The sequence below is a fragment of the Onychostoma macrolepis genome, chromosome 16, assembly GCF_012432095.1.
Source record: "Onychostoma macrolepis isolate SWU-2019 chromosome 16, ASM1243209v1, whole genome shotgun sequence".
Classification (NCBI taxonomy): domain Eukaryota; kingdom Metazoa; phylum Chordata; class Actinopteri; order Cypriniformes; family Cyprinidae; genus Onychostoma; species Onychostoma macrolepis.
In genome coordinates, this window is record NC_081170.1 from 2,468,488 (window position 1) to 2,590,383 (window position 121,896).

At 33.8% G+C, this 121,896-nt stretch overlaps 8 protein-coding genes across 16 annotated transcripts in view; 4 read left to right on the forward strand and 4 right to left on the reverse strand.

The window, feature by feature from the left end:
- nkd2b (NKD inhibitor of WNT signaling pathway 2b) overlaps nt 1-11,797 on the reverse strand; it is a 56,688-nt gene extending 44,891 nt beyond the window's left edge. The window contains exons 1-3 of one of the 2 annotated variants that reach the window (XM_058747075.1): nt 11,515-11,797; nt 10,887-10,913; nt 10,693-10,778 (exon numbers count right to left, since the gene is read on the reverse strand). In XM_058747075.1, the coding sequence (XP_058603058.1) occupies nt 10,693-10,778; nt 10,887-10,913; nt 11,515-11,539 (138 nt within the window). In that variant the 5' untranslated portion in view covers nt 11,540-11,797. Of the gene's footprint in view, nt 1-10,692; nt 10,779-10,886; nt 10,941-11,514 lie in introns of both variants that reach the window. The other variant, XM_058747074.1, reaches the window with a different exon arrangement.
- Nucleotides 11,798-19,743: 7,946 nt separating this feature from the next.
- On the reverse strand, nt 19,744-27,719 carry trip13 (thyroid hormone receptor interactor 13). Of its 2 annotated transcripts, none has more exons than XM_058746617.1 (14): nt 27,645-27,719; nt 26,732-26,832; nt 25,805-25,958; nt 25,541-25,667; nt 24,642-24,697; nt 24,185-24,275; nt 24,009-24,081; nt 23,864-23,927; nt 23,697-23,783; nt 22,276-22,382; nt 21,847-22,000; nt 21,648-21,760; nt 21,497-21,566; nt 19,744-20,200 (listed from the first exon to the last, which is right to left on the reverse strand). In XM_058746617.1, the coding sequence occupies exons 2-14, from the start codon at nt 26,812-26,814 to the stop codon at nt 20,105-20,107; spliced, it is 1,275 nt and encodes a 424-aa protein (XP_058602600.1). In that variant the 5' UTR covers nt 26,815-26,832; nt 27,645-27,719; the 3' UTR covers nt 19,744-20,104. The 2 variants fall into 2 exon arrangements, with proteins under 2 accessions (XP_058602600.1, XP_058602598.1); XM_058746615.1 differs by having other exon boundaries at nt 27,613-27,711.
- Nucleotides 27,720-27,728: 9 nt separating this feature from the next.
- On the forward strand, nt 27,729-40,075 carry brd9 (bromodomain containing 9). 3 transcript variants are annotated; one of them, XM_058746613.1, is made up of 17 exons: nt 27,729-27,870; nt 28,862-29,082; nt 31,153-31,242; nt 31,322-31,457; nt 32,938-32,995; nt 33,071-33,215; nt 33,329-33,439; nt 34,505-34,686; nt 34,767-34,899; nt 36,066-36,138; nt 36,867-36,962; nt 37,128-37,260; nt 37,345-37,456; nt 38,062-38,112; nt 38,201-38,297; nt 38,383-38,553; nt 39,879-40,075. In XM_058746613.1, exons 1-17 carry the CDS (start codon nt 27,819-27,821, stop codon nt 39,977-39,979), a joined length of 1,962 nt encoding a protein of 653 aa, XP_058602596.1. In that variant the 5' UTR covers nt 27,729-27,818; the 3' UTR covers nt 39,980-40,075. The 3 variants fall into 3 exon arrangements, with proteins under 3 accessions (XP_058602596.1, XP_058602594.1, XP_058602595.1); XM_058746611.1 differs by having other exon boundaries at nt 34,565-34,686; XM_058746612.1 differs by having other exon boundaries at nt 34,568-34,686.
- Nucleotides 40,076-40,212: 137 nt separating this feature from the next.
- On the forward strand, nt 40,213-54,950 carry zdhhc11 (zinc finger DHHC-type containing 11). Of its 2 annotated transcripts, XR_009266323.1 has the most exons (11): nt 40,213-41,580; nt 44,092-44,313; nt 45,661-45,839; nt 48,218-48,319; nt 48,442-48,566; nt 50,139-50,294; nt 50,368-50,480; nt 51,792-51,850; nt 51,931-51,994; nt 53,255-53,668; nt 53,910-54,950. XR_009266323.1 is itself a non-coding variant. In XM_058746614.1 (10 exons), the coding sequence occupies exons 1-10, from the start codon at nt 41,572-41,574 to the stop codon at nt 53,522-53,524; spliced, it is 1,299 nt and encodes a 432-aa protein (XP_058602597.1). In that variant the 5' UTR covers nt 40,213-41,571; the 3' UTR covers nt 53,525-54,950. The 2 variants fall into 2 exon arrangements, 1 of the variants encoding a protein (XP_058602597.1); XM_058746614.1 differs by having other exon boundaries at nt 53,255-54,950.
- Nucleotides 54,951-55,865: 915 nt separating this feature from the next.
- Nucleotides 55,866-74,961, forward strand: LOC131521786 (tubulin polymerization-promoting protein). 2 transcript variants are annotated; one of them, XM_058746840.1, is made up of 6 exons: nt 55,874-56,012; nt 59,252-59,392; nt 62,708-62,791; nt 64,005-64,337; nt 72,809-72,962; nt 73,984-74,961. In XM_058746840.1, the coding sequence occupies exons 4-6, from the start codon at nt 64,009-64,011 to the stop codon at nt 74,188-74,190; spliced, it is 690 nt and encodes a 229-aa protein (XP_058602823.1). In that variant the 5' UTR covers nt 55,874-56,012; nt 59,252-59,392; nt 62,708-62,791; nt 64,005-64,008; the 3' UTR covers nt 74,191-74,961. The 2 variants fall into 2 exon arrangements, with proteins under 2 accessions (XP_058602822.1, XP_058602823.1); XM_058746839.1 differs by lacking the exon at nt 59,252-59,392 and having other exon boundaries at nt 55,866-56,012.
- A 13-nt stretch (nt 74,962-74,974) lies between these two features.
- cep72 (centrosomal protein 72) lies at nt 74,975-84,772 on the reverse strand. 2 transcript variants are annotated; one of them, XM_058746837.1, is made up of 14 exons: nt 84,646-84,772; nt 84,442-84,569; nt 83,300-83,492; nt 83,084-83,198; nt 82,310-82,482; nt 82,044-82,117; nt 81,534-81,567; nt 81,292-81,408; nt 80,988-81,121; nt 80,820-80,913; nt 80,566-80,744; nt 78,779-78,905; nt 78,610-78,697; nt 74,975-78,538 (listed from the first exon to the last, which is right to left on the reverse strand). In XM_058746837.1, the coding sequence occupies exons 1-14, from the start codon at nt 84,746-84,748 to the stop codon at nt 78,478-78,480; spliced, it is 1,620 nt and encodes a 539-aa protein (XP_058602820.1). In that variant the 5' UTR covers nt 84,749-84,772; the 3' UTR covers nt 74,975-78,477. The 2 variants fall into 2 exon arrangements, with proteins under 2 accessions (XP_058602820.1, XP_058602821.1); XM_058746838.1 differs by having other exon boundaries at nt 84,442-84,542; nt 84,646-84,740.
- Nucleotides 84,773-84,925: 153 nt separating this feature from the next.
- spire1b (spire-type actin nucleation factor 1b) lies at nt 84,926-116,468 on the forward strand. 2 transcript variants are annotated; one of them, XM_058747893.1, is made up of 18 exons: nt 84,926-85,074; nt 86,552-86,846; nt 89,796-89,827; nt 94,292-94,531; nt 96,173-96,298; nt 98,964-99,038; nt 100,475-100,639; nt 101,648-101,734; nt 101,879-102,008; nt 103,101-103,142; nt 108,312-108,460; nt 108,545-108,638; nt 109,306-109,448; nt 109,782-109,919; nt 110,780-110,850; nt 112,960-112,987; nt 113,078-113,226; nt 113,810-116,468. In XM_058747893.1, exons 1-18 carry the CDS (start codon nt 85,042-85,044, stop codon nt 114,066-114,068), a joined length of 2,256 nt encoding a protein of 751 aa, XP_058603876.1. In that variant the 5' UTR covers nt 84,926-85,041; the 3' UTR covers nt 114,069-116,468. The 2 variants fall into 2 exon arrangements, with proteins under 2 accessions (XP_058603876.1, XP_058603877.1); XM_058747894.1 differs by lacking the exon at nt 103,101-103,142.
- Nucleotides 116,469-116,624: 156 nt separating this feature from the next.
- Nucleotides 116,625-121,101, reverse strand: baalca (BAALC binder of MAP3K1 and KLF4 a). The gene is made up of 3 exons (XM_058747895.1): nt 120,857-121,101; nt 118,939-119,063; nt 116,625-118,154 (listed from the first exon to the last, which is right to left on the reverse strand). The coding sequence occupies exons 1-3, from the start codon at nt 121,026-121,028 to the stop codon at nt 118,071-118,073; spliced, it is 381 nt and encodes a 126-aa protein (XP_058603878.1). The 5' UTR covers nt 121,029-121,101; the 3' UTR covers nt 116,625-118,070.
- Nucleotides 121,102-121,896: the final 795 nt, after the last annotated feature.

The following is a 121,896-nucleotide window of genomic DNA, read 5'->3' on the forward strand; positions in this document are numbered from 1 at the left end:
TTATAATTGTTATATATATATATATATATATATATATATATAAATGAAATTTCATAACTCATATATTTTATTTATAATTTATATTACTATTTACTGCACAATAATATAATGTTTAAAATCACGTAAAGAGACTATAACACCTTGTTCAATATAAATTACTTTCACTTTCATAACTTAAACTTGAATTTTGAAGCCATTGCACACATTATTTCATTCATATACAAATTTCTTCTGAATTTTTAATTATAAATTCATTAAATTATTTCATTATTATAATTAATTGTTAACATTGATTATTTACAAATGTCATCATTCATAATTTAAACTATGACTTACAGTACATAATTTCATTTAAATATGTATCTTTAATTATTAATAATTATAAATTCATTATAAATGACCTCATTATTGTATATAACTATATATTTTTGTTAACATTAATTATTTACATTTATATAATTATATATACACAATACATATAATGAAATTTCCACATTTATAAATTTCATGTATAATTTATTTCATGATTTACTGTTCATAATTTCATTTAAATAAAATTGTATCTTTAATTATAAATTAATTATAAATTATTGCATTAATCATTATCTTCACTATACAAAATTGCAATATCTTTTTTTATGGACCATTTTTATTTACCAGAATGCTCTAATTTTACTGATTACTTCTAATTTTACTGATTTTACTTAGGCAGGAAGTAGAATTTACTTCAGTTAATTCCAATTCAAATTCCATTTCAACTTCCTGCGTCATAGCCAATTTCACACTCATTCTGACTCTGTTATGTTTCCCCGCTCCATTTCTATCAGATTGGTCCTACTTCACTGGCATCAGCGGCTTCACGCCTGGGAACGTTTAAGATGAAAGGGGCGTTGAAAGGTTGAAGCGAGCGCGTGTGTCATTATTGGGCTGAAGAAGCAGGCAGTGTGCAGCAGACTGTTGATGTTTCCAGTGTTGAAGCACACTGAGGCCTCACAGGCCGCCTCCTTAAGAAGGCATGGAGAGTCTCCACCTCAGTGCTTTCTGTGCTGGTTTTTCACAGAGAAGCCTCTTGTCCCGGCTTTCCAACAACATTCTGAGCCGCTGCTGCTATTTTGGCTGCTCATTTGGACTGGTCATTTTGATCTCACCTCTGAAGATCTCTCTAGCCCCGTGCCAGGTGTTTATACAGGTAAGAGCCAAACACCTGCAATGATCCGTCAAACTCGCCTCTCTCAAAACCAGCCAACTCATTCTTTCCCTATCGCCGTCTCCTTCAGGAACAAAAACAAAGGCTGTGTTTTTTCAGGGAACGTCTTTGATCAGCCAACAGTCACCTCTGTGTCCAAGTCCGTAATTACCCCATGTGCAGCTCCTGCTGTTTCGCTCCTTTCACTCAACCTGCTTTAATCTGAAGAGCAAAACTTTCAGAAAGAAAAATTTTAATATGTCATGTTGTTCCAAGCCCATATGCAACATGAAAGACAAATTTTAATGAACTGTTATTTTCCCTACAATAGTGACTCTAAAAAGGAGCATAAAGCAGATGATTCATATGCACTGAACACTGTATTTTAGTCTTCTGAAGTTACATATTATCTTTATGTGAGGAACAGGCACAAATTTTGACAAGAAGCTCTAAAATAAAACAGATTTCTTCATACAAAACTATCATATAACTTTAGAAGGTGCATTACTTTAATTACATTTTTTGTCATTTTTGCAGCTAAACGTTAATAGTTATACAGGAAAAAAGCTGCACAAGAGTGTTATTTTAGAAGCAGTAATATGCTATTACAGTTTCTGTTAATATTTTGAATTTGAATTTACTTTTACAGCTTCTGTTTTCATTGTAATTTAAGTTAAAGTTTTAATAAGTTATGTTTTTAACATTTTTATTATTATTTTTTTAACACGTCTATTAGTTTTGGTTATTTTAGTGCTTAAACTTCACAAAAATTAGAAATGTTGTCTTGGCAAATGGCTGATATAAAATATAGTTTTTTATTATTTTCTTTTAGTTAATGTTCATTTTATTTCAGTTAATGAAATTTGGTTTGGTTATTTTATAGTTATTTTACATAACTATAAAAATTATATTTTAATATTTTATTTCTATGAATAATTTTTTAATTGGTTCAGATTTAGATATTTTAGTACTTAAACTAAAACAAAATGAGAAATGCTGCCTTAGAAATTAATTTTAAATATATTTTATTTAAATTAATTATTTTGGATTTAGTTAATTTAGTTTTAGTTATTTTAGTAGGCTACTTAAACTAAATAAACATGAGAAATGTTGCCTTAGATGTATATAATATATAATTTTATAATTTTATTTTCTCAAATAATGAAACTTTTTAAAATTGTTTTTATTTGTATTTTTATTTTAGTACTTAAAATGAAAATGAGAAATGTACTAGAAATAAGAAATAAACTAGAAAATCAAATCAAATGTATATTTTTCATATATATATATATATATATATATATATATATATTAAAAAGTATATTTTTTATTATTATTATGGTTTTAGCTTTAGTTAACAATAATGACCCTGAATCAAGATGCATTCAGGTTTGGAACGACATGATCTTCCTTCAAAGAAACATCTGACAGCAGCTAACGAGCTCATTATTGCTCACTGAACACAAATGGCTTTCAGAGTTAATACTCAGGAGCTCCACACCAGGAAAACCCTCGGGATACTCAGCCGTCTGTCTCCGTCCGTCCGTCCGCCCTTCCCCCAGATCCGTGGCACATGAACCCGTGGCTCCAGTGCTATCAGAGAGCTTTAATAACTCCCAGCTCCAAGCTTTGAAGTCGTGGCCAGGCAGCTCAAGAATCCCATTCCCTCCGCTTCCCTGACAATGGGCCGGGGGGGAGGGGATCTGGCCCTTTTCTAATCTGCGGCCATCAGGATTTTACCTGCCTCCCAAATCCTAAAGCTGACTTTAAAAGGCGGCAAGACACAATTATTGGACACACTCCCCCTTTTCCATTAACTTCAAGGAATGTTCTGGGTGTAGCGCAAATTAAGCGGTTTCAGCAGCATCTGAAGCCAGAAAATAATTCCATCTCATTCCAACTCTGCCATCGTTGCTTTTCAACAAAGTTCTTTGAATAAATGTATGCAATGAACATTCAATCATGAATGTGCAGCTTATGGTGGTGTTTATTTTAGCGACAAATTCACTAAACAAAATGTAAATCAAGTAACACTGTGCATCTGGATAAATGTCTACTAGTTCACACGTAAACATGAAAATTAGCTGAAAATGTACTAATCCTCAGGCTATCCAAGATTAGCATGAGTGTGTTTCTGCATCAGATTTAGAGAAACGTAGCATTGCATCAGTGTCTCAACAAAGTGAATGGGTGCCGTCAGAATGAGAGTCCAAACAGCTGATAAAAACATGAGCACTAAAATACGAGTCCATAACTCATAATAACGCTTCCTCCAGTGAAAAAGTGCATCTCCTGTTGTCTCTCGCATCAAAATCCAGCCACATATTTGTTTCGAGCTGTTTTGGCTTGTAAACGGTGCTTGATCTGTGCAGATTTCTCTCCTGATTCAGACCAGAACACTTTTTCACTGGAGGAAGCTTTATTATGGATTATGGACTCGTATTTTAGCTAAAAACATCTTAATGCTGGATTTGTTTCAGCTTTTGTCTTCTCCAGATGTTAACTGATGGACTGGAGTGGTGTGAATGTTTTTATCAGCTGTTTGGACTCTCATTCTGACGGCACCCATTCACTGCAGAGCATCCATTGCTGAGACACTGATGCAGCGACACATTTCTAAAAAAATTTCTACATTTTGGCTAGAGCAAATGTTCACCAAATTTCATTTTTGGGTGAACTATTCCTTTAATTTGACAGAATCACTTTTACTCTGTTATTTTCCAGTTTATTACTGCAAAGCTGCTTTGACACAATAAGCAAGGTGAGGTAGGAACAAAGCACTCATATACTTCACTCGATGTAATCCAGAAACACGTCATCCTTACAGAGATTCCTAAACACTGAGTGTCAGATTATGTATCTTCTCTGTCTGCCGCGGGCACGAGCATCAGTCCGTGTGGAGGTGTCTGCTTTCAGTTCATTTAGAGGAACTCTGGGGTGCAAAGTCAAACCGCACTTGTCAGGACAATACAACACTACAAACGGCTCGACAAATGTCCAAGCATCCCGAGAGGTGGGTGGCAAAATCACCTCAACTGAATGACTTTAATCAGAGGAAATTATGGCAACTAGGAATTTATGGAGTCGTTTTAACATCAAAGAGAAATGACATGTGGACAGTCTATAAAAGTATATTTTTTTATGAGTTCTGGAAAATAACTTAAACCAGCTCAACTGCATCAGAAACCAGCACGGCATGATTCCTCGCTAGAAACAGAGACATCTGAGAAAGAAATAAACTCATTCAAAACATGATGGTGCATCAAATAGAATAGATTAGCAGAAATAAATATTTACTTTGCTGTTTTATCCAGACTAAACTTCAAGAGCTCAGTGGACTCATCTTTATTCAAAAAAAAATTCATATTTGGTCATCATTTACTCTCACTCACAAGTCACATGATGTACTTAATGTACATGATTACTGTATTTTCCTGAATATAAGCCAGGTTTTTAATCATCTGAAACGTGCTGTATCTTATTTTCTAAAGTGACTTATATTATGCAATTAATGTCAAACACACGAAACAACACATATGTGACCCTGGACGACAAAACTAATTTTTCGAAATTGTGATTTATACATCTTCTGAAAACTGAATAAATAATCTTTCCATTGATGTATAGCTTGTTATGATCGGACAATATTTGTCCGAGATACAACTATTTGAAAATCTGGAATCTGAGGGTGCAAAAAAATCTAAATATTGAGAAATTGCCTTTAAAGTTGTCCAAATGAAGTTCTTAGCAATGCATATTACTAATCAAAAATGAAGTTTTGATACATTTACGGTAAGACATTTACAAAATATCTTCATGGAAGATATTACTTAATATCCTAATGATTTTTGGCATTAAAAAAAATTGATAATTTTGACCCATACAATGTATTGTTGGCTATTGCTACAAATATACCCCAGCGACTTAAGACTGGTTTTGTGTTCAGGGTCACATATAATAAATATATCAATTGTTATAATAAATGAATATTCATTTTTAATAAATATTGTTTATAACGAATGCATGAATGAATGAACTGTGTCTAGTTTAAACTTATATTTTTAATCGCTGTTCTGTTCTCAATAGCATTCAAATGAACTGATTTGTGGAAAGAGGGAACTAAAATACTCGTTTAGTGTTTTGTTTTATTTGCCAGTATTTAACATTCTTTCTGAATGCAATATTAGAGTGTGATTTACACACCAATGTTTTTTTCTCTCAACAGTGCAATTTTGACCCAATGCAACTTATTTTACAGAAAATAGAGTATATGAGACTTCTTGTGTACTTTATAGGAACTTGGTGGTAAAATTCACCATCCACTTTAGGTAAGTGGAAAACAAAAGCTTTGATAATCTGCTCAGGATCTTCTTTATGCTTCATGACAAACAACAATCATAATATGGGGTTGGAACAATATGAGAGTCAGTAAATGATGATAAAATGTGAACTCTTCATGTACATATAATACACGGTTCACAGGTTGCTGATCACTGGAAACCGAATGAAGCGACTCCAAAAAACCTTCAATCAAACACGCTCCGCTCCCACAACGATAACTATTCATCCCTGCAACTCATCAACACATTGTTAACAAGGATTCTGTTTACTGCAGAATAAACATGGCAGAACAAACCTGTGATTACTATGTTTTCAAAAATCACAAAGAGCAGATTAGATAGCATGATTCACGAGCCTAATTCAGCTTTTGTTTTGATTGCTTAGACGTAAATACACACAATATGAGAAACTACAGATTAATTTGCAATGAAAATCCAAAAGCGAAGAAAATGCTTGTTGTGATCTAAACTGCAACAAGACTAGTTCAATCAAGTGACTCGTGGTTTGATTGTTTGACCCTTTCACATTAAGAATCGATTTGATTCACTTCAGTCCATTTCAAAGAATCAATTCAGAGTTTTGAATTGATTCAATGAAATGAACTGTTTGAACCAATTCAGAGAAATAAATCAAACTAATTCCAAGCGTGTTTACTACTGAAGTTGAGTAAATGAGAGACACTTTTAAAACATCTGTCTGAACAAATGCATTTGCAAAATCATTGCAACTTTGCTTAATTTTATGAAATGTTCATGCATGTAGCATTCATGAGTCTTTCAGAACACATGCATTTGTTTTGTTTGCTTAGACATAGAAATTGCACAGTATGATTCATTTGCAATGAAATTTCAAAAGCGGTATGGCATCACAAGAAGATGCTTGTTGTGATCTAAACTGCAACATGTTATGCAACAAAACTAGTTCAATCAAGTGACTCGTGGTTTGATTGTTTGGTCCAAACCAGAGTTTCACTTCAACCAAACGCTGACCTGAAATGGACTCACATCAAAAGCTCTAGTCTGAAAGTGCCTCTTTCACTTCATCCACCCTAAATAAACAACCTAAACGCGTCTTATCACGAATCAAAAGTCTCTCGCTCGCTTGCTCACAGTTTCAAAGAGTCTTTCAGCTACTTGACGACTGACAAAACACAAATCAGAGCCAAAACTTTGAAGAAGTCAAACCCTGGACCTGCCCATTAATGACACATGACGTGTCCCGCGCCGCCGCCGGTGGTTTCCCTTCAAGGCCGCTGTCAGATTTTCCCAAATAACTTTCCCATTCATGAGGAGAAGGGCTTTTATAAGGCTTCAGGTTAATCATCAGTTAGAGTCTTTTACTATGACGTCCTTCAGCGTGAGACTAATTGAAATGACGCAAAACCGCAGGTGAGAGTCTGACATAATGAGACGCATCAGCTTCTGTCCATTTCAACGAATCAGTTTTTTGAGACTGATTCATTGAACTGATTCATTGAAATGGACCGTTTGAAACCATCCACAGAAACGAATCAAACAAACTTGTTAGAGTTGGTTCGATTCATTCCTGTGAACTTCTGTTCATTTCAAAGAATCAATTCAGAGCATTTTTGAGAGTGAATTTTGAATTGATTCTTTGAAACGGATATTTTGAACGCATCTAGAGAAATGATTCAAACTACCTCCGTTCCTGTGAATTTCTGTTCATAATAATTGAATCTTTAAAACGGACAGTTTGAGTCCATCCACTGAAATAATTTAAACAAACTTGTTAGAGTCTGTATGATTCATTCTTGTGAATTTCTGTTCATTTCAATGAATCAATTTTTTTGAGATTTTGAATTGATTCCATCCACGGAAATTAATCAAACAAACTTCCTGTTAAAGTTGGTTTGATTTATTCTTATGAATTCAGTCTACTTCAGTTAATTGATTCAGAGACTTCTGAGATTGAGTTTTGAATTGATTCTTGACAGCTTGAACCTATAGACTATAGAAATGAATCAAACAAACTACTTAATTTCTTTAAATTTCTGTCCATTTCAATGAATCAATTCGGAGATTTCTGTGATTGTATTTTGAACTGATGCTTTGAAATGGACAGTTTGAACCCATCCACAGAAATGAATCAAACTAACTTGTTAAGGTGAGTCAATTTGTTTGATTTCGGTCCAATTCAAGGAATCAAGTCAAAGACTTTTGAAATGTCACCCTGGAGCACAAAACCAGTCTTAAGTCGCTGGGGTATATTTGTAGCAATAGCCAACAATACATTGTATGGGTCAAAATTATTGATTTTGTTTTTATGCCAAAAATCATTAGGATATTAAGTAAAGATCATGTTCCATGAAGATATTTTGTAAATTTCCTCCCATAAATACATCAAAACTTAATTTTTGATTAGTAACATGCATTGCTAAGAACTTCATTTGGACAACTTTAAAGATGATTTTCTCAATATTTAGATTTTTTTGCACCCTCAGATTCCAGATTTTAAAATAGTTGTATCTCAGCCAAATATTGCCCGATCCTAACAAACCATACGTCAATGGAAAGCTGATTTATTCAGCTTTCAGATTATGTATAAATCTCAATTTTGAAAAATTAACACTTAAGACTGGTTTTGTCGTCCAGGGTCACAAATGATTCCTTGACAGTTTGAACCCTTCCACAGAAATGTTTCAAACAAGCTCTAACAGAGTTTTTATTACTGAAGTTTAAATGAGAGGCACTAATAAATCTCTGTCAGAACAAGTGCAATAAAAAGTGCATTAAAATCACTGCAATATTCAAATGTACAGTGTGAACAGAATTACTGACACACGTATGCCATGAGGCATGTTATTCTTTGCTGTTAATCACTGAGGTTAGGGCTGTCAAACTGTCTCAGGTTATGAAAAATGCCAGAAAATAGCAGCATTGTGTGGTCGGAGAATGAGACGAAACTCTTGCTAACTGCTCATATATAAAAGACAATCTGGACATCTGACACTCCTGTAAGTCACTGTATAATCCAAACGCTGTTCACGCAGATGTTATGCATGCCACTAACCGTGACTCTCAGCTGTTAGTTAATGCAGCTGTCAATTGCAAAAGCCTCTACTTTTGCACCTTCAACGCCCGCCAATGATGTCACAGTCCTGCCGCCAAACCTCGCCGCAGGGAACAGCCCGTCAAAACCCATCAATCCCACCGGAGAACAACCACCGCGGCGCTGTCTCGCTGCCAAACACGACAAAAACAACAGCAGCTCTCCACCTCGCGAGGAGCTGGACGTGTCGCTGCACGGCCCTGTGAACGCACACTCCCGTCTGTTTGTTTCAGCCGCTGTAATGATGATTTCTCGGTAGTGGGAATGTGGTCTTTGGCAGTGGGGCTCACCGCAAGTTGTTTCTGCTGTGGTGCAGCTCCCGTCTGGATTCTTGAGCGATTCCACCATGATACAGGGAAAAAACTCTCACAGCTGAATAGTTCATTCTGAGATGCCTCAGGGATTTCATGGGTTACTTTTATAAAAGCATAGCAAATCTAGTCTCAAAGATACCATTTTTGGGCCAAATTTTAAGGCAGCATTGCATGCATCCTTTAAGGAAAGAGCAATCCGATAATGTACTGCAACCATACAAAACCAAAATCATTTTTCTATTTTCTGCTATTTTGAGCTATGTATCGTAAATCTTAGCGGCAAGCAAACTAGGGCTGGGTATTGAGACACATTTCATGAGTCAATCTGAGTTTTGCGAGTCGATTCATTTGGATGTATAGGCAATAAAGTACAGTGCATGTCAATTTTTTTCAAGGACAAAATATCTCTCTCAACTAACTACACAATAAACCCTCTCAGTTGGTACATTACTAAATTAAAGTGATTTGTAAACAAACATTAAAAAATTTAATAAAAATTAAGGCAATTTTTATCATAAAATTTATTATAATTTATAACATTTATATAATAAATATATATTTATTATATTTGTAACCAAACATTAAAAAAAGTAATACAAAATTGCAATTGAAAATGTTATAATAAAAATATAATTTATAATTAAAATTATTACATATTAATTTAATTTTATTGTTTATTTTACAGAGACAATGTACAATTAGAAGTAATTGAACCAGAGTTAGCTAATAGCTAATTTACATCTGCTGTCCCCTATTATAATATAAATATATTATAATAACTTTTTAATGATATAATTATTTTTCTACTCCAGTTTATTATTGAAATATAAGCATTTAAACGGTGGATGTTATAACTTGTGTTCATTATGGATTTATTCAAACATGCATTAGATATTGAAGAACACGTTAAGTTCAAATATAATCAATATATTTAGCAAAATGCTTCTTTCTAGAGTTCATTTTTCTAGTTAATTATTGCGTTTATGGTCACTGAATGGCTTTTCTTACATGACATTGTTTACAAGCTGTTTTATTGATGTCTTTCTGCAGTTAAACACTGTTTAATTGATTGCATGGTTCATTGCAGTTGTTCTGTTTCTTTTAACACCTTCTGATGCTCGTTCGTGTTTATTTTGTGCTGTAACTAGTAGTAAAGAGCAAGAGATGATCAGTTCACGTGAGGCTACAGCAATCTGTCATGCCAAATTGCACCGAAACCATATTTATTGTTTGAATTTCATGATAAAATAGACAGAATTTGAAAGCTGAGACTTTGCTTCATATCAAAAGTAACCAGGCACAAGGATTATTGCATTACAAATAATGTTTCATGAAGTTTTGTTCATGCATCAACTAAAAAACAGCATAGATTGATTCTTGATATTGGTTCATTATATTTTCTAGTGCATATGTTACAGCCTTTGGAAAATGGATTGAAATTAGTTGGGTTTTCCATTTTTTTGTATGTAGAACGGTCAGATATTGCATCCGATTTCAGTTAGGATGCTGCTTTAGAAGACAGATGCAGATGTATTGCTAGATTTACACTACAAAGGTGGCACAGAAGCGCTTCTGAAGTGGTATTTAGGCATCTTTACACACTGTTTACTGCTGCTCAGGGAAGCATAAATGCATTCACACAGCAATTACAACTGTGTACTGTGATACTAGGGGCTGAGGTGGGTCAGAGCAGGCATCTTTTAGCAGGCACAGAGCAGCCTTAACTCACCTTATGATGGATAACCAGACAGATGCAAATGCACAAAAGCAGGCATTTCTTACCTTATAATCTTTCAGACTGTTGTCATATCTTTCGCTGCCTTCAACTCCTCTTCTAGAAATAATGCCGTTCACAACAAAACTATCCCCTGAAAGTGGATTTGAAAAGCGTTAGGAATTGTTCTGCAACATCCAAGCCATTAATAGTTCATGTATAACAAAAATAGACTCAAAACTGTGTCAAATGCAAAACTCACCCTCAGGATTTTCCCGACGTTTGCAAGCTGCATCCCAATGACAAAGACAAAAATCTGAGTATTATTCATAACATAATTATGCATGTGCATTTCAAGAGCATGCATTGGCAAAATATGCGTCCAAATGATATATAAATGGATGGCTTTCTGATTATTTTGAGTATGTTTAATCAAAGTTGTCCTAAAGATCTATTTCCCTATACATCCATAAGACCTCAGGAGGGATTTTGATATCGTTTATGATGGAAATGACATTTTTCAGTACTCAGAGAAAAGCAAAGCTACTTTCATGATGTAAAAATCTTAATGTAATGACATTTCTAATCTTAGAACTTTAATTCTGCTGGTCTGTCAGAGATGTATTCGATTCTATTTATAAACAAATAGAATATTAATAATAATAATAGCCTATTAAAAGGCTAACAAATAATAATATGCTAGCCTAATAACAAATGGCAAATTCTACCTTTCAACACTTAAGGAAAAAAGTTAAGGAAAATTAATTAAAAAAATTAAAAAAAAAACAATACAAAAAGTTGAAATCTATATTTAAATTGTAGAACTAGATTAAAATCAGAAAAGTTCCTTTAACTCAATAATCAGCAATAAACTGGTATGTGTAACTCACCATGTTTTGAGTGAAGTTTCCCCATTGTATCACTGCTGTGGTTAAGAGAACTTGTGCATCTCTCGGTCCCAGCTGAACATTATATCCCGTTCAGAGAAATTAAAAGGCAAATCCTGCAGATTCCAGAAACGCACGAGCGGCATTTAGCGAGCGACACCCGCGAGTCACGATCACCGTGAGTCTTCAACACAGAAGAGCGAAGAAAAGCGTCTGTCGGCAGAGCTCCAGAGATGATGGTCCGCTGCAGATGAAGATGTGAAGCGAAGTGAAGTGAAGTGCAGGAGAAACGCGCACCTTCAGCTCAGTCCGGCCCCCTTCAGCGCCACTGCTGCCCCCTGCAGGACATGCGCCACATCACCCGGAGAACAACACAGGTGGATCGACTCCAGATATCAGCATTTAATCCCACATTTTTCCCAGACGTGAAAATATCCAAATGATGTGCCATTAGCAACCCTTTGAAATAATCAATAATTATTTAAAAATATATATATATATTTTTTGGAATAGTGTGTGAACAATTGTGTTTTATGGTAAGGTGAGTACTGAATTAAAATATTTCTGCAGTCAATAAATAGTTATATATCACAGCTATTTTAAACTATTATAGGGTTACTATTATTATGCATTAAAAAAACTTATACAGCATTGATAGGAACATAAAAAAAAAAAAATACAACCATCAATGCATTTCAAAATTGTTGCTTTTTTGTCAAATATAACATTGAATTTTTATATTAGTGCTACCAGTATTACATCAATATTGTAAATTTTAAATTTTTAATTTAGTGCAATATTTTGTCATTGCAACATTTTATTGCAATTTTCACTAACCACTGCAATTGTATTTATATTGCACTCAGAAATAAAGGTACGAAAGCTGTCACTGGGGCGGTACCTTTTCAAAAGGTACATGTTTGTACCTAAAAGGTCAATTTGGTACCTTAAAGGTACATATTAGTACTTAAAGTGTACATATTTGAACTTAATATGAGCTTTGATGCAGTTATCATCTTCTCAAGGTGCAAACAGTAAATAAACTGATTTGGTCATGTGACGATTTGCACTAATCATGTGAAACTGCACATATTTAATTGAGACCCTTTATTTTTTCCATATTTGCAGGAAGTGCACTAAAACATCAGTCAGTACGGTTTTTAGAGCTTTATAAATGAAAACGTTTTTACGGTCACTATTGTGACCGGTGGCCGTAAAAAACATAACATTTCAGAAAACGTTAAGTACATTTACATTTAGTCATTTAGCAGATGCTTTTATCCAAATGAGGACAATGGAAGCAATCAAAATCAACAAAAGAGCAATGATATGGAAGTGCTATAACAAGTCTGCAATAAGTAATGCAATAATAATAATAAGTATGCAAGATATGCAGGTAATATTAAATTAAATATGCACTAATTTTCAACATTTCCTGAATTGAAATCTGAACATTGGATAAAGCCAGGTTCAAAACTCATTTCATTTTGTTGATATTTTAGAGTCAAAGGATTTTATGAAGGGGATTTTAAAAATCTATTTTTATAACTCCATAAATCTGAAAATACTATAATATAAAATGTTAAACATACCTGTATATGAAGTGAATGATATATGAATGGCAATACAACTGTAAAATTTGGTGTAGGTTAAGTGTTAAAAAAAAAATTGCATCACAGTTAAATAGCATTATAAAATCTACAGATGCAAATATGAAGTGTAATAAAATCAATTAAATTAAACAAAATGATTGAATGAATAAACAAATGATTAAATAAATAAAAACAAAACATAGAATGAAATGAGTGAGTGAATAAATGAATACATAAACAGAATGAATAGAAAAATAAAACTAATAGAATCAAGTAAAATTGCTTGAATGAAATAAAAAATAAAATGAGCAAATGAATAAATAAAACAAAAAATAAATCAAATGAATGAATAAATAAATAAATTGTAGAAATTGAATGAACAAAACAAAAAGTTTTCTATAGTTTGAAAGAAGACATGCTATGAAAGTAAAATAAGTAAAATAGACCAAAATCTAAAAATTGAACAGTGTATTAAAAAAAACAGAAACAACAGAAAATGGATATAGTGTTGATCATGAAGGCAGTCACTACAGTATCTGTGGATCCACCGACTTCAAACATCCACTAAAAATCACTGGATTCAAACACACCGAGCATAATAATGAAGAAAAGTGATGTTAGTGAAGAGAAAACATGCAGCTTGCAGCATTTCTCTCATATTTTCTCTAAAAGCTATTAACCCAAGTATTTAACTTTCTAAATAAATCATAAAACAAAATGCAACATTTGTGCATTTTACTTTTCTTACATTGAAGAGAGGATCTGAGCAACATCTACAGTACAGGATAGAGATTTTGACCTGGACCAGAAAGAAACAACTTAACACGTAGTCTATACAAGTAGCCTAAACGGTCTCTTTTGGAGCTCTTTAAACACCAGCACAAGCTCAGGAAAGCATCTCGTGTACCTGAAGTGGAAGACTGACGTGACTAATGCCAAATGGAATGCTTTTGTTGCACTTGATGCATTAAAATGAGAAAATTCAGAACAAATATGCAAATTCAGATTTGCAGCAGTACAAGATCAGGACTCCTCAGGCGCCGTTGTTGACATGTAATCGCCCACTTGATGACAGCTCATCTGAACCTCTGTTATTACTCTCTCCTCAACAGCATGCTCGTGCTGTTACTCCACATATTCTTCTCTGGGACTTCACAAACGATTCAACCGTGCCAGCTTGTGGTTCAACGTCTCTGAAGAGTTCCACAGCTGCTGAAATCCAAAGCTGGCTCCTCCAGGATCGCGTCTTTCTCTTTCCTGATGGGATCTTCACAGTTAGTAAGTCAGTCATTCAGCAGATGCATGCAAAGCAACGTGCATTACACCAGACCTGAACTCTTCGGCATTAGAACGGGGTCAGAGGTCTACAAAAACACACAATGATTTCTTAAAGCATTTCCTGCTCCTGTTGTGAGTGATTCATATGTTTACAAAACCGCCATTACAATATTTCATCAGACTGTATCCATTTCAGCTGACGTCATTAATCTCTCATTTCTCAAGTACTTGTCATACAGAAACACTTTTAGCATTCAATTCACTCGATTCCTAAACTACTGAAAACTAAAATTTCAGAGACAAAAGTTGAATCTGAGAAGCTGAACTTTCACGCTTTTCATTTAGACTTAAACAATAAATATCAGCCAATAATCATTTTCACATTAAGGCTAATAAACGATAACCGATATTATAAATCTATACTATATAAAGAAAACCGATACACTGTAAAAACTAAAATAAATAGTTCTTATTTATAATTAAATATTGGCCAATAAACAATCTTTTTCATATTAAGGCCAATAACCGATAAGCGGACGATATTATAAATCGAAACTACTTATAGAAAATTGATACACTGTAAAAACTAAAGTAAATTGTTTTATTTATAATTAAATATTAAATATCAGCCGATAAACAATAATTTTCACATTAAGGCTAATAAACGATAACCGATATTATAAATTTATACTATGTAAAGAAAACCGATACACTGTAAAAACTAAAAATAAATAGTTATTATTTATAATTAAATATCAGCCAATAAACAATCATTTTCACATTAAGGCTAATAAACGATAAATGATAACCGATATTATAAATCTATGTAAAGAAAACCGATACACTGTAAAAACTAAAATAAATCGTTTTTATTTATAATTAAATATCAGCCAATAAACAATCATTTTCACATTAAGGCTAATAAACGATAAATGATAACCGATATTATAAATCTATGTAAAGAAAACCGATACACTGTAAAAACTAAAATAAATCGTTTTTATTTATAATTAAATATTGGCCAATAAACAATCTTTTTCATATTAAGGCCAATAACCAATAAATGGCCAATATTATATATTTATACTACTCAAAGAAAACTGATACAATCTAAAAACTACAGTAAATCACTTTTATTTAGAATTAAATATTGGCCAATAAATAATTTTTACATTAAGGGCAATATTCACTAAAAGGCTGATATTCTAAATTATGCTATACTGAAAAAAAAATGGTGTAGAAAAAATGTTCACTCAGAAATTTCACAATTACAAAGACAGTAACATTGAATTAATGTAAAATTAAGAAAAAAGACTGAAATAGTATTTTTTATAACAAAATAATCTGTTTGAAAACATGTTTACACCGTACTTTATTTTATTTTAAAACAAAACAATTAAACACTAAAAATTAAATAGCTTGTACGCTTGAAGTGAATTTAAAATTTGATATTTTAAATAAGTTAAGCAAAATTTTATTTTCTTGATTACCAAAAAAAAAAAAAAAAGATCTTGCAACTTCAGCCAGTCACCATTTTTTCAGAAAATGCAAAACTCTAGTTGCCAATTCATACTTGCACAATCACCAAAGGAACATTTTTTCACAGGCAATTAGTTTGAGAAAGACAAAAAAAGAAAAACAAGATATGAAAGCATATTACGTTTGCACGCCTGGAAGGATCTATTGCAATACTGATTTGCCAATAAGAAGCATAAATCATTCTTTTATTTCAAACAAAAGCTCATGTATCTCTCTTCAGTCCTACAGAACAGCCTTAAACGTCTCATGTTATTAACTCTTCAACTAATGTATTACTATTGGCAGCTCCATTGATATTCCAGCGCTTGAGGCCAGAAACCTGAAAACTGTGGAGAAATTCAGCAGCATTATAGTGTTTGCTTTGTTTAGGAACTCACTGGCAGTTTCGAACCACAAAAGTGGTATTAAACACTGTAACAATAAGGCTTTTGATGACTTTTTTTCTTCCTCCACTGATTAGATTCAAACAGCTGCATGTTTTTGGACGAGGAACTGTCAGGAAGAGAAAAAAAGCCTGCAGACATTGCAATTATGGCTTTGTTTATCTGGTCTGCAGCCTGACACATTTTAATCTCACATCATATCAGAGGAATGCCGTACAGATACCTGCACAATGATGGCTCGCAGGTGTTTACCTGTTTGATCCGGTATCAGCGGGAGATGATACTCATCGAGCAGCTCTTTGTGACTACGGGATTCGCATAAAACAAATTCTCACAACTTGAATCTTTCCAGACAGCACATCAAAGCAGGCCGCTTTAAATATGGTGTCAGACTGGTTTCTAAACGACTGAAGGTCAAACAACATGTGAGAAGCTGACTCTGAATGAATGCATGTGTGGGAGAATGCAATGTTATGCATTTTAGTTTTTGTTTTAGAACTTAAATCTCTTCGAAATTAAACAAAACAACCAGTATCTGACAGGAACACAATACAATCTTCGTACTGATCTCAATTACTTTTGAATTCATGTTTACAAAAAGTAGCTTGTGGTTTGAATACCTTTGCTCCCAAACACTAGAATATGGAAATACATTTTACTGTAGCTTCTGATCACACCGCAAAATAGTAATGTTCTCCTGCGGTATTTTTGTCTTGTTTTCCAGTGCAAATGTCTAAATCAAGATGCATTCACTTGAAAGGCAATGTGATATTTTCTGTGAAACAGATCAAAATGAAGTGAGTTTATGTTTAAAACAAAAACAAATATCTGCCAATGGAGTCAGAAACATCAACTTAAATAGGGATGCACCGATACCGATACTGGTATCGGGCCGATACTGAGCTCCTTTACTCGTACTCATTAAAATGCCCCGATACCTCACAGCATGTGATAAGTGCACAATGCACACAAAACAATGCACAAGTTACTTAACGGTAGGGAGGGAGGGAGAGAGAGATAGAGCACGCACACTTCTGTGATCTTTATTGATGTTCGCTCACATAGCATGCATCACTTGGATTAAAACTGAATCGTAAATATAAGACAATTTATAGGGGCATTCACTATAAAATAAATAATTTATTTTCAACCTTAAGCATACACGACTTTCTGGCGAAAGTGAAACTAGCAGCCTGTGAGAAATGCGTGAGGCTGTACTGTCCTCTCATTCTGCACCGGTACAAATACTGCGCGCGTTGTGCATGTTTTGCTTGCTTCATGAGGGTTTCTGCATTAGAAAGAAAAGCAAAGAAAAACGCGACTTCTATTTCTGAAAATATCACAGTTAGGAGATTTATAACCAGTGGTTCCCTGCATTATTACAGCAAAACGCGTGATTTTAGCAGCTCTAATGCAATTGAATTAAATATGATGTACCATAGAGCAAAAAAAAAAAAAAAAAAAGAACAGTGAAAGTAACAAAAACTTGTAAAATACATTTTAATGTGCATAATTAAGTGTGAAAATAATCGAAGGATATACAGTCAAACCAAAAATTATTCAGAGACCAAATATAATTTTTGATATTTTTTACTAGTGGGTGCAGGACACTATAGTTAATTTATGTAAGTGAGGATAGCAAAATAAAGTAAACTGTATTACTGTATTTTTATAAACTGTATTTTTGGATCCATATTATATCCAAAAATTCTTCATACAGTGGACTACCAATAAAATTGATACAAATTTGGAACCAAAAATTATTCAGACCGAGTCTGGGAAAAAAACTGAAGTTCAGGTTTGCATGAACCTGGTTGACAGCACACCAGGAGACTACAGGCTGTCATTAAGGCTAAGGGTTGCCTGACAAAGTATTGATAGTTGTGTAAATATTGTCATACTAACAGCTGTCTGAATAATTTTGTTAAAGTTATCTGATATTATCGAACTGAATTTGTTCTGACACAGTTTAACTCTGAGTTCGTGTCATATTTTACTACCATAAACTATAGCGAATAAACTGTGATAACGTGAGAAATTTTGAAGGTGTCTGAATAAATTTTGGTTTGACTGTATCTATTTGATAAATTAAGTTAAACAACTAACATTATACATACTCTTTTGATTTCTGTACCCAATATTTAAAAAATGTACAAATGCAATGAAAATACCGGTATCGGTACTCGGTATCGACAAGTACCAAAAATAAAAGTATCGGTATCGGGCGAGTACTGGAAAAAGTGGTATCGGTGCATTCCTAAACTTAAATCAAACAGAACAGTCATTTTCATACCCATTGACAGATATTTGTGACCCTGGACCACAAAACCAGTCATAAGTGTCAATTTTTCAAAATTGAGATTTCTACAACATCTGAAAGCTGAATAAATAAGCTTTCCATTGATGTATGGTTTGTTAGGATCGGACAATATTTGGCCGAGATACAACTATTTGAAAATCTGGAATCTGAAGGTGCAAAAAAATCTAAATATTGAGAAAATCACCTTTAAAGTTGTCCAAATTAAGTTCTTAGCTATGCATATTACTAATCAAAAATTAAGTTTTGATATATTTACAGTAGGAAATTCACTAAATATCTTCATGGAACATGATCTTTACTTAATATCCTAATGATTTTTGGCATAAAATAAAAATGGATAATTTTGACCCATACAATGTATTTTTGGCTATTGCTACAAATATACCCCAGCGACTTAAGACTGGTTTTGTGCTCCAGGGTCACAATTGTTCTTGTTTTAAGCATAAACTAACTCCGTTTTGTTCAAAATAATCTCAGTAAAAAATTAAGATTTAATTTCTTTATTTTGCGTCTCAAGTAAATGCATCTTGATTTAAGGATATTTTGATATTTGTACTTGAAAACAAAAACGCTGCAATTTTTTGCAGTGCATGTAATATTTAATACCATGACTTTGAATTTAAGACTTTCTGCTAGGATTTAGGACCTTTTTAAGGCTTTAAATTGTAGAAGGGCAATTTAAGACTTTTTAAGACTCAAAAAAAATATTCAGGCTTTGCTCAGAAAGCCAGCAAAAATGTAAAAAAAAAAAGGGAAAAAAAGAATATAAATCATAAAAAAAATCTGATTTGTACAAACCTCTTGCATTATGACAATGAGGACAGTCAGTCCTAAAGACTGGATTTGAAATCCAAATCAAAACTGAATGCCGTGTGAATCAAGCCTGTTAGCACACAAACCCTGTTTGTTTTTCAAATAGTTTCTAATATAACTAAGAATAGCTGTCTGAGTGATGGTGCATCTGATACAGTATTTGAGGCGTTTCATGCATGCTGTTTTTCCTGCAGTAGCACCATTATGACACCTACTGGATGCAATGTATAAATTACAGTGGATTAAACTAAAACATTTTAGGTCCAATTCAGGAAAAAAAAATAAAATGCAAAAGGAGTGATTTTTTTCTCTCATTTAATTAAATGATTTAAATATATACATATATATATAAAACGGAACATAAAAAAAACATTTTTTTATATTTTTCATATGCAAATAGCAGCTGCTACATTGCACATTTCAAACATGGATTTTGGACACCACAACTTCAGCTTATGAATATCTTATGTTACCAAGCAGATGACTTATAGTCTCATAGACAAGTGCCGTTTTAAACTCTCAAACGTGAAATAAAACAACACTGGTTTGTTCTAGGACAACATTAGCAACATGTTCAGAGGATGAAGCTGGTGAACAAACTAGAAACGCTAACTCAGCATACAAAACAAGAAGAAACCGTTATGATACAACAGCAGAACGTCAGTCACTCAAACACAGTTGACCAAACTCGCCTGTTCCTGTCTCTGTTTGTCCACGGCACGCTCCATCGCTTTCAGAAAACCCTCGACTGTCATTGTGGAGGACTGGAGACAGAAGAGTTGACGTGATTACAACAAACAAAGACTAAACTGCAGGAAAGAAAACATCCAAAATACACATTTAAGTATTTATTTTATTACACTTTATCTATAAGTGTCTGTAGATTTAAAGATTCCAATACATATCTTTAAATGCTGTGGGATTTTTTCTCTAGAAGTATTTTTTAATGTATACATACTCATATATCATTCATCTGATTTATGCGACATTTTAATCCTGAAAACATGTTGATTTTTTTTTGGCTGTTGACAGTATTTTCTGTTGAATGGAGCGATGCATTCAAATTATCTTTAACCTTAATCTCTCAACAAAATGAGACAAGTATTTTGAACGACTTTATCCTATGTTCAGATTTCTGTACTTGAAATATATGCAAATTTGTGCATATTTCATTAGATAATGCCTAGATTAACATTATTACCTGTACTGGGGGTAACACATTACAAGTAATGCGAGTTGCGTAATCAGATTACTTTTTTCAAGTAACTAGTAATGTAACATATTATTTTATTACTTTTTAAAATACGTAATGCCAGTTACTTTGTTTTCCCAATTTCTTCCCATTTTGAGAGAAATTGAACTTAATATTAATATTACTTATTAATTAATATTAATATTTAATATTACTTTTCATAAAAAGTAACTAGGTAACGCAATTAGTTATTTTTTTAGGGAGTATTGCAATATTGTAATCATTACTTTTAAAAGTAACTTTCCCCAACACTGATTATTACAGTATTTTAATGGTCAAATAGTAACATTTCTTACATGTGACTGTATTTGCACTGGTTGAAATATATTCTTATATTATTTCTATATTCAAAAATAATGATGAAATAATGCATATTTATATATAATTTATCTCTAAAAAAAACTTGGTGAATTTTTTTTCTGGCTGTTGACAGTATTTTCTGGAAGGATAAAAAGATGATATCCAAAATAAACACTAATATGTATAATGTGCTCTGGAGTGTATGCAAATTAGTGCATATTCAATTACATAATGCTTTGTTTGCATATTTAAACGTATGATACAATAGTCTTAATGTACTGTGATTAATCAACTTCCGTAAACCTGATAGAATTAGACTAATGAAGTATATTACTTATTGAAGAATTGTTTATTCTGATTATTATTAATAATAAATGCTGTTGCCATCCTAGCATCACAACAATAACCCACTCAAGGTCATGCACTGCAGTGATTTACCATGCTTTAATCCTAAAAACACCACTCAATTGTGGTTAAAAACCACATGACATTGTACAAAGACGAGTACCTTTCCATAGAGCGCATGAGCCAGAAATGGGATTCTCCTCAAGGCTCGTCCACTGAGTCCCACACTCCTCCTGTGCAGAAAGAGACACTCCTCGTAAACATCTTATTCTCTGAGACTTTCAGTACTAGTTGCATTAAAAGCAAACACTCACTGGGCGAGGTTCCTCAGGGTTAAGCTCAGACGGGTCACGTCGCTCTCCATGAAGTTCATGGTGTCCAGTTCCTCCAAACTCAGCAGCTGCTGTCTGGGGTAGATGATCTGACGCTGCAGGGAAAGTTCAGATGTATTCTGTGGAGTCCAGCAGAAGAACAGAGATGTTCAATAGTTAAAGGAACTGAAAACACGCTCACCTTCATGAGTTCCTCCAGACAGGACTGATAGATGTTGAATATGGCGCTGGCGCTTGGAGGGCCGATGTACTGCTTTATATCAGCTCTGTCCACAAAGGCCAGATCGATCTTCTCTGTGACGTTGGATGTAGTCAGGATGACAACATTTGTGTGCCTGAATCAGCGAAACACAAGGTTTGTATTATTACGAATGGGAAAAATTGCACATTTTTACTTCCATTATATTACGTATTCCAACATGCATTTTGCATAAAAAGGAGGGCAAGACGGCATCAGACGGTTATTATATAATGATGAAAGACTACAAAAATAAACCTTTATTTATTGAAATATCATGCACAATAAGAGCAGGAAAGTGCATTAAGTAACTAGTCATTCTGATTTCAAGCATGCCTTTGTAGATGAAAGTAAAGATGAAGAGAAACTGACCGTTTGATCTGGTCGAGCTGGGTCAGCACTGAATTGACCACCCTAATAGCATCAGATGGCTCTGTTCCTGCTTGAGCGGCGCTCCGCGCGGCTGTGAGACTCTCCACCTGACAAACACACATTATTACATACCTAACTTTCACTAGATACGGGTAAAACATGTGAAATGCCACGGCTTGCTCAAGTCACAAAATGGCACGATTTTTAACACATCTTGAACAAATTTATAAAGGAAGTGTTTGACATTTAATCATATTTTATTTTATTACTTATGTTTTATTGTTTTATGTTATTCCAATATTTTTTTTACTTTTATTTCAAACGAAATGCACTAAAATTTTGAACGCACAGAAATTTGAGACCATTTTTCGAATTTCGAACAAAAAATGCAATGCTATATCAAATTCTTTTTCATTTTTCCAAGCTCTTTCATATAACAACAAATGCATTTTTTTGTATTAAATTACATTACATTAAGTGGTATTGAAATTACTATATTCTATTTAAAATATGCTTTAATATTCTTACAGTATTTCAATGGTTAAATAGCAACATTTCTTTACTTTTCATGACTGGTTGAAATAGGTTATTTTCCAAATACATTTTTGTGCTCAATTGTGTTGTAAATTTAAAACTTTCACTTACTGCGTCTATTAAATTGTGGTGAAATATTGCATATTTATATATTATTTACTTCTAAAAAATAATGTGATTTTTTTCTGGTGATAAAGAGAGATATCTAAAATACTCTTACATGTCTAATATGTTCTGGAAATGTATGCACAAATTAGTGCATATTTAATAAGATAATGCCTCGTTTGTATAAATTGTTTAAACAAAACATTTAAATACCCAGAGCTGCAATTTTGCAACGTTTTTCCAATTAATTTTGCTTATAAATTTTGCCTGAACAAAATGATTTTTATAACTAATTGTTTGTTAAAGACATGTTGGGGTGCAATGAATATCAAAAGTATCAAAATATCAAAGCTGTTTTGGAAAAATTGTGCTGGAATTGAAATCAAGTGATTTCCATTCAAATTCAATTATATAATTATAATCAAATGATTTCATTCATTAGAGGATGTGAATTACAATGTTTCACCAGGGTTAATGAGGCTATGAGCTGCTTCATTGTGGTAATATCACTGTAAAGCAAGGGTTCTCGTGGTTTATAGCTTTTATTAACCAGTCTAAAGTGGTCTGATTATCTTAGCTGGTTTTGTCCAGTCTGAACAGCTGTTATGTGCCCAAAACCGGTCTAAAACCATTAATCTAGACCAGATTTAAGAGCAGAAAGCAGTTTGTTGGCCAACAAACCACCTTAGATTGGTTTAAATGGTTTTGTTAAGCAAGGGCGAGTCAAATGCAACAAAATAAAAGACATTAGTGAACATTAATGATGTAAAAAAACAGAGAACCTCATCTATCAGGACAAACACCAGGGCATCTTTATCATCAATGAGCTCCTGAATCTTCTGAAACATCTTTGTGACCAGTTTTCCGCTCTGTAAAAGCAGTCAGATGTTAATAAGGTTTCAGACACGGATCTCAGAGAGCGTTTCAGAGCAGACGGATCCAGCTGTACCTCTGAAAACCACTTGGAGAAGAGACTGTGGCTGTTGATCTCCACAAACTGGCTGTGTGCATACCTGTTTAGGGTGGAAACACACAAATAATGATGACACAGGACGCTCAGCAGCTGCCTTTTTGATTTTATGAAGGTGTCTTACCTGCCAGACAGTCTGATGGAGAGTTTCTGGGCAAGTCCTTTGCACAGAGACGTCTTCCCTGTGCCAGGCGGCCCTGAGGGGTTAGGAGAGATACGCAACTGTATAAACATGGCATGGGCAGCCGTTCAATTAAGACAAAAACTGCTGAGCTTTCAAACAAGCTTTTATTGTTTTACCGTGAAGTAACACGACACGATTCCAGGCAATCAAATTGCTGTCGACATTTCTGTCAGAGAAGAAAATTGTTGTCGAAACATAATCCAAGAGCTGGAGACCAAAGTGAAGACAAGTGTCATGTTATGGCTCAAAATTTCAACAGATAGATAGGAATATGGACCAATGGGTGGTGGTGGTCTAATAAACTTCTTAAAGGGATAGTTCACCCCAAAATGAAAACGCTGTCATTAATTACTCACCGTCATGTCGTTCATCTTCAGAACACAAATTAAGATATTTCTGATGCAATCGAAGAGCTATCTGACCCTCCCATAGACAGCAGCACAACTGAAATGAAGGGTGAACTAACCCTTTAAGCACTCTGTGTGTGTGTGTGTATAATATACAGTATATAAGAACATTTCTGCAACATAATTTTAAGTAATTCCAAGATGACTGTGAATATGCTTGTCTTACTTGTGTTTTGATGCCTTCCTCATAAATCAAGCTTTCCCAAATGCCATGAAACTCAGCTGGAAGACATGAAGAAGAAAATGATGATGATGTTGTAGTCTTAAAGATGAGTCCATACTATGTAGCTCTTTGGAACAATGCACTGTACATAGTGTGTGTGTTTTTTCATGCCTTATTTGTGGTGAAAACCATACTTTAGATTACCATTTTGATTCAAATTTAATTAAGACGCATTTCTTCGCATTTTTAAGACGCAAATTAAATTGATTCAAAACATTTTCAATGCTATCAAAACAATAAAAAGATTCTCAGAGGAGTAGAAACATTACAATCCCATAAAATATATTTTTATTATTTATATTTTCTATTTTTATTTCTTAATTTTGGTTACATTTTTTGTCATTTAGTTGTGTTTTCTGACATTTTAAGTAGTTTTGTTTCTTTACACATGTCTATATAGTTTTATTTTATTTTATTTTCAGTTTTAGTTCATCAAATTAATATGAGAAATGTTGCCTTTCAGGTAGATTAAATGTTTTTTATAAAATAAAAAAGTTTTAGGTTTAGTTAACCATAACCCTGACACAGAAGAGCATTAAATCAATGAACTATTTTTAAGGGAACAGTTAATGTAAAAAAGAAAATTCTGTTGTTATTATTTTATGCCTCCATGTCATTCCAAACCTTGTTATTATCGTTTTCATTTTTTTCATTTTCAATGAAAACTTAAATTTCATATTCCAAGTGTTAAAAATCTATTTGCATTATATTACAGACAGAAATATAGCATACAAGTTTGGAACAAGTAAATAATCACAGAATTCTCATTTCTGGTGAATGATTCCATTAAAGGAATCTTTGAATGTGATTTGCATTAAAAGGGGCGTGTCATGCATAATCACCTGCTGGGAGGAGCCAGTGATTGGCAGCAGAAAGCTCCTCCTCCTCTTCCAGAGCAAGCATGCTCGGACTGTCATCATTCAGAGAGAAAATATAGATACAAAGGTTGTGAACCTTCAGATCCACAAGCTGTAGGATATAAAAGAAATATCACACCCATAAACCTCAGACTAAAAAAATAACATAACTCCTCAAAACAGATGCATTAGACATTCCAAAATTCAGTATATGAAATATAAAGCAGAATGTTCCAAATCTGTAATTACTTTTGGACCAGTTAAATCCGCTACAGCGACCGACTCCACATGTTTGGTTAGAAATTCATCATCAAACTCTGTCCATCTGTAGGAGTGTAAAACGGTGCTGTGTCGATCCAGCAGTGACCTCACATGCGTCCTCACCTCAGACCTCTTGGCTGTGCTGCAAACACAAATTCATACCGTTTAAAACATGCAGGTAAGTACTACAGACATTAGAAAACAGTGTTGACAACTCATTTCACTTCAGAAAAGTGAAAAGGAAATTCAATGAGGAAAAAAAGTAGGTTAAGAAACAACTAGATGAGGGGAGTGTCTGCAAAAATAACAGGGGTTTGTGATCTCAACATAAAAGAAAAGTTGTTTCAGAGAGTTATAACATTTTGATATACACTGGGGGGGGTCAAATGTTTTTAATAATTATGTTTTTTACCTCACCAAGGCTGCATTTATTTGTTTAAAAATTGTGAAATATTTTTACGATTTAAAATCACAGTTTTCTATGTGAATATGTGTTAAAATGTAATTTATTTCTGTGATGAGCAGCTGTATTTTCAGCATCATTACTCCAGTCTTCAGTGTCACATGATCTTCAGAAATCATTCTAATATGCTGATTTGCTGCTCAAGAAACATCTCTGATTATTATCAATGTTGAAAACAGTTGTGCTGCACGATATTTTTGTGGAAACCGTGATGCATTTTATTTTTCAGGATTCACAGATGAATAGAAAGTTCAAAAGAACAGCATTTACTTAAAATATAAATATTTTGTAACATTATAAATGTCTCTTCTGTAGACTTTTAATCAATTTAATGCGTCCTTGCCGGACAAAATTTTAATTTCTTTTGGAATGATTGTGAAACTAAATGTGAAACTAAATCAGTGTCTATTCATCCTATAGAATACTGTAGAGTTCATGAAATCCTGGATTACCTCTGAGATTTAACATGAACTTCTATGTGCACATCAGGGCGGATGATGCCGACTTCAGTCATGTGATGGTCAGAAATGTCCATTTCTGAAACCGCTGTTCACTGAAAAACACACAACACACAGTCTGACAACGAAGAACAATCTACACAACGCCAATAATAACACCAAATTCAAATGTGATGTAACCAGGTGACATAAACAATATCACATTTGTGACCCTGGAGCACAAAAGCAGTCATAAGCAACACAAGTATATTTGTAGCAATAGCCAACAATACATTGTATGGCTCAAAATTATCCATTTTTCTTTTATGCCAAAAATCATTAGGATATTAAGTAAAGATCATATTCCATGAAGATATTTTGTACATTTCCTACCGTAAATATATCAAAACTTAAGTTTTGATTAGTAACATGCATTGCTAAGAACTTAATTTGGACAACTTTAAAGGCGATTTTCTCAATATTTGTATTTTTTTACACCCTCAGATTTTCAAATAGTGGTATCTCGGCCAAATATATCCTAAAAATCAATGAAAAGCTTATTTATTCAGCTTTCAGATAATGTATAAATCTAAAAAAAAATGACCCTTGTTATGACTGGTTTTGCTGTGGTCACATTTATAAATAAACCCTTTGGTAACCTCGCAGAAACTAGCAAACATCGCAAAAAGCTAATTAATCAGCAACCACTTAGCAAGCTATATCTAACCCCACCGTAACAATAACAGTGTAGTATTCTTTACAATTCGCGAAACAAATAACGAACGGAAAAATTGCTTTTTGATTTCTTGGGTCTACTGATGTTTATTTTGTTAACTGTCATGCTTATTAACAGATAAAGTAAATGAAGAACGCACAGTAGAAGTAAACACACTCACCTCACAGCAGCGACAGACAAGCTCGAACTTACCGCGCTCGCGCTGACGTCAGCCTGCCCCGGAAACGACACCGCCTGAAACCGGAAGTTAACCGAAGCTGCTAATGTTGTTGTCGTTGTTGGTATCGGTCGAAGAGTGGCAACGAGACAGAAATACGCGAATTCTACAAGATTAAACCTGCTTTTTCCACATAAATAAAGGCAGAAATGGGGAAGAAGCACAAGAAACACAGACCCGAGTGGAGAAAGGTTGAAGGAGGTAAAATGTTAAATCGCTTTAATTCATTCAAGTCTGTGTATTATTCCGAATAGTCTATAAATACATGATATATCTGTTTTATTCATACAAAAACACACAAATAATACATTTCAATTCATGATTATTTCTTTTGGACGTTGTCTAAATCATGGGGATTTCCATTTTTAGATTCTAAGGACCTCCATCCTAAAATATTTGCATGTTCAAAGACCCAATTTATATTGTGAGGTTGTAATATTATAGATGTGTAGAATATTATTGGGAAAATATTTAGTTTCCATTCCATTACTACGTTTAGTTTTATTTACTCTCTGAGTCTGTACTGTTAAATGTATCATTTATTTACTTTAATACATTTTCTATTATTAATTTATTTGTTATTTTGCTAAGATCTTTTTTAAAATCTTTTTTTTTTTTTTTTATTTCGTTTTAGTCTTATTTCTATTATTTATGTAGTTAAAATAATTTTGGTTTATTTATTATTTTAATAATGTTTTTATTTAATAACGGTTCATTTGATAATAATGGTTTATTTATTATTTTAATAAAATGTTTTATTTAGTTAGTTTATAATTTTTTCATTAAATAATTTATTTATTATATTCTTATTTTATTCTTATTTCTTATTGTTTATTTATTTTATTGTTTATTTACTTAGTTTAATATTATTTTTATTATTTATAATTTTTTTTTTTTACATTTGTTACCCTATCCCTGTACCCTATTTTGAAAACCCCTGGTCTGAATGATTAACGTAAAGGAAATACACACCTCTGGAGGTTTTTTTTTTGCTGTAGTTAGTTTAACAGGACTATCAGGGGGTATTTTGTTGTATTTACACTAGATAGTGGGTTTGATCTTGTGAAACTCCTTGTAGTGTATTACTAGAGGTAAATGAGACGTGGCATCAGAGCACATCTCCTCTGTTCATGTACAAAAAAAATCTTCAATTTCGAACTGACTCTTGATGGCTTTGTGTGTCGTTTTTCAGACTACGAGGACAAACCCCTGGATAAACCCCTGAAGCTGGTGCTCAAGGTGGGCGGCAGTGAAGTGACCGAGCTCTCCGGATCCGGACACGACTCTAGTTACTATGACGACCGCTCTGACCACGAGTGGGAGCGGCACAAAGAGAAAAAAAAAAAGAAGAAGAAGAAATCGGAGAAGGAAAAGGAAAAGTATGCAGATGATGAGGATAGGAGGAGGAGGAAGGTGAGTGAAAGATCAACTCTTAAACACTCATATTTAGACATGAATGACTCTTCAAATCCATATTGTGCACAGAGAATATTCAACATGCATATTCATCATATCGGATGAGCTAATACTTCTGCCAAAATGTGCAGTGTACAAGGCTGCATGGGATACTGTATCACACAATGCAATGCTTTTGACCTTTCCAGTGTGATGAGTGAACCGGAAGTGATATTTCAGGCTGTTTCCTCCCTTATAATTTGAGCAGACTGCCAAAAGTTAAGACTTTTTACACAAAATCGGATTCAAAAAAGAGAATAATTGAATGTTACTTAATGAATTAAACATGCAATTTAAATCTGAAAGAAAAGAAAAACAATACAAGCTGTATAGACAAAAAAACAACAAAAGCACACAACAAAATTGCTAAAACTTTAACAAATATTATACTGAAAATGGAAAATCTAAAAACAAATAAATCTATTAATAAAACTATAATAATATTTAATGTTATGAAAATAACACTGGTTCCACCAGGGAAGTAATAGTTAACTAAAGCCATAAAAATATTTTTGTTACTTTAAATAAACTTCAACAATAACTAAAATAAAATTGAAATTATTTCAGCTAGTTGCCAAAACAACATTTATCTTTGTAAATTTAGTTTAACTCAATGCACTATAATAACTAAAACTGAAATAAAAATTAATAAAAAAAATATGGACACATTTTATTTAAGAACCCACGGTGACGCGGGTGTCACAAACACTGGAAAGGTCTTTTTAAAGCATTATCCCTCACTTTCAACTCAGGAAGTCCCTAAGTGACATATAATGTGACATTGTCATGTGACAATGTGTGCATTTTTTGTTGCCATGGCAACATTTCCAAAATGGTTAGCACATGTTACAGTGTCAGTAATTTTTAAAATGCTTGTTTTTGTTACTAAAGGTATGTTTAAACCCATGCGACAATTCTAATGTTTTAATAACATATCCTAGATTACTCTTAACCTAATTTTAATACATTTCTTGAGCAAATTGATATAAAACAAGTTACAAAGATATTGTGGTGACACATGTGTCACATCGGGCTCTTAATCTTATAAAAGTAGGTGGAATTTTGATGTGATGTATTTGTCACATTAAGAAAAATGGTAAAAATGGTAATGAGCTGCTCAATTAATTTAGCTGATTCAATTATTTTAGTGTTATATATATTCTGCTGCTCATTTCAAAGCATATTTTAACAAATCTGCATGCATGTTTAACATGTTGACCTCCAGTGTGAGGTAGTTATGTATTTTTATTCAGTTTGCACATTTTCAAACTGTGAAAAAAAAAAAAAAAAAATCTAAAAATTAATTTCTGGTTAAACCATATACCTGAAAAGGTAGAATTTTGATATGTTACAAAAGAGTTATTGTAGAATTTAATGGTCACAGTTATGTGGTTTTGAAGTATGTTGTGGCAAAGCAAATAAAATGCAAAAACTGTATTACTTCTGAAAAAGATTTTTGTTTTATCTTCCCAGAAAAGTAGGCATTTTGATATATGTTGTGGAAAAGCAAATAAACACGAACAAAAAACATGTTATTTAGCCAAAAAAAAGATTTAAAAAAAATTTTCAATTGAGGAATAAACGCCCAATGTGACATATATGTAACATGAAAAATTGATCATAAACGCCCAATGTGTCATATGTGTAACATTACAGATCTTTCACAAGGAGGGGTTGTATTTTAAAAACAACTGCAGAAACATGTTATAAGTGGTCCATTTGGTCTGTTTTATATGCCCCATAATTTTCTTATAAGTAGAAATTGGTCTGAGTTCTTATGGGTTAAAAAAATAAAAAAATAAAAATGACAAAACACAACAAAATTACTAAAACTTTAACAAATTAAAATGAAAAATGCAAAAATAATAAAAAATATTAAAAATATATATTTTATAATAGTATCTCAATTATGCTAAAATGACACTGGATTGCAAAGGCAAAAACCACTCACTTTTTTATTTAAAAAAAATAAATAAACATCTAGTTACTTGTCTCTCATCTTACAAATGCTGTATGTATTTGATCCAGGAGGAGAAAAAGAAAAAGCGTGAGAGAGAGCAGTCAGAAAACGCTGCCAGTGGACCAGTGGAGCCCTTCACCCTGCCGAAGCCTGTGGAGGTAAAGCCTGCGTTATGATGATGATCCAGAGGATAATTAGTTAGTTGAGTGCTGTTTCTAAAGGAACGCTGTGCCTCAGGTTGTTCCAGAGGAGAAGAAGCGGAAGCGGGACAAATTCGAATCAGAATCAGAAGCAGATGAATTTCATCCTGGAGTGAAAGTAGAAGTGGAGCAGCAGGCGGATCGGCCCGTACGAGCCTGTCGAACTCAACAAGGTACAACTATTTACCAAACTTCATGAAAATGATAAGGGCCTATAGAGACAGAGCGACACGCGTCTGAAAACCACGTCCACCGGCGGGGAAACAATCCAACGCTCTCCATTGACTTTGTATTGCGGGAAGCTGCCTCCTTGTCATTTCTGACTTGCAACAAAAAACAGAACAATGTCTAAAAGCTGTTGTGTGACGAGCAAACAAGCTAAAAAACCCAGAACTATGTTTTTATAAGCCGTCGACCCAAAAAACGAGCATTTAATGACACAAAACTAGAGCGCAACGTGTCATATTACTCTGAGAACTGTGCCCAGTGAAGGGAAACATAATCGGCGACAAGAAACATTCATTAACATTTTAACCATGTCAAAGGATTATTTCACCACCCTTTGTGAACCTAAGAGGACGAGATATATTAAGAAACTAAATTTTGTTGATCTATGTCAGTGCCCCTTTTCCTTTCCTTCCTTTTGTTTGAGAAATGATCCAACTGAATGGCCCAATGTGAAATACCCTGATATCTACAACTGTTTGTGTCCTTAAACGCTCGTTTTTTGGGTCGACAGCTTATAAAGACGCAGAAATGACAAGGAGGCAGCTTCCCGCAATACAAAGTCAATGGAGAGCGTTGGATTGTGCTAATTTATTTAACTATTTATTTACTTAGTTTCATTGCCGGAAAGTGAACCAACTCCAGCGTAAGGCTAAAAGCAGTCTCATGTTTCTAATATGACTGAATTTGTATTTAACATGATAACAAATTAATAGAAATTATAATGCTTACATTTCCTCAGTTATTCAAAAAGCAGCTACAGAAAACTAATTAATATTTATGCAAGTATTTTTTGCCTCCATTTTGAACAAAGCATACTAAAATTGAAAATTATAAATTCAAATTAATTGCTAACACTTTACAATAAGGTCCAGTTAGTTCATGTTAATTAATGCAAGTACCAATACATTTTGATACAGTATTTATTATCTTTGTTACCATTAAATAGAGTTAATAAAACACGACTGTTCATTGTTAGTTCATGTACATTAAATAACATTAACAGATGTTTGATTTTAATTATGTACTAGTAAATGTCAAAATGAACAAGGATCGATAAATGCTTTAGAAATGTTTTTCATTATTCGTTCATTTTAACGAATGCGGTCAACTAATAAATAAAAAATTAAGCCGTATTGTAGTGTCACCATGAAAAGAAATATTGAAAATAAAATTCAAATCGTTAAATCATCTATTTAGTTAAAATATAAGTATCCAATTTGAACAAAGTGTTGTAAAATCTATTCTTTCAGCAGTTTCCAATTCCTTAAATTCTAATAAATTTTACACTTTTGCAGCTTCAGTTTCAAACTCATGAATAAAACAGCTGCTTAAAAGACATTCTCAGTTCAGTTCTGAACGATGCACAACCCTGATATCCATCAAAACGAATCACAAGTGATTTTTGTTTATGTTTGTCTTTCCTAGAAAATGAATCCACCCCTCGCCAGCAGCTCTTGGAGCATTTCTTGCGTTTGCTTCAGAGGTGAGCCGATGGCATTGTAATTCTAATCTTTCCTCATATCTGCATTATATACGGACAGTCTTTCTGTCTCGACAGGAAAGATCCACACGGATTCTTCGCCTTCCCGGTGACAGACGCCATTGCACCAGGATACTCCATGATAATCAAACATCCCATGGACTTCAGCACAATGAAGGACAAAATCGATGCAAATGAATACAAAACTATCACAGAATTCAAGGTACGCAAGTGTCCTGCTCTTTTTATCATCACTTGTCTTCATTTTAGGCTTTACTAAAGAGACTTTTAACTATAAAAGTGTAACTGGTTTGCATCTGATGTGTGACTCTCCAGGGAGACTTCAAGCTGATGTGTGACAACGCCATGGTTTATAACCGACCGGAGACCGTTTACTACAAAGCCGCCAAGAAACTTCTCCACACAGGATTCAAAATGATGAGCAAAGTAACATTTTTAATGCAGTTTGGTTATTTTCTGCCTTTGTTGTTCATCATCCAGTTCATCCGTGCCATCATTCCCATTCGATTCGGATGCGTGTGGTTATAGTAATCTAAATACTTGGGTAAAACGTAGTGTGATTTATAAAAATAATAAAATAAATGAAACTTTTAATAACTAAAACTTATTTTATTTCAGCTAGCTGCCAATGCAGCATTTCTCAGTTTCATTTGGTTTAACTTGAAGTACTAAAATAACTCAAACTAAAATTAAAGTCAAAACATAAAAATAAAACCTGATTCAGATTATATACAAAAACTATGAAACTCTGTGCTTTTTAAATGAAATACAATATTTTCCATTACAAATTATATGATCAGGATAATAGTCAATATGATTTGGGGGAACGTTGCAAAGAGCATTTTTTGTTCATAAATGGAAGCTGACTTTTTCAGGATTTCCACCATCTGAAATATTAGGGAATTTTAAAGTTGTGATTGCAAAGCCTGGAACTTTCATAGACAAAATTAATAAAATTGATTTTAATAAAAATATTGAAAAGACTGTTTTATATATATATATATATATATATATATATATATATATATATATATTGTTATTGAATATATAATACAATATAATATATCTTATGTAGTTGCAAAAATATTATATTATATTCTGTACATTAAAATATACTTTAAGATGATACTTAATTGTATAGATTTAGTTTTTTGTGACCTAGAAATAGTAAAGCAGAATTAATTTATTTCTTCCTAATTTAATAATTTTCCAAAATCCTAAAACTGTTTGTTTTAGTATTAGATGGGACAAAAATCCCAGACTTTAATCCCTCGCTGTTATTTTATTGCATTAGTGAGATGTGGCATGATCAGTTTTTTCCCGGGTGCTCTGTGGATTCAGAGACGAGTATTTCCACCATCCAATCACGTTCTTAATTTCAGTCCATCCCGTGTTGGATGTCCCGCGTCTCCCATCCTCATGGCAAACCTAAGAGCTCCCGCAGGAGGAGTAAATGGGTGCTGTGTTGCTCTATTTGTGCTCTGTTCACAGGAGCGGCTGTTAGCTTTGAAGCGCAGCATGTCGTTTATGCAGGACATGGATTTCTCTCAGCAGGCTGCCATTTTGGGAGATGACGACATCACGCCTGAGGAACCGGTGACGGAGATCCTGCCCATCCACACGGAGTACCCCAAAAAGTCCAAAAAGCAGCCTGTAAAAGAGCCTATCATCAGGTAAAGCGATGATCTACAGTGCTTTTGAATGTTTCTGGTGTTTGTGAGTGTGTGATTGAGCAGATGTGTTGCTCGTCTAGTGATCTGTATGAGCTGGAGGGCAACGCCTGCAGTGCGACGGACAGCACGGCGGAGGAGCATGTGTTGGCGCTGGTGGAGCACGCAGCGGATGAAGCGCGGGATCGAATCAACCGCTTCATGCCAAACTCTAAGGTGCAGCCGAGCTATAACCTCACGTTTCTTACACTCACACGTGTTGAAACTCTTTTGAGTTGCAGGTCATGCAATTTGCCAAAAATTATGGAAGCATTAAGGGTAGCAATATTCATTTTGAAATGCAATATGTAAAATGGCAATGTACTTTTGTATTTAAATTGATATTTTCCCATGCATATGTTCAATGTTCAAATTATACTGTATAATTTACATTTGCCATTATATACATTTAAATATAGAAATATATTTCCATTTTACATATTGCATTGCCATTTTGCATATTACATTTCAAAATGAACATTGCTACCCATATGCTTCCATAAAAAACCAACACTACACAAAAAAGCAAAAGAGACATGTACAAGCAGAAAACATCTATTGCGGTTTGTCAGATACTAAAAAATATATTAAATATGAAAAATGATGAACTCTTGTTGTGTGTTAAAAAAATAAATAAATAAAAGTTCCTCCCTTCCTGTTACAGGTCAATTCGACTCAAAATGAGCTCGACTTAAATTAACATCTGAGACCACTAGTGAAAACGCTTCTTATTTGTGTGCTTTTGTTTATTTAAATACAACACCTTTTATTACAAATTATATGATCAGAATTAAAGTCAACATGATTCATGAATGGAAGCGAGAACATCTAACCTTTTTAGGATTCCCAAATTGTGATTTCAAAGCCTGAAAAATTGATTAACATATAATCAAATCTTTAAAACTTATATAAATGTCTATTGAATATGTTATGTATTTTAAGATAATGTTGCATTGAATAAATCTCGCCCTTTTGTGACCTAAAAATATTTAAAAAGCGGAGTCTTAAATATTTCTTAATTTTCCTAATTTTATTATTATTTTCTTAACTCTTATAACTGTTTATTTTCAAGATTAAATCGAGTGTGGGTCAAACTGAGGATTAAAATTAATAATTAATATAATTTCCTAATGCTTTCAGCTTTTGATAAGATAATATTCTCAGTTTAAATTAAATATTAAATAAGCAATCAGCAGATTCTGTCTGGTCTGCACTATTTGTTGTTCCCTCGACCACATCAAGACTTGTGTAATGTGGTAGACTGGTTGTAGAAACAATGTTTATTTCAATATTACCATAATTTATTATCCCTAACCAGAACATTTGTTTTATTTTGCATGTAGATTGGGTACCTTAAAAAGGACTCCGAAGGTTCCCTCATCTACACTGTTGTAAATCAAGATCCTGAAGCAGAAGGTATGAGCATCACTCTGTTTCAATGTCTACTACTTTATAAAGCGGACTATATATGTGTGTAAAAAAAATAGCTGAAATGCTTATAATTGTGCATAATTGTGATTATGCACAGTGTTTAGAAAATTAACCCTGTCAAGTCTGACAAATGAAATAATTGTCAGAAAAAACTTTTTCTTTTAATTGAAATATATATATATATATATATATATTAATAAAAAGTTTGTATGTGTGTGTTTTTTGTTGTGTATCATATTTGATCCATCAGGCTTTTATGACTCGTATAGTATGATATAGTGACAATACAGACAAAAAACAGCTCAGTTTTTGTTTTAAAAAAAACCCAAGCCAAGCAAAAATGTGGTCCAGACGATGTTTATATTGACAAAATCATAAAAATATGATGCTTGTGAATCAATGAGTATAGCAGATACTTGTATAAAATAATTTAATTATCAGTCGTTACTCTATATCTCCGATGATGTGTCTTAGTTAGATGATATTTAAATGATCCAAACATATAATGCAATGCAATCCAATGATTATTGAGAGATGAAGAAATAAAAGCCTGATGATCAGATTTGAAACTCCCATTTGAACATAATTTTTATTTAAAAAATGATACAAATGTCACTTTATGTCAGAAAGGTTGCTGGCTTTGTTGTAGAAAGTTTATGCAGAGCAATAATATCATGTGTCTGAAGTATATATATATTGATTATTGTTCACAGAGGAAGAGACTCATCCTATAGATTTGAGCACTTTGGCAAATAAGCTCATACCTGGACTGACGTCGCTGGGTTTTAAAGACGACAGGAGACACAAAGGTAACATTTTCAAACATTTGTATTATTTGTAGGGTTGTGAATCACATTACTGTCTCTGAAATGCTAGAAGAGTCAGTAATTAAATCCTGAAGTATTATCAGAAATCACAACCTGAATCTTTGGTGATTGCCAGTGAGCCGAATTCATCCTGTTGTTTTGTTTCAGTGACGTTCTTGAGCAGCGCGTACAACACTCAGACCCTTCAGAACAACTCCGTCTACCCTGACCTGCTTCCAGAGGAGATGGACATGCTGTGCTCGGCTTACGGAGACGAGACCGGGGTCCAGTGCGCTCTCAGGTGTTTAGATCAGACCCGTGTTTCAGCATTATTACACAGTTGCGTTGGACTGATGTTTGATGGGATTTTCTGTGTGCGCTTCAGTCTGCAGGAGTTTGTCAAGGGTTGTGGGAGTTTAACCAAAAGGCTTGTGGATGATTTGCTAAATAAAATGACGGTTGGTGATCATTCGAAAGCCATCATCCAAATCCGACAGGTATTAAAATAAACAAAAATGTGTCTCTTGACCTGCTGCTTTTTATGGTTTTTAGACATTCTTAGGGTTCTGTCATCATTGACTATATTGACTTCTCTTATGTTTTTTTGTTTTTGAAAGAAATTTCCATTTTTATTCAGCAAGCATTCATTAAATTGATCAAAAGTGACATTTATGATGTTACAAAAGATTTCTGTTTCAAATAAATGCTGTTCTTTCGAACTTTCTATTCATCAAAGAATCCTGAAAAATAAAATGTCACGGTTTCCACAAAAATATTGGGCAGCACAATTGTTTATAAATATTAAATGTTAGAGTGATTTCTGAAGGATCATGTGACACTGAAGAGTAATGATGCTGAAAATTCAGCGCTGCGTCACAGAAATAAATTACATTTTAATATATTAAATATATATTTAATATATTTAAATTGTAATAATATTTCACAATTTTACTGTATTTTTGATCAAATAAATGCTGCCTCAGTGAGCAGGAGAGACTTCTTTCAAAAACATTAAAAAATCTTACCCACCCCAAACTTTTGAACAGTAGTGTGAAATATTATATACTGTAAATGAATATATAATGACTGTTTTGTATTTCAGAAAAGAAACTTGCCGATTGATGACACTAAATCTAGTTTATGTGACCTGCCGGTAAGAATTTTATCTATTATCTTTCGTGCTGTAAGCTTCAAACCTCTTAAAGTAGCATTTTAGAGACATTTTCCTGATTTTTCTACAGGGACCAGATGGAAGTAGCATAGAAGCTGGTTCAGTGCTGGATTTCATGTCCATGAAGAGCTACCCAGACATGTCTCTAGATTTGCTCAACACATTAGGTGAGTCATATATCACACGTCAGAGCTTCCAGGCTGTGCAGGTCTTTGCTTGTGTTTGGTTTACTGATGCTTTTCTGAGCTGCAGGTAAATGTGTGAAGAAGGAGCCGGAGCATGAAGACGGTCATCAGCACTTTGACGATGCAGCCAAACTCCTGCAGGAGTTCCAGGACGCGGCGGTGGACAGGGTTGGATCCAGACCGTCCTCCAATCTCTCGTCCCTGTCAAACACTTCAGAGCGGGATCAGCACCAATTAGGTACCGAGTCATATTTAGAATTTATGCATCACAGGCGTTCATTTTTTGGGGGGTGATAATTTTGTGCAAGACCTGATAAGACCAAAACGCGTCAGTTGAATGAAGTAATAATCTGAAAAATCTTTTCTTTTTTTTTTTTTTTTTTTTTTTCTTTTTTTTAAATGGAACAGTTTATTAAACTTTTAGCCAAAATATTTTTTTAAAATTCCAAAAGTTTGCTTTTTTTTTTTGTTGAGTATCATATTTGATCCATCAGGCTTTTATGGATCATATAGTGTGATATAGTGAGAATATGAAGGACAAAAACAGTTTAATTTAATTCAGAGGCCCAAACTGAGCAAAAATATGAGTCATATTTACAATTTATGCATAACAAGCATTCATTTGTTTTTTTTGGGGTGGAAAACCTGACAAGACCAAAAAATTTCAGTTTTATGAAATAATAGTCAGAAAAATCTTTTTATGGAAGTCAATTCAACTTTTAGACAAACAATTTTTTTAAATCCCAAATGTTTGCATGCGTGTCCTTTTGTTGAGTATCATATTTGATCCATCAGGCTTTTATGGCTCATATATGAGAATAGAGGAAAAAAATGGCTCAATTAAAATTCAGAGGCCCAAACTGAGCAAAAATATGCAATTTGCTGCAGATGCTGATATTTATATGATGAAATTCGGATGCTTGTAATGTAAATCATTGAGATCTTTATAACAGTACAGCAGATATTGACATAAAATTATATAAATATCAGATGTCACTCTATATCTCCAATAATATGTCTTAGTAAGATGCTGATTGAAATGATCCAAACATATAATGCAATGCTGATCGAGAGATGAAGAAATAAGCGCTCCTCAGAAGATGTGAGATGAAGATCATTCCTCCGCTGAGGAACAGTGAAAGTAAAGCTCCTCAAAAGATCCTGATGATCAAATTTGAGATGCACTGATTTCTCTAAAAAAAAAAAAGATTGATGGAGAATCAAGTAAAGCTGAGCTGCTTCAGTCCAGTAAGTGTTCATCAGGAAATACTGCTGAAGTTATTCTGACGTTTACTTGATAAAAATCAGATTTGACAACAAAAAGACACGTGAAGCTCGAGCTGAAGCTGGACATTTGCACAATTACACTAAAAGAGCTTTTACTGGATAAAAACTCCATCAATCAGACAACAGACGGCATGCAGTAGATTGTGTGAAGTTCTGATCATGTTGATCAAACGCCGGTCATCATGCATATCAAATATGATACAGTAGCGTTATAGGGTTAAAAGAAATCTCAATATTCTGTATATTAACCTCGTTTGTTTTGCTCGCTGTGATCAGGAAGTTCACCTCATCTGGGTGTTGGAGATCAGACAGAGATGGTTCAGGACCCGTATGAGTTTCTTCAGTCTCCAGAGCCTGGATCCACGGCTAACAGCTGATAACACGCTGTAATTATGTGCTGTTCTAAAGGACTGTAAGCTTGTACAGATTCACTGCATCACGTGCTTGTTTTTAAATAAAAGCTCTGTATCTGATTCTCTTTTTATATGGTTGCTAAAAGCTGTTTTTACCCTGACCTCAGCTTTCATCTGCAGCTGTGCTTTACCTTAAACTCACATTAATGTGTAGGTTTGCTTCTCGTTTTTACCTCGTGAACTTTAGGAAGTAGCACTTCACATCCTCAAAACCCTTTGTCCAAATATCACCGTGGTTCTCAAATGGTTTTGCTTCAGGAGTCATTTTACAAGCAGCAACCCAACAAAGTGACAGAATTGCTTCGTGCACAAAACAAAAATGCCAAACATTAAGTTTGCACAGAGAAAGAAAATTAATGAATTAATATCTAAAGTCATTGCTTAATGCAGGAGCGATGTGACAAAAATTATTTAAAATTCACAATGTGCACTTCATTGTGATGTGATAAAAGGCAAGTTTATTTTTGTAGCACATTTCATACACAGTGGTGATTCAAACTGGATTTCCCAAAAAAAAAAAAAAAAAAAATCATAACAGATGCATAAGAAAAAATAAATAAATAAATGCACATTTTTTTTGCAGAATTTAAAATGTTAAAAAAGGAAAGAAAAAATGTTACATTGTTATGCAGCACAGTGCATATTCATTAAATGCACAGCTAAAAGCAAATTAAAATGTAGTATTTCATGCATTAAATTAAGATATGAAAATGTTCTGTATATTTGCCTGCAGTGTAAAACTCTTAAAATGTGCTGAACTCTCACATGCATTCATAGAGAGCTCATTTGCATTTGGCTTTGCATGTCCTAGTGATCACTAGGTAACAGTTAAAATCTTCCACCCGTGACAACTTCCATGTTCTGTAGTTTTATTGTATTCACATTGTTTGAACTTTGCCGTATCAAATTACAGTCAAACAATAGTTCACACTTTTTAGAAGTTTTATTCTAAATCCACTTTCATAATTGAGTTTCATCTTAAATGTTTTCATTTATTTATTTATTTTTTGCGTGGTTTTGTTGTTTATATGCGCTTTAAAAAAAATAAATAAATAGATCATTAATGTTCAAATGAAGTGTGAAAAAGCGCGTTCACATTTCAGTTTCCACAGTAAACGCGCCGAGTCGCATATTTATTCTGTTTAATATTCATGAGCTGCTTGACGCCAAGTGCACCGTGGTCATCTAATATTCATGAGCTGCCGCTCGCCATTGGAAGGCTCCTGAGCGTGACGTACGCGTAACATAATTAATATTCAACAGTTACGCTTCCGCAGTAGTGGTTTGTATTTTCAGATGCGCTTCTGTATTTTCAGATGCGCTTCTGCCGTGGGAAGATATTTTATCCTATTTATTGGCGAATAATTAATATTTTAAGGATTTTATATGGCACGTGAGATATGTTAGCGTTAAAATAGGATATTAGGCTTTCTTCTGCTGTACAGTGGACTGTAAAGGAGATGATGAAGAAATCAATGGATCAGCAAACTGTATCCAAGAGATCCTTATGATCAACAGCAGATGATTTTTCAGAGAAAACTGCTGGAAGCCGTTCAATGACGAATGTAAGTGGCTTTTTATTCATGCTTGTGTGGAAAATGGATTGATTTTTGTTATATTTGTATTTGTATACATTGTATTACTATATATGGTGTTATTAAAAGTTCAAATAAAGTAGCAGTGGTTTTATTCTGTGTGGGAAGGTAATAGTTAACGTTGTTATTAATAACACAAGAGTTCCCGGTGCATTGGTTTTGTGTAAGTTACTCATTATTAGACTGTTTTCACTAATGTTTGAGTCCCTCAGAGCTTCTTCGGGTTGCGTTTATGATGACATTTGCTAGGCAACAATCATTCTGTTCGTGTTCAACAGGAGAAGCTCGGCACCTTGTGCTTTACAAAGACAAAATGTTGACTTTTGAAGCTTGAAGACAGAACGAGGGAAATCTGAGGATTATTTAGGGTTTAATAATAAATCTGTTTTTGGGAAATGTGGTTGCTGGGGTGTTGCAAAAGTGTTGTTTTAAAATTATAGCACTGAATATTATTGTAGTATTTATTTATATTTGGAGCTTTTATTTTCATGTTTTGTTTTAATTTGATAGTTTTAGTTATTTCGTTATATGCTGAATGTTCTTGTTAGTTAGGTCAAAAAATTTGTATTGATTATTTTTTGGCGTTTTTTGCTTATATTATGATAGGACTGTGTAGAGCTGACAGGAAGTGGGAGAGAGAGAGGGGCGGGGTTCGAACTCGGGACATTCTTATTACATTTAACTGTAATTTTTATTTATTTTAATTTTAGTAATTTTAGTACTTCAATTTAAATATATTTATTTCAGTTTGTTATCAAGGCAACATTTCCCTTTTTCATATATATTTTTTAAAGTTTTTGAATATTTTTATTTTATTTCAGTTACCGAAAATAATTGTAAATGTTTTTAGTTGAATATAAAAACGATGGATGCAAATCATTGCTAAGGTTGACTGAGTGATTGATAAGGTGGTTGCTGATGTGTAGAATTGTTTAAGTGAATATTTCTGTGTTGGTTAGTCAGATGGCATTTCTAGATAAATTATCACCCTTACTTTTTAACTATAATGTAAATATATTATATTATATACAATAATACAAACTACACTTAAAGCAGTTTCATTCAATTTCAATGTTATTTTAGTATATTTATATACCATTCTAGTGTTTATTAATATTTTGAATTAGCTTTTATTTTTATATTTTCAGTTTTCAGTATATAATATAATATAATTAAACACTGCTTGCAAGTTGTTGCTAAGGTGTTCTTGTTGGCAGTGATGTTGATGCTGGTTGATAAGGTGCGTTGCTAAGTGGTTTCTAGGCAGTTGCTGATGTGTTTTAGCGTTGCTAGGCAATAGCTAGATAGATACATAGACCGAGAGACATTGGATAGATAGGATTAAATTAAATAATAGGATAAATTGGATTTTATAAGATAAGAGGCAGAATGCTTTACAGTGTAAAAATTATTTTTCGAAGTTGTAAGTAAACCAAAGATGGAATAGGCCTACTAAGAGAAAATACTATTTCAGTCTTTCTACGTCAGAATTTCTCACTTAATTCAATGTGTTACTTGCCGTTTCTTTGTAACTCTTTGTGAAATTCACTAGCCGTTTGTTTCAAAGTAAATCCTAGTGTAGGAGTTGCGTTTAGACGTTTTGGTGTCAGGTTGGGGGTTTTGGAGAGCAACTGTAACTCAAGGTCAGTAGGCTACTGACAGTAGCAGCTTTGTCAAGCTAACATAATGATGTCAGGCAGAGTCTTTTAAAATGTTTCATTGTTCTGGTTGAAGAGACTCGAAGCACAATGATTTAGCCTTTCATGCATAGATTACAGATCAGTTCTGGGGTTTTTTTCTTTTTCAAACGTGACCCTGGAGCACAAAAGCAGTCATAAGCAGCACAGGTATATTTGTAGCAATAGCCAACAATACATTGTATGGGTCAAAATTATTGATTTTTCTTTTATGCCAAAAATCATTAGGATATTAAGTAAAGATCATGTTCCATGAAGATATTTTGTAAATTTCCAACTGTAAATATATCAAAACTTAATTTTTGATTAGTAATATGCATTGCTAAGAACTTCATTTGGACAACTTTAAAGGCGATTTTCTCAATATTTTGATGTTTTTGCACCCTCAGATTCCAGATTTTCAAATAGTTGTATCTCAGCTAAATATTGTCCGATCCTAACAAACCATACATTCAGTTAAATTCAATTCACTTGTATAGTGCTTTTCACGATGCAAATTATTGCAAAGCAGCTTTACAGAAAATTAAAGTGTCTACATTATATTTAGTAATAGCTTATCAGTGGTGACTATCTCAAGTTGATGTCCATATGACAGAGATGTACGGTAATCAAAATCAAAGAGATGGTGAACACTATTAACAGCAATGAATTATATGTTGTGATCAAACATCAATGGAAAGCTTATTTGTTCAGCTTTCAGATGATGTATAAATCTCAATAAATCTCAGGGTCACACATGATCTAGCTGCATTGATGAAGAGTGTTTGTTTGTGTGTGTTTGCAGCTGAACTGCTTCGGGCGACACCGCAGACGGACGGCCCCGCAGAGCGCCGGCAGCAGAAATGAGCTGTTCGCTCTGCCGCTTCACTCCAGGATCAACGGCTGGTCTCTGCCTCTGCACAGCTTCCAGCTCCTCGCCTGGCTCGTCTACAGCTTCATGGCCATCGTCGGCTTCGGCGTTTACGTGCCTCTTCTGCCGGCGCCGTGGAGCTTTGCAGCGTACGCCGTATCCTTTACAAACAATCCACAAAAACAGAAAGGTTTCATGGTAGTGATTCTGATCACAAAACATACTGTGCACTGTAAAACATCATGTGATTACAGTGTCAAATTTTTTTCCATTTCTTTAACTCTTCTTTATTTTTTTTAACTAGAGAAGATTTTTAAAAAACGAGTTGATTATACTTTTTTTTTTTTTTTTTTTTTAAATGAAGACAGAAAACTGACTTTTTATGTTGAATTATCTTATTTTTACAGAGTGCTGCCATTGTTTACATTCAGGTCTGGCATAAAAATCTGATTATACTAAGCAGAAGTGTGTATTTTTTGCACAACATTGCATTGCCAAAATAATGAGGGCAACCAGTATTATTTATATACTATTGTAGTATTTATTAATAGTTTGAATTTTATTTTATTTTTATGTATTTTTGGTTGTACCCATATATATATATTTTATATATCCAAAATAAAAGTTTTTGTTTACATAATATATGTGTGTGTACTGTGTGTGTTTATTATGTATATATAATACAAACACATGCATGTGTGTGTATATATATATATATATATATATATATATATATATATATATATATATATATATATATATATATATATTTAAGAAAAATGTTTTATTTATATTTATATATAATATAATATAAATTATATGAATATAAATATACATGTAAATATTTTCAAAATATATACTGTATGTGTGTGCTTTTATATATACATAATAAATATACACACATATATTATGTAAACAAAAACTTTTATTTTGATGCGATTAATCATTTGACAGCACTAAATATAATATAATATATAATACAATACAATAATAAAGCAGTTTCATTCCATTTCAGTTATATTTTATGATTATTTATATACTATTGTAATATTTATTAATGAGTTTTTAGTTTACAGCCAGTTCTGTCATAAAAATCAAATTATACTGAGCAGAAGTGTGTAATTTTTGCTCCACACTGCCAAAATAATGAGAACAGATGCAAAAAAACAGAATGTACAAAGATAATAAATAGAAAATATGTCTCAGCCGATTGCATGCAGACCCAAACATAGGCGAACGCAATGAGTTTGTCCAATTCATGAACAAATGACTCTTATTTTTAAGTGAATCAGTAAAAAAGACTCATGGTTTCTTCATTTGATCAAACAGGCCTCCTCAGCGCCTCTTCAGCTCAATTACAGGCTGATGTCAGCAGCGTGTGTTTGTGCAGATAATTGGAGGATGCAGTCAGACAGACAGCTGAGAGCGAGTCGAATGAACTGAGATCTGGATCAGTGTGGTGTTTGTTTGCACTGTTGTTGAACCTTCACACTTCGTGTCTAGTTGATCGGCACGGCGTTTGTTCTTCATTTGGTGAGTCACGTGGCGGCGGTGACGATCGACCCCGCGGATCTGAGCGTTCAGAGGAGGAAGGATTACTCCAGCCCCATGCCTGTGTTTGACAAAAACAAACATCAGCACGTCATCGACAATCTGCACTGCACGCTGTGTGAGGTGGACGTGTATGTACATCAGTTCATATTTACTCAAACCCTATAGAGAAAGAATAACAGTTGAGTTGAGTTGAATATTTGGAATTAGCTTTTATTTTTATTAGTGCTGTCAAACGATTAATTGCATTGTTTACATAATATACAAAATTTGGGATCAGTAAGATTTTTAATGTTTTTTAAAGGAGACTCTTCTGCTCATCAAGGCTGTATTTATTCGATCAAAAATACAGAAAAAAACAGTAATATTGTGAAATCTTATTGCAATTTCTAATATTGGTTTCCTATTTTAATATACTTTAAAATAGAATTTATTTCTGTGATGCAGTGCTGTATTTCCAGCATCTTTACTCCACGTCACATGATCTTCAGAAATCATTCTAATATGCTGATTTATTACGAGTGTTGAAACTGCTTAATATAGTTTTTTGGAACATGTGATACTTTTTTCTTTGATTCTTTGATGAATACAAAGTTAAAAAGAACAGCATTTGTTCAAAATAGAAATCTTTTCTAGCAATATAAGTCTTTACTATGACTTTTTATTCATTTAACGTATCCCTCCTGAATAAAAGTATTAATTTCTTAAAAAATAAAAAAAAAGAAAGAAAAAATTTCTGACCCCAAACTTTTGAATAGCATTGTATATTGTAAAACAAAATTTCTTTTTTAAATAAATGCTGTTCTTTTTAACTTTTTATTGATCAAAGAATCCTAAAAAAAAAATATCACAGGTCCCCAAAACAATATGAAGCAGCTCAACGGTTTCCAACATTGATTATAAATCAGCATATTAGAATGATTTCTGAAGATCATGTGACACTGAAGACTGGAGTAATGATGCTGAAAATACAGCTGCGCATCACAGAAATAAATTATATTTTAAAGTATATTAAAATAGAAAACTGTTATTTTAAACTGCAATAATATCTCACAAAATAACTTTTTTTTTTTCTGTATTTTTGATCAAATAGATACAACCTTGATGAGCAGAAGAAACTTCTTTAAAAAACATTAAAAATCTTACTGATCCCAAACTTTTGAGTGGCAGTGTGTGTGTGTGTGTATTGTGTATATTTATTATGTATGTATAAATACACACACATACAGTATACATGTATATATTTCTATTCATATAATTTATATCATATATAAATATATAAACGTAACATATTTTTTCTTAAATATATATACATGCATGTGTGTGTATTTATATATCCATAATAAATATACACAGTACACACACAAACTTTTATTTTGGATGCAATTAATTGTTTGACAGCACTCATTTTTATATTTTCAGTTTTCAGTATATAATATAATATAACAACAACAAACTATAATATATAATATGTGACCCTGGACGACAAAACCAGTGTTAAGTGTCAATTTTTCAAAATTGAGATTTATACATCATCAAGCTTTCCATTGATGTATGGTTTGTTAGGATCGGACAATATTTGGCTGATACACAACTATTTGAAAATCTGGAATCTGAGGGTGCAAAAAAATTGAAATATTGAGAAAATCACCTTTAAAGTTGTCCAAATGAAGTTCTTAGCAATGCATATTACTAATCAAAAATTAAGTTTTGATACATTTACGGTAAGAAATTTACAAAATATCTTCATGGAACATGATCTTTACTTAATATCCTAATGATTTTTGGCATAAAAGAAAAATCTATCATTTTGACCCATACAATGTATTGTTGGCTATTGCCTCAAATATGCTTTTGTCATTTATATTAGTTTTTTTAATATATATTTCCATTTAACTTTATATTTATCTTTAGTTTTAATCATTTTAGTGCTTCAGGTTAAACTTTTATTTTAGTTAGTAGCCAAGGCAACATTTCACATTTTTGGCTGTTTTTTTAAGTTTAAGTTTTATTATCTAATATTACGGAAGATTCATTCCATTTCAGTGTCTGATGTTTTTATATACTATTGTAGTAATTATTAATATTTTTGCATTACCATTTATTTTTATATTTTCAGTTTGCGTTTTAATTTGCTTTACTTTTAGCAATTTTATTATGGGCTGTTGTCATTTTTATTAGGTTTTCTTTTGATATTTCTATTTAGCTTTATTTTTATTTCAGTTTTAGTCATTTTAATGAGTCAACTTAAGCGTTTATTTCAGTTAGTAGACAAGACAGCATTTCTAAGTTTTCTAAGCCTTTGTCATCATATTTTTACTGTATATTTTACTTTATTTTAATACAATAGTTTTAGTTAACAGTAACAATGTTCCGTTTGAATTTTATTTTCTTAAATTGCATTTCAGATGAATTTTAGGAATTGAATTTGAATTTGACATTTTGAATGGCACACATCTCTGATATAGAAATGTCTTTGGTAGTGAATAATGAGCATCTCCCTTCACAGCGGACCTAAAGCCAAACACTGCAGCACCTGCAACAAATGCATCGCAGACTTCGACCATCACTGCAAATGGCTGAACAACTGTGTGGGAGGAAGGAACTACTGGTGAGCAGAAGTGCCATTTGATAACACAAATGTAGAAGCAGCATTTGCATATTTTTGCTTCTTTAAATATGTTTCACAGTGGCTGAATGTTCGTATAGGAAACATTGTATTTTTTCCCCCAGGTTCTTTTTCATAACCATCTCCTCTGCTGTGATTGGGATGATCCTCCTCATTCTTGTGGTCTTGTTTGTCTTCATTGAGCACTATGTGAATCCCGCTGTCCTGCGCACCGCGCCGCAGTTTCAGAGTAAGACCTGCCGTGTCTCTGGACTCAATTCCAGTTCATCAGCGCATGAAATTAATACTTTTATTAATCAAGGACACATTAAATTGATAAAAAATGACAGAAAAGACATTTATAATGTTACAAAAGATTTCTATTTCACTTAAATTCTGTTATTTTGCACTTTCTATTCATCTTTGAATCATTAAAAATAAAATGTATGGTGGTTTCCTCAGAAATATGAACTGTTTTCAACATTGATAATAATCAGAAATGTTTCAAATCAGCATATTAGAATGATTTCTGAAGATCATGTGACACTGAAGACTGCAGTAATGATGCTGAAAATACAGCTGCGCATCACAGAAATAAATTACAGTTTAACACATATTCACATAGAAAACATTTATTAAAAATTGTAATAATATTTTACAATTTGTACTGTATTTTTGATCAAATAAATGCTACGTTGTTTAAAAATCTTAACTAACCCTTACCGAATCTTACCCAATGACTTGTTCTTCCTCAGTATTTTTGTCTTGTTTTTCAGTTCAAATACCTAAACATTCTTAAATCAAGGCACGTTTACTGGACAAGCAAAATTACTTGATATTAAATGTTGTTTTCTAAAAAAAAAATGCTTAAAACAAGAACTTTATTTTTTATTAACTTTATTTTTCTTGCCCCAACTCACTTCATTTTAATACATTTTTCAGCAAACAAGGCTAAATATCTAACATTCATTCCATTTCTGGGTTATTTTAGGATTATTTATATACTATTATAGTATTTATTAATATTTTGAATGATCTTTTTGTATATTTTCAGTTTAATTTGTTTAAAACTTTTAGAAATTTTGTCTTTTTTTATTTTTTATATTTCTATTTAGCTCTATTTTTTAGTTTTAGTTAAAAACAAGAATAATCTGCACGTGCTTGATACAAGTTTATTTTTCTTACCCCATTGGCAGATATTTTTCCTGTTTTAAGCTTAAACTCACTTAATTTCATACTTCACAGTAGTGAAGTATTTTTACTCTGCTTTAAAAGTACTTTTCAAGCGTCTGTACTTCATCAGAGTGTTTTTCTTTAGAAAACTTTTACTTCACAACATTCCAAAGCATAATATTGCATTTTTACTGCACCACGTTTCATATTAAATATCATTTAATACTTAATTACATTAGAAATCTATTACTTTCTTACTGTTACTCAAGTAAGAGTAATTCAAAGATATACTTGAGCACAAGAAAGTAGTACATTTTTAATGTTCTTAAGTATTAAAGGTTAACAACTTTTATTTATGAAATGTAGTGCATTATGCTTTGGAATGTAGTCAAGTAAAGTTTTCCAAAGAAAAACACTCATTTACATTTACTTGAGTAAAGTAAAAATACTTCACTACTGTCCACCTCTGCTTAAATTGTTAATGTATTTTTCAGAAAGCAAGACTAAATATCTTTAGTCTATTGGCTTTTCATGTAAATGTGTCTTGATTGAAGAATGTTTAGATATTTGATAGACAAAAATGCTGAGTATGTAATAGGCTTTTTTGCAGTGTATGTTTGTAATTTCTCATTGCTAATTTCTCTGTCAGCTGTGAAAGGCAACGGCACGTGGCTGGTTTTCCTGCCGGCGGCTCCTTTAGAGACGAGCTCCATCGGTCTGCTGGCGCTGGCCTTCATCACCGTCCTGCTGGCTCTGGCTGCTCTCTTGCTGCTCTGCCACTTACTGTGCTTCCACATTTACTTACGTGAGTTTGAGCCCAGCGTTACCCACTTTTAAAGGCAGACACCAGCTTCTGTTCACTCTGTGCCGTGTCTCAGTGTCTCAGGGCATCAGCACTTATGAGTACATCATCAGGAAGCGTCAGTTGCCGAATCCTAAAGAGAAAGAGCAGGTTCCTCCGGCGCTGCCGTCTAACGGAGCCACCGCACAGGTACAGACAATAAAAAAACAATAAATACAAATCATGCAATGCAACTTCAACAAAACACTAAAAAACTCCTTTGCATAGGGATAAAAAAAAATATTTAGCATTAAAATGTATGCAAAATATACAGCATGGATCTCTTTTCAGTCCAGGTGTGGCCAAAAGCTAATTCAGAATATTAATAAATGCTAAAATAGCTAATTTATTAATAGATTTATTAATAAATCATTGCTTTGAAATTGTATATATTATTAAAAGCACTATACAAATAAACAATTCATTTAAATTGAACTGAATTAAATAATACTAAAATAACAGCACAGGTGCAAAACACTTGCCATGCAAAAAATAACTTGCAAAAAATGTTTTGTATTAAAATTGATGCTAAATAAATATTATTTTTTTTATTTTTTTTAATTTAATTAATTGTAGGATGTTTAACTAAGCTAAAAGCTAATTCATAATTCATATTAATAGATGCTATAATAGTTAAATTATCAACTTATTATTTATTAAAAATAATATTACAAAGTAATATTAATATTTTAAACTATTATAATATTTAATAAATATAATATTTTAAACATGCATTTTCTGTATAGCTGCTTTGAAACCATACGTATCATCAAAATAAGTGTGAAATGATTGAATAATGCTAAAAAAAACACTCATCATGCAAAAACTATAACAGATATAAAAAATATATATTTTAATGCAAATATAACAAAACACTAAATAACTCCTTTGCATAGGGATAAAACAAATATTTAGCACTAAAAATTTATGCAAAATATACAGCATGGAAGTGTGATAAGTGTGATAAGTGTGAAATGTTTAAATAATGCTAAAAAAAAAACACATCATGCAAAAATTATCAAATATAGAAAAGAAAATAAATAAAAATAATTCAATGCAAATACAACAAAACACTAAATAATTAATGGAGAAAAAAATTAATTAATGTATTAAAATTAATGCTATATACAGTTTTGTGGATTTCAAGGCATTTTTTCTCAGTTCAGTTGTGGCCACAAGTTTAATTCAAAATATGAATAAATATTGATATAAAAAATAATGCAATGCAAATTCAACAAGACGCTAAATAACTGATGCAAAACATGGTTTCATCACAGATTGTCAGTTCAAGTGTGGCCAAAAGTTCATTTGAGGATGTTCAATCATCTCATCTCATGGGATAAGAAAGGAAGTTTTCGACTCTTTTTATGCTTTGATTCAGATCAAAACAAGGTCCCACCCATCAACATCATGCAAATTTGCACAGACTTCAGCTACTTCTGTGTTTTCTCTTCCTCCCAGAGTCTCGGGCCGCTGGAGTCACCTGTGAACTGTGACGCTCCGCTCTCCAGCAGGTCTTGGTAAGCTTTAAGACAGATAGGTAATGGTTAGATCTTTTCTTAGGCAATCACTTCAGATGTTCTGCTGCTTTTTTTCCTAGTACTTTTAAACTGGAAGACAGAGGACAAACATCCGGTCGGCTGCCAGAACCCATCTGTGCTGAGGTAAATAGACCAGCTACATCTGAGATTTGTGCAACATAATCAGCACTGAATCAGTATTGCTATTGTTAACCAAAAACTAAAGGCAAATAAAATATGAATATTAGATGGAAAATTTAATTAAAAAACTTGTGAAAATGAGAAATTTTGCCTTGGCAACTAAATGAAAAAAAAAAAAAGTATAAGTTGAAATAAAACTGAAAAACTAATTTTCAGTAATTAAAGTAAAGCTAAAATAAAATATAAGAAAATTTAAAATGTTGCCTTGTTAGTATTTCAAATAAAACTAAAAATTCATCTTAAACATAAGCAAAATAATAATAGTAAAAAAAAAGTAGCATTTGCAACTAACTGAAAAAAATTAAGTACTAAAACTAAAGCTGAAATAAAAAAAATCATGTTTTAATAAATTAATGAAAAGGAATAAATTAATGAAAATAAATAATAGAAATATATATAAAAACAAAAATAAAAGGGAAAAAATTAAATAAAGACATAACAAAACACTAAAATATAAATTATATAAATAAAAGCTAGTGCAACATATTAATGAATACTATTAATAAATTACTTCTAATATTGTTAATACATTTTTAACTTGTACTATTATTAATAAATTACTATTAATGATAACTTATAAATACTACTTATTAGTGCTGTCAAACGATTAATTGCGATTAATCGCATACAAAATAAAATTTTTGTTTGCATAATATATGTGTGTGTACTGTGTATATTTATTATGTATATATAAATACAAACACATACAGTATATATTTTGAAAATATTTGCATGTCTATATTTATATTCATATAATTTATATTATAATTAAATATATTTAATATATAAGCATAACATATTTTTCTGAAATATATACATGCGTGTGTGTGTGTGTATTTATATATACATAATAAATATACACAGCACACATATATATATATATATATATATATATATATATATATATTATGTAAACAACTTTTATTTTGAATGCGATTAATCGCAATTAATCGTTTAACAGCCCTACTATTTATTAATAAATTAACTTATTATTTATTATTAATAATATTTATTAAATTTACCATTGATGCAGTATTATTGTAGTGTTATTTATTATAGTACTAAAATAACACTGCATTAAATGTATCTTTTGAATTAATAGCTAAATGAGAATAAATGAGACATTCAGTGTCAAAAAGTATCATTAATAATAATTTAATATAATTAAACATGGACTGTTTTATCTGGTATTTGTCTTTTTAGCTGCAGGAAGTAAATGGAGAGAGACATCTAGAATACAGCTCTGAATCACCAACTCAAGTGATCCCAGGTAAACCCGTGATGTCACTTCCTGTGGGCAGGACCCCCAGCGGGATAGAGAAGCCTCAAGCCCCGGGACGGAGCGTGGAGAAGCCTGCGGAGGGAAGGCCGATCGTCCAGGACCCGCTGGGAAGCTCCATCATGGACACAGCAGTGGTTCATCAGCAGCTGATGACGGAGGCGCAGACGCAGTATTTAGGGTTCAAAGAGTAGATGCCATGAGTCAAAACTCACAAACTGATGCACACAGCAAGACCTGCCTAAAATCTGATTTTGAATCATTAAGGATGTATATATACGTATATATATATATGTATATGTGACCCTGGAGCACAAAAGCAGTCATAAGCAGCACAGGTATATTTGTAGCAATAGCCAACAATACACTGTATGGATCAAAATGATCAATTTTTCTTTTATGCCAAAAATCATTAGGATATTAAGTAAAGATCATGTTCCATGAAGATATTTTGTCAATTTCCTACCGTAAATATATCAAAACTTCATTTTTGTTTATTAATATGCATTGCTAAGAACTTCATTTGGACAACTTTAAAGGCGATTTTCTCAATATTTCAATTTTTTTTTGCACCCTCAGATTCCAGATTTTCAAATAGTTGTGTATCAGCCAAATATTGTCCGATCCTAACAAACCATACATCAATGGAAAGCTTATTTATTCAGCTTGTCACACACCGATCGATCTGATGGTGATGATCCGCTTCAAGTCGAACAAGCCTAATGATTCAGTGAACCATTAACTTCACTCCTGAATGAATCAGCCATTTGAACAAATCAAATGAATGAAAGGTGAGGATATATAAGTGATGAGAAAGAACATATCTCTGGATTCACCAATATTGTGTATGATGTATTGAATATATTTTAATGAATCCTTTGTTTGAGGCACTTAGTAGCATGTAAATTGAGAAGCACAATTTTTTTTATAGAACATATTCATAAACATATTCAGTACACAGAAAAATGACTGAAATCTTGAACATTGTACAAAAATCATTGCAACTTTTTATCTCATTTTGTCCTGACTTTTCTTCAGAATTGCAAAATATAAAGTCAGTACTATGAGACATAAACACAATTCTGAGAAGAAAAGTCGGAATTCAGTAATTGAAATAAAGCTAAAATAAAATATAATATAGTATTAGATGGAGAAAAGAAGAAAAAAGCTTATATTTAAGTACTACAGTTACTAAAACTAAAATAAATAAAATATAAATTAATTAATAAACCAAAAAAAAAAAAAAAATATATATATATATACCTGTGTGTGTGCGTGTGTATACACACACCACAAAAAAAGTCAGATCTGTACAATATAAACTTGTTTATATTGCAAGAATAAGAGTCAGAATTGTGAGATAAAAAGTTGCAATTACCTTTATAATTTTTTTTATTCTGTGGCAGAAGCGGTCTTATACAAATATGCACTCTCTGATGAATTTAAAGTTCTGTTTCTGTAACATACAGTATGTTGTTTACATTGTACAGCTGTTTTATTTTAGGTGATTTATAATAACTCATTAAATGCAAACAATTTTATGACACCGTTGCAACTATAAGATTAATGAATGAATTATATTTGCAATTTTCTATTTTGAAATAAAGGCTTGTAGCTGCGTGTGGTGTGTGTTTGATGCAGCGCTAGGTGGCGCTGCTGAGTGAAGATGTTATTCTCGCACTGATATCACTCAGTTGCATCATTTCTCTTTGAATGATGGTTTTAAATATCTACTTAAAACAATCTGAAGCTTGAGTAATTTTTCTGAATTCTGTCCTACAAATTAATTCCAGTATCACCATTTTTATTTATTTTCATTTATTTATTTTGACTTTTTTATTTATTTATTTATTTTATTTTTATTTTTTTTCTTGGAAAGTCTGAAATTCCTGGCACAAACTGAGAAGTGTGACATCTAGTCCTGGTCTCCCTTATATTATCCTGAGGGTCTATTATGTAATCCTGGTCCAGAACCATAGTTGTGTAACATTTCGTGGATTTTAAGCTTTATTCTCGATCCCTGTGAAGAGATGCATGCTGCGGGACACACAGACATCAGAGCTGCTGTTTATTTACTCATCTTTCCTGCATTCCAGCATTAACAGGCTTCATCTTGATTACTGTGAAAGGAAACAGCTATTCCTGTGGGAATAACATTATCCAGCCTGCTGAAAACTTTCTCTTCCTGTATTTTCACTGATTTTATAATCAGTTTGTTTATAAGTGTGTTTAGTGTCAATCGTAATGAATTTGGACTTTTCCATTCGATGACATTGTGAATAATTAATTACTTTTTAGATAGTTAAGAGGTAACAGGGTTGACGATCATAAGCAATTGGAGACTTTGAACAGGCCAATATATGCTATAAATAAATTATTTATTATTATTATTATTTTTTTTTTGTAGTTGGTGTTTTTAAATATATAGGCTATTAGCTCATAGTAAAACGTTGTTATTTATTAATTAAATATTTTTTTTCTCATGTGAACTCAAGCGGGCAGCCAATCACCGCACGGCGTCTGCTCGTCCTCAGGCGCGCGCTCAGCAGCACAGCGCACATTCACGCGCGGATCGCAGCGAGCGTCGCGTCGCGTCGCGCCTCTCATTCCCGCGGATGTCTGATATAAACATGTTCTTCTAGATACTGACAGAAAGAAGGAAACGACAGAGGCGTCATTCAGGTAAGACTGTGTTTTGTCCGTTACAGCTGCGCGTTTCTATCATATCGTCTGATTTAATCGCGTTTGAAGCTCAAATATTGTGTGATTGATCACGAGCGCGTTTATGTATTTGTCATTTTACCTCAAAAACAAACCGAGCAGATTTCGCGCTTCATTATTGATCGTTGTCACGGAAGTCGGTTTGATTTACTTTCATTTTTGCTTCGTTGCGTAATTCCGTACTGGTTTTGTTGTGTTTGTCAGTAATGTTATTTGTTGCACACAGCGTTCATGACAATAACAATGATCACGTGTTTCTTCATGATGCTCTGCTGAGTTTATATAACGCCTGTGTGATGCTGCTAATGTATAGAGCGATTACATAAACACCGGCGGAGAGAAACGTGTTTAAATACAGAAATCAAAATATAGATATTATCTATCCATCGATCGATTGGTCTCTATTTATCTATCTATCTATCTATCTATCTATCTATCTATCTATCTATCTATCTATACGTCTGTCCATCAATCTGTACGTCCATCCATGTGTATCTATCCATCAATCCATCCGTCGATGTCTATCTATATATCCATCCATCTGTCTATCCATCCATCCATCCGTTCATCCATTTATTTATCTATATATCCATCCATCCATCCACCTATCTATATTTCAGTCTATACATCCATCCATCCATCTATATGTCTATCTATCCATCCATCCGTTCATCCATTTATCTATATGTCTATCCGTCCGTCTGTCCATCATCCATCCATATGTCTGTATCCATTCTTACATCTCTATCTATCTGTCTGTCTAACATCCATCCATCCATCTATATATCCGTCTATCCATCTTATACGTCTGTCCATCCATCTGTACGTCCATCCATGTGCATCTATCCATCCATCCATCTGTCAATCGATCCATCCGGTCATCCATTTATCTATATATCCATCTGTCTATCGATCCATCCATCCATCCACCTACCTATATTTCAGTCTATACATCCATCCATCCATCTATATGTCTATCTATCCATCCATCCGTTCATCCATTTATCTATCCATCCATCCATCTGTCTATCTATCCATCCATCCATCCACCTATATTTCTGTCTATCCATCCATCCATCCGCTCATCCATTTATCTGTCTATCCATCCATCCGTTCATCCATTTATCTATATGTCTATCTATCCATCCATCCATCCATTCACCTATATTTCAGTCTATCCATCTATACATCCATCTATACATCCATCCATCCATCTATATGTCTATCTATCCATCCATCCGTTCATCCATTCATCTATGTCTATCCGTCCGTCTGTCCATCATCCATCCATATGTCTGTATCCATTCTTACATCTCTATCTATCTGTCTGTCTAACATCCATCCATCTATATATCTGTCTATCCATCTTATACGTCTGTCCATCCATCTGTACGTCCATCCATGTGCATCTATCCATCTATCCATCCATCTGTCTATCTATCCATCCATCCATCCACCTATATTTCAGTCTATCCATCTATACATCCATCCATCTATATGTCTATCTATCCATCCATCCGTTCATCCATTTATCTATATGTCTATCTATCCATCCATCCATCCATCCATCCATTCACCTATATTTCAGTCTATCCATCTATACATCCATCCATCCATCCATATGTCTATCTATCCATCCATCCGTTCATCCATTTATCTGTCTATCCGTCTGTCTATCCATCCATATGTCTGTATCCATTCTTACATCTCTATCTATCTGTCTAACATCCATCCATCCATCTATATATCCGTCTATCCATCTTATACGTCTGTCCATCCATCTGTACGTCCATCCATGTGCATCTATCCATCCATCTGTCAATCGATCCATCCGGTCATCCATTTATCTATATATCCATCTGTCTATCGATCCATCCATCCATCCACCTACCTATATTTCAGTCTATACATCCATCCATCCATCTATATGTCTATCTATCCATCCATCCGTTCATCCATTTATCTATCCATCCATCCATCTGTCTATCTATCCATCCATCCATCCACCTATATTTCAGTCTATCCATCTATACATCCATCCATCTATATGTCTATCTATCCATCCATCCGTTCATCCATTTATCTATATGTCTATCTATCCATCCATCCATCCATTCACCTATATTTCAGTCTATCCATCTATACATCCATCTATACATCCATCCATCCATCTATATGTCTATCTATCCATCCATCCGTTCATCCATTCATCTATGTCTATCCGTCCGTCTGTCCATCATCCATCCATATGTCTGTATCCATTCTTACATCTCTATCTATCTGTCTGTCTAACATCCATCCATCTATATATCTGTCTATCCATCTTATACGTCTGTCCATCCATCTGTACGTCCATCCATGTGCATCTATCCATCTATCCATCCATCTGTCTATCTATCCATCCATCCATCCACCTATATTTCAGTCTATCCATCTATACATCCATCCATCTATATGTCTATCTATCCATCCATCCGCTCATCCATTTATCTATATGTCTATCTATCCATCCATCCATCCATCCATCCATTCACCTATATTTCAGTCTATCCATCTATACATCCATCCATCCATCCATATGTCTATCTATCCATCCATCCGTTCATCCATTTATCTGTCTATCCGTCTGTCTATCCATCCATATGTCTGTATCCATTCTTACATCTCTATCTATCTGTCTAACATCCATCCATCCATCTATATATCTGTCTATCAATCTTATACGTCTGTCCATCCATCTGTACGTCCATCCATGTGTATCTATCCATCAATCCATCCATCTGTCTATCCATCCATCCATCCACCTATATTTCTGTCTATCCATCTATACATCCATCCATCCATCCACCTATATGTCTATCTATCCATCCATCCGTTCATCCATTTATCTATGTCTATCCGTCTGTCCGTCCATCCATCCATGTCTGTATCCATTCTTACATCTCTATCTATCTGTCTGTCTAACATCCATCCATCCATCCATCTATATATCTATCTATCCATCAATCCATCCATGTCTATCTACAGTATATGTCCATCTATCATCTGTCTATATATCTATCCATCCATCCATCCATTCATCCATATGTCTATCTATCTATGTTCATATTAGTTGAGATTGTGCTGTTGTTCAGAGTTGGAGAAATGCTGGAGGTTTTTTCATTTGGTCTCTCATCACAGTTGTCTCGTCCATATGTCAGTAGATTATCTTCGCCTGAGCAGAGGACGCAGCCATTCGCTGAGTTTGGCCCAGATTTCTCAGTTCTCGGTTGTGTCAGACAAACACTACACCTCTGACTTCAACATTACCCCAACACCCAGAACAGACCTTAAGATTAAAGGTGAAGCCCTGAAACAAGCCCTGTATTGTATATCTGACATGTCATAGCTCCAGTTGTGCTGGAATCATTAGTGCTTTGTTGCAGAGTCAGTGTATGCAGAACCTCTCACGCTGGAGAAACAGTGAGTGTAAGGACATCGACGACGGGACAGACACATGTCTGTATAATTGAGTGAATGACACTAGACGGGCGACGTCTGATGTAATAAAGATGTAGTTGACCTGATCAGCAGCAGCAGGGTGATCTGAGGGCATGTTTGTCTGCTCTAGATTTCTAGATTTATATTTATGCATTTGGCAGGCGCTTTTATCCACAGAAACTTGCATCGCATTCAAGGTGTTTTACCAGTTCATGCATTCCTTCTTTGTGATATTGTTTTTATCTGAACAGTCCAATCTTGTCAGGGTTATTATAGTTTACTAAAACTGACACTAAAACTAAAATCATAATAAATAATATAAAATAAAATTAAAATTAATTAAAAAAAATCTAATGAAAATTTTGAAAAATAAAAGAATTAAAAAATTTTTTAAGTTAATTTAAAAAACTAAAACTATTAAAAATTATGAAATTACTAAAACTTTAAAATTAAAAGGAATAATTGTTTTTAGTGAACTCTGAGGGCTTCAGGTTTTCCTGTGCTTTACCTTTTCCTGTTTACATCATATCCTCTTTCTGTCCTCAGTGTTTTATGTCACTTTAATTTTTTGAATTCCATATCCATTTTTGGCAGATATAAATAGGGTTTTTTGTTTAAAATAGGTCAGTTTATTGTGTGCTCTCATCTGTGCAACTCATGACCAGAAGGCGAATGCATGTCATCATGTGCTCCACCAATCACAGATTCTCTTGAGGTCTGTGCGCATGTAAACAAGCATTTCTCCTCTCTGACGCTCCATCATTATCCGTCTTCTTTTGTGAAGTTCCCAGAATCTCCTCCAGGTTTAGACAGCAGCAGATGTCTGTCCTGTTCACTCAAATTACACTCGCTTAGATTATATAGTTGCGTTTACATGCATCATATAATAAACATGATGAAATCTGTTATTTTGACTTCGTTTATTAGCAGTGTCAGTTTTATGATGGTAATGATTGCAGAAATTATATTGACTGGGTGTGTTCATGAGAGTGAACATATATATGTGTGTGTGTGTATATATGTGCATTATAGGGCTGCATGATGTAATTGGGGGAAGTCTAGTTGCAATTTTTCTATTTAAAAATTACTATTGCAATTTTAAAATGTAATATTTAATAAAAAATAGAAGAACACCAGGTTTGCTTGTAGGGCAAAGAAATTTCAATATGACTAATTATAATGATGATGATTATTATTATTACAAATATTAAAATAACATATTACTATTGTTATTAATATTTTATATTTTATATAATATTTTATTAGTAGTAACTATTGTTAACATTACTACACTTCCAATTTTACTACAAAATAAAAATAAAGTGTTTAAGAATAAATATAATCATGATGATGATAATAATAATAGTAATAAATTTTATTTTACAGAAAACATTTATTTTTAGAGGAAAAATGCAGGAAGACCTGTTAACATACAGGGGCCTATAATAATAAAAAGTTTTCTTTATAAAATATTATATTATTATGATAAAAATCTGTGACAAAATTTAATATCATATATATATATATATATATATATATAGGGATTATTTCATATATATGTTATTTGATTGTAATAATAATAAAAAATATATATATATTTATTTATATATTTATTTTATTTTTTCACAAATAATGTAATTATTTCACAAATAATGTAATTATTTATTGAAATATATAATACATTTATGAACCAGCGATTTCAAATACTTTACAAATAAAACACGCTTCATGCAATTAATTATTTTCTCTCTTTATTTTCAGCTCGATGGACACAAAGCAAAAGATCAGATTTGCATTGATCGTATGTTTGCATTCCTCCATGTTTCTCGGTCACTCTTTGTTTTAGCAAGAAAGATAAGAATGTTATCATTTATTCACTCTGCCCCGCTAACGCCAGCGATAGTGGCGATGTCGCGAGTGTGTGTAGTACACTGGACAGCACAATGGGCCTATAGAGCTGAATGACATTATTGAGAGTGATTCAGAAAGGTTTGTTTCTCTGTTGAAAGACAAGTAAAACACAATGCTCTTGAATAGGGACATCTTCAAGTGGATTTTGAGGGTCCTCTTGTACATTGACTGTACTCGAGGAGTTCACTTTGGCCTACAGAGCTCTGTTGTGCAATCATAAAGACAGATCCAGCTCCTGTAGCCTGACGCTTGACTCGGGACAGAAGGTCCAGGCTGAGCTTTATAACGTTTAGTGGTTTGAAACATAGAAAGCTTCGGATTTGAATTTGGCGTTGCCATGACATCGCAGGGCTAATGCGGTTGCTGCAGTGCACTATGGGAGCTTCTGGGAGGTGAGCATTGTCTGGTGTAGTTTTAGCGATTATAGTGTCTGGTGTTGGTACCAGGACAAATGTGTGACTGAAATCGTGTGAGATTAGTCAGACGCTTGACATCAGCACATTGTGGGTTATTCTGACCAAGTGCCGCCCACTTAGACAGGAAGAGACCGTGTGAAGCGACCAATCACGGTTGGTTTTGTTTTTTTGTGGACTTGTGGTTTTTGAACGATTGAGATGTTTCTGCACTGATTTCTAAAGAATAATGTCATCTTTTGCTTTCAGTTTGATTGTAATCGTGTAGTGTTAAAGTAAATGAGATCATTTTGATTGTATTTCGACACTCAATCTGGATCATTTGCTCTTGTGAAAGTTTTAAACGTGAACTAACCAGCGTGAGTGAGTAATGCTGAGCATTTGTGTCTAATTGTGGATGGTTACATAATGTTTTTCTCATCTTCATAATGTTTGACCTGAAGCAAACTGTGTGCAAGAATACAATACATTAAAATACAATATCATGATATTATAGTCATTTCATATCATATTAAAGGTATACATAGTCATAATATAGTTATTTTTGTTGGATACTCAACCCAAAAATCTTTTTTTATACAAGTATTACATAATCATGAGATGATGCCTATTTTTAGTGATCAAGTGAATTGCTTCACAAATGCTTCATCTCCTTTATTTATTTGGAACTTGTTGGACTCAAACCAGAAGATGAGATGATTCAGAACAAATGAATGAATCTAAAGCAGCTTCACGTTATAAAACACTCAAGTTCAAAACTGTCAAACTAATATTCGTGTTATTGCTGCCTTGTTCTTTTCTTTTAAGCGTCTAATACTCTCATTCACTACAAAACTCCTGTTGTGGTTTCAGCTGCATCAAGAAAAACGAAGAGCGACTCGGAGCGAGCGACGCTAACGTGGGTTCAGAGCTCTGGAGGGGCAGCAGAGGGCAAAGGTCAGACTTGAGATGCTAAGCAAAGCTAAGCTGTGTCATACTTTTACTCGCTGTTTGAAATGGCTGTGAACTTGAATTGATTTGTCCGCGAAACACAGCATGTTGAGTTGATTATGACAGGAAGAGAAATGTATTTTCATTAAATTCCTGTAAAATAACTGTTCAGGTGTATGTATTTGTAAACTTGAATTTAAAAATCTTGTAAAGCTGCTGCATGTTTTAAATGTGTGGAATTGTGGGAGATTCATTTACTATATAAAATGTATATGCTATATGTGTGTAAAATGTGCATTATATTTTAAATATTATATAATAATTACATATATATATATATATATATATATATATATATATATCCATTCTCACATTCTCATCACGTTTACATTCAATTATCTATATATATATATATATATATATATATATATATATATATATATATATATATATATATATATATATATATATATATATTTATACAATAAATGTTATTAAATATATATGTGACCCTGGACCACAAAACCAGTCATAAGGGTCAATTTTTTGAAAATAATATAAAGCTGAATAAAGCTTTCCATTGATGTATGGTTTGTTAGGATCGGACAATATTTGGCTGAGATACAACTATTTGAATATCTGTAATCTGAGGGTGCAAAAAAATCTAAATATTGAGAAAATCGCCTTTAAAGTTGTCCAAATGAAGTTCTTAGCAATGCATATTACTAATCAAAATTTAAGTTTTGATATATTTACGGTAGGAAATCTACAAAATATCTTCATGGAACATGATCTTTACTTAATATCCTAATTATTTTTGGCATAAAAGAAAAATCGTTGACCCATACAATGTATTTTTGGCTATTGCTACAAATATACCTGTGCTGCTTATGACCGCTTTTGTGCTCCAGGGTCACATATATTACTTGAATTATAATTTGTTATATATATATATATATATATAAATTATGCAAATTATATTTCAGATATTATATATAATATCTATACACCAAATATATTATTACATAATTAATATTACCAGTGTAACTATGATCTTCATTATAGATATACAGACATAAAAAGTATTTAGACACTTACAGTAAGTGTCACTTAATCGTGTCTTTGCATTACATATCATCAAATCATGTGTCATTTATAATGAAGGAAGATACACACTTTTGCAGCAATATTAACTATTAACATTCACGTTCTTCACCAGCAACATGGAGGAGTTTAAAGTTCAGACCGCCAAACACCCCGTACCCAACAGTTCACCCATGCGTCAGCACGGCGAACACCCAAAAGATCACGCGGCCAAACGCCTGTCCTCCGCGTCCAACGGCACGAGCGACGGAGGAGCGGGAACCAAAACGCCTGTGGAGATCACCGCGCTGGAGGAGTCCTTCCGCCGCTTTGCCATCCACGGAGACACACGAGCCACCGGCAAAGAGATGAACGGCAAGAACTGGTCCAAACTGTGTAAAGACTGCGGCGTCATCGATGGCAAGAGCATCACGCTCACAGACGTGGACATAGTCTTCTCCAAAGTCAAGTAAGTCAGCATTTGCACCACTTTTAAACATTTAAGACCAGTGTTGGGGAAAGTTACTTTTAAAAGTAATGCATTATAATATTGTGTTACTCCCTAAAAAAGTAACTTAAGTTACTAAGGTGCATTACTTTTTACGCATTATATTATATTTGCATTACTTTTTCCCATCTGGGCTGGGCTTGCTTGTTTGTTTTATATTAATAAATTATGTTTTACATATATAAAAGGCTTATTTGAAAAGTGACTTTCCTTGTAAATTAAAAAGTAATGCGTTACTTTACTTGTTACTTGAAAAAAGTAATCTGATTACATAACTCGCATTAGTTGTAATATGTTACCCTCAACAATGTTTAGGACTAGAGCACAACAGGCTGGTTATGGAAGTAAAAGTCACATTAATTTTCTACACAGATAAATTGATTTTTTTGTTGTTGTTTTGTTCTTGATGCAAAGCTAATGACTTGATATGCACAATTAGATGAACTTACAAACCTGATCTTCTGCTTTTTCAGTGTGAAATTACATTTTACATTCTTGCATTTAGCAGACACTTTTATTCAGTTCATGCATTCCCTGGGAATCAAACCCATGGCATTATTAGTGCCATGCTCTACTATTTGAGCAACAATTAACACTTGCATCCTGGGATTGTATTGCCTATGAAGCATGCATGCGATGCTGTCTTTGATTTTGGCCAAAGCTTTGTGCCTGAAATGCTCAGTGCTGTCTAGGTAGGATGTGATTACACTGTCAACCAATAGGATTTTCTCACAGACATCTGGCACAGCGTGTCCCATACACATAAACACAGATGTTGCATGCGTGTAAACAGCAAAAACACTGAGATCTGATTTGGGCCTTGTTCAGATGTGGTTTTAAATCACATCTGGTCATCTGACCCACTTTTACTCACTCGCATCCGATTCTCCTCTTAATGTGCCAATCCTTCACAGCAGGTTCAAGTCAGGTTAGCAAATCATGCAGGGAAGACGCGAGTGAGTGACAGATTAATATGCATGTATTTATTCGTCCCTCAAATGTGCATGTCATATTAAATCATAAATCATACAGCCTCTTTTATCAAGCTGTGTCAGAGGGACTGAGGAAACTGAGGAAAATTGCATTTCTTAACTGATCTGTGCATTATGCAATATGTGGATGTTAACAGATGGGATAAAAAAAAAGAATCGCATGTGTCAAAATATTGAATCAGTGCAATAAGCATTGCAGTGTAGGAATGTAGCTGTAATATTTTCTGTAACAAACTTTTTTTTTTTTTTTTCTGAATATGCATTCTATAAAACAAAAAAAAATTGTTACTTAAACATTAAACGAGTTAAAACAGTTTTTTGTTTAATTTAATTTGAAGTGCTAAAATAACTAAAACTATAAAAAGTAGAGGTCGACCAATTCATCGGTTTTGCCGATTAATCGGCACCGATTAGTTGATTTGCGGAACTATCGTTATCGCAAAAATCCATGCCGATAGTTTTCCGTGTTGCGTCTGTTGCTGTAGTGGCTGAGAATGCTATGCTGTCATTATACAGCACGAGAGCGGCCTCTAGAGGTGGAAATCACTGACAGCACGTGTTGTTTGTTTTGGCATGTGACACTGAGCGCTGCACAGAGCGGGAAACTTCAAAGGCGCATTTAAATGCAGCCGACAGATAATCCTGCCGCGGAATAGAGCGCCATTCACATAGTTTTCCATTAAATAACATTATGTTCGTTCCAAATCATTGTTAATTTACATAATGACTTCACCCTAGGCTATAAATTATGTTTTGTGCATTTTTCAGCAAAATGTTTGTCTTTCTGTGGCTCTAATACAGTCTGTATGCTTCATATAGAGAGCTGTAATATAGATCGCACTTTCTCTTTCCGTTTCCTCTGTTTTTTTAAACACTGAACTTCAAACTCATTTATGCCACATGAAGCAAACTTATGTCCGTTTGGTGATTAAATAAACCGTTTTAGACCGCTTCTTGAATTGAACGTGATGCGTCTGTTGTGTGTGACACCTGTGACTTCTCCAAGACGCAGCGCTGCGCTTTTGCACAGTAGGTTACTTGCATTTTTATATATATTTTGATTAGATAATTATGCAGTGTTCTAAAATAGCAGCAAATAAAATGTGAGAGTACACATACAATATCAATAACTTGTGCATGTAATTTTAATATGGCCTTGTGTAGGTATTTCAAGATGGCTATCTTTAAGCATGACTGTTGAAATGAAATGGCAATACTTAACAATAAGAGTCCATTTGTAACATTAATGAAAGCTGTAGAAGTATTGTTCCTTGTTAGAGTGTTCATTTCATTTCAACATTTACTATTACTAATAGGCTTCATTTTTAAATTTTAAAGTTTCTTCTTTTAACATTAGTGAACTATGAAATAACTTTAATGATCAATATAATAATTAATATTAATACTAAATTTTTATTCATTTACAAGGTTAGGTTCAGTACTGTTACTGTTTTTTTAAAAATAGTAAAGCTCTATTTTAGTTTTCGTTCAGTATCCATTTTAAAAACTATCGGTTGATTAATCGGTATCGGCCAGTGTAGTCCAACCTAGCTATCGGTATCGGTAAAATCCACTATCGTCGCCCTCTACTAAAAAGTAATATTATTAATATTATTAAATAAAGAATTTATTTATTTATCTAATAATTAATTATTGAATATATTATTTAATATTATTAAATAAAGAATTTATATATTTATCTAATAAATTATTATTAAATATATTACTTAATATTATTTTTAAATAATCAGAGATGCACCGATGTATCGGCCAACAATCGGTATCGGCCGCTAAAAGCAATTTATTTCACTATCCTCCACTGAGGAATTAAATAAATAAAGAACATTTAAAGAAAGCCTCCATAGCGTAACGTGAGATAAACAGCAAAGGCAAACATGTTCACCTTCTCTGGTTTAAGAAGCAGTCTTTTATTTTACTTTCGCTTGAAAACCAAATCCTCTGTCATGTCCGCCATCGTTTCATCATTTTTGCTGCTCGTGCTGATGTGGCGAGTATAAACCAGGCTCTGCTCCCAAAGCGCTTGCATTTGAAAGCGCCTCTCTCACACTCATCACGTGATCAGAAATCACGCACGCTTTATGCATGGAGCAGAGCAGACATTTTGGAGCAGTGCAGACCATGCACTGGCACAAATGCGATCACGTCAAATTTGAACTTGCACATAACTATCGGTATCGGCCGATATCATTCTGAATAATCGGCTATCGGTATCGGCAGAGAAATTCAGTATTGGTGCATCTCTATAAATAATATACTTTTTTTTTTTTTTTTTTTAAATGACAGAATACACAAAAAAAATTAAATGAAAATATATACAAAAAAAATAAAATCTTATTCAAAATATTAACAAAAACAATATAGTATAATAGTGTATCAATGAAAGTAAAATAACACTGCGGTGAAGAGGAGTTGTGCTGTGTTGATGTTTTTCTGGTTCTTCCCCCACAGCCACAGGCCATGATGGCTCATGCTGAATAACCCTGATGACTGCAGGACAGAAAGAGTCATCGCTGCTTCAGTAGGGCCAGATTTTAATAATGTGCCCTTAATATAGAGCATCGTACACACTGATCTCGCCTTTAAACATCCAGTCTTCAGATGTTTAGATAACAGTGCTGGTTTCTTCAAATAGGAGAATGAATTTATCAAAATCTTTGTAGTATTTATGCATAGAAGATATTCTCTGCCTTTCATCAAGCCTGCAGTAGTGAAGAGATTCTTCACCCTGACTGAGCAAGAATAAAGATGATTCTGCTAGACAGCGTCAGAACAACGTGGCTGAGCAGAAAGAACCAATGCATGCAATATGTGGCATACATTATCATTTAAAGGAAAAGTGCAACCAAAAAGGAAGTCAGTCCAATATAAGAGTATTATTATTATTTCATGGACAAAAAAAAAAAAAACATGAAAATGTTGTGAGAGTAGTCCAAACAACTCGTTTTCAACTTGTTATATTCCAGGTCTTTTAAAGCAAGCAAGCAAGCAAAATGTAAGTTATTTTAGCAAAATGTTTTGATGCTTTACAGTTGTTTTTTGACCTTTTGAGCTTGACTGCATGAGCCAAACAGAGCGTGTAGTCAGCATGTGTACAGAGGCTCAGGCCAAAGATCAAGATTGCAGTCGTACAGCATCAGAACTAAAGGCACGCGTGTCGTTTAATCAGTGTGGCCTGTGACCGATTATGTTACTGATGCTTGATAAAGCCACGGCACAATTAAAGCTGCAACACACAGCAATGCAAACATTACAATACTCCTCCATTCAGCACGTAATACCATATTACAGACAAATAGACAGAGTTTCTGTGGGTTTTAAAAGGTCTTATTTTCCCTGCCACAAATGAAGGCCTTAAAAATGTCTTAAATCAGTGCAGAAAGTCTTGTATCATAAAGTCATGGCATTAAATGTTGCATGCACTGCGGAAAAATTATCTTCCACAGCATTTTTGTTTTCCAATACATGTTTAAACATCTGTAAATCAAGATGCAACTGAGATGCAAACTGAAGAAAATAAGTCTTGTTTTCTGAGAAACAGAACAAAATGTTTATGCTTAAAGAAAAAACATCTGTCAATGGGGAATGAAAATTACTTTTCTGTTTCAATTAAGTGAATTTTTCTGAACCCATTGGCAGATATTTGTTCTTGTTTTAATCATAAACCCGTTTCATTCTGAATAATCGGCTATCGGTATCGGCCGATATCATTCTGAATAATCGGCTATCGGTATCGGCAGAGAAATTCAGTATCGGTGCATCTCTATAAATAATATACTTTTTTTTTTTTTAAATGACAGAATACACAAAAAATTAAATGAAAATATATACAAAAAATAAAATCTTATTCAAAATATTAACAAAAACAATATAGTATAATAGTGTATCAATGAAAGTAAAATAACACTGCGGTGAAGAGGAGTTGTGCTGTGTTGATGTTTTTCTGGTTCTTCCCCCACAGCCACAGGCCATGATGGCTCATGCTGAATAACCCTGATGACTGCAGGACAGAAAGAGTCATCGCTGCTTCAGTAGGGCCAGATTTTAATAATGTGCCCTTAATATAGAGCATCGTACACACTGATCTCGCCTTTAAACATCCAGTCTTCAGATGTTTAGATAACAGTGCTGGTTTCTTCAAATAGGAGAATGAATTTATCAAAATCTTTGTAGTATTTATGCATAGAAGATATTCTCTGCCTTTCATCAAGCCTGCAGTAGTGAAGAGATTCTTCACCCTGACTGAGCAAGAATAAAGATGATTCTGCTAGACAGCGTCAGAACAACGTGGCTGAGCAGAAAGAACCAATGCATGCAATATGTGGCATACATTATCATTTAAAGGAAAAGTGCAACCAAAAAGGAAGTCAGTCCAATATAAGAGTATTATTATTATTTCATGGACAAAAAAAAAAAAAACATGAAAATGTTGTGAGAGTAGTCCAAACAACTCGTTTTCAACTTGTTATATTCCAGGTCTTTTAAAGTAAGCAAGCAAGCAAAATGTAAGTTATTTTAGCAAAATGTTTTGATGCTTTACAGTTGTTTTTTGACCTTTTGAGCTTGACTGCATGAGCCAAACAGAGCGTGTAGTCAGCATGTGTACAGAGGCTCAGGCCAAAGATCAAGATTGCAGTCGTACAGCATCAGAACTAAAGGCACGCGTGTCGCTTAATCAGTGTGGCCTGTGACCGATTATGTTACTGATGCTTGATAAAGCCACGGCACAATTAAAGCTGCAACACACAGCAATGCAAACATTACAATACTCCTCCATTCAGCACGTAATACCATATTACAGACAAATAGACAGAGTTTCTGTGGGTTTTAAAAGGTCTTATTTTCCCTGCCACAAATGAAGGCCTTAAAAATGTCTTAAATCAGTGCAGAAAGTCTTGTATCATAAAGTCATGGCATTAAATGTTGCATGCACTGCGGAAAAATTATCTTCCACAGCATTTTTGTTTTCCAATACATGTTTAAACATCTGTAAATCAAGATGCAACTGAGATGCAAACTGAAGAAAATGAGTCTTGTTTTCTGAGAAACTGAACAAAATGTTTATGCTTAAAAGAAAAAAAACATCTGTCAATGGGGGAATGAAAATTACTTTTCTGTTTCAATTAAGTGAATTTTTCTGAACCCATTGGCAGATATTTGTTCTTGTTTTAATCATAAACCCGTTTCATTTTGATTAAATTCTCCAAAAACAAGACTTCCTATGATTTGCCCACCTAATTGATAATGCTGAGTTCAAAAATATCAATAAAAACTTCATCATACCGCATATGTTTTTTTTTACCCCCATAAAATAAGAATTTTTAACTGTAATTTTTCAAATGATACTTACAGTATGTGTCAGCTTTAATGCACTTATCAAAATAAAAGTTTTGGCTTTAATGACAAAAAGTAGCATTCAATATGTAGCATACATTTCATTCAGCAAATATGATGCAGAGCGGTTGTTTTATGTGTTAATAACAGCATATGTATCTTTGTCTATGAATATGTATAAATATGAAAGCATTCAGCACATGCCCATAGTAGAGAGGTCAGCAGCGAGAGAGAGAACAGCGGCTGACATTAGGCAGCAGCGCTGAAGGATCGCACAAACAAAACTGCTCAAATTAATTATAAAGCCAAAGAGGCGTGTTTACCCAAGCTTGTTGCTGTGACAGCAGGGGGAGACGATGGACTTATGGGCTTTTGTTTAGGTTCTCAATCACCACGGTAAAGGCTGTTTGTGTTTGTGTTACCACGCGCCGTTTTAAGTGTCGCTTTACGAGCCGAATGCATTTGCTGTAAGTGCTTGCCTGGAGTCATAATGCAAATCCTGCTTCAAGACCAGATAAATCAGCCATTCTCCACTGGTTCTGCTTTGGGACGCTGATTTTGGCGAGCAAACGCAGTACCAAAACTGTTTATCATACTGAAGTAAACGAAATACCGTGCAGTTTGATTGGACGCTCTGCCCTTGATGGCAGCAACTACAGATACGGCAAGCATTTCCTCTCTTTTAAAGACGATTAGAAGTGCATTTCTTCCTCTGAAATGAAAGACTGTAAAACGGGTCTCTCAGAACTGACATGTTTGTGTGATCACACACGGCTGTTTACACCGCGTCTGCTCTCAGTTCATGCAACACTTTCAGTGGCCTTTATCCAAGCACTTACCATGCAAACTTCAAGGGACAGTTCACATAAAATGAGAATTAGCTGTTAATTTACTCATCCTCAGGCCATCCAAGATGTAGATGAACAGTAAAGAAGATTTTTTTAGCTGAAACTGTGGTGCTTGGTGATTCATGAAATGCAAGTCAATGGCTAGTGGCACTTTGAGAGTCAAAAAAACACAAAATTAATAGCTGTGGCTATTGATGATATCTTGAGGTCTTATGAAGCGAAACAATCAGTCTGTGCAAGAAACTGAACATTATTACCTGTAATGCAGAGCCTCAGGCAAATCTGATTCTTTTCCATTAACTGATTCTTTTGGACAGTTTGTTTCAATGAACTGGTTCAGTTCACTAGTTTGTTTACATAATCACGCAACGACGTAACGTATGCGCAATTATATTATTAAAGCACCCAAAAATGGTGTGAAACATGGATGTTTTATGTCTAAAGCATATAAAGTGAATAAACTAGTTTTCACCAGCTCACTTTGTTACATAAACGATGAGAAGCCATGAAAAAGTTAATTCAGCCTCTTCATTCAAGTGTTTGGTTCACACATGCGCAGATCAGCGGCTCATCAGTCTTCGGTCCGAGTCGAACTGTTTCTTGAGTTCAATGATTGTTGAAGCAACTGGAGTGCTGAATGATTCATCACTTTGGACCGTTTACCTGAGGCTCTGGTTTACAGGTAATAATGCTGTAAATAATGTTTAGTTTCTTGCACAGACTGATCGTTTCACTTCATAAGACCTCAATATATCATCAGGAGTCACGGGTATTAATTTTGTGATGCCCGATGTGCGTTTTTTGACTCTCAAAGTGCCAGCAGTCATTGACTTGCATTTTATGAATCAGCAAGGACCACAGTTTCAGCTACAAATCTTCTTTACTGTTCAACTGAAGAAATAAACTACATCTTGGATTGCCTGAGGGCGAGTAAATTAACAGCACGTTTTCAATTTCAGGTGAACTATCCCTTTAAATCATATTTCATGCAAAAATCCTCATTTACTGACCCTCATGTTGTTCAGACCCTGTGTTATTTCTCATGTGAAACACACAAGCACAGCATCCAAGCTGCTAATTATGTTTGATATTTTCATTACAGTGTCTCTCAAAGCATTTCTCATGTGTTTACAGAAGCTCTTTTAATCAGGTCTTGCATGTTTCTGCTCTGCTCTGTGTTTATGTTTGATGCCACCAAATATGCTGACGAGTTTATCATCCATTTGTCATTGTTTTCTAGGAACAAATCTGCCCGCACTATTACATACAGCCAGTTCAAAGAAGCGCTGGCAGAAATCGCCAGGAAACGCTGCAAAGATAAGAGTAGCGAGGACGCCGCGCAAGAGGTTTACAAAATGATAGAAGGGAAGTCGCCCATTATATCTGGAGTTACGGTAAAGCCCACAGCAGACGTGCTGTTCTTTCTCTAAACGAAAAAGCATTGATAGTGTCCTGTTTTTCTCAAACTTTTGTAAGTCGCTTTGGAGAAAAGTTTGATAAATGCATAAATGTAAACCGAGGCTCACGAGTTGATTTAAAAGCTTATAATTAAATCATAAAAATGTTAAATAATGAATTTATATAATAAAAATAAAACATTAAAAAAGAAAAAAAAAAATCACCTGCATTTAATGTGACCCTTTACCAACATCAAAGAACCAAAACATGTGAATTTGTTGTTAAATAATTGAAAAAGTTTGGGAATCTTTGCTGTGGTATACTGATGAAGTCTACTCACTTATTTCTTTATTATTGGTTTTAAATTTATACGAATGAAGTGTGTTTACAGTTAAATAACTAAACCATCTGCTGATTTCTAAATGTAATAATACTGATGAATATATGGCAGTGATGATAAATATAAATATGAAGACACCATGAGCTCATACAGTAATGTTCAAAAGTTTGGTGTCAGTAGGATTTTTTTTTTTTTTAAAGAAATTAATATTTTTATTTAGCAAGGATGCATTGAATTGGTCAATAGTGGCAATAAAGACATTTATAATGTCACAAAGGATTTCTATTTGAAACAAATGCTGTTCTTTTGAACTTTCTATTCATCTGTGAATCCTAAAAAATAAAATGTATCACGGTTTCCACAAAAATATTGTGCAGCACAACTGTTTTCAACATTGATAATAATCAGAAATGCTTCTTGAGCAGCAAATCAGCATATTAGAATGATTTCTGAAGATCATGTGACACTGAAAACTGGAGTAATGATGCTGAAAATACAGCTGCGCATCACAGGAATAAATTACATTAACATTTTCACATAGAAAACAGTTATTTTTCACATTAAAATTCACATTACTGTTTTTCTGATCATATAAATGCATCCTTGGTAAGCTGAAGAGACTTCTTTCAAAAACATAAAAAAGCCGTAATTGATTAAGTCTCTTTCTGGACTCACAGAGAGCCGTGGCTTCCCCGACCGTGTCCCGTTTGACTGACACCACCAAGTTCACGGGATCGCACAAGGAGCGTTTCGACCAGACGGGCCGCGGGAAGGGCAAGGCAGGGCGGGTGGAAGTGGTGGACACGTCCGGATACGTCTCCGGATACAAGCACGCAGGGTCATACGAGAAGAAAGTATCAAAACCTCCACAAAAACCCATGTGAGATTCTCCATCCAACAGTGAACAGAAGACAAACCCGACTCTAAAAAGCACAAACGGATTTCCCATTTTCCATTGAGGGTACGTCTTTTTCTGTGAATAACATTGAGTTTATGTTCCTCTTCCTGTAAGTGTTTTATTTGTATTAACTGGAACGCTGTTTACATCTAAACGCCGACGTCACCAGCTGGTACGTTCCTAACAAACACGACGATGCCAAGAGACCGACAAGTGACTACAGTATTGCACGCTCTACTAGTGAAGGTTTTTGCTGATAATCTGTCGTGAATATTGACATGAAATGAATATTTGGCATTTTGTGGCTTCTCTAATGATGCAGTAGAATCAGGCCTGAAGTATACTTTGCAAATGCAGTGCATGATCCCACAATTTGTGTTACAACAACACACAAAACTGAGATTCCACGTTTGCCATTTATATTTGAATGCATTTGGCAAATGCTTTTATTCAAAGCAACATGCATTGCATTTCAGGTCTAAATTTGATCAGCTCATGCATTGCCTGGGAATCAATCCCAAGACTTTGGCATTCTACGGTCATGCATTTAGAGTATGTTTCAGGCCCAAGATGAAATATATTTAAATGCATTTGTCTAATTTACACATAATGTAAAGGAATGATTCATCCAAAAATAAAAACTTGCTGTAAATGTGCTCACCCTCAGTTTGTTTCTTCATCAGATTTGGAGAAATGTAGCATTGCATCACTTGCTCACAGTGAATGGGTGCCGTCAGAATGAGAGTCCAAACAGCTGATAAAAACATCACGATAATCCACACCACTCCAGTCCATCAGTTAACATCTTGAGACAAAAGAAACAAATCCATCATTTTCACTGGAGGAAGTGTTATTATAGATTATGGACTCGTATTTGAGTTAAAAACGTCTTGATGATGGATTTGTTTCTGACAAACATTTGTCTTCTCAAGATGTTACCTGATGGACTGGAGTGGTGTGGATTATTGTGATGTCTTTATCAGCTGTTTAGACTCTCATTCTGACGGCACCCATTCACTGCAGAGCATCCATTGCTGAGACACTGATGCAGAGACACATTTCTACAAACCTGATGAAGAAAAAAACTCATCCACATCTTGGATGACCTGAGGGTGATGATATTTTCTGCAAAATAAATTTTATTTTGTTTAACTAATGCAAAAAAACTGACTTGATAATCGTTTGGTTCTGCTTCCCCGTCTCATTTACTTAAAAAAAAAAAAAACCTACTGATTTTGTTTGCATTTCATATATATATATATATATATATATATATATATATATATATATATTTTTTTTTTTTAAAACATCCAGATGCAAAAGTCCAACCATCATAACTTATTGTTTGATGCATAAAGAACTGATCGCTGGTGCTCAAGATTGTATATCTAGTAGTTTGGTCGATGTTTTTTTGTATTGATGGCATAACTATGTATTTCTAATGCTTCTAATGGCATAATATGAAACACTGCCTGTGTGTTTTAACTGTGGAATGATTAACTATAATATGTGAAAAGAAACACCATCAGCAAAAGTTCAGGATTTGCTCTGATCACAATATCTGACCCAACGCATCATGCGTTATACCTCAATACGGACAGAATATTTTCAAACACGGCTGACCGTCCTTACAAGACTCCTCTGTGCATATGAGCTAAAAACTTTGGCCAAACATGACAAAAACAAATAGTTGGCTGAGGTTTCTAATGATTTTAACACGTATAATCAGACCCACACAGAATCTGCAGCGCTGAATTGCATGTTCGTTTATGAAATACTTTGGCTAATCTGATTATCCTACTCTAAGCTTTATTATTAGCTCATTTTACCATATTAAAATCCATTATGCAGCATTGAAAATGCGATTAAGCCTGCATATTGTGTCTGGGCCTGTTTATTAGCAATAGATCAAGCTGCAAATGAAATATTAAAAGGTATTTTGTATTCTGCTGTGGTTTTAGTTTGAAAAGCACTGTTGTTATATTTAACATGTCATATCGAGGCACTTTGCTGTTTTTTTTTTCGTACGTGCAGTGTTTCTGCCTACAGAACAATGTTTACAAGAGAAGTGGCATGCTGTAACTAACGCCGGCATGATATACGTCTAAATGAATACATTCCCTTTACCATGACCAGTGTTCGGATTTATTTATAAACGCACTGCCATCTGAACACGCTGGACGAGATCCAACCTTCAGGGTTCCCACACTTCAGTGGCTTTCCGTGAGATTTCCAGTCGCTTGTGAATACTACATTACTAGACATTTTAAAAAAAGAATCATTCCGATTCTTTAATGAATCATTCAAGCTGATTTGTGAACCACTGACTCACTCAAAAGAAATCAGGCCACTTATGGCTTGCAAACAAGTTTTACTCGATGCAAGCACAATATTTAGTTTATTTGTGACCCTGGACCACAAAACCAGTCTTAAGTGTAAATTTTTTGAAATTGAGATTTATACATCATCTGAATAAATAAGCTTTCCATTGATTTATGGTTTGTTAGGATCGGACAATATTTGACTGAGATACAACTATTTAAAAATCTGGAGTCTGAAGGTGCAAAAAAATCTAAATATTGAGAAAATCACCTTTAAAGTTGTCCAAATGAAGTTCTTAGCAATGCATATTACTAATCAAAAATTAAGTTTTGATATGTTTACAGTAAGAAATTTACAAAATATCTTCATGGAACATGATCTTTACTTAATATCCTAATTTTTGGCATAAAAGAAAAATTTATAATTTTGACCCATACAATGTATTTTTGGCTATTGCTACAAATATACCCCAGCGACTTAAGACTGCTTTTGTGCTCCAGGGTCACATTTAATATTTTAAAACGGTGCATTACTAGTAAAATCTATATTCATTATATGCATTTTAAGACCTTCCAAATCTGGAAAACACAAATGTAGAATTCCATAACATTTTTTATGTGATAAACTGATTTGTGAATCACTGATTCATTTAAAAAAAAAAAAAAAAAGACTCAAAAGAATGATTCACTCCCAATTAAGTTTTACTTGAGCCAATAGAGCACATTTTTAAAAGAACTTTTTAAAATGTTATGATTTTTCCAGATTTGAAAATCACATATTTTGAACTCCCTGATATTTATGTGACGGTGGGAACCCTGAACTTTGCAATAGACGATATTGTCCATGTCTAGGGAGCGAAGAAGGGAGGAGTGAGAGTGTACAGACATATTCTTCTACAAAACATCTATTTTCAGATAAGAATAGTGGCTACGGATCATAAATGTCAAGCTCTCCCGCAGAAAGTGACTCTCATTTATGATAACAAACCATAAATAAGTATATATGTTGTTGTATTTAACATATGATTTTAATGTTTTGTGTGCGTAATGCCAAATACTGTTAACCATCTGTTTTGAGGAACAATACTGTCTTATTTTTTAAAATGTTTTTTAATGTTCTGCAGTATCCTGATATGCATGCCATATGGTGATGGTAAAGCGATTTTAACGTGTCAATGTTTTGTAGCATCGTATTGAATAAAAAAAACTGCCTGGTTCTTCTTTATTTCCAACGCACATGAAGACTCGAGCGACTGTGTTCTGCAGTAGAGGAGATCGGGGCTAGTTGTCACATGGAAGCTTTTTTCTGGATTTGAGACTTTTCCAGGGTTTCTGCGGGTTTTATGAAGGTCAATTTAATAAGACATATTTCAGACCAATTATTAAGACCTAAATCAAAGGCTTTCATAAATCAAGATACATCGAGAAGCAAAATAAGATACAAATATTTCAAAATGAAGTTTATAATTATTTGTTAACTCAATTTCTCAGAAAACAAGATTTCAACTATGTTAGTTTTGCATTTCAAGTAAATGTATCTTGGTTTAAGGATGTTTAAATATTTGTGTTGGAAAACCATTTTTTGCAGGGCATGTGACAATTAATGCCACGACTTCATGAATATATGATTTAAGACTTTTTAAGGCCTTAATTTGTGGAAGGGCAAATTTAGACTATTTAGGATGCACAGAAATCCTGTTTAAGGTCTGTCTGAAATGTAAACTACCCTGGTTGAACAAACCCAACAAGCAAATTTGCACAACTTCAAGATATGCATGTGTGATTGATTCTCAGATGTAGAAATAAACAGAAGCCATACTGCTTTAGAGAGTGTATATAAAACAAAAGGCATTTACATTGGAGGTACAACTGTATATACCACCTTTAAAGGACAGATTTATAATAAATTCAAACTAGCTGTCTATTGGAGGAACGTTCTTCATTTGCAGCAGTCAGTTCATCAGAGCCTCTTCCAGCTGCTGCAGCAAACGCTCGTTTCTGGCAATCAAAGACCTGCAAAAAAGACTAAATCAACTCAAACGTCTGTTATATCTGTGTAGCATTTGGATCGTCCTGACACAGACCTGTAGCTCTCCTGTGGCTCACTTGCTCCGTTTCCCTCCTGAATTGTGTGTTTTTTCATGTTTAACTCCCCAGGGACCGTCTGCTGTCCTAAAAACCCACCAGCACAAACATTAATAACCTGTTTTATTTCAACGACTTGAAAAGTTGTCAAAGTATCGAGACACTGACCTCTATCCTGTGTGTTTGGCACCTTCTTCAGCCGAGACGCCAGCAGCTTGTTTTCTGCTTTGATCAGCTGTTTCTGTAAAGACACGTTCTCCTCCAGCACATTCTTCATCTGTTCATTAAGGGTTTGCTGTATTAAAGACAACAGCAGACGTCACTGCCAACGCATTTAACTTCTCTGTGTGACGTACGAAAGAGAAAAAGCTCTTGTTGCCATTTACTTCCAAAGGAAAAAAAGGGTCAAAAGGACAAAAAAAACAAAAGGGCTGCATTTGCACAAAAGACAGGTTTGATGCAGTTTTTTTTAGACTTGCAAAACTATTTTTGTGTACTTGCGTACATGCATCCCCAAACTGGCCATATATGGAGCTAACAATGCCTAGTGTTACTATGCATGAGCTCATTTGCATATATACATTTACATTACATTTAGCAGACGCTTTTATCCAAAATCAACAAAAGAGCAATGATATGCAAGTACTATTACAAGTTTCAGCTTAACACAGTACATGTAGCAAGTTTTTGTTATTTTATAATAAATGAAAAGACAACACAGAATAGAGCAAGCTAGTGTTAGAGGCCTTTTTTGTTAATTGTGTAATAAATAAAAAGAAACCAGATAGAATACATAAAGATTAGAGAAGCTAGTGTTAGAAGCTAGCTAGTTAGTTTTAGTGCAAGTCTAAAAGGGGCAAGTTTACATATAATATAATATAATATTATAAAGGGGCATATAATTTTCATACACTTTTTCAAATATTCCATATAAGTTTTTATAAATCCTGATATGCAACAGTGTTGGTGAAAGTTACTTTTAAAAGCAATGCATTATAATGTTGTGTTACTCAATAAAAAGTAACTATGGAAAGTAATGCGTTATGTCATCTGGGTTGGGCTTGCTTATTTGCCTTTAATAACAAAAAAACCCAAAGTTTTATTTTCATCAATGGTAAAGGCCTTTTTACACCAAAAGTGAAATGAACAAGCCTCAGGCTGAAGGATTCGAGGACAGGAGCGCTGCCAGTCAATAAATGAGAAAACAAAGTAACTTGCATTACTTGTTTGAAAAAGTAACACTGATATTTCATTGTACATTGAAAAGTAATGTTTTACTTCACTAGTTACTTGAAAAAAGTAATCTGATTATGTACTCCAACACTGCATTTCAATGGCTATTTTGTGCATATATGTGACCCTGGACCACAAAACCAGTCATAAGTGTCAATTTTTCCGAAATTGAGATTTATACATCATCTGAAAGCTGAATAAATAAGATTTCCATTGATGTATGGTTTGTTAGGATCGGATGATATTTGGCTGAGATGCAACTAATTGAAAATCTGGAATCTGAGGGTGCAAAAAAATCAAAATGCTGAGAAAATCGCCTTTAAAGTTGTCCAAATGAAGTTCTTAGCAATGAATATTACTAATCAAAAATTAAGTTCTAATATATTTATGGAAGGAAATTTACTAAATATCTTCACTGAACATGATCTTTACATTTTTGCCATAAAACAAAAACCAATAATTTTGACCAATGTATTTTTGACTATTGCTACAAATATACCCCAGCGACTTGAGACTGGTTTTGTGCTCCAGGGTCACATATAATGTTTATACATTAAGATTAGATACATTAAGACTATGATAGCTTTTTGTGCCATATTCACTGATTTCTCCTGAAAATTTGGAATATGGCGCACAAATCCTACGGACATCATTCACTGGGCTTTTCTTAACGTGCTAATAATGACCTAGCTCAAAGATTGATTTGATTGAAATGATCTTACGATGGACTCTTGCGCCTGCTGAAGCTGGAGTTTGAGACCTTCAGTCTCAGACCGATGCTGATTTTCCTGTAATTCAGTCCGTGTTTTCAAGGCTTTGAGCATCTCTTTCAGAGTTTGTATCTCCTGTTCTCCTCCCACGACGTCCTGCTCCATCATGCTGAGGATCTGAACCATCTTCACTGGATAGAAAGCACTGGATTAGCGAGACTAGTTCACTAGTTATGGATTGCTCCGTTATGCAGAGAATCACTTACTGAGGAGCGTCCTGTTTTGTTGATTCTCCGTCTTCCCAGACCAGAGCTCCTCCATCATGCTGAGGAGCAGCTCCATGGGCTTCCTGTAGGCTCCCTAAAAAGCATGCAATCTGATAAATAAGTTGATTTTTAAAGCTGTTTGTGTTTGAGGAGTTGCAGCCTACAAACCTTTTGTGGTTTGCGTTTTCTCTCTGATGCCGATGAGGTTGCTGTGATCTGGTAGGTTAATCTGGGAGGATGCAGGACTGGATTTGCTCTGTCCTGAAGCTGGTTTCTCCATTTAAGGGCTGTGCAATCATCCTCTGCAACAACAACAACAAAAAAGTGCATTATTTTTATTTACATTTATGCATTTGGCAGACACTTTATTTAACAATTTGTTACAGACACAACAATATTTGTAATATGCATGGTTTATGAGACAGCTAGATTCAAATTAATTCATAAAGTGACCAGACTAGTACTGAAGTACCGTGCGAATCGAACCGCATGTCTGTAGGATGTGGTGTAAAGACGCTCTCTCCTCGAACCGTAGCGTGAGTCAGACTCCGGCTCTCAAACGTCACTCTCTGAGAACCAGCAGGAGCCTCTAATAACGTCAATCAGAAAAACACAATCATTCCACAGCAGTACTGAGTGGATATCAGGTTGAAGGTAGAAATAAGAGAAATGTCGCCCCTTGTGGACAGACGTGGAATAACAAAAAATATTCACCTTTTTTATAATCCGAGCTCTTGGGAACTGACTCCTACATGACAGACAATTAATAAAACATTAATTGTGTGAAAATATATGTATATAACTAATGACATAATTAACTAGTAATGTAATAAAGCATAATAAATATAACAATATTAATATGCACATAAGTTCTCATGAGAGCACCTGGAGATTTGGATTGATGCTCACTCTGCACATAGTGTGCACCATTAAATATAACTAGAAAAAATAAAATAATTATTAATATAAATATTGCACTTTATTTGATTTTTTTAAATAAAATAACAAAATAGTAAATAAAGTGCAATAATGCTGTTATATTTTAAAATAATAAGTGAGTGTTAAGTAAAATTATATATATTTTTTTTATTGTACACTTAAAAATACAATGCTAATATTTAAATTTAATTTTTTTATTTCTTATATGAATTTTCATCATTTTCAAACCTAAAATCAGAAAGCTTTTTGAATGAATTTATATAATGAATGAATAGATTGACGCACCTTATTTTGTTTTGGCAACCTTTCACACTCCGGATCATTGATTAAATGTATGATATCTGTTTCGGAAGGATTTTCTAAATACAAAAAAGAAAAAAAGACATAGATAATATGTACACAAACATTAAAGTGTAATATCTGTCATATATTATTAAATATGGTACAGACATGTTATGCGTTTATCTGTGTGGCTGGGTGATATATTTAATATTAGCCATGTATGTAATATATAGTGTTTGAGTCAGAGATGATCATGCAGTGTGTTTTACCCTGTAACAGACGAGGGCTGCGCTCGTTCTCGAAGCGGACGGAGAGAGTTTCAGGTCTCTTGCTATTCCAGGTCTTTCTAGAAACATCATTAAGCGCAGCTTCCTCGTTCCCTTCGAGAAGCGAGAGCATCTTCATCATCTTCTGCATCGCTTTTATTCTCAGCTCACTACTGCTGCAAAACAATAATAATAATAATCAATGACCTCTGAAAACTGTGTGTGACTTCAATTACGAGGTCAATTTAGTTTTATTTATTTATATACTATCATATTATTTAATAATAAAATAAATCAGCTTTTATTTTGATATGCTCAGTTCAGTTTTAGTAAAATTCCATTTGAATTCATTTAATTCTTTTATCAATCAGTCAATCAAACTAATTATGCAGCACTTTTCCAAACAAATCAATGCAGCTCAAAGTGCTTTACAGGAAAGCGACACTAAAAATAGAATAATAAATAAAAATAGAATATAAAGATAACATTTAAAAAGTTTAAAATAGACAATCAATAATGATAAAAGCAAAACCATATGAGACATTACAGGAGAGCCAGTGTTTTTAATTAGACTTAAAACTTGCAATATTATTTTTTTTCCGATCTACATATTTTATTTCAAGTTGCCAAGGCAACATTTCTCATTTTTAAAGTTTTTCTATGTTTTTAAAGTCTAAATTTGTAATCTGATATTTACATTTCATTTTATTTCAACTAACAAAACCAATTTTTAATAGTTTTAGTTAGCAATAACAACAGTGCTCATAGGATCGTTACCTGCACGGTGTGTCTTGTATTAAGGCATGTTTCTTATGATTAGTGTCTAGATTTGCCTCTGATGAGAGATGCATGAGAGCCGCCTTTCTTTCTCTGTCTCGCACTGGACAGTCATCTGCAATAGAGGGAACATAAGAAACATTTTCACACTCAAAACACTGATTTGTTTGATCATCGCAGCAACAGAGAGAAAGAGAGAGAAGACGGATGATGCACCGAGCTTGCGGAGTTTGGTCATTGCGTGGACCAGGTACAAACGGTAGTGCGGGTGTTTCTTGACCACAGGATTGAGCCGCAAGTCCAGTTCCTTCAGATTCTGCAGCTTGTGCAGAGAAAAGATGTCCTGCAGAGACGCCAGTCTGTTATAGTACAGATTCAGTCTCTCCAGCATCTCCAAATGCTCAACCCCCTACAAACATCACAGCAGTGTAAGTCTACAGATGTACAGTCAATTAGATATATATATATATATATATATATATATATATTGTTTTATTTGCATACTCACATTTGAGTATACGAGTAAAACATCTACTCACTTTATAATATGCATTGTCCGAGTCATGTTAATAAATTAATAAGTAAGAAAGGTATTGTAAAATATAACCTATGATAAAAGCAAACAAATAATTGATTCTATGAACTGTTAATAAATAAGAAAGTTGTTATAAAGCAAATAGATAATTTATTCGGTAAACTATGTTAATAAATTAATAAATAAAGTTTTTTATAAAATATAACCTACGACAAAAGTAAATAGATAATTTATTCGGTAAACAGTTAATAAATTAATAAATAAAGTTTTTATAAAATACAACCTACGACATAAGCAAATAGATAATTGATTCTGTAAACTATGTTAATAAATGAATAAATAAGAAAGTTTTTATGAAATATAACCTACGACAAAAGCAAATAGATAATTTATTCGGTAAACTATGTTAATAAATTAATAAATAAGACAGTTTTTATAAAATACAACCTACGACAAAAGCAAATAAATAACTGATTCTGTAAACTACGTTAATAAATTAATAAATAAGACAGTTTTTATAAAATACAACCTACGACAAAAGCAAATAAATAACTGATTCTGTAAACTACGTTAATAAATTAATAAATAAGACAGTTTTTATAAAATACAACCTACGACAAAAGCAAATAAATAACTGATTCTGTAAACTACGTTAATAAATTAATAAATAAGAAAATATAACCTACGACAAAAGCAAATAAATAATTGATTCTGTAAACTACGTTAATAAATTAATAAATAAGAAAGTTTTTATAAAATATAAACTACGACAAAAGCAAATAAATAACTGATTCTGTAAAGTATATTCATATTTATTTTTCACCTGAACTGTGACCAGCGCATTATGCGAGAGATCCAGTGACTTCAGACGCACGAAGTTCTTCAGGGATGCTCCTAAATGACAGATTTTCCCTTCATATGTTCCTGGAAGAGTCAACGATCGGACATCCGCTGCGATAAATGATTAAAACTACCGGTTAATCAAATAATGCCTATATGATATATATAACTATATAAAGTGTTTTACCTAAACAGCTGTGCTGAAGGTTGAGTTTTTCTCTGATCCACTGCTCTGTTATGGTCAAACCGTCTACCGCCATTGTTTTGAAGCTGGAATTCAGAAGGCGCATGCGCACAACTATGATAGGCTTATGAATATTAATTACGCAAGGTGACGCAGGCGCGTCTGATTCGCTGAAAACAAGACGTTGGCGAGTCAGTTGGTGAATTAGCCAATCAAACTTTGGTAACGGCTTAGCTCATGAATATTAATTACGTAAGTGTGTTTGAACGTTCGGTTACGTTTGGTTACCGAGCAACAGCGACAGTACTGGTGTATTTACGATTAATCTGTCAACACAGGAGAGGAGGACGCTGTCAAACTACACCAGAAATATATTTCATCAAATGACAGCTTGAAGTTATGGAAATATTCCTTAAACAAATCTTGAAACAGGTAAAGCGCTCAAATAAGGAAGTATGTAAAGAAATGTTTGCGTATCGCCCTCTGGTGGCAAATCAACGCCACCTCAGGCCACAGATTTATTTTTTTCCTCCAAAACAAATCACATATGACTGCGGTCATCATTAAAAAAAAAAAATCATAATTCCAGCCACATCCGTAGAAAGAAAGAAAAAATCAGTTTTCGGTCTATGATGAATATGAGATATGACATCTGTGATGCCCACAGACAGCAAAATGCTTTCAAAACAACTGAATGTGAGCATGTGTTATATAAATACATTATAGAATTGGATTTAAAATAACTGATATGTAATTTGATTGTCAAAACGGTGTGAAATTTCAAAGAATATAAAACATTTGGCTTGCGAGTTATTCTTGATGTCATACTGATATTTTTCCACAAGGGGGCGCTTATGCGCTCAGAGCACAGAATCCTCATTGAGCCGCATTCAATTCTCAGGACGTTTTATATATAACTGGAGATGTTTATACTCTAAAAATTATAACCGTATAAATGTATTATGTATACGTTTTTTTTAACCTGACATAAAACCTGACAGCGATTTCTATAAATGTATTTAGTAAAAACACGTAACTGTTATCACAAACCACTCTGATTGGTCCATTCTGGCCAGCGCTGAGAAAAGTAACAAGCAACACGTGACATCGCACTGCTTTAAAATAAATAAAATAGTCATTTAGCAGACGCTTTTATCAAAAGCGAATTAAATGAGAACAATAGAAGCAATCAAAATCATTAAAAGAGCAATAAAATGTAAGTGCTGTGGCAAATCTCAGTCAGCCTAGGCTACGCAAGGTTTTTATTTTTTACATAATTACATAAAAAGAAAACAAGTAGATAGAATAAAAAAAGAATAGGGAACGCTAGTGTTAGAAAGTCTTTTTTTAAATAAACAAAACAAAAAACAAGTAAAAAAAAAAAAAATAGAAAAAGAACAGAGAATGCTAATAAGAGGATCATTTTTCATAATAAATAAAAAGAAAACAAATTGATAAAATAGAGGTAGAATAGAGAGTGGTCAAATGAAGATTAAGAATAAAATTTAAAATTTAAATAATTAAAATGTAAAACTTGAGTAATAATTGAATATACTTAATAGATTATTTTATTGCATCGTGATTATACGTGTATCATAATTTTATTTAAAAAAAAATTAAATGCGCTGATAGCTTCGATATGCAAAGTAGATCATTTTATACTTTGATAAACACATATAAAGATATTTTTTTTGCATTTAATTTCAAACGTAATCTCCATTATTTTTATATCGTAGAGTAAGTTTTTCAAATAAGCCCCGCCTACTTTTAGATCCTCGCTAGACGTAGCTTGCCGTTCTTCGCGTTTCTGATGCAGAATCAGCACTGAGCATCATCAGCATCATCAGCATCACACCGAGCGCAGGTGCTTGATCTCCAGCTCTCCTCTCCTCTCCTCTCTGCTGGATAGGATGAGACGATGGCTCGCAGGAGAGATGAAGATGATGATGATGACGGACACAGGCTGATAGAGGAGGAGGACGATGATGATGCGCGTCCCATCATGGACAGAAAGAATGAGGACCATCTGTCCCTGGACGAGATTTTACATCTCTACAAGCAGCCCATCAACGAGGAGCAGGCGTGGGCTGTGTGTTACCAGTGCTGTCGCTCTTTTCTGGAGGATTCTGCTGGGACCGGAGGAGCGGGACATGTCAGGGTTTATAAAGACGGATCGGTGCGGTTTCATTCCGGAGACAGATCAGGTGACAAATCAACACCTTCCGCGTCCATTACACACACATCGGCATGTGCATTTCCATACATAGGCCTAATAGGTGGTAACTGTCATGGATTTGGGTGCAAATGTTTTGAAACAGCTTAGTTGCATTTATGTGTTTACTGTGTACAAGTATTGCATGCATCATCTTATGTGCAAGAATTAGATGTTAAATGCTGTGCATTTGTGTCATGGTCCTAATATCTTGTATTTCACATTGTGTGCATTGTATGTTTTTGACAGCACTGATGTATTATGTAACACGTGAGATTGTGAAATAGGCCTTTATTAGCAGGCCATCAGTGCACTAAATTGAGTACCGAGTCTAAAATAAACACAAGGCAGCATAAATGAAGCATAAAAGCATTGGAAGTGCTCACGGTCACCGTTGTTTACAGTTTTAGATGCTCTCTGATGCACAGAGGGATGCACATGCTGATAAACACTGTACAGCTCCTGATCAGGGCCTGTGCTGGACAGAAATTGCATATTCATAATGCTTTTGTGTGTGAAATGTTATTTCAGTACAGGTTCAAATGAAATATGTCTGCTATTTCCGCTCGGTGTGTGAGTTTATCGACATTATGTACTAATATTACCCAGAAGCCCATGATATTTGGTAACCTATTTAGGATTAGGGTATTTAGGGTATGTGTAAAATCTGTCAAAGTTATGATAGTTAACTAAAGCTAAAACCACAAAAAAAAAACAAAAAAATGTATAATTTAAATAAAATAAACATTAACTGAAATAAAGTAACATAAAAAACTTGAAAACGTATTAAGTTTATTTTATTTCAGCTAGTTGCCAATTAGTGTTATTCTAGTATTGAAATACTAGTTTTATTTAATATTTTAATTAATTTAATAAAATAAAATAATTTATTTAATTTTCATTGCAATTTCAGTTTTTTGTGTGTTTTGGTCATTTTTAATTTTTATTTTGTTTTTATTAATTTTTATTTCAGTTTTAGTTATTTTATTGCATCAAGTTAAACTACATGAAAAATGTTGCCTTGTGAGTTAGCTGAAATAAAATAATTAAGAGTAAAGTAGTTGTTTTTAAAGTAGTTTTTTTTTCCAAAAAAAAAAAAAAGGTTTTTGTATGGTTTTAGTTAACTATAGTAACCCTGTTGCCCAGGCATCATTTCTCATTTTCATTTAGTTCAAACTAAAATAACCCAAATAAATGTACAAAAAGCAATTAAAACTGAAATAAAAATTAATTTAAAAAATTTATATGCATATTTAAAATCTAAAAAATGACAAAATGCACAACAAAATTACTAAAATGTTAACTAAAATGAAAATATAAAAAGAAAAAAACAATTAAAAATATTAATAGGAACTATAATAGTACCTCTGTATCTAATAGTAATAATACTAAAATAACACTGGTCTAAAACTGACCTGCTAGGTACCCGTGTTGAGTGGAGAATGAAGTTAAAATCTTTTTAGTTCGTGCCCAATTAAAGGCCTTGCTATATCCCTAATGCTTTAATCGTCTCACGTGCTGAAGTGCTGCTGATAATAATGAAATGTGCTCACTGTGCAGCTTATCCACAGTTTAGACGATTGAGAGATTTATTACAGATGGATTTAACTGATGCCTTTCCAGAGGATGATTTCATTGCTCAGGAGACTAAATGGAGTTTGCAGTTATGTGTCGTCAGATGTTTCACCTATAGGAGAATAATTCGGTAGTTGTCGTACAGTAAGAGTATAGAGATATAAAATGAATGTGGAGCAGCACAGATCATTTGATGACAAATGCATGAGTTAGCATTGAGATTTGTGACTTTTCATTGCAGACTTTGCAGATCTCTGAGATATTCCCAGAGGAGAGGTGCTCACTTTGCTTTTTAATAAACGCCACTGTCATTGCTTTCTCGCATGAGACATGCTGTCAAGATCGATATGTCTTGCAGCTTCCAGGCAGAGTTGTTGCTTTGTCAAAAGTGCCGGTGGTGAACATGTTCCTCATTCGCTGTCGACTTTGCCTTGTCCTGCTGCAAAAAATACTCTGAGATTAAGTGGATTTCAGAATTGTCATGTGTTTTTGTAAACTGAAAATTTCTCACTCTCAGGCCATCAGAGACGTAGATGAGTTTGTTTCTTCATCAGATTTGGAGAAATGTGTCGCTGCATCAGTGTCTCAGCAATGGATGCTCTGCAGTGAATGGGTGCCGTCAGAATGAGAGTCCAAACAGCTGATAAAATCATCACCATAATCCACACCACTCCAGTCCATCAGTTAACATCTGGAGAAGACAAAAGCTGAAACAAATCCAGCATTAAGGCGTTTTAAACTAAAATCTGAGCCCATAATCCATAATAATGCTTCCTCCAGTGAAAAGTGGTCTGGTCTGAATCAGGAGAGAAATCTGCGCAGATCAAGCAGCGTTTATAAACTAAAACAGTCCAAAACGAAGCTCTAAACAAATGTGTGGCTGGATTTTGATGTGAGAGACAACAGAAGATGGACTTTTTCACTGGAGGATGCGTTATTATGGACTCGGATTTTAGTTAAAAACGTCTTGATGGATTTGTTTCAGCTTTTGTCTTCTCCAGATGTTAACTGATGGACTGGAGTGCTGTGGATGCTTTTATCAGCTGTTTGGACTCTCATTCTGACGGCACCCATTCACTGCAGAGCATCCATTGCTGAGACACTGATGCAATGACAAATCCAATGAAGAAACAAACTGAGGGTGAGTACATTTTCAGTAAATGTTCATTTTTGGGTGAACTATTCCTTTGATAGTTGTCAGATGCATAAAGATTATCTGCGTCCCGTTTGCAGCCGTCAGTGTGTTTTATGTAAGAACAAACAGCGCTGCGGATTGTACAGTCAGTTACATAAGAGATGTGTAGTGAGCGTGTAAGCTGTCGTCTGAGTTCTGCTTCTGCATTCATTCTCTTGTGTTCTCCCACAGGTGTGTGTAATCCCAGCCGATCCTCCACACAGGTGAGTGATGCGCAGTAACGCCACGGCTCACTCCTCATGACAGCATCTGTGAATGAGCAGAAACGTGTTTATTAGTTCAGTCTTGAAATGGATCTGTAACATGTGGAAATTCTTAACTCCTTTTAAGTGTTTCCAGCTGCTGCTAGTGGTTGCTGGGGTGTTGTTATACAGTTGTTAAAGAGTTTGATATAGTTTTTATTAATATTTTTGAATTAGTTTTTATTTTAACATTTTCAGTTTTTGTATTAATTTAAGTTTAATTTCTAGAAAATTTGTATTGTGCTTTTGTCAATTTTATTTTTTTAGTATTGCTTTTTAGGTTTAATTTATATTTAGTTCCATTTTAGATAGCTTAGTAATTTTGCCTAAATTAATTTAGGATTTTCATCGTAATATTTATTTTATTTTAGCTTAACAAAATTAACCAAGTTTTTTTTTTTTTTTTTTTTTTTTTAGTTTTAGATTTTATTAATTCCCAGGTAGTAATTTTAGTGCTTTAAATTAAATAGAAATGTTGCATAAAAAACTTTTATGTTTTATTTTATTATTTCAAGTAATACATTTTATTATTATTATTATTATTATTATTGCTTTTCAAGTTTCTTTTTTTTTTCAGTTTTAGTTTTGGTTTAGGTTTAAATTTTATTTATTTATGAAAATAATTAAAAAATTTTCATGTAATATTTATATTTTATTTTATATCAGCTTTATTTCAATTAACAGATGTTTTTAATAGTTAAATAGTGAATAAGCAGCTCTATTACCACATTACCTCCTGCAGCTTAGAGACGTTTGCAGCCCATCTGTGTTCTTCAGATGTGAGCTTTCAGCACCAGGTCATGTTTTCTGCTCTCTCTGGTCTCTCGGCCGGCTTGTCACTCCACAAGTTCATTAATTTGATGTTGGCAGCTGGTGACATTTTAAAGGCCAATTAGAGACATATAGACCCGACGGATCACTGTTTGCATCCCAAGCATCTTTGACCTTCCAGGTTTATGATGTGTTCAGTAGATCGACTAGAGCTGACTGCGTGACGGACTTGAGTATTTTTTATATGTGCACGTAACTCAGCTCAACTTAATTCAGTCGCTGTGATTCAATGGCTGATGCTTGTCATGATATAGTACTTTTTGCAGGACATTCATCAAATAAATGTGGCAATGAGCATATTTGTGAATTAAATAATTTACTAAAGAAAGGTGCTTAATCTCAATTTATTTAAAAGTTTCTTTTGCTCACCAAGGCTGTGTTTATTTGATCAAAAATACAGTAAAAAAACTGTACAAATATTATTACAATTTAAAAGAACTGTTTTCTATGTGAATATATGTTCAAATGTAATTTATTCCTGTTATAAAAACTGAATTTTCAGCATTATTACTCCTTCAGTGTAAATCATTCTAATGTGCTGAATTATATAAATTATATTTTAAAATGCAGTCAAACTTGTGACCAGTAGTGTATATATGTGACCCTGGAGCACAAAACCAGTCAAAATTATCGATTTTTCTTTTATGCCAAAAATCATTAGGATATTAAGTAAAGATCATGTTCCATGAAGATATTTAGTAAATTTCTTACCGTAAATGTATCAAAATGTAATTTTTGATTAGTAATATGCATTGCTAAGAACTTCATTTGAACAACTTTAAAGGCGATTTTCTCAATATTTTGATTTTTTTGCACCCTCAGATTCCAGATTTTCAAATAGTTGTATCTCAGTCAAATATTGTCCGATCCTAACAAACCATACATCAATGGAAAACTTATTTATTCAGCTTTCAGATGATGCATAAATCAATTTTGAAAAATTGACACTTAAGACTGGTTTTGTCATCCAGGGTCACATATCAATCATTCAATAGTCCAGCAAACATATGTCCATTTGGATGTAGTTTAGGCTCAGTGCTCTTATGTAATGTGAATAATTGTGACTTTAATGTAGTTTTATCAGTAAGTGTCCCTGACAGAAGCAGAGACAGGTCTAGCACTGCATGCTGGTGTATAAGGACACAAACACCCCCGTCTTATGTGCATATGAGACTTCAGTCTATAGTCAAATCCCTGTTAAGCAGCTTTCTCTGACAGACAGCAAGAAGTGTTCAGAGTTTTGTGCAAGGCTTTTAATATCAAACTGCACTAGACGTCCACAAGCAGAACAGTGTATTCTGCTGGGTTTTCTGTGTTCGGTTGCTCTTTATTTCACTCAGACAGTCTCTTTCTGTGTTAGTAGTCCAGAGTAATCTGCAGACTGGACTGGACTAAGTTATTTGACATCCATCAGACACATGAACTACATGCAGTTCCCATATTCCACTCACTCTTTGCTTTTGGTTATTATCTTTTTTTTAGACAGAGCATCAGCTGCTCTTCATTACCTCGGTCTTGATGATTTTCTTTATGAGATTCTCAGGGTTAATGATCGCTTTCTAAACTGAAGCTGTTATTACAGTGATTGTTTTTGTGGATGTAACGGGCTGCTGGACATCGCAGTGAATGAGTCTGTTGTCCACTTCACTGCAGGCTCCTGCATTCTGGATGAAATTCTTCTTAAGAATCTGTTGGTAAACTGTTGGGGTCTGATTAACATCACAAAGAGTAACAAAGCACTCTTTATGACTGGACGGACCCCGGGATGGAAGTTGCATATGAGTTTTGATCACAGGCCATCTAAGGGCAAAAGATTTTATTATTAACCATGTGGAAAGATGCTTAAACTCTGAATAAAATACAGGAAGGAACATCTTATTATATTATAAACCAGTGTAAAGACCATTTTATTTGCTCATTGGTATATGTGCACAATAATGATCAAATACTCCATCAGAACTGTACATCTCTCTTGTGATAGCTAGTATTGAACCATTTTAATGAATAATTCCAATTCATTTTGCATACACATGCATTGCATTTTTTTAAAGAAATTAATACTTGTTTTATTCAGCAAAAATGTATTAAATTGATGAAAAGTGGATCATGTGACACTGGCTGCAGACTGGAGTAATGATGCTGAAAATTCAGCTTTGATCACAGGAATAAATTATATTTTACAATATATTCACACACAAAGCAGCTATTTTAAATTGTAATAATATTTCAAAATTTTACTGTATTTTTGATCAAATAAATGCAGCCTTGGTGAGCAGAAGACAAAATCTTTTTAACAGGAGTGTGTGTGTTTGTGTGACTTTTAAATGTTTTTATTGCATATTAGAAAATAAACAATAAGTCAAATGCAAATGTAACTGCTTGGAAAGGAAATGAGGACCAGCTTGTTTGTACATTAAATAGCCTAACAATGTAACTAACGGTCATTCAGTAATGTGACCGAATAGATCTCATCTCTATATCCTGTTATCTTAGTGGTTCTCTACTGGTCCGTCACAGCCCAAAAAATGGGTCACAGGACTGTTCTGATTTTCCGCTCGTATAAGCGAGAAGAAAATATCTTTTGACGATGTCAAAGGTTGTGTGTCCAGTCAAACTCGACAGTATTTTGACTCCAGTTTGATTGTAATGTAATGTGAACTCTTTTTCAAAAACCTTGAACAAAGCTGCACAATGTAAAAGAACATACAACCCAAGATTATTTTGAACACAGGTTACAGGTTTGGGTTCTGAAGTAAAGTCAGGACACACTATGTATAAGTGTGATATAAGAAACCAAACCCTTTTAAGGTTTTGTTGACGCCTTACAGCCATTTACAGGTGTTTTAACAGGCCTTACACAATATAAGCAGACTAGTTTCACCATATCAGGTCTCAGAGGAAGTTTCACTGCATCAGCCTCAGGAGTGACTGAAAGAAAAACCTGAAGCCTGCTGTTGTTGGAGGCATTAAGGTTTTTGTGGCACGAAATGTGTTAAGTGTATTTGATGATCTTATGTAAAAAAAAAAAAAAAAAAAAAATTCACTAAGAAAGGCTTTACGGTTTAGTTTGGTGCATCTGTGTCCCTATTTGAGTATTAAGTGCACTTCTCAAGAAGTCAAACTCATTCCAGTGCACCAAAATCCTTGAATCTAGTGCACTAGAGTTCCCAAAATTCACCAACTTTTCACTGTATTTACCAGAAATATTGTCAAGATATTTTAAGTTATATTCTCTAACACAAGCTTTAAAGGGGTAGTTCACCCAAAAATGAAAATTCTGTCATTGTTTACTCACCCTCACGTCATACCGAATCTTAATGAATTTTTTTCAGCTGTTGGACACAAACGAAGATATTTTGAGGAATGTTGACAACCAAAGAGTTGATGGTAGCCGTTACTTTCCATAGAATGGAAAAAAATACTAAGCAAGTCAATGGTTACCATCAACTGTTTGGTTACCAACAATGGGTGAACTATCTCTTTAATTTCTCTTGCAAGTAATTATATCTAGTTTGAAGCACATTCAGATATTTTTAGTGAAAAACAACACTTTATTTTGCAGTTAATGTGCCTTTGGGTTGTGTTTGTGTGCAGGTGATTGAGTCTCTGGGCATTATGATCTATAAGGCTCTGGATTACGGGCTGAAGGAGAGCGAGGAGCGAGAGCTGAGTCCGCCGCTCGAGCAGCTCATAGACCTCATGACCAACGTGGCCGACACAGAGAGCGACTTCTGCGCCGATGAAGGCTACGCCGCCACTGAGGAAGACGAGGATGACCGCGAGGGGTATCCCGCCCACCCCTGCCGTATCCGCGGCTACCGGGACATCATCAAGGTATCATAGGCTTTTATAGTAACTGACTGTAGACATTGTGCAACAGTGATGTCACATGACTGGCTGCAACTAACAACTACTGTGATAATCACTTAATCTGACAATTGTTATCTTTAAATAATTTATTAATCAGATATTCAGTGCTGTCCTTGTGCAAATTCAATGTGCAAAATGAAGTTGATTTAATATCAGCATATTTCTGATTTCTGAAGGATCATGTGACACTGAAGACTGGAGTAATGATGCTGAAAATTCAGCTTCGCATCACAGAAATATATTATATTTTATGATATATTCTTATAGAAAACAGTTATTTTAAATTCTAAAAATATTTCAAAATTATTTTTGATTAAAACAAAATGCAGCCATAAGAAAATCATAATTATTCCAAACTTTTGCATGTTTGTGTGTGCCAAAACTGGTTTAAAATATTAATGTTAAAATAACAGTCACAGTCGCAACAGGCAAACTTTTTAAATAAAGGAAAGTTCCATAAAAGATTTAAAGTGTCAGTTGATTCAATATCAGCAATGATTTCTGAAGGATCATGTGACACTGAAGACTGGAGTAATGATGCTGAAAATTCAAGCTTGAGTTATTCTCATAAAAAACTCAAATTTCACAATTTTACTGTTATTATTTTTGATCAAATAAATGCAGCTTTGGTGAGCAGAAGAGACTTGTTTCAAAAACATTAAAGAATCTTAGTTATTCCAAAGTTTTGTGTGTTTGTGTAAAAATAGTTTAAAATATTAATGTTACAATATAACATAATTTTAAAAAATCAGAGTCGTAACAGCAGAACTTTTTAAATAAACGAAAGTTCATAAAAGATTTCAAATGTCAGGTGGTTAATATAAAACATAAATTTGCCATTCATGTCATGGCGATTTAATTTAACATTTAATCGCTTGCTGTTATGCATAATAAAAATGCATAATAATAAACTTTTTCTCAAGGTCCATTATGTATGTGTTTTCTTTACTTTAATGTGCCTTTACTAATCACTGACTGAAACTGTATCCCACAATGCAGTGCACTCAAGCTCTCAGTGTGGGCTGAGCTATTTTTCTCTGGTACACACGCTTTCATTCACAGGCTATTTTTTTGTGATCTGTTGATCACAGTGTGAGCGTTTATGAGTGTGTGTTTAAGTGCCGTGTTGATGTTTCTGTCGCACTAATGGGCTGCAGACGGACGTTCTGCTGCCAGGATGAAGCCAAGAGTGACTCACCGCACACCTTCTGTCCATTTATTTCATCCATGACAAATTCGTATGCCACGCTACAGATCAATGTGTCTCCTCTTGACCTGTTCAAAACATGTTTATTCCCAACATGGATATCTATGTGATGAATAATTTACCATGAACTTCTTTTATAGTGTGAAACTGAATGTACACTCTCAGAAATAAAGGTACAAAAGCTGTCACTGGGGCGGTACCTTTTCAAAAGGTACATGTTTGTACCTAAAGGGTCCATTTTGGTACCTTAAAGGTACATATTAGTACTTAAAGTGTACATATTCGAACCTAATAGGTACAAAAGTGTACCTTTTGAAAATGTACCGCTCCAGTGACAGCTTTTGTACCTTTATTTCTGAGAGTGTAGCTGAATGAATTGCTCTCTTCTCTGTCTGTAGCTGTGCACCCTTCACCTGCCCACGCCGGCCGATGCGCCCAATCACTACCAGGCCGTGTGTCGAGCTCTGTACACCGAGACCAAAGAGCTCCGCACCTTCCTGGAGAAGATCCAGAGCGCCAAAGAGGTGAGAGCAGATCCACAGCTTAGACTTCAGCCCAAAATCAAGCTAAATTCTTATTTATGTGTTCCTGAGATTCATCCCGTTCTCCTCCCAGTAGATTTACATATTTATGTCTGAGGCAGTGCTATTTTAGTATTATTTATATACTACGATTTTTATGAATATTTTGAATTCACTTTTATTTTATTTTGTAGTATTTGTTTTGTAATTTAGTTTTATTTTATTTTTAAATATTACTATATAGGTTTAATTTCTTTTTGTTTCAGTTCAGTTTTAGTTTGTATTTATTTCCAGTTAGTAATTTTAGTCTAATATTTACATCAGTATTATTTTAGTAGAATTTATATTCTGTTATAGTTTTGTTAATATTTTGAATTAGGTGTTATTTTTATATTTTCTGTTTTCATTTTCATTTTCATTCATTCTTAATTAGTTTTTATTTCCAGTTAGTAATTTTAGTTTTTAATTTATTATTCTTTTTCATTTTAAAGTTTTAATAATTTAATTGTGTTTTTATTAGATTTTTTTAATATATCTATTTAGTTTCTATTAAGTTTCAATTCTTAGTTTTAGTTAATTTAGCACTTCAACTAAACAGAAATGAGAATTGGCATTGGCAACCAGCCGAAATAAAATAAGTTTAAATTTTTAAATATTTATTTCATTTAAGTAGTAAAAAAATGTATGGTTTATTTTATTTAATTTCAGCTTCATTTCTATTTGTAAAAATGTTTTTAATAATTAAAAAAATATATACTGTATATTTTATTATTGATAACATCCCTGATCTGTGGTTTGACATTTTTGCTCATAAGATTATTTATGATTGAATAAATGCAATGATGTCATATGTGGAAGAGGGTCGCAGCTGGTTTTACTGCTGGCTTGACCTTAGATGTTATGGTGACATTTCCATGTTTCCTTTGATTGTGCCCTTTATAATATGTTAGCCAAATAACATGGCTTATATAAAACTGTACTAGGGAAACAAAAAACCCAGACCTGGGAGAGATGGAAATGTATTTTATCTCATTTGTCTCCGTTGATCTCATTTCACATGAAAAAGGGTGTTTGCCTAGAAGTCTTAAAGGCACAGCAGCAAAAACGGCCTGAGAGAGGATGGACAGTGATCATGAAAAACAAAATTACAGCTGTTCTTGTTGCAAGAAACCTTGACTAACATTATATGTGGACTGTAAGAAAAAGTCTGATTCCTAATTGTTTATATTTGTGCTGTCAAACGATTAACCGCATCCAAAATAAAAGTTTTTGTTTGCATAATATATGTGTGTGTTCTGTGTATATTTATTATGTATATATAAATACACACACATGCATGTATATATTTCAGAAAAATATGTTATGTTTATATATTAAATATATTTATTTATAATATAAATTATATGAATATAAATATAGACATGTAAATATTTTCAAAATATATACTGTACAAATATAAACAATTAGGAATCAGACTTTTTCTTACAGTCCACATATAATGTTAGTCAAGGTTTCTTATTTAATAATATGCAATTAATTCTTGCATATTATGCAAACAAAATTTTTTATTTTGGATGCGATTAATCGCGATTAATCGTTTGACAGCACTAGTTTATATGCTTTGGACTATAATATATATATATATATATATATATATATGTATAAATATACATACACATATATCATCCTCTACTGTTGTGTCTCTACAGCACCTCTTTATGGGGTTTTGAGTGTAAGATGAGACAAGCCACTCCACCTTCACAAACCGTCTCCCTCAGTGCTCGTTCCCATGAGGGTTTACTGTTACCGCACTGTAAAGCCTTTTATTTCCAAACTAAATAATGACGCCACTGTTTGGGCTCAGCTGCAAGGGGAAATGACTTAAGATAAAATGACAAAACTAAACATGCATGACAACTGAATACGAGGAGGTTCTGTTGTCCTGTTCTTTGTGTTAATCAAAGTAAATCAGTGAAACATCACAGTTATCATAGCAAAAAAAATAAAAAAAATGTCATTACTCTGATTATAATTCGTTACTCTGAAAACTCATAAACAGAAAACAGATTTATTTCTATTTCAGTTTTAGTTTATTTATTATTTCCTGTTAGTAATTTCAATGTTATACTATTTATATCAGTTATTTTAGTATTGTCGATATGCTATTGTATTTTTTGTTAATATTTTGAATTATATTTGACTTTTATATGTTCAAATTTTCTGGGAAATTACTTAAAATGACAAAACTAAACATGCATGACAAGTGAATATGAGGAAGTTCTGTTGTCCTGTGCTAAAACAGTGGAAAATCACAGTTATTATAGCAAAAAAATTACTTTATTTATCTCACCTTCATAAACAGAAAACAAATTTGCATGTGCAAAAGGCATTAATTGTCAGGAAAATAATGTCAAAATGTGAAAAAAAAAATTCTTTATGCAAAATGTAATTTCCTGTTTGTTTGTTTTTTTTGATTTTGTGATGAAATAAGACCTGCACATGTTCTTGATAGCTTTGGTGAGATTCATCTAATTGTCGGGTGTAATAATAGACTTGGTCACATGCAGCAGCGGCAATGAAATACTGTACTGCCGCATCTATAGATTCTAGAGGATTCTGCTCGACTCAGCTGCTCTCTGAAATGTTGTGTCTCACTCTGATTGGACAGAATCTGCGAAAGATGGAGGGCGACACTGTTGACGAACCTAGCAGGGAGCTAAACGAGCTGCAGAATGCTGATTGGGTAAGTGACCTGCCATTCAAAGAACGGAGACATTTGATTGGCTCTATTTGTTCCCCATCCAATTTAGTTTAAAAGACAAGTAATATTCATAAATACTAGCGATTTGACTGCACTGACATATCAGATGATGAGAACAAAACTTGAACTGAGCTGGATAATGACACTATTCTCTTCTGTTGAGCTGCTTTACAGCTGAACTGAGTGTGCTTCATAATTGAACGTTGCAACATTGACAACTGAAATGAGCTGAATAATGACACATTGTCTTCTGCAGAGCGGATTTGATGAATTTTGCAACATTATCTGTTATTTTCCTGTTTATTACTGTGAAGCTGCTTTGAAACAATCTGTGAACAATCTGTGTCACATTATATATATATATATATATATACGTGACTTGATCTGAGCTGCTATCCACATTATAAACAGTTGATGCATTTATTTTTATTTCTCCAATGTAATTCAAGGAGAAGCATCTGAGATGATCCCAGTTAACGGGGAACTATCTGGCAAGGTTCTCTCAAAGTTATGAACAAACGTTCTTTCAAAGAACATTCATTCAAAGTTATTTGGTCTTTAATAATGTTCTCAAAATATTGGCACAAAAACGTATACATTAATAGAACTTTTTTCTGAAATATTTGTTTGTGTTATGTTTTTTTAAATGTTACTGGTTGTTTTAGAACGTTGAGAACATTCAAATGTAACGTTCCCATAATGTTTGCAAAATGATTGAATGGAATGTTCACTTAATGGTCCCTTATAGTTTTTAAAACACTTAAAATACTAGTTAATTTAACATCAAAAATAATGTTTTCATTGCGTAATGGGTACATTTGCAAAAATTCTTAGAACACATTTTTGCTAGCTGGGATGTTGATACTTAAATAGAAACATAAATGTGACCCTGGAGCACAAAACCAGTCTTAAGTCGCTGGGGTATATTTGTAGCAATAGCCAAAAATACATTGTATGGGTCAAAATTATTTTTCTTTTATGCCAAAAATCATTAGGATATTAAGTAAAGATCATGTCCCATAAAGATATTTTGTACATTTTCTACCGTAAATATATCAAAACTTCATTTTTGATTAGTAATATGCATTGCTAAGAACTTCATTTGGACAACTTTAAAGGTGATTTTCTCAATATTTAGATTTTTTTGCACCCTATTTTCAAATAGTTCTAATATCCTAACAAACCATACATCAATGGAAAACTTATTTATTCAGCTTTCAGATGAAGTATAAATCTCAATTTTTAAAAATTTACCCATGTGCCTGGTTTTGTGGTCCAGGGTCACAAATGAGAATGATCCTTTTTATCATGTTCATGCATTCCCTGGGAATATTATGATAGGTATTATGTTGAAAATGCCCTGGAACGTTCTGGAAAAGTCTGTCTAACGCATTGGCGCTCTTGTGTGCTGCGGTCAGGCGTGGTTCTGGGTGCAGGTGATGCGAGATCTGAGGAACGGCGTGAAGCTGAAGAAGGTGCAGGAGCGGCAGTATAACCCGCTGCCGATCGAGTTCCAGCTCACACCGTACGAGATGCTTATGGATGACATCCGCTCCAAACGCTACAAGCTACGCAAGGTCATGGTGAGCTTCCCTGGTGGATCTATTTAGAACCATCTGAAGACTTTATTTCAATCTCAACCAATTAATTTGTAAGAACATATTTCATTTACATTACATTTGCATTTATGCATTTGGCCACTTTATCCAAAGTTGCATTCAAGGTGTGCATTTTGCTAAGTTCATGCATTCCCACAGCCTCATGTCTTGCTCTACTTTTTGAGCAACAAAAACATTGGGTAAAATGGGTTTGTGGGATCAAATTCGTTTGATGCATGTAACCTACACATTAACTTAATAATCAAAGATCCAAAAAACATTTTTGGACGTTGCATTCAAAACAAATTGCCAAATATCTATCGCTTGTTCATGTTAAACTATATATAAACTATATTAATAGACAGTGGCTGCAATTATAACGGGGTTAATGATGTTTGCACCAAAAATGAGTCTCTTCTACACTGTAAAAAATTATGTGAGATTTGCATGAAAAATATGGCTGCATGATTTTAGGGTTAAACAAATTTACAGTAAAAAAGCTATATTTCATTAACTGATATATTGTTAATCTATTTTGTACCTGTATAATATACCATTAACCACCGTAATAATAAATAAATACTAGTATATAATAAATACTAATGTATAAAGCAAATACAAAACACCATCATGGTAACACACAACACTAAAATAATTTAATATACATCAATAAAACAACATAAGACAATGTACATAAAAACAAAAACTAAAAAGAAACATGATTGTTTAAACAAAATACAAAATGTACGTTTTTTCACTGTGAATTATAAGACGACTGTTCTTTTTTGCCTCCAAAATCTGTACATTTACCAGTGTTTTATGTAAAAGTACATGAAATGTCCTATGAGATCTATTGCAGTTTTGCATCATATATAATAAGGGAACTTGCCGTTAAAACAGGTTTTTAACCGTAACATTTTTACAGTCTTTGTGGTTAAAAAAAAAATTACATGAATTATTATACATGCATGTGTCTGTCTCTTTCTCTCTCAGGTGAATGGAGATATTCCTCCAAAGTTAAAGAAGAGCGCTCATGAGGTTATTCTGGAGTTTATCAGGTCCAGACCCCCTCTCAACCCCGTGAGTGCTGTTTATTCACTTCATACACACTTAAGAGGGAGTTCACTGAGGCTGAATTGCATGCACTGATTTGCATGTGCTGTCTGCGGTGCTTTAGTGCATGATTCTTGTGACTCATGCAACGATATGTTTGTGTGATTTCAGGTGGCGGCACGTAAACTCAAACCGCAGGCTCAACATCCACCCAGCCTGCATGAGCGCATTCTGGAGGAGATCAAATCAGAGAGGAAGCTGAGGCCCGTGTCGCCTGATATGATCCGTAGAAGTCGATTTGGTGAGACTTTAACACACACACATGCCTACAGAACTATACAGGGTTCCTACGCGGTTTGGAAATGTATGGAAAAGTATGGAATTTGATTTAAGTCGTTTCCAGGTCTGGAAAGTATGGGGGGAAAAAGCAGAATATGGAAAAACATTAGTTTTTTATAATAGAAAATTAAGAATTTAATGAAAATGCGTTTATCATACAAGAAGTGTGTTTTCATGGCAGCTGATTCTTTAGTGATTGTCAAACACGACATTTTCGTGTCATGGTTTTTCTGCTGCTGCAGAGGATCTGCTAAATTGGACATTAGGCCTTGATATTAGAGCTACTACCATAAGGAAAGGCGTAGATCTATGTTAATTCATGTGCATCCGTGCTCTCACTTTATTCATAGTAAGATGGCAGTGATGCACAAAGGAAATAGGTTATATAAAACTAGAAATTGTAATGCATAAGCATGCGAAAAATTCCCATGCGCATGTGAATAGTTTCTCGAGGGCACAAAAAAGTTTCTTGTGTGCATGCAAAAGTCACTTAGAGAAAATAGTAAAAATATTCACAGATGACTAAAATATATATCAAATATAAATCTGAAAATAGTGCTGTATGTTAAATATGGTCCAAAAATATGGTAAAAGTATGGAATTTTGAAATGGAAAATGTGTAGGAACCCTGACTATACATGCATTTACTCCTAGAGATGGACATAAACAGCAGGTCATGTAGAGCAGCTGAATGTGCATCATGGATCATGTATGAAGGTCACTGCATACGCTTACTGCTGGATGTTGTAATCAGACTTGGTGATGTTGAATCACGATGAACAATCACGGAAACAAACCCGTCTTGACGTTTGCTCTGATTGCAACGCAGCAGCCACACAAGTAGCAGCTTCTCTGTGTGGCGTATATCTGCTTCATACATGGCTGATATATTATCACGACCGTCTCGTATTATTCAGTCCATCCGTGTACACTGAAAATGAATGAAATCGCAAGTCTGATCTTGCTATTACCGGTATCCATGATAACTATTACTGAATGTGTGATCTTCTGCTGTTGTGATTGTGAATCTAAACCCTTGCCTGTTTTCTTGCAGTCATTCGGCCTCTTAGCATGTCTCAGAGTTTTGATTCAGCAGGTAAAGCCGTGATGTGATGCATTAGTGCCGTCTGTGATGATTTAGAGCTTCTAGAGTCTCCTGTCATTTCATCTGTAACACTGGGAGCCGTTCATTTCAGGGTCTTTTAAAGTTGTAAATTAAAGTTTTTAATACTGAATTTTTCATAATGCCATCAGATAAAAAAAAATGTCTCAGGGTTCAGTAATGAAGACTGTGAATGCTATTTATTAATTCATTTAGTTCATTTTTTAAAAATATTGTGTTATATTTATAGACCCTCAAATGAAATGTGACCAATTTAAAATCCATTTTGATGTCATCTTTCTAACACTGATTATTATTATTATTATTATTATTATTATTATTATTAGATTGATGATCATAGAAACAAGCTCAAGGGAAGGTAGATCAATTATGCAACTCAATATAAGATTATTGATTCACATGAATTTTAATACATATGAAGGTATGATTTACTCATGTGATGTGTTGGCTGATCCTAATCGCAAATGTAATGTATGTACATATATTAAATTCATAAATGAATCCGTAAATTAAATATATCGTCATATGAAACCTATTAGAATTTGTGTGAGCTACTAGATATATATATATATATATATATATATACATATACAGCATATGTATGTATGTATATATATGTATATATATATATGTGTGTGTGTGTGTGTGTGTGTGTGTATGTATATGTATTTATGTATGTATGTGTATACATATATGTATGCATATATATGTGTGTATACTGTATGTATGTATGTATATATATATATATATATATATACACACACACACACACACACACACACACATATATATATATATATATATATATATATATATATATATATATATATATATATATATATATATATATATATATATATATATATATTTATGTATGTGTAATACATTTTTGGACATATACTGTATGTAATGTCCATGTTTATCCATCCTAAAAATAATTATATTAGTAAATATAAAAGACATGTATTTAAAAATGTATTACAGAACATATATAAACATACAGAATTTTGCTTATATAAATAAAATATACATTGTTGACACATGGTTGCTACAAATAATACCATATAATTCATATAATATAATCATTATATATATATTATTAACATGTACATATACAGATTTAACTTTGAGGATTTTATATGTTATAAGCTTATATCTTCATCTTCAATGTGCATACACTGTAAAATATTTCAAGCGGTTTCAACTAATTATTTAGTAACTAGTTCCACAGAAATTTTACGTTCAGTCAATTTCTGTCTTCAAAGTGTTGAATTGTTATTTTTTAGTTGGCTCAACCTTTACTGAAATAGTTTTATAGTCCATTCAACTAAAATGTTTTAATTGGTCAAACATTTAGAAAACTACAGCAAGTTATGTCAATTAAAATGTAATCATTTTCTGCATGTGTTTCATATGTTACCCCAACTAAGATTTATTATTTGGGCATCATAAGAAATTGCTGTGTAACTAGTTATTATATTTTATACTGAGTTTAAGAAAATTATTATCTGGTGTCTATCAATTATATAACAATCCAAACTGTATTTAAATAATAAATACAGTTCAACCGAACCGAGTCAAGTAAAGCCCAGTCACTGTATTTATATAGTTTGTGTCAAAGCAGCTTTACAGTATTAAACTAAAAAATCATGTGTTAAAGGAATCAAAACGCCATCGTTCTCCTCTGGCCAGACGAAACCAGCATACGGACTGGATCCAGGTGACTGCCGTGACCATCTGATCTGGATACAGTCTGGATCTGGTGGCTATGGAGACCTTGGAATAAGAATGAGACAGTCTAATATTAGCGTAGATGGCACTGAGAAAAATAAAGCACATTTTAACTGTAGTACACACTCTAAACTTTTACACATATTACCTTAAAGGGACAGTTCACCCAAAAATGAAAATTCTGTCATCATTTACTCACCCTCAACTAGTTCCAAACCTGTATGAATTTCTTTGTTCTGCCGAACACAAAGGAAGATATTTTGAAGAAAGTTTGTAACCAGGCTGTTTTGGGGCACTAGTAGGAAGAAAAAAATACTATGGAAGTCAATGGTGCCCCAGAACTGCTCTGCTTCCCACATCCTTCAGAATATCTTCCTTTGTGTTCAGCAGAACAAAGACATTCATACAGGTTTGGAACTACTTGAGGGTGAGTAAATGATGATTTTTGGGTGAACTATCCCTTTAAGTGTTAGTGTTGAAAGTACACACACTATGCAGTGGACTGGTCTGGTCACGTGCCAATGTTTGGTGACTGGCCAGCATCTGAAAACTTGCAATGATGAGAAAGCACCAATGAAACCTTTGGCCACACCCTGATGGAGAAAGAAAAGTACAATTTATCTCAAAAAATGAAATGATGCCTTTTAAATAATTTAAAATGTAATATCAGTTCATAAAATTTGTGATGAAACGGAAGTTGCAACCATTTTTTTGTTTTGTTTTGTTTTTGGCACACAATCCATTGCACAACACAACACAGGGAGCATTGATGTTTACTGATTAGTTCACATTCACATTTCATATTATAAGTCTACCTTAAACACTGGTTACATGTTTCGTCATACTAAGCATAGCTTATAAAAGAGAAAGACCGCGCGAGCTCTTCATGCCATCTTTTCACTTCACGGAAACACAAAAATATCATACAACACGCCAAAATTAAACCAAAAATTCATTCTAGTAACACAGCTTTTGACATTAAGTGTTTAAACAGTCACTTTAAACAGTTCATTTCCCTCAGACATATCCATACAAGGCTTATTCGATGTTTTTATATATGTCGTACGTTTGTGTATAAATATATATATACGTTTTAAATAATACGTTTACACCTTTTTTTAATATACAAATTATAAAAATTCAGTGCCACTAAACTTAACGTTACCTGACGCATTAACTTGACACACACTTGACTTAAAATAGCTTATAAATGACTTATAAAACACTTCTAAATATCCACTCAAAAACATTGGATATGCTGTACGTTTTTGTCAATACATTTAGTCTAAAAACATTTTGTTAATTGGATTTTTTACAGTGTATGTAAAAATTATACGTCACCTTATAGGTAACATATAGGCTATGGCAATATCGCTCTTGATATTGCGCAATATGTCATATATTACATTTCCGTAAGGGATCAGTAGGTTATTTCATGTTTATTCTTACTGCTAAAATAACTATCTTTTGATATGTAATTGCTAAATGTAAACGTTTTAATAATATGTAATGCATGCTGATCTGACAGCATGTCAGTTGTATGGAGGTACCACGGTATAGTGATGCCATGTGACTTTCATATATTCAACAGTCTTAAATAGTGTTTGGCTCTTCAGTCACACTTCAAATGTCTGAATGTCATTGCATTAGAAACAAAATGTCAAAGCAGCTGTTATGTATTTTAAGGAAGGAAAGCACGTGTTTAGAAAAGTGCAGTTTGTTCTGAGAAAAGCTTGTGCATCATTTTCTTTTATATGTGACTCACTGTACTGAATCATTACTATATTTATATCCCATTGTATTTTTATACTAAGCTACAACCATTATACCAAAAAAACATGAACATCTGAGTGTCTGTAATGCCATTTAATCAAAGCTGGCTTGTACAGACTAGAGGTAAACACTTCATAATGTATCAAATTCACTCGGCTAAAGACAAATGCAGTGATGTATTCAAGAAATGCTCACATTGGGTCCAAAAGTCAGAGACCATGTGGAAATGTTGCCAATTTTAATTTATTGGAACATGTAAAAATGCTAAATTAAGGAAAGTTAGGACATAAAATGAATCATGATTTGTTCAGATTGTGCTCTCTCTCTGAGTGACTAATCAAGAAGAGTGTCACTGGTCATGTGACTGGTCAGATGCTCAAGATGCTCTTTGGATTGTAAATCATTCTGGAGAACATGATCATTGGGTTTATTTTTACGAAGCTCCAGTGAGACATACATAATGTACCAAATGTTTCTAGAAATGCATCATTTTCACTAGTGGTCTCAGAGGTTTGGACCCCACTGGAAGCGATATGATGGTGTTTGATATTCATTCACGGCTCTCATCTGTGGTGTCGTGTCTGTGGTGACGTTTCATGTGCTCTTCATGTTTGTTCTGTTTCTGACACCTGTGACGCACTGCTCATGCAGAGAAACACTTTTAACATCATGTACAAATGACAAGCAGATTGTGCTGATTATACCGTTTCTATTGACTCTGGTAGTGCTGTATTTTAGGAGCTGATCAAAACAATAATAATTTCTAAATGTATTTTCAATGTGTACACCTCACAATTTTTTGTGAAATAGTAGAAATGCGAAAAATATAGACATACAAATCTAAAAGGTAAGATTCCTTTTAATGTCCGACGGTTGTGTAAAGTACTGTAAAAAGTGTCGTTTTCTTACTTTACAACTGATTTATTTTGGTAATCATAACACATAGCTGTATCAAAACATTTCTGCTAATTTGCAAAAGAAGGCTTCGTTACCTAATTTGATGATGCTGAGTTCAAAAATATCAATAAAAACTTTACATCACATAATTTTTTCATAAAACTAGAATGAAGATTTTTCAAATTATATATACTGTATATATATGTATCAGTTTTAATGCACATGAAAATATCAACAACAAAGTTTTTAATGATGGAAAGAAGTATTCAGCCACAATAATTTAACTTACAATCTGCAAAGGATCTGAAAAATATGTTAAAATAGTCTGTTTAATGCCAAAGAGCTTTACAAAATAAGTTTACAAAAAGATTTTTCACAAAATCTCTCATTTTCTGACTGTTTGGATGTTGTAAAAACAGAAAATGTCTGGCTCATGTTTGCATTTTCACTGTCACGGGCCGTAATTCAAACCTTGACAGGATTAGGCATGAAATAATGTCATGCATGTGAAAATGTGCTGAGAATTGAACGAATAGTTGTAAAGTGGCTCAGATGAAAATGCTACAAAGTGTGATGTGAAAGAGGAAAAGCCACTATTTTTGGAATCAGCACCTCAAAATTAGTAAGATGGTGTTATTTCTGTCAGAAATAAAAAAAAAAATGTTTTTTTTTGTAAAACACTTAATTTTCTTTGTATCTCTTTTTGCTCTTTATGTAACTGTTCTGTGCTGTTTTGTACAGATGTGTCCTCCTCGGATGGGGCGAGGAAGGCCTCCAGCACGCTGTCGTTGGCCAATGGCATGTCGCTTCAGCAGAACAGCTCCAGCGGCTTTCAGAGGAAAAGGCTTCAAGCACCGACTCTGGCTGAACTGGACAGCTCTGATTCAGACGTGAGGATTTTTAACCACATCATTTTTTTTGACCATATAACCTTCGTGTAAGCCAGTTATCTTCAGTGATGTTCTCTCACTCAGGATGAGACTGTAGGTCAAAGGTCAGCCAGCTGCTCCAGCATCTCTACATCCATGGTGGACGACACGTCGCCAGAATCCATCCTGGGCAAGAAAAGTGAGTCGTCCCTGAAGCACACCTATTTATATTCATGTTAATGAAACAGTTTTCTTTCATTTTCTTCTTTTTCTTTCTTTTTTTCATTATTTGATTTGTAATTGGTTATTCAGTGTTAGTCATAATATATTTTATTTTATATCAGCTTTATTTTTTTATTTTATTTAATTAAAACTAAATAGAAAAAAACTACAATTCAAAAATATATTAAAACTGAAAATATAAAAGTATATCATATAATAGTATATAAATGCTACTAAAATAACACTGCTCATTTACTTTTATGATCTTTTTATTCACTTTATTTTTTAATTATTTTAAAATAAAAAATAATGAATATTTAATGTGCTTTTTTTTTTCTTTTATTTGCTCGGTAGCCGTGAAATAAGAAGGACAATGTACAGTCAGTCAACAGGGCTCTGCTTTATGTGCTCTGCATTTATTATGTTATAGCTCTTAATAAAGTTACCACGCTGACTGGCAAGAAATGTTTTGTGGCCTTTTTGCTGGCTTGTAAAGCAAGTGTTCATTAAAGACTATTCTCACTGATTTAAATTCATTCATGTCATTCATGTCCAGTTTCTGATGTGATTAGTTACTAATGCAGTGCCTGCTGTTTTATTGATAACGGTGTTAAATAATGAGTCTCTATCGTCCTCTCTCTCAGCTCCGCCCATGTTCCTGCCCATCTCGTCCACGCCGCAGCCGGAGAGGCGTCAGCCCGCCCAGCGCCGGCACTCCATCGAGAAGGAAACGCCCACCAGTGTGCGCCACTTCCTGCCGCCCTCCAGACACAGTTCAAAATCCTTAGTAAGTGAGGAAGTAACAGGTGCCATTTACAAACTTCATCCTCTGTCACTATAGCTGTCGTCCCACTTTCAGTCATAAGCTTTAAGTCATTAGTATAATGCAACATTAAAGACCTCATCAATTTACAGTTGCATCTAGTTATCATTTTGGAAATAAAAACATTTATGTTGATTTTCTTAAGTGAAAATTTATGGCTGTAATTCTATTTCATTTGTCGTCTGGAAATGTGAGCATTGCATTGCAATATACATACAGAGGTATGAGTAGCATGTTAGGATGCTCTCACTGCTGTAGTTTGGTCTCTGCTGATGTCTGGCCGATGTGTTTGGACAGGAGGAGTTTTGTTTCCCGGTGGAGTGTCTGGCTCTGACGGTGGAGGAAGTGATGCACATTCGGCAGGTTTTGGTCAAAGCCGAACTGGAGAAGTTTCAGCAGTACAAAGACATCTACAATGCCATGAAGAAGGGGAAGGTGAGGACTGCTTTTATCATTTAGAGCAACCATTCAGAAGCAGCATGTCAACAAAACAGGCATTGCAATCATATAGATGGAAAAGGTATAATGCATGAAGTAAACAATAGTAAACATTGTATTAGAAATATATATTTTTAAAGAAATTAATACTTTTATTCAGCAAGGACACACATTAAAGACATTTGTGATGTAAGAAAAGATTTCTATTTCAAATAAAAGCTGTTCTTTTGAACTTTCTATTCATCTGTGAATCCTAAAATATTAAATGTATCATGGTTTCCACAAAAATATCGGGCAGCACAACTGTTTTCAACATTGATAATAATCAGAAATGTTTCTTGAGCAGCAGATCAGCATATTAGAATGATTTCTGAAGATCATGTGACACTGAAGACTGGAGTAATGATGCTGAAAATACAGCTGCGCATCACAGAAATAAATTACATTTTACTATATATTCATATAGCAAACAGATATTTTAAATTAAAAAAAAATTCACAATATTTTTTTTTCACAATATTGCTGTTTTTACTGTATTTTTGATCAAATAAATGCAGCCTTTGTGAGCAGACAAGACGTCTTTCAAAAACATTTAAAAAAAAAAAAAAACTTTTGAACGGTAGTGTGTATATTGCATATACTTGCATATATTTTTTTATCAAACTTAACAACTCAAATCAGACACCATTAACACATCTCTGTCTTAAGCTAATTCAATCTTTAGGAAATTTAATGGAGAAAAAATCATTGCCGTATTTATTTTGCTTTTATTTTTATTTTGGCAGCAAAGTCATGGCAGATATATTGTGCATATTAAGTATGACTGTATTGATTCATTGATATTTCTCTTTTCACAGCTGTGCTTCTGCTGCCGAACGAAACGGTTTTCGTTCTTTACCTGGTCCTACACCTGTCAGTTTTGTAAAAGGTAATAAATAACCTGCCATTCAACATTTTAGTCTTGCTTGTTTGCTTGTTTCAAGGACATTTAGTTCAATCATGACAACTCTCGGAAGATTTTAGCATGGTAATGGTTATGCCAATGTTAATGTATTTGGTCGTGGCGGAATAGATCTGCTACGTTGCTGCATACTGCATAAGTCATACTGCTGCTGCACAAATAGTATATAAAAAAACCCGTAGCAGATCTATACAGGTGGAGCTGGGGAAGGTGGAGGGTTTCAGAGGAACTCTGAAAGTGCTGCAAATGCTCAAGTGAATGCTAAGCAGCCATTTAAATATAAAGTAGCAAGTTCATTGGCTGTGTATGCAACATGTAGGGCTGGGTATTGAGTTCGATACTTTTTAGGCACCGACCGAATTGCCTCGATACCATCGAGTATCGAAAAACATCTTGTCGTTCGGTACAAAATTTCGATACCTAAGGGGTTAATCTCATCAACGTCAGTGAGCCAATAAGCCTGCAGCACTAGGTATGATCGACTAGAAGCGACGCGGCACGGATCGATCAGTGTTTAACATCCGCGAGAGCGATTCGAAAGCGTACGGAGCAGTCTGCTCTTTATATCGCACGGTTTTGTTTACTACACACAGACTGAAGCGCGTGACGCTCGCGGTGATTTCAGTGTCTGCCGTCTCACTAAATGAGGACATAAACACATGAACAACATCTCCAGAACTGCTCCGAGAGTCACTTCATTCGCATTTTACCATTTGATTTGAGTAAAACTAGCGTCATATCATATACACACAGAACTGTAAAGGTATTCATGGCAACCCGTCAAAATAAACGTTCGGTTTAACTTGGACAACATATATTGCTATTGTTCAGCAGAATCTACATACTGCTACTACTAGGCTACTATTAAAATTATTAAAACTTTATTTTTTTAAGTAATGATCACACAACATTTCTTCCATGTTTTAATTTTAATAGTAAACCCCCTTTGTTTGCCAAAATAAATAAAAAAAGTTTGATTTTCAATAATTTAAAGATAAATGAAATTAATGTTTTATGCCTTCATTTGAAAACCAGATACAAACACAGAATTTCTGAGGAAAAAGAAAACATTTCATAAGGCTATTTTAAGAATAAATTTGAATAAACTAAGTTGTTTTTATGCATTCAAATAATTAGACATACTACAACACAGAATTTAATAACAATAAAACATATGGTGAAAGAAAATCAAACACCCACTTATAAAAGTGGATAAAGATTTTCAATTTCTTGAAGTCTTTAACAACCTAGAATAAATGAATAAAAATGATGATTCTGTCTGAGCTATGCGTTTTAAAACGAACACGCACTAGTGTAATCGTAGCCTAACAGATGTGTAAACTGAAAATTACTTGAACTTTATTAATACTATTTGCACTGATTTATTGTGTTGGATATATTTTGTTCCTTTGTGCAGTGGCTCAGGAGATGAGGCTTTGAGTCTGTATAAATGTCAACAAGCTGAAAAAATAAGTTTTTTGACCCAGCTAAAAAAAACAATAGAAGCCCAATAGAAACCATCACAGAAATACCAATGGTTTCCATTAAAATACCATTATAAACTATTAGCTTTTTCCAATAAAACCATTACAAAATTCCTTTTTGTAGTGTGTTTTGGGCATTTTTCCAATAGGATTTAACATCCCACCAATAGAATCCATCACATACCAGTAGACACCATTATAGTTTCCATTAAAACCAATACAATTCCCATTATAACCATTAAAACCATTACATTTTCTATTGTTTTTTTCAGCAGGGGAGAAAATGTAATCTTGTTAAATCTGATTTCATAAAATTGGTATCGAAAAAAGTATAGTTCAGGAACAGTATCGAACTCAAGGTATCGGTATTGGTATTGGTATCAGTATCGGTATCGATATCGAAAATTTTTGAATGATACCCAGCCCTAGCAACATGAACCAATCAGCTTGTGCCAAGTCGTTTAATGCTGTGAATATCATCAGTTACGTTAACAACCCATCAGCCTGCACCATCTATAGTTTCATGACTGAACTATACATATATTTAATAGAAAGTAGTGGTGCTGTATCATCTTTTTCTTGATTTTTGCAGGCCTGTCTGTTCACAGTGCTGTAAAAAAGTAAGTCATGATCTGTACATGTCATTGTGTTCAGCTCGTTCTGTTCTCATCTATTTTTCTCCACATAACAGTCCTTTTCTGTTGCTTTAGATGCGCCTGCCATCAAAGCCTTATGGCAGTCTCCCCATTTACTCTCTGGGTCCGTCCACGTCGACCCTGAAACGAGATGCATCCAGCCACAAGCCAGAGAAGCCCAGTACAAGCCACCATCGACCCAGCCTACAGCGCACAATGTCCAGGTACAGTAACCCGGCATAGAGCTCGTCTCTGCTGCTCTGATGCTTATATTCACTGCCAGTGTTGGGGTAACGCATTACAAGTAATGCAAGTAACTAGTAAAGTAACGCATTACTTTTGAATTTACAAGAACATATCTAAGTTACTTTTTCAAATAAGTAACGCCAGTTACTTTTTTCCCATTTATTGATCGACAGCATTATTTCATCTCACTTGCAAAAAAAAAACAGATTCAGTATTCCTCAAAATAAATAAAAACCATGAAATGCAACTCAGAATATGACGCAAACCGGCAATAATTAAATGTTAACACAAATATCCTTTATGTATTTAATCCCATTTTATTAACCACTGTCTTTGCTGTTGACCTTCGATGATCCAATTCAACCGTACGAAAAGCAAAAATGACTCTAGATAAACATTTGTGCTTCTTTAGTTTTTTTTTTTTATTGCTGAAGTGTGTTGAACTTTTTTCCTTAGTAACATAACTAACATAATTAGTTACTTTTTTAGGGAGTAATGAAATATTGTAATGCATTACTTTAAAAAGTAACTTTCCCCAACACTGTTCACTGTCTCTCTAAGATTGTCAAAGCACACGCGTCAGTCGTCCTCGTCTCAGGAGGAAATCGAGCTCCCAAAAGAGCTGATGGAAGACTGGAACACCATGGAGGTTTGCGTCGACTGCAAGAAGTTCATCACCGACATCATTGCCTCCAGCAAGCACAGCCTGTCTCTGGCCAACAAGAGAGCGCGCTTTAAACGCAAGACTCAGTCCTTCATCATGGCGTCGGAGACGAGCGCAGAATACCGGCCTTCGGAGCGAACTATCAATGAGGTTTAGACACCGCTGGGTCCGGATCCGGAGCAGATGCTGTTGTAGTTTCACAGATTAGGACGGGTCAGTCAACCGTGATATACAGGGCCAATAAACTCTTATGGATGTGTAGCAGTTCTTCCACACACACAACATGAGTTGTTTTCTATTCTGTGCTGTAAAGATGTGGTTACATTAGTGAAATTTAACAGCCAATAATGACATTTGTCCATTGTCAATAATATGAACCACTGTTCAAATATTAGTCACTTTCAAACCAAGCAGCTTTCTCTTGGTCTGCACGGTAAATTCTTGTGACAAACTTGATGTACGGAGACTCGCACATATGACACATTATTGTATTTATTCGTTCCCTCATTTTATTAATATGTTCCCTCAGTTTAGCTAAAAAAGAATTTGTTCTCATGACTTATTAATTTGTTCTGTAATTTTGTAAAATTGTGGCCACGTTGTACTAATTTGTTCCCTCTTTTTTAATTAAAACGGAGGAACAAATTAATAGCCACTATTTAGGCTACTAAAACAAGAGAATTAATTCTTAATTTGCAGTGACAGGTTGATTGAAATGATGAAACGAATGAATAAGCCCTGGGAACGGAATATATATATATATTATTTTTATATTTTTTATTTTATTTTTTTGTTTGCGCATGTCATGTTCGGGGCTTTTTAAACGAGAAAAATCTGCGCGGGAAACTTTTCGCCGTCACGCGAAACTTCCGATCGCATGGATTCCTATCGAAATGACTGGAAATTACGCTGAGCAACTGTAAACATGAACGCATTATTTCTTTTTAGGGGTTTTCACACTTGAAATAGTCAACTCTGGGTCAAACCTAAATTATCTCGTTTCACGTTTTACACTGTACATTCCTAAACCCCGAGTTAACGTTCTGATTTGCATATTTTCGGTGTCAGTGTCGCTGATTGGACGAACGCAGTTCGCGACCTGTTAAAATGGTTTTAGCGTTGCGCATCTTAGTATTATTGCCGACTGTATTAAGTTTTTCCTGAATGGACTTTTTCGGACTATAAAGGTTTTTTTTTGTTTAATCCAATTAACATGTTTTCCGTCGTCATTTGATATTCTTCTGAAAGACGTTCATACAAGCCACAATGTTTCTGCGACTGTCGTGAATGGATGTCGGTTGCATTTAGCTGTAATATTTTAACACCATTGTTTTAAAGTGCAAAAGTTTGGCACGGCAAAGCGTGTATAACGGCGCAAAAGCGGTATAACCCCAAGTAAAAGGCGGTTCCAATCCCAACCCTAAACCTAAAACGAAACGTTCCTTTACCGGGGTTTAGAATTAAAACAACCCAGGGTTAACCGCAATGTGAAAAGCCCTATCATTGTGTATCTACTATCTTCATCCAGGGACAAGGTGCAGTTGTTGAAGTCAGCGTTAAAGGCATTCACAATCTGATGTACTTCCGTAATGTGACGTTATGGCTGGACGATGTATTGAATATTCAGTAGTTTTACAATCCTTCCTTGTCTTGTGACTTGCAACCAGAATATTCAACAAGAAAAATATAGCACCAGGACCTTATTCACAATAAGACTGGAAACATGCAAGTTAGTTTTCAGAGTTCATGTTGACTTTAAATGTGTAAATATCTCAAATGTGTTCCGTGTGTCACATTCATGGACATATTAAAACAATAAGCACAACACATCACTCAGAAGCTGAACATCATTGAGCTGATGGTTCAAACCACATTCGGATCCTGTTAGATAGCTATTGTTTTTTTATTTGTGACTTTCATATTATGACATTGGCGGTGTGTATATATATATATATATATTTGTACAGCTCACGTTACTCATATCTAAGTGAGATTTGACTGTAAATTATGCGTATGTTGATTGACTTCGAGTAATTATGCTCCTGCAAGTCATATGCGGCCTGTTTTATGTATTGAAAGGCATGATGAGGTCAGGCTGATTTTATAAACATTAAGAGTTGCATTTATTTTTAGTAATGTTTACTTTTTACATAATTTATGCTTTATATGTCAAGTAATATTCTGGGATTGCACAGCACTTAATCATAATTTTTGATTAGTTTTTGATGATGATGGTGAAGGTACCAAAATCTCATTATACTGTAAAAATGTAGTGATTTGAATCGATTTTCTCAAGCGTTTGGACAATGGAGTATTGTGTTGTTTCATGATCTGGGTCAAAGGTCATTGCGATCTTGATTCCCCATTTAAATCTAATCTGTCAATCACACACGTTAGAAACACATCGCACTAATTTACAGTCTGTTTCTTTATAAGGGCTTTTTGCCAAGACATCAAGTGTCAAAGAGCTATTTTTAATCCATTTTTTATTAACTTTTATTTTAATCTGTTGATTGTATATGTGTTTTTATGTTCAGAACAGCTTATATACTGCATCTTACTTTGATCGTTTATTTCTCGTACTGTTGTGATAAGGATACAAAGAGCTTAAGAATGTTTTAGAATATTTATTCAATACAACTTCTTCCTGTTGTGTTCAATAGTTTTGCTAATTGTTTGTCCTCTTTGGGTTTTTTATTCATCTGATAATGTAACAATTGAATTTATACCTGTTAAATCATTCCAAGATCGTGTAAAGTTGCCTTTTTCCTTAAATAATTCGATCTGAAAGGAAGCAAGGCTGATATCAGTGTGTATGAGAGCCGTTGATATTGTTGTTAGTTTTATTCATTAGCTGTGTGGAAAAATGTTTTATTCATTATCTCTGAAGTGTCTCTCGATTCCTTTTGAGCAATTATTAATTTGCCTTAGAAACATTGCTTTTTTAAGCATTGCAATATCCATCAAGTCCCAAATCCTGTCTGTTTGCAGTATAACTGCACATGCATTTTAACATCTGCACAAATGCTGTAGATTTTTAAACTCTTGACATGTTGGAGTATCATAAGCCTCGTCATTGAGGTCGTGGAAACTAAGAACATGTAAATAAAAGTGTAAAAAAAAAAAAAGCAGCTGTGTATGCATGTGAAACAGACCAGTAACTTGGCTGTGAATTTTATTTGAAATCTTTTTCTTTTTTTCTCAGCCAGTGATGATCAATAGAATAAAACAATACAATAATAATTGTTGAAGTGCGAATTTTACTCATTCATAGAAAGTCATTCAATATAGAGTGAAGTTTCTCTATAATATTTGCTTCATATTTAAACATGTCCAAGGCACATTTCACCCCAAAATCTAAATACAAAAAATAAAGAACATAAAAAAATACTAATATTTTATTGAGATTCTCTTAAATGTCATACAGTATTTTTTTTTTACTGTATTAAAGTAAATTGTTGTCATTTTTTTATTGCTTATTTCTGCTGATTTTAGGGTGAAATATGATCCATGCAGGACTTAAAAGTAGGTAAATCATTACATTTAATAAACACATTGGTGCAATTTAAATGTCATTTAAAAGGTGTAAAACTGAAGCAGTTTTAGAATTTTTATTACGCTTTTTTATCAGCTCCTTAGTTTTATAGTAAAATATCAAATCAAAATGTTCTTGTGCTGTTTTTGCTCACAGAATCCTTTCCAGACTTTAAATAATATCATGAACAAACTGATTAAAATTAAGCATATCAGGCTACTTCATTAAATCATAAATGTCTAAACCAGCTTCCGTTTCATTCAGAGGAACACGACAATGTTATGTTTGATTGTGTCTTAATTTCATATAATCACAACCTGAGACATCTGTATATCTGCATTATCGCACAGACTCATTAGGCACTAGAATATCACAAACCAGCACAATACTAATGGAAACACATAATACCAACAAAATATTAAACACTAAATAAATAACACTTCAAAAGCAGAGATGCAGCAGTTCAAAATGACGTGTTGCAGCATATTAGGCTCGCCATGCGCTCCAGCGCTCAACGTTTACATGCAGACAAACAGAAGATTAGATCAGATCTGCCATCTGATTTAACATACGCATTTAATTAGAATGAAAGGCCCTCATTAGCACTTCCACAAACTCACACATCAAGGCATCACCTCCGTGTTTACAGTTGGACGGACACTTTTAACCCCGTCAGTCTGGGGGATTTGCTTTGATTTACTTTTAACCTGCAAGAAAACAAATAACCAGCCTGTAAAATGCACAATATGGTGAAAAGACACATATCATAATACATGAAGATAAATGGATGAGGGTCCAGCTCATATTTATATAACCCATCACTTGCTCAGAATGGATGCTCTGCAGTGAATGGGTGCCGTCAGAATGAGAGTCCAAACAGCTGATAAAAACATCCACAGCACTCCAGTCCATCAGTTAACATCTTGAGCTGAAACAAATCCATCATTTAGACATTTTTAACTAAAATATGAGTCCATAATAATGCTTCCTCCAGTGAAAAAGTGGCCTGGTCTGAATCAGGAGAGAAATCTGCACAGATCAAGCAGCGTTTACAAGCCAAAGCAGCTCGAAACAAATATGTGGCTGGATTTTGATGCAAGAGACAACACGAGATGCACTTTTTCACTGAAGGAAGCGTTATTATGGATTATGGACTAAAACAGTATTTTAGTTGCATGCAACAATTTGAAGTTAATGCTGGATTTGTTTCAGCTTTTGTCTTCTCCAGATGTTAACTGATAGACTGGAGTGCTGTGGATTATTGTGATGTTTTTATCAGCTGTTTGGACTCTCATTCTGACGGCACCCATTCACTGCAGAGGTGAAGCAAGTGATGCAATGCTACATTTCTCCAAATCTGATGAAGAAACAAACTCAGCTACATCTTGGATGGCCTGAGGGTGAGTACATTTGTAGCAAATTTTCATTTTTGGGTGAACTATTCCATTAATAACTAAAGAAATATGACATGTGACTATTCAGCCATCTGACCTCGTCTCTGTGCGCTGGTCTCCTCTGGGTGCTGCTGGTGTTTCTGCCACACTGTGTGCCGGTGTTCACCAGCTTCTTCTCTTTGGCAGAAGAGCTTCTGGTCATGGGCTTCTCTTCCTTTTGACCTTTACAACAACAACAGAAGTTCTTCATATGGATAGTGGATCTCAACCTTTGTGACTCCCTATATATATATATATATATATATATATATATATATATATATAAATCTATACGTTTTAGGAACTGAATGTTCTTTTTAACCAATAAATTTGCAGTCATTCATGATTTACTGGACAAGGATTAAGGATAAAAAACCTCACAATTTCTACCTGATACAATACTACAGAGCTTGGCATGCATATTTATTATAAAAATGCCTGTGGCTTTTTAAGACTTTATTAATTTGCATGACTTTACCAGCTATAAAAATCACACTTTTTAAATTAAACTCCCTCTTACATCCAGGCTGACCGCAGGAATCCGGTTTTTCAAAGCAACTAAACAGCTGTTGAGGGATAAATAAGGAATATATTGATTTTTAGTTGTTTTATTTAATTTCATGCCTGTTTTCCCTATAGTGAAAAATAAATATACTAAAATGTATTTAAAATACATTTATTTCATGCTACATATACTACAAAATACATTTACATACTATTGCAAGTATACTTTAGGTACACTTTAAAACATTTAAAGACTGATATTATTCAAAGATCGTATAATCCTCATCAATATAGTGACATTAAAACACATTTTAGGTGTAATATTAAGAAATGTGCATTGTGCACAAGCAGTACTCCAAATAAAGTTTAATTATAATTTTTATATCAGTAAGTCTCAAACAATACGTCAGTAAATATGTTAATAGATTTGACTTAGTATGAAATAAATGTGACCCTGGAGCACAAAAGCAGTCATATTTGTATCAACAGCCAAAAATACTTTGTATGGGTCAACATTTTCTTTTATGCCAAAAATCATTAGGATATTAAGATCATGTTCCATGAAGATATTTTGTAAATTTCCTACCGTAAATATATCAAAACTTCATTTTTGATTAGTAATAGGGTATGCATTGCTAAGAACTTCATTTGAACAACTTTAAAGGCGATTTTCTCAATATTTAAAATAGTTGTATCTCGGCCAAATATTGTCCTATCCTAACAAACCATGCATTAATGGAAAGCTTATTTATTTAATCTCAGTTTCAAAAAATTTACTCTTATGATTGGTTTTGTGGTCCAGGGTCACAAATGTATTTTAAACCTTAATGTTTAGGCTATAAAGGCTAAAGGTTTTAGTGCTATTGCACAAAAAGCGCTCAGTTTATTACAATCACTAAAAAGCTGTCTCTCATCTTTAGTTCATCGCGATCAAGTTACGTTAAAATCAATGAAAGTCTACGCTCATAATACACTGTGTTAATAATGAGATGATTTGTACTGAACACCTGCAAAACTCTGGCGATTTGAGCGGAGAGTGGGTTCTTAAATGCCTTTGATTGAATGTTGCTACAAGAAATAAACAGATGAGTTTATATTTGGATTGGGCGTATACGCAGAAATGGACTTTGGCGTGCATATGATACGCAGTGGGTAGGATTAGGGATAAGTATCATATGCACGCGAAAACTGCGTATCATATGCACGTCTGTGATTGGCTACACTGCTCAACGCTGCAAAACACGTTGGAATAGAAGCCGATCTCCGGAGCGCAAACCATAACGCACTGGATAGTTTGCCAAATCTGCAATGAAATGCCATTATTACAGCTTTAACTGAGGGTGCTATTGATTTCATTTGAGCACCCCCGTAGCCACATGAATGGCTTTATAAACGTCCATGGCAATACTATGGCACATTTTAAGGGTGTGTATCTCTATGTTATATATTTAATAAAGATGATCGTGTCTGACCTGCTGCTGCGTCTGCTGTATTGTCATTGTCGCCGGCTCCGGCTCCGGCTCCGTTACCGGCAGCTGTGTCGGTGCTGTTGAGCCACGTCGACTCGGTGTCTCTGCTCTCGTAATACCGGGGCTCGATCGCGGCGGATCTGCTTCCCCCGCAGCCCATCGGGACCGTGATCATCCTCACGCACGCGAGCGCGGATCTGCAGTCATCCTCGCGCGGATCAGCGGAGACACGCGCGCATTTATATAAAGCATATCAGTGCTTTCAACAACAGATCGAGGGCGATTCATTACAATAACCATATATTTAAAAAGATATTTTAGCCTAATAATATCCTCCTGAGACACAGAATAAAAAAGCTTTGAGAATGTATTATTTTTTCATGTCATTACATTGTTTAGAGCATAATGAAAAAAAATTGTGACCCTGGACTGGACCATAATACCAGTAAATTTAAATTAGGTAAAGAGGGTACATTTAAATAGGGTCATTAAAAAATAAAAAATAACTGAGATTTATACATTCGCCTACCTGAACGCTGAGCTTTCCATTGATGTATGGTTTGTTAGGATCGGACAATATTTGGAAAATCTGGAATCTGAGGGTGCAAAAAAAAACAAAATATTGAGAAAATCGCCTTTAAAGTTGTCCAAATGAAGTTCTTAGCAATGCATATTACTAATCAAGTTTTGATATATTTACGGTAGGACATTTACAAAATATCTTCATGGAACATGATCTTTAGGCCTAATATTAATGATTTTTGGCATAAAAGAAAAATTTATAATTTTGACCCATACAATGTATTTTTGGCTATTGCTATGCTATATGACTGCTTTTGCGCTCCAGGGTCACAATTTGAAAAATTATATTTTATTCATATGTTATGCTATGTCCTCTGTAGAGGACACCAGGACTCAATTTTTCTGTAAAACAAAAATAAATAAATACATGAATATACATGAAAAGGCAAAAACAATAGGATTTTCTTTAAAATCACCAATCAATTTTTAGGTTTCAGGATTTTTTATACCAAACTTTATTT

What these genes read in the sequence shown, in the direction of transcription:
- trip13 (XM_058746617.1), bottom strand. Translation starts at nt 26,814, where the DNA reads ATGGACATTTCTGACCATCACATGACTGAAGTCGGCATCATCCGCCCT. An exon ending in TCACTGGCTCCTCCCAGCAG is followed by an intron (nt 24,698 to 25,540) that starts GTGATTATGCAT and finishes CATGTCTTCCAG; the next exon opens with CTGAGTTTCATGGCATTTGG. An exon ending in TCCATCAGACTGTCTGGCAG is followed by an intron (nt 23,928 to 24,008) that starts GTAAGACACCTT and finishes CACCCTAAACAG; the next exon opens with GTATGCACACAGCCAGTTTG.
- brd9 (XM_058746613.1), top strand. Translation starts at nt 27,819, where the DNA reads ATGGGGAAGAAGCACAAGAAACACAGACCCGAGTGGAGAAAGGTTGAA. An exon ending in GGGGTCCAGTGCGCTCTCAG is followed by an intron (nt 37,261 to 37,344) that starts GTGTTTAGATCA and finishes TGTGCGCTTCAG; the next exon opens with TCTGCAGGAGTTTGTCAAGG. An exon ending in CCATCATCCAAATCCGACAG is followed by an intron (nt 37,457 to 38,061) that starts GTATTAAAATAA and finishes TTTGTATTTCAG; the next exon opens with AAAAGAAACTTGCCGATTGA.
- zdhhc11 (XM_058746614.1), top strand. An exon ending in ACGCTGTGTGAGGTGGACGT is followed by an intron (nt 45,840 to 48,217) that starts GTATGTACATCA and finishes CTCCCTTCACAG; the next exon opens with CGGACCTAAAGCCAAACACT. An exon ending in CAGAACCCATCTGTGCTGAG is followed by an intron (nt 51,995 to 53,254) that starts GTAAATAGACCA and finishes TTGTCTTTTTAG; the next exon opens with CTGCAGGAAGTAAATGGAGA.
- LOC131521786 (XM_058746839.1), top strand. Translation starts at nt 64,009, where the DNA reads ATGGAGGAGTTTAAAGTTCAGACCGCCAAACACCCCGTACCCAACAGT. An exon ending in ATAGTCTTCTCCAAAGTCAA is followed by an intron (nt 64,338 to 72,808) that starts GTAAGTCAGCAT and finishes ATTGTTTTCTAG; the next exon opens with GAACAAATCTGCCCGCACTA. An exon ending in CCATTATATCTGGAGTTACG is followed by an intron (nt 72,963 to 73,983) that starts GTAAAGCCCACA and finishes CTGGACTCACAG; the next exon opens with AGAGCCGTGGCTTCCCCGAC.
- cep72 (XM_058746837.1), bottom strand. Translation starts at nt 84,748, where the DNA reads ATGCGCCTTCTGAATTCCAGCTTCAAAACAATGGCGGTAGACGGTTTG. An exon ending in CCTTCAGCACAGCTGTTTAG is followed by an intron (nt 84,570 to 84,645) that starts GTAAAACACTTT and finishes CATTTATCGCAG; the next exon opens with CGGATGTCCGATCGTTGACT. An exon ending in CATGCGGTTCGATTCGCACG is followed by an intron (nt 81,122 to 81,291) that starts GTACTTCAGTAC and finishes TTGTTGTTGCAG; the next exon opens with AGGATGATTGCACAGCCCTT.
- spire1b (XM_058747893.1), top strand. Translation starts at nt 85,042, where the DNA reads ATGGAAATATTCCTTAAACAAATCTTGAAACAG. An exon ending in CCAGCCGATCCTCCACACAG is followed by an intron (nt 89,828 to 94,291) that starts GTGAGTGATGCG and finishes GTTTGTGTGCAG; the next exon opens with GTGATTGAGTCTCTGGGCAT. An exon ending in ACAAGCTACGCAAGGTCATG is followed by an intron (nt 100,640 to 101,647) that starts GTGAGCTTCCCT and finishes TTTCTCTCTCAG; the next exon opens with GTGAATGGAGATATTCCTCC.
- baalca (XM_058747895.1), bottom strand. Translation starts at nt 121,028, where the DNA reads ATGATCACGGTCCCGATGGGCTGCGGGGGAAGCAGATCCGCCGCGATC. An exon ending in TACAGCAGACGCAGCAGCAG is followed by an intron (nt 119,064 to 120,856) that starts GTCAGACACGAT and finishes GTTGTTGTAAAG; the next exon opens with GTCAAAAGGAAGAGAAGCCC. An exon ending in GACCAGCGCACAGAGACGAG is followed by an intron (nt 118,155 to 118,938) that starts GTCAGATGGCTG and finishes GTTTTCTTGCAG; the next exon opens with GTTAAAAGTAAATCAAAGCA.